This window comes from Pituophis catenifer, unplaced genomic scaffold, assembly GCF_029215685.1.
Source record: "Pituophis catenifer annectens isolate HBS135680 unplaced genomic scaffold, rPitCat1.0.hap2 SCAF_2, whole genome shotgun sequence".
In the NCBI taxonomy this organism is placed as follows: Eukaryota; Metazoa; Chordata; class Lepidosauria; order Squamata; family Colubridae; genus Pituophis; species Pituophis catenifer.
In genome coordinates this window covers 64,407,569-64,532,932 of record NW_027256882.1, presented here as the reverse complement: position 1 = coordinate 64,532,932, position 125,364 = coordinate 64,407,569, and the positions used below count along the sequence as shown (strand labels likewise).

General features: G+C 38.1%; 1 protein-coding gene across 1 annotated transcript; it reads right to left on the bottom strand.

Moving 5' to 3' along the window:
• Nucleotides 1-26,125: 26,125 nt before the first annotated feature.
• LMCD1 (LIM and cysteine rich domains 1) lies at nt 26,126-89,256 on the bottom strand. The gene is made up of 6 exons (XM_070933578.1): nt 89,082-89,256; nt 60,113-60,201; nt 53,108-53,363; nt 38,199-38,534; nt 30,441-30,656; nt 26,126-27,652 (listed from the first exon to the last, which is right to left on the bottom strand). The coding sequence occupies exons 1-6, from the start codon at nt 89,106-89,108 to the stop codon at nt 27,494-27,496; spliced, it is 1,083 nt and encodes a 360-aa protein (XP_070789679.1). The 5' UTR covers nt 89,109-89,256; the 3' UTR covers nt 26,126-27,493.
• Nucleotides 89,257-125,364: the final 36,108 nt, after the last annotated feature.

Here is a 125,364-nt window from a genome sequence, read left to right as displayed (position 1 = left end):
TATAGCAATTAAAATGAAATTCCTACAGTGATACAATTCCACTTCATAGAACCTTGCTGTTGATTCCTCTAATGTCCCGGCCTAATTTCTGTGAAAAAACAAGGACTTCATGGCTTTCTTCAAGGCAGGAAGTATTGAAGCTCTGGCTCTCTGGCGGAAAGTTGTTCCAGAAGGCTATGTGAACATAGCCCCAGAATGATTGATTTGTACATTTTAGTCAGGAGATCCTAACCAACAGTAATTTTTTTTTTTTTAATTTGATTTATATGCCGCCCTTCTCCAGAGACTCAGGGCGGCTTACAATGCGTTAAGCAATAGCCTTCATACTTTTGTATATTTATACAAAGTCAGCTTATTGCCCCCACAAACTGGGTCCTCATTTCACCTACCTTAGAAAGGATGGAAGACTGAGTCAACCTTGAGCCTTGGAGAGATTCGAACCAGCAGTAAATTGCAGGCAGCTGTGTTAATAACAGGGCGTAACCACTGTACTATCAAGGCTCTTGTAAGAACAGTAATGTTCTTATTCATGGTGCTAGGGATACTCTCTCTCTCCCTCCCTCCCTCTCTCTCTCTCTCTCTCTCTCTCTCTCTCTCACACACACACACACACACAATTTATTTTAGAAGTTGATTTTAAATCATAATGCATTTCCAGGAAGATGATACAGTATCTGAAGTTTAAAGATATGCATGCTGATTTCTAGATAGAACCTCAATAGGTAATTATATAGCAATAGCAATAGTACTTAGACTTATCACTTCATAGTGATACTAGGGCGGTATAGAAATCTAATAAATAAAAATAAATAAATAAAAATAAAATAGTGCTTTTACAGCCCACTCTAAGTGGTTTGCGAAGTCAGCCAGTGGTCAGTTTCAAATTTTTTTTACTACCGGTTCTGTGGGTGTGGCTTCGTGGCCGTCGCATGGCTTGGTGGGCGTGGGAGGGGAAGGATACTGTAAAATCACTATTCCCACCCCACTTCAGGGGAAGGATACTGCAAAATCCCCATTTCCTCCCAATCAGCAGGGACTTGGGAGGCAGAGAATAGATGGGGGCAGGGCCATCAGAATTTTTACTACCGGTTCTCCTAACTACTCAAAATTTCCACTACCGGTTTTCCAGAACTGGTCAGAACCTGCTGAAACCCACCTCTGGAGTCAGCATATTGTTCCCAACAGTCTGAGTCCTCATTTTACTGACCTTGGAAGGATGGAAGGCTGAGTCAATCTTAACCAGTCAGGATTGAACTGCTGGCAGTTGGCAGACTTAGCCTGCAATATTACATTCTAACTGTGCCACCACAGATCTTATATATAGAATTGCTATTTTGCAAGTTCAATGTCTTTTTTCCCTAGGAACTCTGAAGACCATCTAGAGCAGGCCTGTCAAACTGGCGGCCCATGGGCTGGATACATCAGGCACAGGCCATGCCCACCCTGGCTCAGCAAAGGCAAAAAACACCACAATACGTCACAATCCGGGCCATGACGTGATTGAGTTTGACACCCCTGATCTAGAGTGAGTCTCAGAAGTAAGAGAGGATCTTCCAGATGACAACCTATGGAACCACTGCTATCTATGTTTATATATATATAAGACCTGGCAATCTGAGAAGCTCCAGGAATAATTGAGCTTCTATTCCAAAGATCTCTACATTTGGTGATATGGCATGGGATGGTTGGGAGGAGCAAGAAGGTCAAAGGTTACCCATCTAAATTATATTATTTTCAGAAGATTGCTTCTCAAATGTGATATTCCTATTTGGAAGCTTTTCCATTGTACGGTATTATTGTGAAATATCTTTTAAAACTTCTAAAATGTGATTTCAGGCAATAAAGATGATACATTCATTATTGTGACTGATCTTGTACTGCACGGTGTCTTGCTGTCTGCAATGAAAGTGCATTTCCTGGCAAAAGACAAGAAACCAATAACTAATCTCTGGGTGGTTTTGACAGGATTAGAGAAAACAAATTTCCACTCTGCTTCGCTCTTCAAACGTGAGCAGCAAAAAAGTGCTAAGAACCTACCAATATTTTTAAAATATCTTTCTTGCAAAAGGGTAGATGATTTTCATTTTTTGTTAAATAACAATAAGCAGAGTCTCCTTTGAATTGATACATTAAAATGCAGAAAGCAGGAGAGGGTGAAAATCTAATTCCTTTCCCCAATTCCTGGAACAATAAAAAAAAAATCTAAAATATTTTCAAACTGCTCATATGCCTACATAAACAAATAGCATTTTGTTGTAGTTTTCAGGCTAAAGATTCAATAAAAAGAATTTTTTTTAAAAAAAAATGATTTATATGCCGCCCTTCTCCGGAAACTCAGGGTGGCTTACAATGCGTTAAGCAATAGCCTTCATATTTTTTTTATATTTATACAAAGTCAGCTTATTGCCCCTACAAACTGGGTCCTCATTTAACCTACCTTAGAAAGGATGGAAGGCTGAGTCAACCTTGAGCCTGGTGAGATTCGAACTTACAGTAATTGCAGACAGCTGGTGTTAATCACAATGCTTTTAGTCTGTTGAGCTACCAGGCCCATTTTATCCTATCTCATTCATGCAGTATAAATTAACTGCTTGTAGAGGGAAGGTGAGGTAAGGGAAGCATTTCTCTTTGTCCTATATTCTTTGGCACTCAGCAGGACTGTTGCCTATTTTGTGTGTGTGTGTGTGGGTGTGTGTGTGGGTGTGTGGGTGTGTGGGTGTTTCTAAGCTTCATAAACTGAACCAGAAAAGAGCTTAACTGAGGGATACTCAAGGAGAGAACCTACCTAGCATTAAGGAGAAATTTCCTGACAGATTAATTGATGGAACAATTAATCAATGGAATGACTTGCGTCCAGATGTTGTGGGTGCTCCAGTACTGGAGATTTTTAAGAAGAGATTGGACAACCATTTGTCTGAAATGGTATAGGGCAGTGATGGCTAACCTTTTGGCCGTCGCGTGCCAAAAGCGGGGGGAGCGCAGGGGGTTGTGTGTGCTTATGCCCACACCCATAATTCAAGCGCCCCACCCCCCTGCGCATGCACACGCTCCCCCATGCTGCCCCCCGCTTTTGGCACGCGATGGCACAGTGGGCCTGGTAGGCCCATTTTTTCACCCTCCCCAGGCTTCAGAGGCTTTCTTGGAGCACAGGGAGGGTGAAAACAACCTTCCATATCCTCCGGAGGCCTTCCGGAGGCTGGAAACAGCCTGTTTCCCGACTTCCGGTGGGCCCAGAAGGCCAGAAAATCAGCTGGCCAGTGCACACATGCACACCAGAGCTGAGCTAGGGCAATGCTCACGTGCCCACCGATATGGCTCCATGTGCCACCTGTGGCACGCGTGCCATAGGTTCGCCATCACAGGTATAGGGTATAGAGTTTCCTGCCTGAGCAGGGAATTGGATTAGAAGACCTCCAAAGTCCCTTTCAACTCTGTTATTATTTATTCGTTTATTGAAAGAGAATCTCTCTCTCTCCCTCCCTCTCTCTACACCATCATCATCAAACCATGCAGCTGTAACATTAGACTCTTGAAATTGTAGGATTTTATACTAGCAATACAAATGGATAAAACACCCTCACATCAATATGTAGAAAAATCCTGCAGCTTCTGAGATAAAGTGACAAATGTAAATTAAATGTATCTTGTATGTTGGTCTACTCATCGAGCTCTGAAATTCTTCACATACTGACCTCCTGACTTAGCTCATTTTTTGCGGGAAAAAAATGCCATGAATTGGATGTTTTCTTAGCTTTCCAAAGTATAGTGGGTTCCCTCCTAGTCCCAATTGTCCAGTAAAAAGATACATTTAAGGAATTTTTGCATTAACAATGTGGTCTACCCTGTCTGAAGAGTGCCTTTATTAATCTCAATCAAAAATCCCATTTTAGGACATGAATGCAGGCTAATCTATTGCCATATTTGGCTTTTTCCTTTTGGAGTTACACATTTTCTTCCTGGAAAAGTAGAAAAACATGCTTACATCATCTTCAAAGCATCTGATTGAAAAACTAAATCAACTTTGGCATCCTGGCTAACCCACCATTTATTGAGATGACAACAGGTCAAATTGCCCAATTGAATCAAGTGTCATATGCCTATAAAAACCCAATCAGAACCTGACTTAATAAAATCACATTGCTTCTTTATATAGTATATCGTTGTGGTTGTTATTACTGTTATTCCCATTATCATCATTTCTGGATTTCACAAAGTAAAAAGGAAGAGCTTTTTGAAGAAAATTATATCACAAAACATTGTTTCCTGATATGCCCTGTTTTTCTTTCTCCCAGCTGTGTATCTTTTCAAGCTAAGCAACCAGGATAATATTTAAAGAACATGTGCAAGAATTCATTTAAGCTTGCTGTTTCATAAGCCTTTTAAAAATACTGTTTCTTCTCCCCTTCCATTAATCTGAGATAATTCTAAGTAATTATTTTTATATCATATGTTTATAATACAGAAAAAAAATACAGTTTCACATCTAAGAATAGGAGTAATTTTATGCAGCATGTGCTTTAAAACCAAAGACAGTACAGCAATGTATCAAAATCAGACTTTAGTTTCATTCAGAACCCAATTTTTGTATTATTTCCAGGCAGAAGAAGAAGAATAAGGCAGAAGAATATTATACAGGCAGTGTTTTCAAATTTACAGTATGTTCAAAATGCAATAAGCTATCATACCTTTATGCTCTCAGCCTAGGCAGCATCTAATAAAAAAAAAAATGGCAGATAGAGAGAAATGGATTGCTTATTAAGATTCCTATTAATACAGGAAGAGGTAAAACCTAAGTCAAGAGAATAACTGACTGCAGAGGGATAGAGTTTACAATGGTTTTCATATACACAACTAAGAGAAAGCTGGAGTATAGACAACCAAGTGACTGGAATTAGTCAAGAATCTGAAAATTAGTTAAGTGGAAATGATGAATTGTACAAGCTTTTATTAAATGCATAAGCTTTCATGAAACTTAAGAACAAGTTAAGAATTGTATGATAAAATGAACTATGAATAAAGGTAACGGTAAAGTTTTCCCAGCACATGTGTGCTAGTCATTTTCCAGCTCTAGGGACGGTGCTCATCTCCATTTCTAAGCTAAAGAGCCAGCGCTGTCCGAAGACATCTCTGTGGTCATGTGGCCGGCATGACTAAACACCAAAGGTGCATGGAGCGCTGTTACTTTCCCACCAAAGGTGGTCCCTATTTTTTCTACTTGCATTTTTTACATGCTTTTGAACTGCTAGGTTGTCAGAAGCTGGGACAAGTAACGGGAGCTCACTCCATTATGCGGCGCTAGGGATTTGAACCGCTGAACTGCCCACCTTCTGATCAACAAGCTCAGCACCTTAGCCACTGAGCCACCATGTCCCCTTATGAATATAACATACAAATGTTATATACAAATGTTAAGAGGGAATGTGAGTAAATGGGTTGAAATTCATAATGCTTTATAATTTAAGAGAGAATTTGTATAAAACAATGTACTTTTTGGTATATGGCACTGAAAAATCTATGAAAGATATATAAGCAATTTAGGAAATGTGAAACACGCGAAGAAACATTTTACCTTGCATGGCGGACTTGTAAAAAAGCTATAAAATTCTGGATGCAAATTCATACAGTAAGTATAATGATACAAAAACAATCTTAAAGATTAATGTTGAAAAGAAGTCAGGATTTTTCTTACTGGGACTTATGGATAACCAATTAGAAAAAAAAACTCATAGAAGATTGTTTTTATATGTGGTAACTCTGGTCAGACTATTATATCCATAACAATAGGGGAATGGTGGAAATCCACAATGGAGGAATGGGCTGAGAAGATGTCAGAATTGTAAGCAATGGCAAAACTGACTTACGTGGTCAAGGCTAAAACATGTACTTTTTTAAAAGACTGGAAACTTTTACAGTCTTTGCTATAAGATAGAGAAAAATTAAGTGATAATTTATGGATTTGATAACTGAAAAAGGACTAAACAAGGGCTTGAAGGAATTTTTGTAAAACTAAAGAAGGAAATCGGATAATAAGTTTGCTAATTTCTATTGTAAAGAAGATTTTACAATAGAAAGTTTTCTGACTTGTGTTCTCTCTTATTTTACTTTTTTCTATTTGTTTCTTTTTTGTTGTTTGTTTCCTGCACTTTTTCCTCTACTCTTTATTTCTTATTCTTCTATTTTGTCCTTTTAGATTTGTCTTTTATTTTTGAATATTTTTTTTTTAATAAAAATTATAAACTGTCATATTTTGGTCTGGCTCACCAATAAGTAGACACCCATCCAAGAATTTATATTAAAGAATAGGCTAAAATACATTTCCTTCCCCAACCTTATCACATTGCTTCTGTTCTGTCCCCGTCCCCACACACACACAAACAGCCAGCCGGGGGTTAAAGAATTACTTGGCACACACCAGGTTCGTTATCAGGAACTTGGCAGCAATACGATAACCATCTGCCAAGTGCTTTACTTCAAGAAGAGGGAGTTTTCCTCCACCAGATAAACACCGACAAATACACACAGTTTTCAAAAACAGTCCAGCTCAGACAGAAACCTTCAGCAGATTCAGGCGTTGTACAAAGTGACTAGCCAGAAGTTAGCTTTGTCCGTCACAGAGTCTCAATGGCCACCACACTCTTTTATATAGCCTGTGGGGTGTGGTCCAGTGACTCAGCTTAATCCCTGGCACGCCTCCTCATCTGCTGCAAACGTTTATCTCGCCTTTGTTGGCGTGGATCCAGGAACGACGTATCACCATCGCTGTCATCGGAGACACCTGGCTCCTGGTCAATCTCTTCTCCCTCGGCAGGCACCTGAGGCATAGCCAGAGAGGAGGGGCCTGGAGAGGGAGGCCTGGCCGGCTCCTCTCCTTCATGTTCGGAGCCTTCTTCCTCCGATAAGATGGGCTCAGGGATCGGAGCCACAACAGCTTCTTCCTTTTCTAAGTCCACCCAGTTTTACTAGCTAAAGGGAGAGATGGGCTTAAAATTAATAATGAACACATATTTTGCTTTTTGCTCTTTCTGTAACATTTGCCCACCCTGTAGGGAAACAAGCCAATGATAATAACTTCAATATACCAACAGTTGAATCAGTGGTGGAATTCAATTTTTTTTACTACCGGTTCTGTGGGCATGGCTTGGTGGGCATGGCAGGGGAAGGATACTGCAAAATCCCATTCCCTCCCCACTCTGGGACCAGCCAGAGGTGGTATTTGCCAGTTCTCCGAACTACTCAAAATTTCTGCTACCAGTTCTCCAGAATCTGTCAGAACCTGCTGAATAGCACCCCTGAGTTGGATGTAGATTTAATTGTCTCTTATATTGGAACAGGTAATTGTAATATTAAGTGTCGGAACTAAATTTTAATGTTAAGATAATGTTAAGGATCTATGTAAGCATATGTCCCTGACATGTATGTGTTTGTATGCAGATCTTTCATTCTGCTACAACATGTGGATGTGATTAAGGGTGCATTCCCAGCCTGGTATGTTAGACCTCATGTATACTTGGAAATAAAACAGGCAGTTATTCTCTATAAAAGGAAATAAGGTTCTTTGTGGTATTAACAGAATGAACTGGAAAGTTCCTTTCCCCTCCTTTCTCAGAGCCAAACAAAAAGAAGCCAGACCAGGTTTTTCAAAAAAAATATATTTTGGTGCTTTCATCTTACATAATGTTTTTTAGTGTGCTCATATGCCAAACTCTGTTTGAATTTTGTTTATTCACTGAGCAATTTTTTAAATAAAAAGGTAGCTTAAAACCTATTAAGGCTTGGACATTTTCCTTTAACAATACTGATTTGTAAACTCCTCAGATATGATACTTGGGTAACTTTGTATTATTCCTTTTACCTTGTCCATGAATAAAAGAGGGGCATTTTTTATACTCCCAAATCTCCGACTTGTTTGTACAAAACAAGAACAAATTTAAAAGCAAACAAAACAAAAACCATCAAGTCATTTGTAAGGGAATTCCTAAGGGAAAGATCTGCTTAAGATTCCTAGCTGTGAAAAGAAGATAAGACCGCAGATTTATTCTTCAGGTGAGTGGTGAAATTCAAATTTTTTTACTACCGGTTCTGTGGGCGCGGCTTGGTGGGTGTGGTGTGGCTTGGTGGGCGTGGCAGGGGAAGGATACTGCAAAATCTCCATTCCTTCTCCACTCCTGGGGGAAGGATATTGCAAAATCTCCATTCCCACCCCACTCTGGGGCCAGCCAGAGGTGGTATTTTCCAGTTCTCCGAACTATTCAAAATTTCCGCTACTGGTTCTCCAGAACCTGCCAGAACCTACTGGATTTCACCCCTGCTTCAGATTATATGTTAATGTATATAAACACTCACAAGGAGGAATGAGCAGCCCTTCCACGAGCAAGAGGAAGTAAAAAAACAACCCCAAAACATCATGATGTTCACTATAACTATGTAAACCAGGGTTTTCCAACCATGGCAACTTTAAGATGCATTCAGCAACTCCCAGAATTCACCAGCCAGCCAAGGCTGGGAAACCCTAGTGTTAAACCAAAGTCTACCTCTTTTAAAATGTGTTTTGCAGTGGACATAAAAAAAAAAAAACCCCAATGAAGCAAAGCTTTGATCACACAGTCCCAGCCACTGTCTTAACATTTTTGGCCACCCAGTCAGGCAGACACCTTTGCAGCTGTTCCCTTTTCCAAGTCAAGTTGAACATGTCACCTGTGGAGATTGCTGCTTCATTTCATTGACATCAGCAGTTCCCCTTGCAATAGAGAGCAGCTACTTGCTGCTCTTGTAAATATGCTCAGAAAGAAGGATCAACCTGTATGTGCAAGTCTTCCCAGGTTATGTTTCCCTGATCAACAAATGGACTCTACTTTTACATTTTCAGAAGCCACGTATGAAAGTTGTATGTACCCTGGCTAAAGACCTGATGGTTCACATTTGAATGCATATGTAATCAATACACTATACTGTGTGTATAGTGACATAAGTCACTTTTTTGCAGTGCTGTTGTAACTTTGAATGGTCACTAAATGAACTGTTGTAAGTCAAGGACTACCTGTACTTAGTGATCACATAGACCAGTGATGGCAAATCTTTTTGGCACTGAGTGCCCAAACCAGAACATGCATGCATACATGTGCATGTGCATGCGCCAGAGTGCCGGAAAACTGAAGACCAGCTGGCCGGCATGTGCATGCCTGGTTTTTGGTCGATTACGGCCATTTTTAGGTTGTTTTTTGGGCCGTTTTCAGGCCATTTTCATGCCGTTTATTGGGCCATTTTCAGGCTGTTTTACAGGCCATTTTCAGGCCAAAAAATGGAAAATGGCCTGAACCCAAAAAGTGGCCTGAAAACGGCCTAAAAACAGCCCAGAAAATGGCCTGAAAATGGCCTGTTTTGGGGTGCTTTTGGTCTGTTTTCCGGTGCTCCAGTGAAGACCAGCTGGCTGGCGTGCATTTGCATACTGGAAACCAGGAGAGCAGCTGTGTGTGCCCACAGAGAGGGCTCTGTATACCACCTCTGGCATGCATGCCATAGATTCGCCATCGTGGACGTAAACTGATTGCATGATTGCATGACTGATTGCATGTCCTAACTTGGTCCTTCAGATCTTACAATAGTATATTCATTGCCACTGTAACTGAGTCTCTTTATCTTGCTGCTAGCCCTCCTCTTCTCTTTTCTTCCATCTTTCTTTATGTAATATGTCTGAAGTAGAATAATTTAAGTCTATTGTTTGTACTTTAATTGAAAAATCTGGGTTGATTTGCTCAATAGTTCATTTTATTTATTATCCATGGTATTCTCAAAATTCAGGAGTCAAAATTCAAAAGTGCTAATACTCTTATTCTGCTTCTTCAAAGTCCATCTTTGTTTCCACAGAGTGCCACAGGGAAAACCAAGGCTTGTATGATTCTGATCTTATTGGATTATTGTTTTCTCATTAGAACCAGCATTGTAATGCTTTGTGCTGTTAGCTGCTTTGAGTTTTGGGCAGGTAGGTTATCATGAGCAAATGTCTTTGCTTTCAGATCTCAGTTGCCTTAATGCCTGCTTTCCTGTGATAGAATTTGATCTTAATGGTCCACCGTCCCCCCAGATTTCCCCAACGAATGCTTCAATAATCTCTATTCTTCATTGTAATGAAATCAAACAGCCTGAGTTTCATTTATTTATGGTGGCAGCGTTTATAACCTTACCTCCTTAGACCAAGCTCAGCTATCAAAATATTAGTTTTAGTTTTTTTCAATGGAAACAGATTCCTCTGTGCATGGAACCAGCTAAATCTGTAAAAGAATTTAAAAAAAGGAAAGCAGCTTCAGAGTGTTCTGATAAATCAAAAAACAAAACAAAAAAAAAACACCTTTCCTCAACCTCTCATTTCATCTGCTGATTCAATCTGCAGAAGTAAATATAATTTGAAGAAGCAGGCAGGGAAAATATATTTTGGATATTGTATGTAAATATATAAACATACTTGTGTATGGTTTGGTTCTGCAACCCAACAAGACAGACACAGACTTCAGAGGATAATTAGAACTGCAGAAAAAACAATTGCTACCAACCTGCCTTCCATTGAGGACCTGTATACTGCATGAGTCAAAAAGAGGACTGTGAAAATATTTACAGACCTCTCGCATCCTGGACATAAACTGTTTCAACTCCTACCCTCAAAACGACGCTATAGAGCACTGCACACAAAGACAACTAGACACAAGGACAGTTTTTCCCTGAAAGCCATCACTCTGCTAAATAAATAATTTCCTCAACACTGTCAAACTATTTACTAAGTCTGCATTACTATTAATCTTCTCATCATTCCTATCACCCACCTCCTCCCACTTATGACTGTATGACTGTAACCTTGTTGCTTGTATTCTTACCAGGGGTGGGCTCTACTTACCTTTACTACCGGTTCGTAACGGTATGTAAGTAACCTAATATGTAAGTAGCCCAGGTTCAAATCCCAGAAAGGAATGGCTAGCTGACGAGAGCTAAATAGCTTGAAATATATCTATACTAGTCTCCTTTATTTCTGTTATGTTAAAAAGGATCAAGCCAAACAACTACATATAATTAGAATCAGAATCAACAATTTCTTTGTTGGTAAATATAAATTTAACACTAGAATAAGGCACTTACCAGCATTATTGCATTCTACTTAAAGATAGTACTGACATGGTGTAGATATTGTTGCATACATCTCTGCATTATTAATATTTTTCAACTGTTGGCAATGTGTTGAAGAAGCCTGAGGGCAGATAAACATTCCCCCTTTCCCTCCCCCAAGTCAAGTTGGACTTTGAGCAGAACAAAGAAAATAAAAAAAAGTGGAAAAACCAGGAAGGCATGAAAGGAGATAGGAAATGGATGGGGCCTGAGAAATATAGAGGGATGGAAATGCTGTGGAGAAGAAACAAAAAAGTACAAGAAGCTAAAATCTACATCATAATATTGTGCTACGTTTATCTAAAATACTAGATGCCTCTCACAAACATTTGTCTTCAAACTAGGGATCCTTGAAGTGGTGGATTTCAAAAATTTTTACTACCGCTTCTGTGGGTGTGGCTTGGTGGGTGTGGCAGGGGAAGAATACTGTAAAATCTACATTCCCACCCCAATTCAGGGGAAGGATACTGCAAAATCCCCATTCCCTCCCCAATCCAGGGGCAGGTATTGTAAAATCCCCATTTCCTCCTGATCAGCTGGGACTTGGGAGGCAGAGAATGGGGGCAGGGGCAGTCAAAATTTATACTACCGGTTCTCTGAACTACTCAAAATTTCCACCGGTTCTCCAGAACTGGTCAGTACCTGCTGAAACCCACCTCTGGATCCTTGTCTTCGATTCAGTGAGAACAAGGTGATCAAGGCAGATGATGGCTTCATCTTTCTTAAAAGGAATATTTTAAAAAGTTGTATTTGTATGTACAGTATTAGGATCATCAATTATTTTATAGGTCTTGTGTTTTTTTAGATATTCTGACAATTAAAAGAAATCAAGATAGATTATGAGCTAATCCAGAGAATGATAGCACTGCATAGAGTACTGTTGCCTATCCCCTCAAATAAAAGAAATCATGTCTCTTTCTAAACTTCAGCTCAATATTTTGGTGAGAAGGTACTTCACAATTGCAGATGTGCCATTGGCTCAGCTGTGGTTTGCTATTTTGACTTTATCTCTGAGATTCTGTCTCCTCCTGCTTCTTTCCTCCTTATTACATTTCAGCTGCCATTATCTTACAACCAGCCTTGACTACAATATAGGACCATGATGGCAAACCTATGGCATGTGTGCCAAAAGTGGCACACAGAACCATGTCGCCTGGCACACGTGGCATTGCCCGTTTCTCTTCTGGGTTTCTGTCACGCATTGCGACAATCAGCTGGCCTTTTTGTGTATGGCAGTGCTGGAAACTGGAAGAGCTGGTCTTCTGTTTTCCTGCATAAGCATGCACGCTGGCCAGCTGATTATCACACACGCATGTGCTCCAGAAACCTGGAAAACTAGCTGGCCAGTGCACGTGAGTGTGCCGGAAACCAGAAGGTCATTTTTGGGCATGCGCATGCCAGGGGTGGTTTCTATTTACCTTTACTACTGGTTCATAATGGGAACATGCATATGCGCTTGCTTTGCTTGCGCTTGCACTTCTGCGCATGCGCAGATCACCCTTGATGATGTTGGGGCAGCTGGGCAGAGCCTCCCACCAGTTTTGCTACCGGTTCTATAGAACCAGACAGAACCGGGAGCAACCCATCACTGGTGCATGCATTCTGGGCAGCTCCTCTTCCAGGTTGCAGCCCAGATGTGCGCGCACTCCCTTTTTGGCACTCAGTGCCAAAAAGTTTCACCATCACTGGTATAGGATAAGTACCATGGGAGTTGAAATCCTTGGGAAACATCTGGGAAGTGAAGGGTGCCTTAGTCTACATAGATGTTAAGCTACTGAAATGTTACAAAGAAGAAGAGGATATGGAAGTTTACACAAGTCTGAAAGTTTCTTGCCTAGTATTGAAAAGGACACTTTTCTTCCCACATAAGTTAGCAAGCAATCATATGTTGATTTCTTCATCACCAATAATGAAAATCTTGCGCACGACACTCAAAGAGTGGGAAACCTGAAGAAAGCCCTACAATGCCAACAATATTTGTGCTGTAAATTCAGGTGAGCATTTTTGGCCCATGAGGACAAGGGGGCAACTGGCTATTTCTGGACATACGTTTAGGTGTCAATATTGGCACAAATTACATATCATGATTTAACTGACGTAACTTGCATGGTTTGAGCCAGTGATCTCTGAATAGTGAAATGAAGACAGCTGCGTCTGAGAAAAGCAGCAGAATCACATGTAAACCATTTTTGCATGGTTTCTGCTTGTATTATATGGCAGATCAATTTTCTTAAAAGCAACCATTAATTTTCTTAAAAGCAACAGTTAGTCGTAGTATTAAATGGCAGGAAGCACACAAACTCTCCTCTGTCTCTGGAAGGGTGGGAACAGCTGGCATATTATGGCAACACACATGTGTCAATACTTTTTGTCTCATAATTGCCTTTCTCCATGTGTGCGCCATTAGGTATTGTTTGGACATACTCCATTTTGATTGACTGGGACCACCATGTCTTTTCTTAAAACAAAAACCCTTGTCTCCTTTTCTTTTAAATTCAGAGCAGTACAATAACAATCTCCAGATGTCTTGAGAAAGGCAAGTGCACTGGGTCATTTAATGTCCTCCACCCTGCACTTGAATGAATTAAAAGGAAATATCCCAGCGGAAGAGAGCAAACATTAGCCTGATGTCTCTTCTAGTGCCATAAAAGCTGGCAATAATTTTGAGAGCCCGCCTCTGAAAGTGCTGCATGAGAAGTAATGCATGGGAACTGTCATAATACGAGACTGAAGGAATCTAAGTGATTTCATTCCATAGTTGTATAAGGAGTGTCACCTGTTTCAGAGATATAGAGCCATTATATATAGAAGCATTTGAAATGTGGATTTACAGTCGGCTGTTATATATAAGCTGGGTTGACAAAATCAGAAATGAGGAGGTGATAAGCTGCCTGGGAAAGCCAAGGGAAATCATCAAAACCATTAAAAAGCAAAAGTTAGAATATTTCGGACATGTGATGCGACACCCGGCATACTTCACTTAATCCTCCAAGGAAAGATTGAAGGCAAATGAGGTCCAGGCAGAAGAAGAACATCATGGCTTCAGAGTCTAAGGGACTGATTTAGATAAAACTCAGCAGCACTTTTTCATGTGGCTGCTGATAAAAATAGGATCACTAACATGATCGCCGACGTCCGATGACGGATATGGCACAAGAAGAAAAAGAGCCGTTAAGGCAAACTCATCAAGCTTTTGTTAATTATGAATCCTCCTTCTCTTATAATTAACAAATAGTGCCTAAACTTCAGAATTCTCCATTGCTGCTACACCCTACATGTCTTTAGACGAGTAGTGAGTGGTCAAAGGCTATTGCCTTTTCTTCAACTGGATAAAGTATTAAATGGGGGATGCAGGAAATAAAATACCCTTCAAGTTAAGCGTAACTGGTGACTAGATAACTCTTCCTTGCCACTGTTTCCCCCCCCCCCTGGAATGTTTTCCAATCTCAAGTTTAACCTGAGCTTTGGGGCTTCCAAGTGATCTTACATTTCAGTATTAGACACTTAGTTTTTTCAAGATGTCCCAGGGTGAACAATGTGGCAGCATAGGGAAGGGCTTCTTAATAAAAGAGCCCCTTTACTAATTGTAGAACGGAAGGGATTCCAGTCAGCCTGTTGCCTGAAGTTTTGCAATATACCTCTACCCAACCTCTACTGCAGGGGTGTCAAACTCATGTCGTCACAGTGGCGTCATGTGACGTAGAGCAACTTTCCCCACCTTTGCTAAACCAGGAGTTGGCATGGCCAGCGCATGATGCAATCAGCCTGCGGGCCGCAAGTTTGGCAGCCCTGCTCTACTGGTTATGATTGTGGGACAACAAGGCCTTGTGTAGGGCAGTTTATCAAACACATGGCTTCCCATTCTTACAGCCACTCCATCCAGAAAGCATACAATAAAGGAGAAGAGACAAGTAACATTTTGGGAAGAAATAAAGAATGGGGCTTATAAGGGGTTTATAGAATATCCTTCAACTCAAAATATCTTCACCTTATTTCTTCTGCTAATTCAAACTCTATAGCTTTTGGGCAAGCCACGTTTAAATATAGCTTTGTTGTTGTTAGTTGCGAAGTCATATCCGACCCATCGTGACCCCATAGACAACATTCCTCCAGGCCTCCCTGTCCTCTACCATCCTTTGGAATCTATCTAAGCTCATGCCTACTGCCTTAGTGACTCCATCCAGCCACCGCGTTCTCTGTCGTCCCCTTCTTCTTTTGCTCTCAATCTTTCCCAGCATTAGGCTCTTCTCCAGTGAGTTGGCACTAAATATAGCTTAGTGGCAACCTATTCTAATATTCTAACAGATTATTTTTGTAATATAATACCAAAACACCAAGCACCTAGTCATTACATTTCATACGCTGCTTCAAACAATACAATTTTTTAAAATTTTTATTTAGCTTTATAAAGGAATATATTTTGGTTATCTGCTGGAAATAACCAACTCTTTTAGGAGTATAACTAGATTTGAGGCTAAATATTTTATTGGAACATCATTAAAGGAATGATAGTTGTGGGGTTTCCAAGTTCTCCAGGAAAGCACTATATATGAAATACGGTAAATCTTCAAATCTTTGTTTTACCAATCACAGCAAAAAATGCCTCTTCTATGCCTCTGTATGTTCAGAATATTTGAGGAAGCATTTTTCTAGAACTAATGTCAGCAGTATCTTAATGAAAATCTAATCTCTCTTGCTATTTTTTAAAAGCGATATTCTTTTTGATATGTTTTAATTATCAAATCTTGCTTGACCTCAAGATGCTACAAAAACCCAATTCATAATATTCCTTTTATGAAAATATTTGGAGATACCTAAAACAATGAAAAAGATCCCAAACACTTATGACCTCAGTTTCAATGCCCAATGTGTTTAACATCTGATATAGAAAGTGAAACAGAGTGAGAGTTATATATTGGTTGTAAAAGGTTAGGCATTTGATGAAATGTACACCGGTTTCTGTTTCTAGAGTTCATGTTTCTTTCCTTTAAAAAAAGTGAAATAAAATACAAGTTTCTCCTTGTTATTTGTAAATGTCTAGCCAGGGGGAAAAATTCCTCAGAGATTGTGCTTGTCTTTTTATATTTGTTTCTAGCTTTTAGTTATCAGCAAAGTATAAGGGCAGACAAAGTGATATATTGAATGTAGGGATAATCTCCTTTTCTGCCATAGAATGACAGAACTATTAGAGATTGTAAAATGAAGTCACTCCAGGGAGAATATCACTATTGCTTCCATTTATTTCATCTCTCTCTCTTTCTCTCTACCATGAGTTCATTTCTTCACTGATGGTTCTGATCTCAATCAGATATTTTTTCCCCGTAAACATAAACACATCAGGAAATGTTGGCCACCCTAATCAAAAGTAGGTGGAATATAGGCCAAAAAAATGAAGAACAGGTAGTCCTCAACTGAAAACCATTTGTTTAACTACTGTTTGAAGTTAGAATGACACTAAAAACAAAATGACTTACAACCAGCCCTCACACTTATGATCATTGCAGCATCCCTACAGTCATGTCATCAAAATTTGGACTCTTGGCAACTCAGATCATGTGATTGTCATTTGTAGCCTTCTCAGCTGGCTTCTAACAATGGGATAGGCTGGATTTGCTTAACGACTGCGTGACTCACTTAATAACTTCAGTGATTTGTTTAACAACCATGGCAGAAAAGGGTTGTAAAGTAGGGTGTGACTCACTTAACAACCTTAAGTTGTTTTGCTTAGCAATAGAAATTCTGGTCTCAATTGTAGTTGCAAGTCAAGGATTATTTTTAAGTGGAAAATTGCTGCTGGTTGAACTTTGCTGCTTTAAATGGGTCTGAATGGATAAGCCAAGTGGCTATTCCTGTCAGCGTTTCAAGTAATACACCCATAGAAAACAAACTCCGAGGCACTCGAGTTCTTCAAATAACATTTTATTGGATACATCATTTTGGCACAAACTGGTGAAAGCCGACTCTGAGATTTCCCACGGCTTTCACCTAATTAGAAGTTTTTCCCTTCCTCCAAAGTCACTAGTCATGCTGCCCAATCCAGGTGCTAACTGGCTGGTTGCTGGGTTACTGGCTCCTTCTCTGGCCAGCCATCTGTGAGAATGTCCTTGGTTCCCATAGGAAAACTTTATTGTTTTGGCTACAAAACCTCATCTATTTCCCCCCTCCTACTGCTGTGTGGCAACCCTGAAGTCTCCAAGATGGCTTCAGCCAGGCTCACTTCAGGGTTGACAATTCCATTGTTAGTGCTAGATTTTGCATAGTGTGTCATAATATAAATATGTTGTCTAGGTCAGATCCCGATAAGTGTATGATGGGTAAGATCTCTGCATAACACTCTGAAGTTTCAGAGTGAAAATCTAGAGTGGATTTTCAGTTGGAAGAGAGAACTTTAGCCAAAACAGAAAATCAATCTGGGTGTATGAAGATAAGTAGTAAGATCACCAGCTTGCTTCATGAATATATAAAAGAAAACAATATCATTGGAATTTGATTATGCAAATACTTCTTAATTTTAGCAGTAGCTCATGAGCATGGCCCAGGAGAAATATATTTGGCTAATACATGTGAAAATTCTTACATTTCCAGAAATAATGTTGCAGCCATCTTTTTTTTCTAGCTGCTGAATTAAATAGATCACAACTGTGAATATGCCTAATTAACAGTTTTTTTTTTTAAAAAAAACCCATTAAAACATCTTTATTTCCCAAATTAATATTTGTTTTCAAGAATCTTTGTTTTGGAATCTGCTCTAGACATGATTCCAGGTGATGGGATTTAGAAAAACGATGTTGGAAAACTTTGTATTAAGATACTACTCATAAAAGAGGCTTTATAAAATATATTTAGGGTGTTCAAGAGCTGCTAGACAATAATAGATAACAGAATAATTTCATTCTAATCCATAAACTGTCTTGCCTGTGTTTTATGAGAATACAATGAAGGTTTTTAGTTTCTTTTTTCTCTTTGTATTTTTTCAGAAATATTCTTCGTTGCAACATAAACTTTCCTTTTCTAATAAAATACTCTGATTGGCACAATTAAAGAATTGGTATTTTTGAAATAATGCTTGCATGCCATACATGAAAATATGCAGCACATGTAGCTTCTGCTGTAATTGATCCGCAGAGCAAAATCATTCTTGGCTGACTACTAGAGCTTTAATATAGCCAGAAAATCTGGAAATACTTGCCATAAATTCAAAGAATGAAACAAGTGAGAATTAAGCTATATTTGCATATTCATCTATCAGACACAAGAAGACAATTCACATATTTTAATGTAATATCATTGCTCCAAATATTATTTTAAGAAACTGATCTGCTATCTTTGCTATGCAAAATCCCAAGGAGACATACAATATACAGTATATGTAAAATACATTGGAAACTTATGAGACATGAACCTAGAACACAAAAGGAGGTGGGGGGAATCAAATCATCTCACTTTGGTTCAGAATCACTCAAATACCTTTAGGGATAAAAGCTACTCCAAATGAAAACATGACAAAGGGTGGCATAAAAGATCAAAGAGAGCTACTTGTGTCATCCCGTATGTTTGTGCTATTACAACAACTTTAATTCTGAGCGAGAGGGAGTTGTGCGTCCAAGGGCCACATGGGGCTAGAGATTCTGGCTTACTCAAAGCTTCTCCTATTCTTATCTTTAATCAGATTAGATTTCTCTAGCTCAGGGGTGTCAAACTCAATTTCATTGAGGGCCGCATCAGGGTTGTGTTTGACCTCGGAGTGGGCGTGGCTAGGATGGGCATGGACAGCTGGATGTAACTCATGTGATCAAATGCCATTTTTGCTAGTAGTTTGTTAGCACTTTGCCCATGAAAACTGAGCTTGGGAAAGCCACACACCGCCCTCTTGGGCTCTGTGTTTGCTGGCAGAGGCACGGCAGGCTGGTCCTTCGCTGTTTCCAGGGCGACCCCATGGGCCAGATCTAAGCACCCCTTAGGCCAGATCCGACCTGCAGGCCTTGAGCTTGACACCCCTGCTCTAGATAATACAAATAAGGCACCCCTGATTTTGCGCATTACCCAGTTTTGAAAGGGGACTACTTCATCCAAGATGCTCGTGTCCAAAGGGAGAATGGGTATTTCCTCATCAGGACCAATGGTTCTTATTACAAATTCCAAAAGGCAGCTTGGGATGAAACTTCAGTCTGCAGTGGTCAATATGAAACAGATGTAGTATTTATATCTTTGCTATTGATTGAATTCTACTATTAGTTAATTATTAGTAAATTTGGCCCAAGTACAATTTGCCCTGCAGGTTGCAGTTCTATGGAATAAATCTGTTGTTGGATTAGACCAGTGATGGCTAACCTTTTTTGCCATCGTGTGCCAAAAGCGGGGGGAGCGTGGTGGGGTCACACGCACGTGTGCCCACATCCATAATTCTATGCGCCCTGCCCTCCCCCTTTTGGCATGTGATGGCACGATGGGCTCGGTAGGCCCATTTTTTGCTCTCTCTAGGCTCCAGAGCCTTTCTAGGAGCCTGGGGAGGGCAAAAACAGCCTTCCCCACCCACCCACCCCTGAGGCCCTCTGGAGGCCGGAAACAGTGTGTTTCCTGACTTCTGGTGGGCCCAGAAGGCCTGAAAACCAGCTGGCTGGTGCATGCATGCGTGTCGGAGCTGAGCTTGCGTGCCCACCGATATGGCTCCACGTGCCACCTGTGGCAACCGTGCCATAGGTTCGCCATTTCGGGATTAGACTGTTTATTTAGTGTTTTCCTTCCATCCTGTGAAGAATTAAATTTCAGGAGGCTAAGAGCACTATTAAACGTCAGCTAAAACAATCCGAGTGTGTGATAAGTGGGCTGCGCTGACCTCGTGTGTACTGAATTACAAGCAAATGGCATGCTTTTAAGACTCTGCCTATCTCTAAAAGTCATGGATAGATAGGAAATTGCTTTCTATTAAGGCATCTTGGTTTACTGAGGTCAATATGGATTGGCAGTGGCTTATCAGAGTTTGGGGCTGTTTGTTCCAGCCTTGGAATTGAACTTAGAACTTTTTGTTAAGTAAAAAATGTGTTCTGGCATTGGGTTAGATATAGATGTCTTCCAAGTCACACAAGGCTTTTAGTGTAGAATGGGGAAAAAACCCTAATAATTGTTTGATGAGGTAGCAACAAGAGAGCATTTCTTCACACACTCTCATCCCATTTTCTGTCATCATACACACAGCCCACCAGGTTTAAATGAGGAAAGGTTGACAGTGTAGAACTTTAACAATTGTAGCTTTCTCTCATCTCAAATATGACTGCAGCCATACATTGTACTAGGTCTTAATATAGTTTAGCTATCTATTAGTATATTATGTGAACCCATCTTCTGTTATGGCATAACAATATCGTATTGTCTCAGTTGAGCCAACTGTAGCTTCTTCCAATCACAATTAAGAAAATTTGATTTACCACGAAACACAATCCAAATCAATAAGTTAGATGCTGTAACTCTTAATGAGCTGCCAACAGTGAGAATATGTGGGTGAAACTGAATTTTGCCACTTCTTCAGTTTGGTTTTTCAGATATTTTAACTCTCCAGCTGCTTTTGGAAAAGGGAAAAGGGAGATAATTCACCCTGTTCAGGTACCAAGCACATTTTACAATATAAGAGAATATGTAAGGTAGCAAGGTAACATGCTATCTTCTTCATTATATGTACTCAGATTTATATACCGTATTTTTTGGAGTATAAGATACACTTCCCCCCACTAAGAGGCTGAAAATTTTGGTGCATCTTATACTCTGAATGTAGCCCCACCCACCCACCACTCCCCACCCTTTGGCCTCCGCGCGTCTTCTTCCTGGCTGCAGAGATTGCCACAGACAATGGCTTGTTTTTGGGCTCCGTGCCTTGCCTTGCATTTTCAGCCTCCAAACACTCCGTTTGAGAACCGTTCAAGGCTGTGGGGATTGCCAAAGCACATCGCCAATTGCCTCCTGAGTGCACATTTTCAGCCTCTGCGCATCGCATCTTAGGCTTCTGCACGCTCCGTTTTTGGCCTCTGTGTGTCGCGTTTATGGGTGGCGATCAGAGGCAATGTGCTTTGGCGATCCCTGCAGTCTTCAGATGGAGCATTTGGAGGCTGAAAACGCGTGTCATGGAGCCCAAAATGGCAACCTGGAACAGCTGCTGCCTTGTCTTACTGCTTCCGTGCTTTGCCTGCTTGATTCACTGGAGCTCCCTCTGACGATCAGCTGTGCTTTTGAAGCTGCTTATCAGCCCCAATGAGGCACACTCACAACCAGCGAACTAATGTGCTGAAACTGACCAGGCTAAGAACTAGCTAGATGAATACCTGGTAGGCAGATTTTTCTCTCCTGTTTTCCTCCCCAAAAACTAAGGTGTGTCTTATACTCCAGAGCGTCTTATACTCTGAAAAATATGGTAATTCAATAACAGATTATTGAACTGATATGTATATGCTTGCCTTTAAGTTCTCACTTAGTTTATGAATAGCTTTTTGAATAAATATGTAAGGAATGCTTATGTTGATGTTGGATATATGGTATATGATGGCTGGGGACCTGGATGTACAAGCACTTTTTTAAGACAGATGATGATGTGCTGATGGCTGAGATCATGAATGATTTGCAGGAAGTGTCAGGCCATATGATTCAGTGAAGGGTATGGATCATAACAATCTACCAGATCAAGGTGATTGCGACATGGAAATGAATGATTGCAAGTTATATATAAGTGTTGGAAAAAGTAGAATATGTAGATAAATTATTTGTTCACCTTGCTATAAAATTTATTAAATATGAAAAAATAGATGGAGAAATTTAAATTGTGCAAATATTGGTAGAACAGTAGCATGTGAGAGGAATGAATCCTTGTTAAAAAGAGGAGAAAATGCATACAAGTGCATGCTTTTTCTAGGTAGTCTTCAACTTATAACCATTCATTTAATGATGGTTCATGATTGCTCAGAAAACATGACTTACAACTCATCCTCAAATTTACAACTATAGTACAACCCCTACAGTACCACCCCTGGAACACTTCAAATCAACGGAGAAAGCCTAAAGAAGGTGGATATTTTTCAGTATCTGGGATCCCATCTCCAAGGCAATGGCGACATCAATGGCGAGGTGCGAGCAAGGGTGAATGCAGCCTGGATGCGTTGGTGAGAACTCACTAGTGTGTTATGTGACAGACGAATGCCAACCCATCTTATCTGTAAATCTAAGATTTACAAGACAATCATCCGCTCTGTTGCACCGTATGGTACTGAATGCTGGGTAGCAACAACAGAGATCTAAAGCTCTCTCCATGCCATGGAAATGCGAATGCTCCATTGGATATCGGGCATCTCCCTCCTTGACCACATCACAAATGACACCATTCGACAGCATTTTGGTGTGGCACCAATTATGAGAAGATGAGAGATGGCCGGCTCCACTGATATGGACATGTTCCGAGAGCTGCACCTTCCACTGTTGCCAAGACTGCCTACCAATTAGAAGTCAATGGCCGGTGACTTTGTGGGCATCCAAAACAGAGATGGCAACACACCATCAACAAAGATATGCAAGCTGCGGGCCTGCACCCTGGAGACACAGCTGACTGTGCAAAGTGTCATTCAATTATCCAAAAGGCAGATCCTGCACCTGCAGGAATACACTAGAAGTACAACCCCTACAGTCATGTGTTCACAATTTGGGTGCTTGGCAACCAACCTGCATTTTCAATGGTTGCAGTATCTTGTGAACACATCATTGCAATTTGTGACCTTCCCAGCCAGCTTCCAACAAGCAAAGTCAATCAGGGAAGCCAGATTTACTTAACAATAATGTGATTCACTTAATGACCACATAAAATGGTCATCAAAATCAGGTCCAGTTATGACGAATTCGCTTAATGACTGCATCACTTACAGATCAAAATTCTGGTCCCAATTGTGATTGTAAGTTGAGGACTTCCTGTACAGTAGTTTGTTACTTGAAATCTGGGGAAACATAAAGCTAAATTGAATGAAATGGGATTAGGGTTTTAAGTATGTGGAGTAAAACATGAATAGCAAGATTCAATAATTAATAGGTAATGAATGAATGTCAATTGAAAACAAAAGTGAGTGACTTTATGAACAAAAAATGTAACAATGTTATTTAACATCAAAGTCAGAATGTAAAGGGGAATTTAAAGTACCTCACTCATTAAGACGTTACTTAATTATAATTTACTATATTCACTTCTGTCCTATCCACTGGAGCTTTCTTAAGGTAAAGGTAAAGGTTCCCTTCGCACATACGTGCTAGTCGTTTCTGACTCTAGGGGGCGGTGCTCATCTCCATTTCAAAACCGAAGAGCCAGCGCTGTCCGAAAACATCTCCATGGTCATGTGGCCGGCATGACTAAACGCCAAAGGCACACAGAACAACTGTTACCTTCCCACTAAAGGTGGTTCCTATTTTTCTACTTTCATTTTTTACATGCTTTCGAACTGCTAGGTTGGCAGAAGCTGGGACAAGTAATGGAAGCTCACCCCATTACGCGGCACTAGGGATTCGAACCGCTGATTGCCAACCTTTTGATCAACAAGCTCAGCATCTTAACCACTGAGCCACCACATCCCTTGGAGCTTTCTTAGGAATAATTTAAAGTTTGTTAATTAAATGGCAACATTTCAAACAATTTTCATTTTAATATTTTATTTATTGAACACTTTATATTGAAGCATTGAGATACATTTCCATGGCTTGTCAGTTCATCTCTTGGGAAAAATATTAGATACATTAAGCTCTACAATTTAAACAACACAAAGTATATATATATATATGAATGCGGAGGCAAGAAGCCAACTCCGAGTCTCATTCCATCAATGAGAAAAAAAAAATAGAAATGTTGTTTTGTAGGGAAACAAAGCTAAGCACACTCTATTCCATTACTGATAAATTCCATGACTAGCAAAACTCCCAGGGAATCAGAACTGAAATGAATATCAAAGATGGATAATGAGATTGCTTCTGGAATCATGGACCTTAACATCTCTTGCACATAGGCACAATGTCACAGAGTGCAATTCCTAGAACATGATGCTGGAGCAACCTTTGTGATCTGTCTCGATCCACATTAGAAAAACCATTTATTTACCTTTAAAACCAGCAGTGATGCAAAAAGATTAGCAGATGACCTTAATGAAGTTTCCTTAACATGAAGGTTGCAACCTGCTGGCCATAACACAGACGAGCATTGCCCTGTGTGCTTCCTTATTCTCATTCAGACTTAAACAATGGCTTGCAAATTCTTTGTATTTGAACTGGTAGATCTTCCAAATCCATGAGAACCATGGACTGGAAAAATATTGCACAGTCATAAGGAGGAATGCTAGTCAGTGGAAACCAATAGCTGGGGGAGAAGGTAGAAATCCAATGAGTATTATACTAATCCGATTGATTCCCTTTGGAAATTAATCACAAATGTAGTTTCTGACCTGTGATTGAAGAAAAGCTTACTCCTCCAAACATACACAGCTGCAAAGTTCCCCTGTCACAAATACTTAAACTTCTGAAAATTTATTATAGAACTTAAGTCTCATCAACATACAAAAGCTATTAGGCACAGTCCAGAATGCATTTAGTATTCCATCAAAATAAAATAAAAGCCATATATTGAATTATGCAGTTCCCAGCATCCCACTGACAATTAGATAAAAAAAATCCATAAAGTATAATAGCAATCTTTTCAACGGTGATATTTTCCAAATCCATTGGACTATTAATTCCTGTTATCCCCACTGACCTTGCTGGTTGGGGATGAGGAGAACTATAGTTTTAGTACTTCCAGAGACATTAGGTTGGAACAGATAAATTACAAACACTGTAACTAGGGGAATTGATAGTCTGGCTGATCCTTACAGTATGTAGGAAGGCAACCTGTTGTGGTCTCCACTCTCACAAATCACCACCATGATCAGAAGTAGAACAGCTGCATATCAACTACATATAAAGTTATCTAAAGTAAAACATAGAAGAAATAAAGAAGAATCATAATCAGACTCTCCTGTATCTTGAGAATCATTTTACCAGCCACTAACGGTGGTCAATGACTATTAATAATGCTCCATGATAAACAGCACCTCAAAAAAATGGTATGTACCTGAACGACTGCCTCCTTTGTAGGAAATGAAGGTCAAATTGGCCTAAGCTAGTTTTGATTTAGCATTCAGATTTTTTTACCTAAGCATTGACTTCTGCAGGAAGTTCTTTCAAATGCACACTACTCATAGGCCCTCTCTTCCAATTTACAGGAATACATTTAAGTTAACTTTTTTGTAGATGATCCTGTTACATTAACACCCATGTTAGTTAGTTACTGCCCCGAGTGTCAAATACAGACTTAAAAGACATTGAGATGCAGTTCTGTTAACATGTATGAGATGCCTACATAACTGAACTGAACACACTTTCTTAAAGAAAGACACACTTCACAAATGCCCATGGAGTTCTGTTGTATATACTGTGTATGTTGAAAGATACAAGTTTTGTATCTGCAAGAGGTGTCTTTAGCACTGGATATTTGGAGATGCTTGTATTAGATGAACAGTATAGAACAAATGAGACAAATCTCTAATTCCCATAAAAGGTTAAGTTCTAATTTGTTTTCAAACACACAAAAAAATGTTTAATACATGTTGCGTCTAAAACCAAAAAGATATTTTCCAGTTTCTGTTAAGGCAATACCTTTTATCGCATTAAAGATTTCTATAAATTGTCATTACTAATTGACCAAATCTAATGTTATTTAACAACAAATATTTTTCTATTTGCTAATGAAATATCCATTATTTATAGTAAAGAGCCTTGGTATTAGTTGAAACAGCAAATCTAGCCAATATAAACCTTGCTGCTAATCCTAGCAGAATTAATTGGCTAGCTTTTAGAATTTCAAAGTACTCTTACCAAGAAAACCAATATCCTTTTGCAAGCACTCACTTGCTATAAACATAGCCCATTACTATTTTGTTTTCTTAAAATTTCTTACTGTTAAAGCCAAAAAAGCCCTATCACAAATGTTAGGAAGAATGAATTTTACTGCCCATTTCAAAATCTATGATGGGATGTAGCAATTGAGAATTTAATATTAATAGTCTCTATATACATGTTAAATTCTCTTGTCCTTGTATAAATACATTTATACAAACACATCTCCTCTCTTTGTTGAGCATTAGCTGGCTGGGGTGGCAAGAACAAAATCCAATCCCATAAGGAAGGTTTCAAGCACTATCAAACAGTCTTCTTTAGGGGCTACACAAAACCATGTGCTTAAAGGTCGCCTACGTGAATCAATCCTATTGCCATGACTGTTCAACAATGGGGTAGGGAGAAGTTATCAAGAATATCTAAGCTGATTTTATGTGATTACTTCTTCCTAGTCTGAAAGCAACGTTGTGTAAGCAGCGCCTCCAGAGATCAAGCACTAATGTGCTGAGATTTATTAGCCTTTACTCCCTCCATGTGGCTGTTGGCAAAAAGACCACTGCACATAGATTTCTAAATGCACTAAAATGAAGTATTTTCATCTGTTTGCTGCCCCCTCCTCATGCAAAAAAAAAAAAAGATGGGACAGAATAAAATCATCAAAACGTTGAATACATGTATAATCCAGAAAGCTCATCAGATATATATTTTGCTTTAATTCTACTTCTAGATAGCATTTTTAAGAAGAAAAATCATCCATTGATTATAACCTGTATTTTTCCAGTGATCCTTCGCAAGCTACTCTGCTTTCAGGTTCTTTAAGCTGTCAAACCATTTCTTATGTAATCTGTTTTTCATACCATAATCATGTTTCTTGGAGGCAATGTGTTATAACACATAGGGGAAGGGAAACCCTTCTCTTGCAGATATTGGCGGTTTTGTTTTCCCACTATATCATTCTACGTATATTTCTAAAACTACTTATTTGTGGGCAATGGCGTTGTGATATTTAGTTTAGAAATATAGCCCTTTGGTTACCAAAAAAAAAAAAAAGCAGCAAAACCCAGCAGCACAATGATAATTGTATGCATATATTTCTAAACCTCCTGGAGTAGTTGTTTTTCTAATATGCCAAAGTTGAAATAATTTAACATAATGGGGCCTAGTTTTCAGTACATTTGGTTACGTTTAAAGTCTTTCCTGAAAGGCCTAGAACATTCCATTCCTCTATTCTTTTCCTACTGCGTTATCATTTCCCATCTCGTTTCCTGTAATTACTTGATTGCAAATAACTTTAGTGATCTAAATCCTTAGGATGCAACTTCTTTGGCTTAAAACTTCCCCACCAATGAGTCCGTTCCAAGTCAGAACACACAAAAACGTCAGCTTTGAAATGACACCCAGTTTAAGAGAGCTTGTTTTTACTGCAAGAGGTACACCGCAAGCTGGCTGCGTCTAGGATAAAGGGTTTGCCAGCCAGCGAGCTCTCACATTCCAGGCAGGTGAAATGCTGTTTGTGCCAGGTAAGGCCTTCATTTTGCAGGTAGTCATCAGAAAATATGATCTGTGAAAGTAAACAAGTCCATTTATCATTCCTTTCTTGAATGTCTTCATTATGAAAACATCACACACACACAGAGATACAAACACAATGCTGTTGACAAGCCAACAGTGTAAAGAGTGCATTCATGCTACTTAGCTTTGCACAGAAAATAAATATTTACACATTCCTATAAAGAACAGAGTTCTGGTCCAACCAAGCTGCAGAAGAAGTTTACATTTAGTTCTAAGCATTGTTTGAAAACAAATGCTTGAAAAATACCTTTGGTTAGGAGACTTTTTGAATACACTTTTTGAATACACTGAAATATATTATGTTTATATACAATACATGTATCTGAAGCAGGAGTTCCTTAAGTAATTTAAGTTCCAGGAAAACCTAGTCTCATATGTATTTTATGCCTTCCCCAAATTCTATTTCCTTCTCTTTACAGAAGTCTATACTCACTATACAGAGTTCCCTTCTTGAAATAGTAGCTAAGGTAAAGGTAAAGGTTCCCCTTGCAGACATGTGCTAGTCATTCCTGACTCTAGGGGGTGGTGCTCATATCCGTTTCTAAGCCGAAGAGCCAGCGCTGTCCGAAGATGTCTCCATGGTCATGTGGCCGGCATGACTCAACGCCGAAGGCGCAAAGAACACTGTTACCTTCCCACCAAAGGTGGTCCCTATTTTTCTACTTGCATTTTTTATGTGCTTTCAGACTGCTAGGTTGGCAGAAGCTGGGACAAGTAACAGGAGCTCACCCCGTTATGTGGCACTAGGGATTCAAACTGCTGAACTGCCGATTTTTCGATTGACAAGCTCACTGTCTTAAGCCACTGAGCCACCGCATACCTTAAAATAGTAGCTACTGTACCATGATTCAGTAAGCTCAGTATGCTGTATATTGTTCTTCCTATAGACACCTATGAAGGAGCTGAAGCTGTTAGTGAGCTTTATAGCATGGTAAGAACAGAGCTAAATCTCTCTGATCATGGTTAACACTAAATGTTATCCAGCCCTAACTATCGTAGTGCAATGATTAACATGTAAGAAAAATGGCTAGTCTCATGCATATATGCTACACAGGTGTCAAGAAAGGAAATTATGTCCAAAGGAAAAGGAAACATCTTATCAGTTGCTATGAGGGGAAAAAAACAATGAACAAACATAGCCAAGGACTGCTTATTGTACTGAGCAGATATTTGATTGATTTCCAAGATCCTTTCAACTCTACAATGGGTCAACTGGCAGAGGAAATGGGATGCAGAAAGGATATTTTTAAAATTTTAATTAATTGTATTAATTTTTGTATTAATACAAAATTTTATCTTTTTGTAATTAGTTTTTTTTAAAAAAAATATTTCCTACAATCTAGCCTGTGAAATTTAGCATTTATTGAGTAATACGAAAGATGTTCCATTTGTTTATTTTTGCTTATTTCCCATATCCCACTTTTCTTCATATAATTCTGGCTCTGAAAATATACACCATGATTGTGAGCTCTGGCAAAAATTAAGCTTGGATTCTGGATGGCTGTTCCTTTATAGAAAAGCAGGAATCCTCAGAGGTTTCCAAAGAATGAGAAACCGAGCCCTATTTGCAAGCCTAGATTTTGATAAATTGTTTAAAAAAGAAACACGGAGACGGAAGAACTATAAACTCAACTGGGGCACTTTCTGAAGGATGCATTTATGTGCTAAATAACATTTATGATGACAGATCTGAGAGGTACAAGAATGCTTATTGGAAATATATTGCTGTAAAACATTTAACTGTATATGTACTTAATATCAGGCTCAAGGGACCAATTTGGAAGGAATAAAATATTTATCCCGGGAATGGTTTTAGTAAGATCAATACAAACTAAATAGCCTATGTGCCCATATTAGTTTTAAGGGGACGGGGGAGGAGAAAGTAAGCTAATTCTATCACAAGCTTAGAGCAGTTCTTTTAGAAATAGGATAAAACAAGGAATAGAAATCAAATGGCCTGGAGTTGTCTGTTTGCTACCTCTAACTTTGCTGCAGCTCCAGGGATAGCTTACTTCTGAACAGGGTGGATAAAAATCAATGATTTTTTTTTAAAAAATCAAAAAAATCAGATTTTTTTTTATTTAAATCGGATTTTTTTTATTTTTATCGAATTTATTTTAATAAAAAACTTTTGGGGTAAAAATCTATCGTAAGATAGTTTTCTATTTAAGATACATAAATAATTTAGTTTATTCAGCATGAAATGGAGCTTAGTTATGTAGCATGAGGCTGTATATTCTGCAACACTGGGACTATCGGTGAGTCAACAGTGGGTCAAAGGAGTAGCAGAGATGACAGTTGCTCTTTAAAAATTATGATTTAAATCAAGTTGATTTAAATCAAGCCTTTTTACTAGTGATTTAAATCATGATTTAAATCAACTCCACCCTGCTTCTGAATGGCAGATTATAGAGTTTCTCCACCCTCCCTCCTTGTAAAAATGAAGTCTGTTTTAGCCTTTTTAAGCTTAAAGTTCAAACAAAAATATATGTACTTAGGTTCATGGTATAAAATAAATGTGCAGTGTTCTCTGAAAAATTCACTTATAATTAAAAAATTTCCCAGAAGAAATGAACAAAAGATCGTCCCATTGATCGCCGTATATAAAAGCACTCTGCACATTTTGAATTCCTTTTTGGCAAGTCAACATGCTTAAAAGGGAAAAGAGAGGAAAGATGTTGGATAAACATCTTGACTTCTTGCAGCTGTTCAGACCATCTCACAATTGGGGTCCAACACAGACAAGAAAAGAATACTCATTTTCACAGTAACCGTACCTCATCACAAGCTGCACAGCGGGGCCTTATGCTGTCACAGTAATGGCGTCCACACCAGATGGCTCCATTGCTCCAGAAGTAGATCAAGTCAACAAGTGGTTCAGAGCACTTAGAGCACATGAAGCATGCTGGATGCCACTGGTGATTGTAGCCGGCTCGGTCTGCATACACTACTGGAAACTCAGCAGGTAACACCTGCTTGCAGAAGTCACAACACTAGGAAAGAAATCAAAGTCACATATTAATGAATTTCTCTCAAGCAGCTTATAGCCAAACTGTTTACTCTTCTCCAGGGATTTCCCATTGAGATGTATGTATGTATGTATGTATGTATGTATGTATGTATGTATGTATAGTATATATAAGGTTGTCCAACTAAAAAAAATCTACCATATATGATTAAAAAAATAGCCCGATATAGAAAATAGTGAATCAAATATAATAATTTACAAGAAAAGGGAAATCTGCTGAATTAGGCCCATACACTCAGGAAATGTTCTCTTCTAGATAACTTTTAGAGTTGAATACATTAAGGCACCCAAAGTGGAATATCCACAAGCAAGTCTCAGTATATAATTGTGCTGAATATGTCAGTTTAATATGTAAACCTGTCATCGGTTGCTAGGCATATTCAGTGCTTGGTGGTATTAAAAGTGATCAGCAGCAGTGCAGACATTGTATTGGAAAATTTTCAACATTGATATAATCCCCAGCATCTGCAACAGGCATAGCTAATGGCAGAGGGTGCTCGGAGCGGTAATTCAGCAGCATGTGAAGAGCTACAGATCCTTCCTGTTATACATAGCATATTTTAAGTGATTTCCATAGTAGATGACAGCATGTTGGCCTGCCCCATGATAACAAGTCAATGCTCTCATATTTTTTTTTTGCCTTTTAGACCCAAATGAAACAAAATAAGTATCCATCCAATGAGATGGACTTCTCCCTTGAGTCATTTTTGTGGAAACATTCTGTGAGGCACTGCAAAAACGTTACACTTCCAATGTTCAGAAATGAATTTCCTAAGTAAAAATAAAGTAGTCGTAAAACCATCTGTGTTAATATTGGATTTAACATTAAAGAAATCTAAATGGATGGCTACTTTGGAGCAGCATAATGAATGGTATTAAAACATACAGTAACTATAAAAAAAGCCTGAGAAAAACCTGGCAGTTACGGTAGCAAGAGGTTCACATTTCTTCCAATTCCAGAAGTAACAATAATTTTACTCTATTGGCTTCCTATAAGTTGATTTAGGATTTTTGTAAAATCCTAAACCATACATGGAAACCATACATGCCAGATACTAAGTGAAGTGAGCCACATACCAATTTCTTACATAAATAAATATATAGATCTATATACACATATACATGCATTGTACAAATTGTAAAAGATCTGCTGTTCTATCAAAATACGATTCATTACACTGTCAAATTCCTTTTTAAAAACCCCTAATTATTACTAGGATTTCCACCTTTCTTCCTATTAAATAATTCAAAATTATTTTGAAATGAAAGGGAAATGAAAGATTATATGTTTTTATTTCCTTTTGGACAGGGCTTATACAATGCACCACAGTTTTTAACTTCATATGTGCATTTTGCAGGCACTTTGTCTTGGTAATCTATAACTGTTCTATGACAGCCTAGAGATGCATTTAAAATTCAGTGCCCTAAATTCCCTGTAGTTTCTTACCTTTATCAATTTTAAGATACGTAGACTTCAACTCCCAGAATTCCCTGGCCAGCCATCCTTGGGAGGATTCTGGGAGTTGAAGTCCACAAGTCTTAACATTGATAAGTTTGAGAAACATTGAGCTACAGAGTGATTTTCTTACCAAGGCCATCTTTCAGCACAGATAAACCTTTGGGAGCAACACAACCATAGTTTACAATAGTTATGACAGGCAAATTTAGCGGCAGCACCTCATAGCCCTTCCATTTTCTCTCTGCTACTCCTTTTCTCCTTCATCCTCCATTCTGACATTGCCTTCTCATACTTGCCCTTTCTGTTCTCCAATGTCTGAATGGACTGGTTGAAGCAGCTTTTGGAACAGTTGCATGAAGTTAGACTAAGGATCACAAATTGTTCTATATTTCACTCACTTTTTTTTTAACCCAGGTCCAATCTGAACTTCTCATAAGGCCTCAAGAAAGGTCACATATTTTAAACCTTTTCATACAATTAAACTCTTTTGCTTTAGAACTGAGAATGGTTGCTAAAGGAGAAGAGACTAGATCAGATATTGTGAAGGACAAATACTTCCTTCGTAGGCAAAAAAAAAAATCAAGTCAAAGTAAGCTTGGATCAAAATTGTATAGGAAGGCTGTACTGTTCTCTCCACATGCCAACCCCTTAGTCAGTACTGACAAGACTTTCATTTTGTTTCAGGAGAAATGAAAATATTTTCCTCAGAAAAACCTTCTGCCCACATCATCCTTTTTTCAAAGGAAGTTAAACTTGGCCCATGATGGAATGTCTCGGTCAATTTGTTGTTCTTTTTGTTGTTAAAGCCCAGAGTAAATTTCTCCAGGAAAATACCAGGGTGGCCAATACATGTCTTTCCTTTATACCATTAGAAGTCTGCAATCCATAGCAAGGCTTTAGTAATGATTTGTATCATTATTACTTCAGAAAGAAAAACTTTGAAATAAATTAGAAAGATTTATCCAGTCAGTGAGCAGATGGTGACAAGAGATATAAAAGTTATTTGGGCATTTTATCTCCTTGCAGTGTTAAATCAAGATCCACATTCCAAGAAAATTAATGGAGTCATGTAGAGGCGCATAGCTTATGGTCCCAGACTCCATGTGCTCACCTCTGAGCTTTATCCCTAGAATCCCACTGATACTTTCCACTAAATTCTAATACTGAATACAAGAAAAGGGGAAAGTACAATAACAAAACGATTAGAAAAAAGAAAGAGAGACAGAGCCAGAGAGGGAGGGAGGGAAGAAGGAAGGAAGGAAGGAAGGAAGAAAGGAAGGAAAACAATATTATAGCTATAATGCAATTTAAATTTGGAGCACATAACTTCAGGTCATAATTACCAAAAAGTAGGCAATTGCTGGAGAGCCCTTCAATTATCTTTTTGTCACCTTAGACGGGAAATACTTGAACATTGTATTGTAAGTTATCGAATAGGCATAACCTGATTGACTAAGAAATACTTCAAAGCTTCCATTTTAAAGACTATGGAAGACTGTGATTTGTTTGTTTTTTTAAGAGACACAGAGAAGTACAACCTATGATTTCAAGATCTGGAATTAGGATTTGTATTTACTTTGTTACGCCAGGAAAACTTAAGACATTGTGGTTTAGCAAGTGCTGACATTTTTACAGTTACTTTTTACTGGATGACTGCTGGCACTGGAGTAGAAAGCAACACCAGTTAATTGCTTAGTACTGAATTTACTATTTAGTCAAGACAATAATGATTAAACTTTCATGTTTTTGCCAAACAACTTAATCAAGATAGTTTAATATCCAACTGATTGTGTACTGATTTAAGGTTCCAGGCATACCCCACAATGCACTCTACATGGAAGCTTTTTGTCACCTTTAAGCCTTAAATGGCCTGGGGCCAGGTTATTTGAATTTAATTTAATAACTTTATTGTCATTGTACATGCATACACAGTATACCCATACAACAAAATTCACTTAACACCCAAAGACCAGGTCCAACACACATAACAATCCCCAAATACATTCCCACCCACCACAATTCCCCACCCCTAAACCATTCAAACATCCACACAACAGACCAAGTAATGCTATCCAACAGCTCACTAATGGTGACCCTTTAGTTCATTGTTGAGTGCAATTATAGCTCTGGGATAAAAACTATTCAAAAAATGTGTGTATTTGGAAAAGGAACATCTTTTCCAAATTATATCTATTTCACCCACCAGAGTGGGAAGGCAGGGTATGTTACTGGTTCCTTCTCTTAAGGAGGTCCATCTGGTAGGACCAAGAAGGGCCTTCTCCATAATGGCTCCCTCCCTGTGGAACATCATACCTGCAGAAATAAGATTGGACCCCATTTTAAGCTCTTTCAAAACTCTGAAAACATACTATAGTTTTGCCAATGGGCCTGAGGATCCCAGGGTGATATGGAGCCAAGTGGTTGCTTTGATTGTTGTTATCAGGGGAATGGGAATTTATTGGGGTTTCTATTGGGCTTTTATTCTTGTAAGTTGCCTGGAGTCCCTTTGACTTAGATGGCTATATACATTTTATAAACAAACATATCCAAGTAATTCAGATTATGTACAGGAAGCTTCAGGAGCTGTCTCCTCTTATATCAGCTTCCCTGCTCCCTAAGAATTGATGGGAAGTCCTTCTCTTGGGCTCATCATGTGTTTAGTACAAGAGAAAGACCATTTTAGTATCCCCAGTTGGAACAGCCTTCTAAGTGTTGGCATTCAAAGCTGAATCTCCCTGAAGTAGGAGGCTACGTTTACACCATCTGAATCACTTTTCTGCCAATGAGTGACTTTCCTCCCCAAGCAACACAACTATTAGAAAATATAAATATGCTGCTTCTGACTGCTTTATAATTTGCATATGGAATTTTTGTGTTAGTGTAAAGGTAAAGGTTCCCCTCGCACATATGTGCTAGTCGTTCCTGACTCTAGGAGGTGATGTTCATCTCCGTTTCAAAGCCGAAGAGCCAGCGCTGTTCGAAGATGTCTCCGTTGGTCATGTGGCCGGCATGACTCAACGCCAAAGGCGCACAGAATGCTGTCATCTCCCCACCAAAGGTGGTCCCTATTTTTCTACTTGCATTTTTTTTAACGTGCTTTTGAACTGTTAGGTTGCCAAAAGCTGGAACAAGTAATGGGAGCTCACCCCATTACACCGCACTATGGATTCAAACTGCTGAACTACTGACCTTTCGATCGACAAACTCAGCGTCTTAGGCACTGAGCCACCCTGTCCCTCAGTTAGTTAGTCCCTGTGTTAGTGTATTTTTTGTTTAATTTTGTTTTTATCTTTTATACATTTCAAAATTTGGGTATTATTTTAAATACTGGAAAGCTGCCCCGAGTAATCCTTAAAGCATTTGACAGACAGAATATAAATCTTTTTAAGTATGCCTGGAATGTATGTACGTATGTACAAATAAATAAACAGCTTTAATATATGGCTTAGAAGCAAGCTTTTACCTCAACTTATGCTCTAATAGTTATTGGAAATGTAGAGGAGATTGGCAAACAACTATCAAGTCCAGACTTGTAGGCTAGACTGGGGAGTTGAAAAAACATCTTGGAACAAGAATAGCTAAATGCTTTTGTATTGTTGCCAAGAAAGTTACACTAATAAAGTCATCAAGAGTTGAGCTCAAATTGAAGAAGGCTTTACTTTTATCTTCCACATTACTGTATTGGAGCAGGACAGAAAAAGAGTTCCCTTGGCCAAACTGGAAAGCTGAGAATTGGGGGTTGCTTAAAACTGAAGCATTAGTAGGATACCATCCCTCTCTTCGGGAACCCAGTCTGTTTTGCTCCTTCAGCAACAATAATTATTTGTTATTTACACACAGTACATAACCCATGGATTTTGACTAGGACCCACCCAGAGTTGGTTATAAGATGGGTGGCTATATAAATGTTTTAAACAAATGAATGGATTAGAAATTCAGCTCTTACTAAAGCATTACCCTTGAAATTCCTCATCTATCAGAAAAATGAGACACTGCAGAATTTATGCAGTGTCCTGCACTGGGGTTAAAATCCAGAAGATAGCATGGGCTTCATTAAGGATGTTTTGGAATTTAAAGCCCGTTTCATCAAAAACAAGAACTATGTTGTCTGTAGTTTTAGACAGTGACTGTACAGCAATAACAGAACTTTGTGCTATAAAATTTTGGCACCTTTCACAAAATTCCAACATTGTTCTGATAGATAAAGAGAAGTATAAACAAGGTTAAAAAAATAATGGAAAATTTAATACTGTGATGTTTTTTTACTAAGAATCTCAAAAGGTTTAAATAATTACAAAAATATAAGTATCCTTGTAGAATTGTGCTGGAAATTATGAGCTATAGTAACAAAAATGAAATGACTGTCAATCAAAATACATGCAGCCTTAAAAGTCTAAATGAATGCATGAGACAAGTCTCAAAATGCTTAATGTTGTTTTCTTAGAATGCAAAAACCCTTCAGTGGAAGGATTTAGTTATACAATTATTTTTTAAATGAAGTTAGGCTTTCCGCTGATGCTTGTTGAATAAAGTTTTAAATCTCCCAGAAAGTAAACACCACAAACACATATTTACTTGAGGGATGATCTTGTAGTCAAAATTATTTCACCATGCCATGATGGTATTCACAAACACCTTTAATAAAAGCCTCTGTCACAAGTAAGTTTTTATTTCCTGGGCTGACATAGCCTTTCTTAGACTGAGCTGCTGCTATAACAACATATAATGTAGACTAAGAAAAATATTTTTCTCCAAACCAACCAACAAGTAAGCAAAAACATCTCTTTGTGCTCTGGCGGAGCAATGCCAACACCTATGCAGCAGATTACAATCATGACTTTCCTATTAGTCTCTCTGCTTGTGGCTTTTAAATTGGGTTGGGAGAATTCTGGGAGACGAAGTTCACATATCTTAAAGTTGCTGAGGTTGAAGCACTGATTTAAATGACAAGGGAAGAAAGAATCCTTTTACAGACTGCTGTTTTTGGACCTGGCTATTTTGAAAGTAGTATCTAACCTATACAAATTGCCAGTTATAATTTTAACAGCAACACTTCTAAAAGCAGTTCAGATAATCTCTGTATGATTTTCATCTACCAAAGTGCTTCAGGGCTAAAATCTATCTATCTATCTATCTATCTATCTATCTATCTATCTATCTATCTATCTATCATCTATCTACCTACCTACCTACCTACCTACCTACCTACCTACCTACCTACCTACCTATCCAATCTATCATCTATCCATTCAATTTATACAGCTGCCCAAAATGTGACTCTAAGTGGGTACAATAACAATCATAAAATAGCAACACAAAACACCTATGATTAAAAACATAAATATTAGCATTAGAAGGCTAGGAGAAGGCTAGGAGAAAGAGATATTACAAACAATGGAGACTCATCATCATCTCACCATTCTCTTAAATTTTGAGGGAGTACAGGAAGTTTAACAAGGATGAAGCCAATCTCACCCTGGAGGAGGGGGTGGGTTTATGTTCCACAGGGTGGGTTCAGGGCAGAAAAGGACCCACAACATACCTTTTCTGCCAGACCTGAGCAGGAAGAGGCAGTCTTCCAAGTAACTTGGCTCCATGCCAGGAAGGGATTTCATAGAATGTCTTTCCAAGGCAGAACTCTATAATATTTTTGCTTTGTTTATTTCAGCACCTCCTCTGGCAATCATTTCATGTCTAATACTTCTGCTGCTGGGTTTTTACCATTTGTATTGGCAGCATGAGTGTCTTCATTGTTCATGGCTATTATGTTTGTGAACTAATTATTAGATTTAAACTTTGGGTGCAATTACATGTATCTAAAAGAATCTGGTAGCAGCTTTGTAGCATATCTGACTCCACATACCTTCCATATTCCCTAAAGCTATTTGCAGTCTTTTCATCTTTCCAAATTCACCATCTTTCAATCAAATAAGATTTGATAGCATTGTGTGTTTTTCATATTTGAATATCCATGTTACATCCATTCATTATATACTTTAAAAAAAAAAGCATTTCCCCCCACTCTGCAACACTGTGTTGAGAACTTACCAAATCCTGCCCCTTTGATAGATGGCCCAACGTGCCATTGGTTGAGGCTGCTTCTTTACTTGCTGGAGTGTTTTTATCAGATTGCTTTCCTTCCTCTTTAGCAGCTCCCCCTTGACCCAGCAGTGCAACTTCTCCGACTCCAAGAGCATTGTCTTTATATTGTTTTATAAACTCTTCCATCAGCTTGATTTCATTCTCCGAAAGGCCCCGACATTGGGAAGGGTCCTGATCATACAGAGGAAGTTGTCTCATCAACCTTCTACGACGGTAATAAGCACCTTCTGTGCCAGCCACGGGTTGCATTTCCTTTGAAATCAAACTCATATACTGGGTCGCCTGAAGAAATGGGGAGAAATACAAATTCAGCATAAAGAGGCACACAATCACAGCCTTGAAAAAGCACAGCAAGTCTTCACCCTCTCAAGTTGAGGGCATAAAACGCTGTGGTTTGAGCAGTCATTTTCTGTTCAGTAGCCCAAATACCTGGGGTTTCTTCCCTGCTGTCCAACCACAGGACATTACTCTAACAATAAGTACTCTGTTCATGCTTATTCAGAACAGAAACAATATCAGTATTGGTATTTTTTTTTTTTATGAAGACAACCGTATTAACAATGCAATTGATACTTTCAGCATAAATATTCTAATATCTACCATAGGTAAAGGTAAAGGTTCCCCTCGTACATATGTGCTAGGTTCCTGACTCTAGGGGGCGGTGCTCATCTCCGTTTCAAAGCCGAAGAGCCAGCGCTGTTTGAAAACGTCTCCATGGTCATGTGGCTGGCATGATTAAACACCAAAGGTGCATGGAAAGCTGTTACCTTCCCACCAAAGGTGGTCCCTATTTTTCTACTTGCATTTTTTACGTGCTTTTGAACTGCTAGGTTGGCAGAAGCTGGGACAAGTAACGGGAGCTCATCCCGTTACGTGGCACTAGGGATTCAAACCACTGCACTGCTGACCTTTCGATCGACAAACTCAGCATCTTAGCCACTGAGCCACTGTGTCCCTATATCTACCATAAACATAATAAAACAGTATAGTACAGGTAGTCCTTGACTTAGGACCACAATTGAGCCCTAAATTTCCACTAAGTAAGACAGTTATGAAGTGAATTTTGCTCCATTTTACAACCTTTCTTGCCACAGTTGCTAGATGAATCACTGCAGTTGTTAAGTTAGCATCACAGTTGTTAAGTGAATCTGGCTTCTCCATTGACTTTGCTTGTGAGAAGGTCACAAAAGATGACCCTGGGACGTTGCAACTGTCATATGAATATTATATATTGAGTCTTGGTATTCGGGTAAGTGAAGATAAAGGAAGGTTTGGCATATCCTTTGTTACCTCGCCACAAGGAGCCAAATACTTTGATATAGGATCATGTTAGGGAAATGTTGAATAAAACCTTCCCTCTTTTCAACTAAAGCAGAGATAGAATCATGGAATGAGTTGGACTCAGATGCAGGGACCACTAAATCTGGGAAACCAAACTTTGGCTACCAGAAAGCTTAAGCTAAATGCTTCCATGAGAATGAATTTTATATTTATAATTACACTCAAATATTTTAAATGGCAATAAGCTTTTTAGTGGCTGTTTACCAAAAGCAACCAAAACCTGCATGTGTGATATAGTCTGCATGTGTGATATTTTTTCTGGAACAGAATAGAAACGTGGACCACAATCACTTAAAGCTACTTCCCTTGCTATTCTCCATCTGAGGGTAACATACCATTCTCCTTGCCAGTTGTTGAAAATGCAAATAGTTTGGCTCTGCCTTGTTCAGTCTCAATTTGCATGACATTCTAGAAACACAACATATTTTTGAATGCCCCAGCACTACAAAAATGGGGGGGGGGGAATCAGTAAAAATTTCAGTCTCTTTTATTTTTTTGGAATCTCTAGTGTCTAGCAAATATTAATTATGAGCCTGGGGATATGCTTCCTATTTATGATAGATTACTTTCAAGTGGTTGCCAACATTTAGCTGGCTAAAAGCCATTAAAAAGCAAGCTTGCTGTAATAGTTAATCACCAGCTGCTATGCCTTATAAATTCCCCGTGGTGCACAAATAATACTGGTGAGATATTAATGGTTCTCACTTAATACTTAAGGAAAAACAGAAACAGTATCGGGCTTGTATAGTGTCTAAAATGCTTCTTGTTCTGCCTTCTATTAAGGGCAGGATAGAAAAAGAGCCAATATATACCAACTTGGCCTCCCTTGAAGCCGAATAATTCTGGGGAATGAAGTCCCAGCACATCTAAAGAGGGCTAAATTAGAAAAGGCTGCTTCATCTTTGCTTCTCGAGCACAACTTCCTTTTTTTAATGCAAATTAATGGAAAAACTTGAAGTGGAGGATGGTTACCAACAATAAAGGACAATTTAAAAAAAATAAAAATCAAGCAATCAAGTCAAATGCTACAAGAGAAAAGGATAACATTAATATTTTATTTGGATACTCTTTTTCTATCACCACAAGACAGTTTATCAGTAAACATGATTTATTTAGTTGGTTATTTATATCGCCACCCATCTTACCTAAGTGACTTTGGATGGCTTACATAATTAAAACAACAATTAGGAATAAAGCAAGATAAATGCCATTTAAACCAATTAAAGCAGTTAATTAAAATAAATTACTAACAGTGCAACCAACCAGCAGGCTTGACACCATCACTGGATCTCCAAGTCTTAAGAACAACATTTAGATTAATCTAAACTCATGTGCATGTGCGGTGTATGCGTGCAAGTCTGAAAACGGACTGAAAGGGATCCAAATAATCTGCTTCATCTAAAATCCTTTGAAGCTGTTGCATGGCCACCTTCTCAATAACTTCCCTCAAAGGGGAAGGTTGGATATTGGATCAGAGTTATTGAGTACAGCTAGAGCAATGAGGGCTTCTGGAGGGTATGTGAACCACTGCTTCCTTGAGAGGCAGGGGAACAATTCCCTCTCCTCAAAAGAATTTAACACTGCCAGAATTCAACTGAATGTCATATCCTGGGAGGCCTTTATCAATTAGGAGGGGCGATATTAAAATTAGAAATGGTGACTATAAAGAAGATATTTTCTGGAAAATTTGGAAACCATTCGTGGACTATGCGCTGGGAAAATTGGATGCTTCGGTACCTGTACCCCGAGAACGTGGATTTGGAGATCATGAGGATATATCCGAAGAACCAAATCTTCCTTTCTTATGTATAGCACAGGGTGAAGTATTGTATATGTTGTTTGTAATGTTAATTAATAATAAAAATTATTTATAATAAAAAAAAAAATCAATTAGGAGGGGCATGGATCTCAACAACATAAACAGATGGCTAAGCAGACATGAGGACTGATCCACTTTATCAGGCCCAACAGACCTCCCAGAGAACAAACAAGGCAATGCTCCATGAACATGTATCGGACCTGCATCAAGGCTGATGTCCAACTGAGAGTGAATCCAACAGGTGCCCTGCATTTTCTTCTGTGTGAAGCTATAGATGGATTTCAGTGTTCTCTCTATCCAACTGAAATAACGGTGAAGAGATATTGACGTTTTGCCACCCTTATCACCACAAAGTAGACCTTAATAGCAGCTCTAACCTTATTTAGTCAAGTTCACTCCTTGTTGACCTTAGAACATTATTCTAAGTGTCTTAAATAACTCTTTTCATTTCCTGGGAATTGTTGGAGCCATGGGAAAGAAAAAGCTGCAACTAATAAACTAAAAGCTTAGTTTATTGGCATAAACTAATCCAAAACACCGGCTACTCTCCCATTCCAGAGTGGGTATCAACTAACCTTGGCTGAACAATCTCCACTTCCCTTGGAATCCAACTGTGTCCATCAGTTGCTGTGGGTGGAGCAATTGAAAAGGTCCCACCTCTCTGTAGTGCGGTGCAGTGCAAGACAATCTCATGGTTACCAGAGAGTAGTTTGACTGTGTTAGCAAAGCACAAAGAGCTGCCCCAATTCTATATTATCTTACCATCGCTTGAACAAGAGAACCAGATCAGGTGTGTGACCATTGTCATGAGTCAGACCCTAGATGACCTAGGATGGTGGTCATAAACTCCTGAGTAGCCTTAGACCAACAAAAGTCAGACTGAATGCCAGAACCATAAGCCTGAGAAACTCTATGGGCAACCCAGAAGTTGAGTTAAGGAGCTCAGTCTGAGAAGTCACTATAGGCACAGGGAGGCTACCAGGACCAATCTCAACTGATCCCTAGAGTCCAGCTTAATAAACTGTGTCTCACATCTGGTGACCTGTGGAATTTCTCTTGAGAACCATTAGAGATTCCTAGATGGTAACCCTACTGTTAATCTGGAATCTTGATTGATGCCACACTTGAAACCCAGTTGGATACATTTATAAGAGAACATCCCTTTCTGAACCCAGTAATACATGCCAAGTCAGCCCTCATCCATGATGAAATTACAAATGAGAGAAGCCTTATTATAGTGTGACCTGGCATTCAGTAGCAACAACTGAATGACACTGCAGATTAATTCACAGAGATAACAGGGTGATTAATTCTAAATTAACATTTAAAGGAGAAGCTGTTGTTGGCACAGCTGATGGATCAGGATTGAAAAAACAGGAACATTTCTGAAATGAAAATTCTTCAGAGGCAGCCAGTTGGCCAACCAGTGTTTTTAGAAGAAAAGCTTCCAGCTATATTAATTCAATTTATTTCCATCTTGGTCAGCAAGTTGTCAATGAACTGTAGAAAGATTTTTAATATATACTGAGGTTTCACTATATGTGAAGTTCAAGCCTTGAAACCAGAGATCTGCTGCCCAAATATCAGTACAACAGGCAAAGTATATAGCTGCATCAACAAAAATAATTGTGGAAGGGTTCAATATGGATAAGGAAGCAAGTTTTGTTCACTATGCTGGGTAAGAGTTAATAGGAAAGCGTGATGGATTTCAATGTAGAAAAGGTGAATCAACCCAGCTTAGAGAAGGGGTGGGCAATTAATTTTCTTACGGGGCCACATGAAAAACTGGAACTGTTGTGGAAGCCTGAACCAATGTAACCTGATTTATATCCTCAAACTCTGTGACCTCAACTCCTCAAGCTGCTCCAGAAGAGAGGTGAGCACTGCGTAGGTGCAGAAAAATGCCTTTTCTCATTGCCTTCCTGCAGCCACTGGTGACTGAAGGAGTGCACAGCAACTGTGTACAGGTGGACCTAATTCATCTTCTTCTCTTGCCCCTGGGGTGAACTTATTTGCATTTGATTTCTAATTTCCAATTAGCCTCAGGTGAGCCAAAGACGGAGGGCCAAATGGTCACATATGGCCAGGTCTTGCTTAGAGAGAAGTTAAGGCACCAGGCTGGAAACAAGGAGACTCTGAAGGTCTATGGAGGTTCTCAGTCATCCATGGTTATGGTTGTCCCAAAGGTGCTTTTTCAAGAGGCAATTGGACTTTCTGGTTTTTCTTTGAAGACGTTTCGCTTCTCATCCAGAAGCTTCTTCAGCTCTGACTGGATGGTGGGGAATGGAAGGATTTAGATGTATACCAGCTGTCTGCAAGGAATATAAATCCTTCCATTCGCCACCATCTAGTCAGAGCTAAAGAAGCTTCTTGGATGAGAAGCAAAATGTCTTCAAAGAAAAACCAGAAAGTCCAGTTGCCTCTTGAAAAAGCATCTTTGGGACAAGAAGACTGTGAATTCTAGTCCTTAGGTATAAAATGAACTGGGTGACTTTGAGACAATCACTAGCTCTCGGCCCTAGAGGACGGAAGCAATGGGAAGCCACTTCCGAACAATATTGCTAGGAAAATTTCAGGAACTGGTCCAGGCAGTTATCGGAATCAACACTGAATGGAAGAGGCCACACACAGAGAGAATAACTTAAAGCATGGCTGGAGCAGGGGTGAAATGTAAAATTTGTACCGGTTCTGTGGGCGTGGCTTGGGGGGGGGTTAATGTGACTGGGTGGGCATGGCCAACTTTTTTTTTTTTTTTAACTTTTCAAAGCATTTTTTCTAATGCTTTGAAAAGCCTCTGCTGATCAGGCAACTCAGCTGGGATCGTCAGAGAGGCTTTTTAAAAAATGCCTCTCTGCCGATCAGGCAACTCAGCTGGGAGCTGCCAGAAACTTTTCAAAGCACTTTTTTTAACCACCTCTTCAGCCAAGAGGTTGCAGAAAAAAATGCTTTGAAAAGCCTCTGACGATCCCAGCTGAACTGCGTGATCGTCAGAGGCTTTTTTTTTTAACTTTTAAAAGCAGTTTTTCGTCGGAAGAGGTTGTAGAAAAAAATGCTTTAAAAAAAAGCGGCTCAGCTGGGCATGGTGGTGGTGGTGGGGCGCAGGGATTTCTGCTACCGGATCGGGCGATCCGGTCCGAACCGGGAGCATTTCACCCCTGGGCTGGAGGCCTTTGATAAATACTCCTTCAGAATAGGAACACAGGGAGCACTTTTAGGGCCACACTCAGCATGGAGATGAAAGAAAGCCAGATTAGGGAGATTACCCCCACCCCCACTTGTGGTGTCTGACCTTGATGCTGACAATAAAATTGATGGACATGTCCCTGTTTGGCACAGCATCTATCACAAGCTTAGAAGAAACACTTTTTCTGACATACAGCAGGGGTTATATCCAAGATAGTACCAGTGTGCCATTCACTGCCTGCATGATACACATAGATACCTCTTAGATGAGGCATGCTATTCAGCTTTAAAACAATATTGTAATACAAACCTCACAATTTTTAGCGCTTTTGATGCAATGTTTAAAAAGTGTTCCCATGCAACTCAGTACTACCTGTGCATAAACACTGAGTGGTTCTTCTAGCAGTTTTTTTTTTTTTTGGTTCTGCCTGGAATTGTATGAAACAAAGCTTTTGAAGTTGATTATGAAAAGGATTTGCCTGACTCCACTATAATTCCCCCATAAATGAAGGATCTAGCATATTAAAAAAAATACCACTATGGTTAGATTTAGTTTAAAAATTTTGAAATGTCTGAGAAAGTGCATACATATTTAGACTGGGTTCGCAGAAAATGTAAACCATGATGACGAGTATTTTCAGTTTAGCAAGGTTTGCAAGATCAACCATGGTACTTTATAAACCATGGTTTGGACTCAGCAGGCTTTGTACATCTGCCCAGTTACATACCAGAGCTTAGTGACTATAGGCAACAACTTTTCAGCTCTTGTTTAATCAGAAGATTATAGTAATGAAAAGTTATTTTTAATGACTATTTGACCCTTACTAGCTCTGTGGCTTTACATTGTGCACTACAGCAAGGTAGAAAGCCGACTGGCTGTTAGCTAGCTTGGTTAGCATAGCTCATGAAGATGTTGGGCGCTGTAGTTTAGCAACATCTGGATATTTTCACCCCTGCCCTACCGTTTTGGGAGACGTGGTAAAGTTCACAGGGGTTGATAGCTTCATAGGAACTGTGCTGATGCAAGTGGGACAATCTGCCAGAATATTGTGCAATAATTAGAAGTTCTGAAAGTAGTCAAGTCAATCTGGATAAGGTCTCCCCCAATCTGGATAAAGTTTTCCCTAAACTAGGAAGACCACAAACAACTGATCACATTGTTTTAGCTGTTAATTGCATCGGTAGGAAAGTTTTAAACAGATGTTGGCACACCAAACATACCATTCCTGAATGAAACTCACTACAACCAATTATAATCTAGCCATTTTAGTTGTGTGAAATAGTGGATCTTTCACCAGCACGCAAATAAACACACATGAATATACACACACACACACACACACACACACCATTTCCATTGAAGATCCATCTTCCTATCAATATTTAACACTGACTAATATAAATCATTCTTAGCAGGTTCATCATGCCGTTTGGTACTTTTACCAATGAGGAATGAGGAATAAACACTCACTGGGATAATAAATATTTTATCTGTTTCCTTCAATAGAGGAAGGAATCAACATACCAAGCAAAATATTTAGTCTTTCTTTTCAATATTTCGTCAAACTTAATATTCTATAATCCATATTTGGATAGTGAATGTCTGCTTTCTGACAATTGGAAAATGTTATAAACACATTTTAATTGGAATACTTCAGTCTTATAAAGCATATTTCATTAAAATGCTGCTTAGCAAGTTTTCTTTATGTAAGATTTCTATGTAACCAAGTGTTAAATAGGCTAAGATCAGAATTTTTCACACTTTTTTTTTCAAGCCATGGAATCTTTTAGCGAAAAGAGAAAAATTCCTGAATCGCCTCATCAAGACACAAAGTCTTAGCAACTGAAAATTGGAAAGGTTTGAGCAAACTTTTTAAATGTTTGTCCTCAGTTTCTCATAGAATCCCATCAAGTTCTTGCAGTACTCAGAATTCCATGAAACAATTTGAAAAACCCTGGGCTATATGACAAAAACAACATAGTACTATAACTCCTAAGACCAATTATTTGATCCAAGTACAGTAGCTACAACTTGGAAGATGGATGTGATGTCTGTTGATTTTTATACTAAGTTGCACCGCACTTGAATCCTACTGAAAATATGGAACATAAAACATATTTTTCTTCTTAAATATTGGCTTCCTCATGCATGAACAAACAGTTCTCTCTTTATTTTATTGAACATATTTTTCTTCAGCTACTCTTGGAATATCAATTACTTGACTTGTAACACAGTTCATACAGAAACCTTATAGTTTATCTACTCTTGTCGCTTTCATTTTGGCTGTACAATATATTACAGATCTTGTACAGATTTTTATTTCCAAGTATTATACTTGCAGATATATTTGCAAATGTATTCTAACACTGATTTATTACCTTTAAATCTATGTGCTCTAGGCTGAATTTCTACACAGGTTTTGTTGGCTTTGTGCGCCATAAAATATAGGACTTACTTTTGAATATACTCATGTTGCACTGCTTTGTTAGATACTCAAACCAAGATCTACTTTACAAGTCATAAAATCATTCTATGGCAAAAACAAATTTCTGTGCAATACTAATTCAAATCAAGGTATTACACAATGCCTTTCACTAAAAGATTGTAGGCAAAAATGACAAAAAGGCAAAAATAATACCTGAAAGGTAAACTATTTTGGTCACTTTTTGGTTTGTTTGTTTTAATGTCCCTGTTCCCCAACCTTTCCGGTTTGGCGGCCTGGAGCGGGGGAAGTGTGGAAAGAGGGCATGATTTTGTGGGAGGGGCAGGTTTATGTGCACAAGTGGTGTCACAAGCGCCTGCAATGAGGCTCATACCATTACCGCCCACGATGATGCTCGCACGAGTGATGTCACAATTTCCCACAAGGCTTGCGTGACTGTGATCGCAAGCACCTGCAACAAGGATTGCATGAGTAAGGCAGTGACTGCCCGCAATGCTCATGGCGAAACTTGAATGGGTCCACAAGCCCTGAGGCTCGCGTAAATGGGACTGCAAGCAACCACTTGCAATCTCACACAAGTGGGGCAGCACGGACATGCATGCACCAGCCAGTCACTTACATAGCCCAGTGGCAATTAGGCCGCGGCCTGATAATGGGCCACGGCCCACAGGTTGGGAACCCCTGATTTAGACAGTAATTTTATAAATAAAACCTTTGTTTTCTAATTTATGCCTGTTTATTTTATGTTTACATTGTCAATACTGCCTTCCTTAGACATATATTAATTATTACTTAGGACAGTCTTTCCCATCCTAGTGCCTTCCAGTTGTTGGACTACATTCCCATATTTCCTAGCCAGAATATTTATGAGACAGAACTTATAAGAGTCATGGTCCAATACATCTGGATAATATTCAGCAGAAGGCAGCTTCTCTCTTAATCATTAAAAAGGGATTTCCAGTAAACTGACTTATGACTTGGAAAAGAATACTTGTCCTATTAAGCTCCTGTTTGATGGTATGAAAGACAAAGAGCTTCCCTGCCTGATGCTCTTCAAATGAGTCAGATGTTAATTCCCAAGGTCCCAAGCCATGAATTAAACTCCAAAATAACTGAAAGACACCAGGTTGAGAATATTGTAAAAAGAGTATCTTTCTCCCATCTCCATTTTTCATTGCCATGAAATAAAAATGTTATATGTTGCTCTGTTAAGTACCAAGACAACTGTATGCTACTTTCTTATGAAATATTACTGTTAGGTAATGTAATTCAATGAATGTTAACTGCGGTGTTACTTGATTATTGAAGTTCACTCACATGAGATTCGCAACATAAAAACCAATCCCCCCCAAATCACCCTATTCAACAATTTACCTACTATTATAAGGGCAGAAAGATATGAAAACGTTTATAATAAATATGAGCCAATTAAAATTCTCACAAAATACTGATGCAGGGAAATGCATTCTACAGATACAGAAACTTTATGGAAGTCTTTAAAAAACCATTTCAATAGCTACTGGGAATACTCTGTTCCAAGTGGACAGAAATCTGGGAGGTTGAATTTAGGCTTGGTAGTGAAGAATGAAAACTAAGGAGGTCTTGTTAGTAAATGGATAGGAGAACACCAAGAAATATAAAGGCAGCAACCTATAGGATTTGAAAAAAACCCCCACACATTTGTTTGCTACCAGAAAGAAGGAAGTAATTGAATATTGCTGCTTTAGCATTGTGTAGTCACCAATGTATGTAATGCTGCTTTGGCACTCTATAGTGCCCAATGTAGCATTTTGAAAAGTTATGGTTCCCAATAGTACATATAAATCAGTTTCCAATGAATTCTAAGTTCTCTGTTTTAAATCCAAAAGGAAGCCTTGTTGCTAAATGATATGGTCCTCATTAATATAAATAATTAGCTTTTGTGCTGGACATCAACTTTTTTGCTTTTTAATTTTATTCTGAATCATATACAAGCTCTTACACTTTTTAGGAAACAGATATAATCAGATCTGAAGATGCACACCAGAATTATGCCAGTCAATATTTCAAGTAGATAACAAAAGCTGAAGTCTTACATTAAATTTTCTTTAAATTTCTTAAATTTCCTAGTTATCTCCAATTGTATCACCACTACTCTATTTAAATTGGATGCCCACAAATAAGTGTACGGGCATTAAGAACTTTACTCCCAGGCACAAAGAACTGTTTTCTGTTGCATTGTATCAACATTGTACATATATTCAGGTTCGCCTGATACGCCAGTTGCGTCCCTTTCTGGATCGGGACTCCCTACGCACAGTCACTCAAGCACTCGTCACTTCCCGCCTGGACTACTGCAATGCTCTCTACATGGGGCTCCCCTTGGGGTGCACCCGGAGGCTGCAGTTGGTCCAGAACGCGGCCGCGCGGGGGATTATGGGAGCGACGGGGCGCTCACATATAACACCTCTCCTGCGCGAGCTGCACTGGCTTCCTGTGGTCTTCCGGGTGCGCTTCAAGGTGTTGGTGACCACCTTTAAAGCGCTCCATGGCTTAGGGCTGGGGTATTTGTGAGACCACCTTCTGCCGCCGATAACCTCCCACTGACCGGTTTGCTCACACAGAGAGGGCCTCCTCAGGGTGCCGTCGGCCAGGCAGTGCCGGCTGGCGACCCCCAGGGGGAGAGCCTTCTCTGTGGCAGCACCTGCCCTCTGGAATGACCTGCCCCCTGAGATACGCACGATATCAGACCTCCGGACTTTTCGTTGGGCCCTGAAGACACACTTGTTCCATCTAGCTGGGCTGGCTTGATCCCATCCTCTTAGTTTTTAATCGAAATTCGGTTTTAATTGGGTTGTTTTAAATTCGGGCCAAAATTATTTAATTGTTTTTTTAAATGTTTTTTAAATTTTATATACTATGTTTTATCCTGCCTGTACACCGCCCTGAGTCCCACAGGAGAAGGGCGGTATAGAAATATAATAAAATAAATAAACAAACAAACAAATAAATAAATAAATATTGTAGTTTCACGACCTGTGGTGTGAATAAGATCAATAGTATTAACTAGGCAGTAGGACAATTATGAATGTTCTATTGTTGAATGACTTAATATCCATATATTTCAACTATTTCATGTAGCACAGAGTCCCTGAATTATATTACTTAAATCTTGGACTAATTTCACAATGCAATCCCTTCTTTTTTTCCCCCACGTGTAGTGGAAATACTTGGGATGAGGACATGCTACCAGAGGCCGACAGGTATCTCAAGAATCCCAGTTTCATTCCTTTCAAGTGACAATGAACATGCAGAGTTGAGATGAACTGTAATTGTATAAGGTCATCCAAAGCAACTCTAGAATAATCTTTCTTATATAAGGTGTTGTTCAGTGATCACCATGTCTGTACATTGATACTACAGCCCCTTGACATTACCCACATAAGAAAACTGGTCATGGATAAGTATTGTGTCCCCTGACCTCAAATTGATGTATGAACATATTACATGAGAGAAGAGCAGTGATTAAAAACTTAGGTCTAAAGAAGTTTATAAAACCCTAGATTAACTATCAAACAGCAATGATTAGCAATGAAACAGAAGATGTATGATTTTTACCATTGTGTGACTTCAACACAAAATGATAAATTTAATAATCAGTTGGAACTGTTTTTCTTAAAGTCATTTTAATGATTAATGAAGAAAGTCAGAAAGGAAGGTAATGCTTTTAATAAATGGCAGGACAATCTAATAGACACAGAAACTATGATAAATGATCAATCACGTCTTATGCCCTGCTGTTCTTAAAGGGAAATTGGAGGTTTCTTTTTCTTTTTTATAAGACACATTTTACTTTCATTCATCCCAATGGGAAGGAAGGATTCTGTCAGCTCATGGGGCAATTTTTTAGCCTCTCCCATTTGAAAGTGTATATCAAGGAATGAGAAGACTTTGGAGGAGTATATAAGAGAATAGAGATTTGCAATAGGCTAATTTGCTCATTTACAAGAGGTAGAAGTCACTCTTACCAAATAGGTGATTAAACAAAATATCAAACTTTAGTCCTAAATCACATTGTTCATTCAAATGAAAATCATAAAAATCACAGCTGTCTTAAGAACCCAAGGAAGCTAAGATCCCATTTCTCCTTATCCTTTAAGATAGGGCATTTTGAAATACAAAATACATTTAAAATTGGCCAATTCATGTAGTTTGCTAGATTTGAATTTTAGACTTCACTTTTTTTATTGTTTAAAGCAGCTGTTTGATATAGTTCTCATTTAAGTTCAGGATGCATGTATACCATTGGTTCACACATTCATGATTTCTAAGTGAATATAGTTGGTAGTTACCCTATTGTTACATGCTGCCGAGATAATAAACTCAGTTTCTTGGTTTAAAATCAACATCATCATTAAATTGGGTATCTAGGATTAGGAGTCCTGAATGATCCAATAGACCTGCTTTGAAATGGGTGTATACACTGGGTGTATCAGCTTCCTCTTGTAGGAAACAAGAATCAGTCATGAGTCTCTTCTTATAGTGGTCAATGTAAAGATATAAAGATGCTGTTATACAAATATGCTGTATAACTTTTTAGAGAACTATGGAAAGAGTTTTGGGATTTAGTAAACATAGCTCTACAGCTAAAATGGCTGGTATTTCACCCTAATAATAATAATTGGGAGAAAAGTTATCAGCCTTAGCATAATTTCCATTTTGTGGGTTTAATTCTCCATTGAAGAGAACATAAAGGTGATCAGGCTTGCACTGTTCTGTCTAATTTACAGACTATAAACACAACACTAAGCATTTTCTTTGTTCTACAGATTACAAGGCACTGGTTACTTGATATCACTGCAGTAGGCTTGTTCCAGTCTATTGCTGCTTACTGTGAGCACAATGGGCGCTGTAATAATAGAAGCCAAGTACTGCCATTTTAGAGTTATTTAATCTAGTCAGCACAATATGATGTGTAATATAATCCCTCTTTTAGTTCCTTAAGTAGACTTTAGTTCCTTAAGAACACTTTAGAAAGATGTAAGAACAAGTTCAGACTTAATTGGCATCAACACAAGGATCAGATCTTAAAAATCTATGGTTAAACTTATTTGTGTGAAAGTGGAGGAAAAAGAGTTTTTGTACCTTTTGGTATTTGTATTTGGATGAATGAAGAAAATAAACAGAGTGAAGCAAAGGACCACGGACTCCAGTTTTCATATAAATATAATCTCTGTTACTAAACAGAGAATACAGATTAATCGATGTTTTTAAACAGGTGAACAATCTGGATTAATCATTTTTCTTTGCAAAACTATGTTGCCAACTATTTTTCCTTTTTTTATTTTTAGCATTATTCTTCAATAACAAGTTTATTTTACTGTAAGTTTATATTGTCTAAAGAAGCTTTCCAAAAGAATAGGGATATTTACCACATTAAAATAGGTTTGGCTTTACTTGGTTTTAGTGATATTTAAATAATGCATTCCTTTGGAAAAACTATTTAATTTCAATGCAAACATATTTGGGTCTTTGAAAAGTCCTAATTATATGATACTAAATATCACATTTCTTCCAAAATGGCTATGTTTGCATAACAAGTTTAGCTTGGTTATTGAATTAACCCAATTCCTAGGCTTGTTTAATATACTGGATCTTAATAATCAAGCTGGATTCACTTAACATTCCAAGCAAAAGGAACCAAGGAAAAAGAACAAAAAGAACTAAGGTTTAGCATATAGCACTAATGCAGCTGCTAGGCATTCAATTAACTTTTGGTTTAGCTGGTTAAGGATGTCATGTGAATGAAACTTTACCAACCATACTGATTTAGCTTGTTGGGAAAGGCAGAGCCAATGTTAAGCTTTTCTTTTTTTGTGGCCTTCCCAAATATGGTGGAGAAATAGAAAAATGGAGGGAGGTCTTTGATGGCAATGAAGGCCAGTGACTCCCTATCTGCCTTCTGGCACTATCTCTTTGAAATGTATGTACTACCTAATGGCTATGCAACCTTGTTCTCTGTTAACCCATCATTACTCCATCTGAAAGGGATCACATTCTCTTCCCAGCCATTGGACACATTTCCTTACCAGTTTCTGAGTCAATCCAGGTGGAGCCCATTCATATGTAACGGTGTCAAAAGTTGGATCTTTCCGAGATACTATAGGATTAGTGATAATCATGCGGTTCCTTTTATAGATGCGGATTCCATCGCCTCCTTTTACCCGAGCAGTGAGGGAAGAATATTTTGAATCAGCAAGCAAGCGGCCAATTTTCCGATCATCTTCTGCATCAGAGCTCAGGCTGTGATCCTCCTGGCTGCATTTGCATGACTTGCATATTTTCCTGTGGGAGACAAATGAGGTCATATTTTGATATAAGCTTGGGCCCTCATAGGTATGTGCTCTTTTGGTGGCTCAAGGGTGAACCTTAGAATAAACAGCCAAGGTTATAAATCAAAGTGGATTATGACATAGAACAAAAGATCTTTTTGGTCAAATGCTATCCAGAGAGAAAAATCTGTAACGAGGATTAACAGAATTTGCAGTGGTGTAGAACATAAGACTATAAAAAGCCACACTGTCAAAACCCTGGAGGAAAAGCCTTCAATGACCGAAGCTCTGAGATTTACATACTGGAAAACATTCAAGTGATTAAACTTCAATATCTGTATTAATCATTCAGTGGCACACAGGCAATATGGAAATGCAGAATTTTGTAGCAGTCTAATTAAATAAACAAAATGGGGGAGTTTCTTGTTCTGTTTCCAATTATAAAAACAGATTGGTATAAATGGGCCCTTTTTTAGTCTTAATGCCTACACCAAAGTACGCCAGCTGGGGAATCCTGGGAGTTGAAGTCCAAACATCTTAAAATTGCTAAGCATAGGCCTATACAGAAGCCTATAGTTTCAGCTAACATTGATAAAGGCAAATGGGGCTTAAATGGAGTGTTCACATAGTAAACATTCCAGTATTAAAATGCTGTAGTGAAACTACAGGCTTTTAGGAAAATAGATATCCTAAACCGCAGTGATGCAGTGGTTAGAGTGCAGTACTGCAAGCTACTTCTGCTGATCACCAGCTGTTAAGGGGTAATATGCTGACTGTAAACGCTTAGAGAGGGCTGTAAAGCACTATGAAGTGGTATATAGGTCTAAGTACTATTGCTATAGTGCTATATATAAAATAATATTTGTTCCAACTGGATTTGCCAAACCTCAATCCAGAATGAGTGCTAGTATTACAAAAGAAGTGCAAGGACTTCTTTTTTTGGATTTCTGTTCTCCTGTGCACTTCCAAAGTACATCAAGTCGGGGTGATTACATTTCACTTATGAGGTAAAAATAGTATACAGATTTTTGGGAAAACACTGTTGAGGATCAAGAAATCATTTCAGTGTCATTTCACGAATTCCATTGTACAAATCAGTTCCTCATCCTAAATGGAAATGTGAGAAATAAAAAAGGGATAGAATTATATTCATAATAAAGCAGCAGGATATGTATTTTTGTTTTCTGCAGCTGCCATGATAAGGCACTATTCCTAGTCCCTAAAACTGGCTGCAAAGGATTGCCCCAGTAATAAGGTAGGGCTATTTCCGGGATCTGTTTTGGCTTAGAAGAATACCTGGCAAAAATGCATTCACTCAAGTTGTCAGAGTTTAAATTTTTCAACTGTATGAGAAGATTTCCAAATCCTAACAGGTTAATGGCAAACCCTAAATAAAGCCAAAGAAAAGGGCTTGATGCTGATTTATGTTCTAAAATAGGGAAGGTCACTCGGCGCCACAGCTAAAAATTTGGAGGCAAAACACAGTAATTCAGCACTGATTTTTTTCATTGAGAGAAATAAAGTATGCCTCTGCTAGGTTCATTGCAGGTTATTTCATTAACCATCCACCCCCAAATTTCATCTTTGCATTTCACTGCCACATCCTCTGCAGTTCTCAGAAATCAGTTTTTATTTTATTTTTTTAATATAGCTAGCAGCTGCAAAAGGTTGCCTGTATCAAAGCTCAAACGTCAAAGAAAATGTCTGACAAATCTTGACCAGACTAGTCCTGGTAAGAAATAGATATATACTCAAACAATACAGAATATTGTGCAGTGTGGGAAATAATTTGTGATGCAACAAATGGGATGCCAGCTAGGAATGAGAAAAAGAAGCATTAATTAAAAAATAAACCTCATTTAAGTTGTATAAGCCAAGCCCCAACTCTTGAATTTTTCATGTTTTTTATTTCCTTAATAATTAAATCTGCTGCTTTCAACCTGAATGTTTAATGTCAGAGATGGCTAATGCCTCATAAAGAAGCAATGTGATGTCTATGTGCCACGGTGGCGTAGTGGTTAGAGTGCAGCATTGCAGGCTACTTCTGTTGACTGCTGGCTGCCTGCAATTTGGCAGTTCAAATCTCACCAGGCTCAAGGTTGACTCAGCCTTCCATCCTTCCGAGGTAGGTAAAATCAGGACCCAGATTGTTGGGGGCAATAGGCTGACTGTAAACCACTTAGCGAGGGCTGTAAAGCACTGTGAAGTGGTATATAAATCTAAGTGCTATTGCTATGCTTCTAAAAGAACCAAGATTTCATTCATTAATACTTTATCTCAATTTCAGATTACATGAACAATTATTATCATCAAACATTTTATTAATTCTTTATGTAAATAGGGGAATGATGGAACTGTTTAGATATGGAATGATGCCACAGCTCTAAATAGTTCTAGATTTAGATCTATATCACAATACAGACCCTAACTTGAGAACATCCATGTTAAATATTTTATAGCAAGTGGCAGCATCTGGCTGATTTCTGTTTGAACTTGAAAGCTAAATAGCCTCCAATTTAGCTGGGGGAATTCTGGGAACTGAAATTTACACATATCTCATAGAAGATCTACACAAAAGTCGTTGAAATTGAAAAATACCTATCCAGAGAATTCTTAATTTGTTAATTTGGCTTATATACTGCTAAATCAGCATGTGCTCCCAAATGTTTACAACTATGAACAACTAAGGATCCTACCAATAACCCTACAGCAGAAATAAAAATGAGGAAGAAACACTTAGCATAACAGCAGCAATGTTTCTCAAAGACCTAACAAAAGACCTTAGTCTTAACCATCTTCTGAAAATCAGCAATGATGGTGATGATCTAATTTTAGGGTCGAAGCTACTCCATAGGTGTGGGCCACCATAGAAAATCATCGCCTCTGGGCACTATTCCACTAAACTTGCATAAACTATGGATTTGAAGTACATCCCAGAGAGGACATGGGTTGATTTTATGTGAAAAAGATAGTCCTGGAATTAGGCTAGTCTGAAATAATCTGGTTTCCCCCTCTAATTTTTGAGACCCAGAAGAAATAGCATCTTATTTTGTTTAGCTTGGTATGCTGTTATGAACCCCACCACTGTTTCAAAGGAACTTGGACAATTACAGCACACTCAGTAAGCTAGAATTCTAAAAACACCCACATAGTTTAGCAGAATGCATTAACCCCAAAAATATCAGTGATAACAGTTTCCTGGTTGTGTTAGTGGTTGCTGTATTTCCTTAACTGCCGTGTACTTTTATTTGTTGTATTTATGATTGTAACTGTGTTAACTTTTACTTTAAATATTGTTCATTGCCCAGATGAGATGGGCAGCTAGATACATAAATTGAATGAATGAATGAATATACTTTAGAATGGAAAGGCTATTTGTCCATTTTAGTTCTTGTTTTGTCTACTATGGCTCTCCAGGAAAGCTAGTTGTAGACTATAGACCATCCCCAAAAATAGTTAAGAAGCTATTAATTCAAAGAGCTATTCTATCTCGAGTCTGGGGTAAAGTTATTTGCAACTCTAATTATCATATACAATTATCATATATACCAGTGGTGAAATCCAAATTTTTTCACTACTGGTTCTGTGGGCATGGCTCGGTGGGCGTGGTGTGGCTTGGTGGGCGTGGCAGAAGGATACTGAAAAATTTCCATTCCCACCCCCACCCCACTCCAGGGGAAGGATACTGTAAAATCTCCATTCCCTCCTCACTCCTGGAGCCAAACAAAGGTGGTATTTGCTGGTTCTCCAACCAACTCAAAATTTCCACTATCGGTTCTCCAGAACCTGTCAGAACTTGCTGGATTTCACCCCTGATATATACCATAGTAATCATTGACTACCCAGAGTTACCCTGTAGCAAGATGGGTGGCCAATAAATTAGACTGATAGACAGACAGACAAAATTCTTTTAGAAAGAAGGACTGACTCTAAATCTGGATGCTGAACGTTATGTTCTACTCTGAGCTATGATTATCTCAAAATAAAGTGTTTGAGAGGAAAATATTTTAAGCAGCAGGAAATTTACAGAAAACAGAGATCCACACAGTATGTGTTTTGTATTTTTTGCAAAATCATAAAGAAAAGTGCATAACATTTTAGATTTTATACCTGGCAGTTCATTTGATTAACAGATGGCAATACCATTAAAATTATTTTGGGTTCATTATAACCATAACATTGGTGCTGCTGAACATGTGTGGGAAGAATAATGTATTGGCAGTATAAGCTAGATGCAAATGGAATCAACATGTCCAATTATTCTAATCTAGATTTTAGTTTCCTTAGAAGCTTTACTGAAACCATCTTTCAGTCTCGTCCACAGAATGGGAATAATTTTATATGAAATGAAGCTCATATTTTTTCAATGATGGGCTCAACATGGAAGAAATCCAAATTTTAGGGTGCTATTTTTTCATGATTCCTTATTGGTTACAACTGAAATCTGGAGGAATCTGTATCCAAATAACTCTCATTGATAAACAATCATGATTCAAAGTGGATGAAAAGGTTTTTCCCCCAATAATTTTATTGAAGATTATATTAGACAGATAAAAGTTATTAAATTGCATAATACAGAAAAACTACAAAAAAAAAAAGATTCACACTCAATTTGAATCCTTCCTTTAATATTTAATATTTATATATCCATTTCTGTTTAAAGAGATTCCCCCCCAAATTTATTTTTTTCAAATAGTCAAAGTTCAGTTACATTTTTTTTTAAAAAAACATCACTGGAAATATTTTAACCTTGATCAAATAAACCAATTCTGTAATCTTTCTTCTTCTTTCTTCAAATGATCTCTAAATTCATTTTTGAAATGTTTGAAATAAACCTGGAAGTTGAAATACAAGTTTTATCACACCACTCACATATAGAGAGAGTAAAAAGGAGCTGATAAGTCTTAAAAATGAGGCATGAAATCTGGCAAGCATTACCAGAAATCTTGAGGAAGTATCCCAATGGGGAGGGGGAAGAGCCTTCCATTTTCTTTTAGTCTGAGGCAGCAACATAAGAATCAGTTAATAGAATGGAAAGTAGGAGGAAACTGGCATTTAGCAAGAACAGCATGTTAACAAAGATCATGACGAAAAATGCAGAAGAAGGATTATTCGAGCAGTTCTTAGAAAGCTACAAAGATATCATTATTGTGGAAGAAATCCCATTGTAAGATTAAAATATAGGTAGGAATGGTGCTGTACCTTTATGTGTATTATGGATCACTCTTCTGAAAATGTTTTTTCGATTGAAACCAAAGCAGATTGAAATCACAACATGCCCAACAGCATTCCCACAAAGTAAGTGAATCAATATAACCAAAAAGGTTCAAATATTTGTATTCAACCAAGCCACTAGCATATTTCTAAATTATTCCCGTGGGAGTGAAGGCTACATACAGGGAATGTGACATTTTTAAAGATGACATCACTGCTGAAAGCCTGGCATCCTTTGACAGAACTATCTGAGCTGCTACCCACTATTGGAAATGCCAGAAGTCAGAGATACGCAATTATATAAGATGGCCTTTTAACAAAGAACGCTAACAACTCAAATGCAGTGAATGAAAAATTAGCAGCATAATGCTACTGATCTGGAAAATTGACAAAGAGCACAATGCAGTTTTGTAGCCCTGCTACATTGATCTAGAGTTCAATTTTCTGAAGGAACAAAAAAAAAAAAAACTATACTAGTTCCAGTCTGGTCTATAGTGTATTAAAGTTAATAAGTTTCTTTCCATTATCTGAACGGTGAAAGTGAAAGAAGATTTCAAGGCAAATTTGCATCTTGAATAGGGGCTTTATTCTGTTTCAGCGACTGAGAATAAAGACAGACGGTGGATTATTGCCAGTTATACAAGGAAGTTTAAACATACACTGTCTACACTGCTTCTAATAGGATTTTTAAAAAGCTAGCGATTCCACTAAGCACTTATTGGTAATATGCATCTAGTATATTGTTTTAGTTTTGACTTAATGGAAGTGAAATCCACTAGATTTGAATGTGGGCATGTATGATCTGAACTACAGACATGGTGAATTCAAGCATCCAACTCAAAATTTTAGAAAAGTAGTGAATTAACCAGCCAAACTTTGACACCACTATTTTTACATTGTAACTCCTTCTACATACAAAAACATTGAGATGGGAATTACTAAAGCAAATTTGATAGAAAAGGCAAAGGCAAATCAATAACACTCCCTTTCTTTGATGGATTAGACTAGTATACCTTCTCACCTATAATCAGGAGTCACCTTTTCTAACTTCTAAATATTATCATAAAACATGCAGCTCACTTTATCAGATGCACAACCTTCAACAGTTTCTACCCTAAAGAACAATTGATATTGATTGATTGATTGGTTCAATTTATATGCCACCCTTCTCCAGAGACTCAGAGCGGCTTACAGTGCGTTAAGCAATAGACTTCATATTTTTGTATATACCTGCTTAGTAGGGCTTTCGGGCCCCCCGTTCATTTAGTAATAGGACTTAGACTTATATACAACTTCACAGCCCTCTCTAAGTGGTTTACAGAGTCAGCATATTGCCCCCAACAATCTGGGTCCTCATTTTACTGACCTCAGAAGGATGGAAACTGAGTCAACTTTGAGCCGGTCAAAATCAAACTTCTGGCAGGGAGCAGAGTTAGCCTACAATACTGCATTCTAACTTCTGTGCCACCACAGCTCTTTACAATTGCCCTGAATACAAACTGAGCAGAGAGCAGAAAATAAGAACAAAAGGAATAGTAAAACATTTACCTCCAAGAATGTGGTTCAAAACCAGCACATTTTTCTCTGCATTTCAAACAAGGCACACCTCTTCCTGATGGTTGATGGGTAATTGAGACCTAAAGAGAAGAATATTTTTTAAAAATCTATTTTTATTCATTTATACTAGGCTTAATTAGTACACATTACGACTAGGATACACAATATTAAAAACATAATGAGAAAAAGCAGCTGTAACTGATCCAGCGAAGAACAAGTTTAACTCAACATAGTTAATCAGAGGTATACAAACTGTTGCTACTGGGTCATACACGCCCCTTAGTCTTATTTCAAAATACTCTGTAAATGATGAATTCAAGTCTCTTGTAAAAACTATATTCTCCTTCCATGAAACCTGCTGGGTACATCTGGACAACAAATTTTGCTGCTCTGGCTGCTTAATGTCAACTTGAACACCACTTTATCCTTGCAGTTTTCGATTCTTTAACCATGATGGATAGCATGTCTATACTTACGCATAACGTGTGAACCCAAGGGGATATCATAGTTGGTGAACATGAACCATGGTCTGATTTCCATCACCTTTTCCAAATAGAACTTTCACTGTAAGATACTCAAGGAAAGTATCGTTCAAGGAAACTTTCCAATTCTTCAGGAAGAAAATGTCTTTCTTAATGGGCCATATACATACTGAGCACACAGGAGGATTTATTAAAATGTAGCAAAAACTAAACTGTTGCTTTGGGTAATAAGTAGGAATATTTTAGGGTTGCTGGGTTTATACTATCTTGTATCTGAAACCCAAAATCAACAAGTTCCAGGTGCAAGAGTCATCCTATACCTTTATAGTTAAAGCACGGAATGGTTTTGAAAAAAGTTCAGGGTAAGGGATGTTGTATTAGTATCTGAATGAATTCCCGCCCTATTGTTTACTCTTGTCTAAGCCAAAAAGATATATATCTTTTTCTGAAATACAATTTGAATGGAACAATTGTTCTGTAGCTGTTGTTTTTTAAACTACTGATCAGATTTTCTTGCAATTCATGGAAAATACCCAGTGATCTACCCAGAATCTAAATACCCAGAATCTAAATCTACCTAATGCTCACCCTATCCCTTGATTATTCCCATAAGTTGTATCTGGAAATAGCAAAAACATGGGATATGCTCTAGCTTCCAGTAGTATCCCATACATTTTATAAAATTGCATCTAGAAAAAAGCAGACAGCTCAAAAATCTAAATGTTAAATGTCCTATCAATGATTATGGAATATTTTCATTTTTAATGTTTGAAACACATGAATGAAAATCCAAAAACCATGCCATGGTTTATATTAATTTGAGTTATAAAAGTAGCAGTGTCTAGCCTTGGAAACCACACATAACAGATCCACAGTATAACAAGTGCAAAGTTAGAAATTTAATAAATGTCAAGTGTTCGCATCCATACCCTGATTTCCCAATCGTTTAAGATGTCCTAAAAGTTAGTTTTATAACACTGTTCTGGTTTTTCTTGATGGGACGATAGATGATTTGTCCTATAAATAAACCTATAAAAGCAGTTTGTGTTGAAATTAATTTTAATGTGTTGAAGAACAGAGGCTGCTTTGAGTTTATTTGGAGCAAGTGTTTTGACCATTGTCTCTAAATTGGAAGGCATTCTTGCCTTTGATCATTTTCTGCAGATTAAATGTGACAGTGGAGTCAAAGAAAGGAAAAAATGTATTGGAAGAGCCAAAAGTTAAGCTGTACCAAAAGGAAACATTGTAGAGAAAAGGATAGCATGGAATGATCCCATAATCATCAGCCTTGTCATTCCCCAGCCCAAGGAATTTTTGTAGAGGCCAAAAATCTAAAGATCAAATCTTCAGATCTGGCAAGTAACTCTGCTTGTTCAAGATCCTAACCAGAAAGGTGCCAGTTTGGTTTTTCTTTCTTTCTTTCCTTTCTTTATTTTTTTGCTGTATCTATTTTTTTTTAAAGAAAACTAGCAAAATAAATATTATGCATTTATGTTTCTGTAGAGATTGCCAATATACGTATCAGTCAGCATACACACCAAATACTCAACTCCCATTCGGGTATTACTAGCTCATTGTGGTGGAGACTCAGCCAATATCTACAATCCCAAGGGAGATTGTTTTCTGTAAGGCTTTTGAATCTTAATTATGTATGGTTCTAAATAACTTGCCATAAGAGCACATTCTTCAGACCTTTCACTTTGTGCTCAGAAGATGCAGCCCAGGATTTACAATTACCGGTAAATGGTTTTGCGTGTAGAGCTAAGCCAAGACTTATTTAACAACAGTTTGTCAAATAAGTCACAGGTAGCCTGGTTCATCCATTGTGGCTTAGTATAACATGGTTTATGTGCTTTTGATGAAGCACAAAAAGAGCAAATGCAACCATCTAGTTGCAGATGCAAGTTGGCATTGTTCAAGACAATACTCTGATAACATTAGGAGGACAGGCCTTAAAAATCTGTAGAACAATTCAACTATCTTGGTAGAAGCATCATGAATACAGATGGGGGAACAGAAGCAGATGTGAAATGCTGAACAGGCAAAGCAACTGCTGTCTTCCAACCTAAAAACATTAATCTTAAATGGAAGGATGCAGAGATTGTAGCTGCGGACTGACAACTGTAGAGTATGCTTGTAGTCCAATGTGCTTAGCATAGGATGTAATTAAAAAAAATATAGCTTGATGACATTCGGGCAGAAGAACGAAACTGAATGGAATTCTCATTACTGTATGAATGTTAGCTGAATGCTCTGTTATTTTTAATTTTCCATCATTACACAAAAATGAAGTGTCCACAGGAATGTTAATATACACAAAGTTCAGTGTAAGTGTCAATCTAGTAATCATCTTGTTCCTTTCTAAGGATTTGGTCAGTAAATTCCTCCTTATTTTAAAGTAGACATTTCCTGATCACGAGAGCTTATTAAGTTGTGGAGGAATTTCCTGGAGACATGGGTGCATATCACTGGAGGTTTTCACACAAAGTGAGGACAACTATTTGTCTGGCGTAGGATGAAAATACCTGGCCTGGACAGGAAGTTGGACTAGAAGACTTCTAAGGTCCCTTCCAAACTTTTTTTTTTTTGCTTTAATTTATATGCCGCCCTTCTCCAGAGACTCAGGGCGGCTTACAATGCGTTAAGCAATAGCCTTCATACTTTTGTATATTTATACAAAGTCAGCTTATTCCCCCCACAAACTGGGGCCTCAATTTACCTACCTTAGAAAGGATGGAAGGCTGAGTCAACCTTGAGCCTGGTGAGATTCGAACTTACAGTAATTGCAGACAGCTGGTGTTAATCAGAATGCTATCAGTCTGCTGAGCCACCAGGCCCATTTTATGATTATTATTCTTTCTTCTGCTTCCAATGAAGAATCCTAAACATTTGTAACATATTTGATAAAAATTGGGTAAACTAAAGATCAAACCTATTTTGCTTTCAGATTATGGTTATGATTATGGTTCTTTCTTCATTATGGTTCATTCTACTGATATATTCTTTTTAATATTGTAGCTGTACATGGACCTTCTGAAACATGTGTACAATGTAGGTAAAGTAGACACTACTTTTCAGAAAATATTCCTTTGCTATAACTTTTGAGAGCAGAGACATCACCCTGTTGACAAAGGTCTATATAGTCAAATCTATGGTTTTCCCAGTAGTAATGCATAGCTATGAAAGTTGGACCATAAGGAAGACTGAGCACCAAAGAATTCATGCTTGAGAATTGTGAGAGTCCCTTGGATTGAAAGAAGATCAAATTAGTCAATCCTAAAGGAACTCAACCCCGACTGATCTCTGTAAGGAGAGATATTGAAGCTGAAGCTCAAATATTTTGGCCATCAAATGAGAAGAAAGGACTCATTATAAAACACCCTGATATTTGGAAAGATTGAAGGCAAAAGGAAAAGTGGATGGTTGAGATGGTTTGATAGTGTCATCAACACAGTATGTTTGGGTTTGGGCAGGCTCTGGGAGATAGTGGAAGACAGGGGGGCCCTGGCATGCTGTGATCCATGGGATCGTGAAGAATCAGACATGTCTTGACAACTGAAGAACAACAAAATATCTTTTGACGTAGTGTAGGACTCACTATAATAGACAAAATCATGTTCTTCCTTAGTATCTTGAATATGAATTTTAGAAAATATTTTTCCACACATGATAAATATTATCTTAATTGAATGCTTGCACACCAAATACAGCAGAGAGGATGGTTTAAAGAATTGGCAGAGATTGCAAAACCTGGATTTAAAACCAACCCCTGCTGTCAATGCTATCTGCCAAATATTCTCTTTGAAAAACAAGGCCTTGTCTACATTTAGAGTGTTTTATAAAAACCTGCTGTGCAGATATACAGATCTTTAAATTGTGTTCTGAAGTCTCATAATTGTTGTTGGCAAACTTTAAGGAAATGAGGGAGTAACTGAAAAGATAAATTTGACCCATGGAAAACACAATTCAGAAGACAAATAAAGAAGAAATGGAGATTCTTATCCTTTGAGTTTTGCCAGTTCTGCCAACGTAAAAGTACCCATTGAAGTCTAACTGAATGAAATATCAAGTTCAGTTTTACATACAAACTAAAAATGAAAAATCCTGCAGATATCTGGTATCTGTAGGATGAGAGGAAGACAAACAAATTGGAACGTGTATTTTCCTTATTTTACAAATCAATATTTCATGTGCTATTTCTGACAATATAGTAGAGACCAGATACACAAATATAGGCCAAGCTAAAACTACAAGCTATGTTGAATGTTCACATTAAAACCTAGGAAAGAACTTAAAAGGATAGCTCAGTGGTACACATCAATGGCATGGGATGACTCTCACCCTAGTCATCACTTCTTTACCCTTCTACCATCGGGAAGGAGATATAGAAGTATAGCCAGCCATATAAACAGGCTGAAGAAGAATTTTTATCTGTGGGCTGTAAGACTCTTGAATGAGAAATAACATCAAAACTATGTAGTATGATGGACTGCAGGGCCAGCGCAATGTGTAACATGTTCACACTGGTGCAATAGGACTGGGTGTTTTGTTAATATGATTTATTGGGTTAGGGATTTTCTGTCTTCACTGTGAGTTGTATTGTGTTTGGGGGGGTGAGTGCACTGAGGGAGCTCAACCAATCTCATTGCACATATGTTGTGCACTGACAATAAATAATTGAATTGAATTGAATTGAATTGCATGCATAGAACATGAAACCTACACATTCAGGTATAGATTAAGACCCTCGTTGGTCAGAATTTGAACCCCTAGAGGTGAAATCAATAACAATAGCTAGAGGGACATTGGTGTGGCAGAGATGGCTGGTACTGGCTCATAAGAGTCAACTGTTAAATTTTCTGGAATTTTGCTGGTTTGTTGAGAGCAAAATTGAGCCACATTGTTGGGATGCCAATCAGTTGTTCAGCTAATCATGCTAGCAGCACAGCATGGTGAGAATAATGGAGTCAGCAGTGATAGTGAGATAGGGAATGACTGCAATATGGGGTTTGGTTTTGGTGGTGTGTTGATAAATTATTATTAAACATTTACCAGCACATCACTGGTGTAGCGAGACCACCACTGTAGCAGGCTATATTGCTATAATACAGCTTCCCCTTAGCAAATAGTTACTCCTTTCAGCCATTGTTGCTTCTAATCATACCAGTTTTGCTGGCTTTCTAATCTCTTAAAAGTGCAATCAGCACCCAGACAAAATGCTTTTGACAGAAGTGTTCATTTATCTGTAGCTCACAAGTACAAAAAAAAAAAAGAAAGAAAGAAAGAAAGAAAAAGATTATGGTTGGGAATAAGATGATGAGTAAGTCGGGACATTATAAAAATGTCAAATTAGGCATGATGCAAAGCAAATGGAAAAGGAAATAAAATGTATTGCTTTTTCATTATATTTGAACCCGGAGTTACCCAATGAAACTGAATGGTGGGAGAATCAGAACGAAAAGGGAATGCATTTTCGCACAACACATGTGGAATGTGTTGTTTGTGGTTCCAACTTGGCTGGCTCTTAAAAATGTACCAGACAAAGTCCTGGAGGAGGGAAATTAATGAAGGATGAGGCTATCAGTGGCTATTAGCCAAGATGGCTGTATATTTCTGGGAGGGAACGCAAGCAAGAAACTTGTCCTCATGTAGTAATTATGTACATGAACACAGTTCATTGTGAATGTATTTCATTGGTCACTGGCAGTTGTTTCTTATTTTCAATTTATTTAATTGTACATCAGAAGTGCAATATAGAAGAAACATCCTCGATCTACTTTCCAATTGTTTGAGGATTGCAACTTCCAGAATTTTATGCCATTCTGGCCAGGAATTTTTGGAACTGTCTCAATATACATAATTGTCTCAATAGTTTCAATATATCTGGATAACATCAGACAGATAAGACTGCACAAGTCAATTTAAATAGTTCATTTGCAAATAAAAAAATACAAGAGAAGGGAGGAAAAGCTGATTTAAACATTGCTTTCAAAACGATCTTAGATTAAGATTAAATTTCTTATGGTTTTATTTTTGGGGTAAATAGTTTGATTGGACTATGAACAAATATGTTGGTTTGTGCTGCTAAATTGACATGCAGCTGTCAGGACTTTAGAACTTAATTGCTACCATAACAAATTGGACTCACAATGTCAAAAGCAATGTAATAGTAGATGTTTTTGCAGAATAAAGGATTTTTTTTCCACGCTTTTCAAAGAGTTACAGAGAGGTCTGAACTCTATCATCTCCCAACTGCTGAACACATTAGCAGAAACCAACAAAGACCCTCCACAGACAAAGTTACTCCACCCCTGTGGTAGTTTGAATGAATCAATAAACTATTCCTAACACGAAGCAATTGACGTGAAACAGATTCAGAACTTGTTGTTATTATAATCATGATTTTCTAGAATCTCTAAATCCAGTCGGGAGTTTCTTTTGATGAACGGCTTGCCATGTTCAATCGCTAATCCTCTCGACTGAAAGGATTCCCAAGGCACGTATCTCAGGGAGGTGAATTTGTTCCAATGTTCACCATTACGCAGAGCAAGTCCATCAAAATCCTGCTGACAGGCTAAAGCAACTCAGGCATAAAATACAAGGGCAATAAAAGGAAAGGGTAATCATTCATACAAGTTTGTGTGCTGTAGCTTTTCATAGCACAAGGAAAGCCTTGGAAACATGTTTTTTTTTTTTTCTTTACCCCCCTTTGGCAACTTGGACCATGGACATTTGTTTCAAGAGAATACTCAATAAAATTCCATTTTATTTTTATGCGTAGCACTATTTGAAACTTGGGTGCTCTCTATTGAACCTTAAATGGGTTAAATTAAAGAAAAATAAATTAAAGATTGGGGAGGGGGGGCGCATTAAAGATGTTGAGCTTGATAGCCTAGATTTGAGACCCGAGGAACAGGGTGAACTCCTGTTCCTTGCCCCAACTCCTGCCCAGATAGCAGTTTGAAAGCATGCAAATAAAAGTAGATTAATAGATACCACTGCAATGGGAAGGTAGCAGCATTCCGTGTGTCTTTGGTGTATAGCTAATGCTGGCCACATGACCATGGAACTGTCTTCAGACAATGTGGCTCCCTCGGGCAAGAAACGGAGATGAGCACAGCTGATCCGGTGCTCATGCACATGCCGGACCCGGAAAAGCAACTGGCAATGGCGCATGTGCCCACAGAGAGGGCTTGCATGCCACCTGTGGCATGCGTGCCATAGATTTGCCATCACGGCCCTAGAGTGAGACACAACTGGACAGAAAAAACTTTACCTTTAAAGGTACTTTTTCAAAAGACAACTGGACTTGTTTTTCCTTGAAGACATTTTGCATCCATCCTTCTATCCTCCACCATTCAGTCAGAACTGAAGAAGCTTCTTAGATGAGAAGCAAAACATTTTCAAGGAAAAACAAAGTCCAGTTGCCTTTTCAAAAAGCACCTTTGGGACAACCATGACCTAGATGACTGAGAATCTCCATAGACTCTACATTTAAAGATGGATCTTCCATCCAACATAAATACCAGCATTTCTGCTCGTGCTGCATCTATTGACATTTTGGTGTTAATGCAAGGATTAAAACATAGTTTGGTGAAGCGGTGAAGGTGCTATCCTAGAAACCAGGAGACGGTGAGTTCTAGTCCTGCCTTAGCAATAGCACTTAGACTTATATACCACTTCATAGTACTTTACAGCCCTCTCTAAGCGGTTTACAGAGTCAGCCTATTGCCCCCAACAATCTGGCTCCTCATTTTACCCACCTCGGAAGGATGGAAGGCTGAGTCAACCTTGAGCCTGGTGAGATTTGATCTGCCAAACTGCTGGCAGCTGGTGATCAGCAGAAGTAGCCTGCAGTACTGCACTCTAACCACTGCACCACCACGGCTCTTAGGCATGAAAGTTGGCTGAGTGACTATTGGTCCAACTCACCTCACAGGATTGTTGTGGGGAAAATGAGGAAGCCTGAGGTATGTTCACAGCCTTGAGTTACTTATAAAGCAATAAAGGCAGGGGGGGAAAAACTAGTAAATAAACACAATTAAATAAAAACAAGTAGTTTATCCCCTTGTTGTGCTCTTTATAGCAACTTGCTACGTGTAAATAAAGAGGCTTCTTGATTAACAAAACTCCAATAGATTACAGTTGGTTTTTTTATAGACTAAACTGTGTTATCCAGCCTATTTCAGTAGATCAGTTATACCAATAAAAAATATCAATGATGAGCTGGCAGGATTAGGAAGCTCACAAAATCAAATCCCTTAAGCAAAAGAAAAGTTACTTGACTTTCAAGGTCTCCATGGAAAATTAGGACATTCCTGAAACAGCTACGTCTGTTGTCCTATTCTAGAAACAGGAGAGCTTTGTCTACAATCTATCCTTGCTTGAACTTCTCCTTGTATTAATGAATACAGGGCCCAGTGTTCTAAAGTTTACTTTGATTCCAAGGTGAAAAACATGGCAGACAAAATCAGGATAAAAAGTCAACAGCTTGCTCAAAGCTTTACTCACTGGGAGGAACAAAACCAGAGCAAATATTGGAGGTGCAAACAGTTTCCAACATACAATAATTTCATTCACTCCTAGAGCTTCATCCTGGCAAAGACTGTAGAGAATATTGTGAATAGAGCTGAAAACGCTGTGGGAATACTGGAGGAAAGAAAACCCTCTTATATAAGGTATAACCCTCCTATCTTTTTTTCAACCCAGGAGAAAAATGTGTAGAATTTTTACAGAAGAAAGATTTGCAAACAGAATTTTAAAATGCCATTCTATTGATAGGTATACGCAGCAGATGGTACTAATGACAGAGAGGAAGGGAGGAAGGCAATCCTTAGACAAATGTTTAGAATTAATGTATACTAAAAGATAGTCCCAAAGGTGCTTTTTCAGGAGGCAACCGGACTTTCTTGTTTTTCTTTGAAGATGTTTCGCTTCTCATCCAAGAAGCTTCTTCAGATCTGACTGGATGGTGGGGAATGGAAGTCAGAGCTGAAGAAGCTTCTTGGATGAGAAGCGGAACATCTTCAAAGAGAAACAAAGGAAGTCCGGTTGCCTCCTGAAAAAACACCTTTGAGACAACCATGACCTGGATGACTGAGAATCTCCACAGACATGCTAAAAGAGAGCACAGTAAAAATGGGCTGGTAATCTATAAAGGTATCATTTTATAGACATACTGATTATTGATACTTCTTCTCCAGTGTGTGAGACAACAAATCCCACACTGACAAGTTTAACAACTGAAGGTTCTACCCTGATATCTCTATCTCACTGTTTTGAAATACTACATTTATCAATCACATTGTGCTGAATGATTGACACTTCTTCCAAGTTATTTCACAAAATGATTTATGCATACTATTTATTAAGTAGTTGCCTTATTCTGAATATCAAATACCTAGTATGCTCAGCATAAAGTTTACAGGAATGATATAATAAAATATTTCTCTCTCCATGGTAGGATAGTATTAAGAGAACATTTCAAGTAATGAATTTTCTTTTGTCCACAATAATCTGTATTCCATAAGTATTGTCAATGCTAGGAGTGAACAATTTTTAAATTATTAAAATTAACTTAATTAACTTTAAAAAATTAAATTACATTTAATTCCTAGAGCCCCAAAAACCAGCTGAAAAATTTTTGGTTCATCATGGTTCTTCTTGCAATCCTTTGAAAATCTACCATTTACAGTATTATCTCAAGCCACTAAAAACCGTGATGGTGAACCTATGGCACGCGTGCCAGAGGTGGCACGTAGCGCCCTCTCTGTAGGCACGTTGCCCCAGCTCAACTCCGCCGGGAGCATGCGCATGTGCCTTCTGCCAGCCAGCTGGTCTTCAGGTCTCTGCCGTGCATGCGCAAGGGGTGGGGCACATGCACAGGAGCTGTGCGTGCATTTGCACGTGCGTGCTTTGGGCACTCAGTCCGGAAAAGGTTAGCCATCACTGCACTAAAACTTCTCCCTGTCTTTGCTAATCCTATCCAAGGGGAAAAAATGATTTAATTCAATTTTTTATTTTAAACTAAATCTTTTTGTTTTGTTTAATACTCTCTATTCTGTTAATAACACTTAATAGTCCCATTACCAGAAACATTTTAATTTTGACACCAGAAGCATTTTATTTTTAATATAGTCAAATTCTTGCTACCTGCACTAATCAAATATCTTGTAAAATTCAACAGATTGGTAAATTGAAATCTGTTAAATATACTTAAGCAAATTCAAATCTTCGGACCTCTGGATATTAAAAGAAAATTGGACAAAAATTATGAAATCACATTTTAGCTCTACAGTATGTGATATAAAACAGGCCAACACAAGTGAAACGAACCAACTTCTGCCATGATTCCCTAATGACTATTTGGTATGTTATAGCAATATTTACCCTGTACAATCCTCAATAATTCTTTATGTATTGCTGATAAGGCAGTTCATTCCCAAGAATTAAAATATAACATTTTCTTTTTCTTTGTGTATACCTGCACAAGTACAAAATCATAGCAAATTGTTCCACAGCCTATTTTTGCTGTTTTTAGAACTGCATACTGCACACAAAAGCTGTTTAAAACTGAAAGGATAACGATAAACTCCAGTGAATCTTAAACATTTACATGAATACCATAAATTTTCAGTATTGGTTATTTTATTCTTAATGTTAATCTGTTCATTTCCGCGCAATCTAAAATCTTCTTTATTACTTCACCTTCTGATGGGATTTTTTCTACCTTCCAATTTTGTGCAACTACAATTCTTGCTGCTGTTATTATGTGTATAGTTAAATATGTATCTTCTTTACTATACCTCTCTGGTAAAATACCCAATAGAAAAACCTCTGGTTTTAATTCTATACGCTGGTGTAATATTTCCTCTAACCATGTCTGTATTCTAATCCAATAATTTTTTGCTTCTATACATAACCACCACATATGATAATATGATCCTGGCAAGTGCAAACATTTCCAACATTTAGCTGATTTATCCTTAAACATTTTTCAGAAAAAAAAATATTTCAATATTAGTTCCTATAATTTTGTAGAGAATATATGAATGCTTAGAATCACTTATAGTCCAGATTAATTTTTAGCCTGTTAAATCCTCCAGATAAATGTTTATGCACTGGTTACACTAATTTTCCTCATCATGAACAACTGTAAATGAAATTCACAACTGATTTCTTAATGACGAATAAATGTAATGTGCTGATATGATAGCTATGGTGCAGCAAACACTACAGGATACAAAAGCAGGTACTCCAACTGGAACAATTTTGAATAGAAACACAAAATATGGTTTACAGGTAGTCCTCAATTTATGACAACTGAGCCCAAATGTTGTTGAGTGAGAAATTTGTTAAGTGAGTTTTGCCCCATTTTACGATTTTTCTCACCACATTTGTTAAGTGAATCACTGCAGTTCTTACATTTGTAACATGATTGAGTCTGGCTTCCCTAATGGCTTTGCTTGTCAGAATGTCGCAAAAGGGGAATCACATCACTCTGGGACACTGCAACCGTCATAAATGTGAACCACTTGCCAAACATTTGAATGTAAATCACGTGACCATGGGGCTGCTGCAGTGGTCACAAATGGTCATAAATCACTTTTTTCCACTGCTGTTGTAACTTCGAACGGTCACTAAATGAAGTCAAGGACTACCTGTACTGCCATAAATATTGTTTAGGAGCATTTGATTGGTTAACAGTACTAGGAAGCAAAACAAATTACAATTTGGTCACCACAGTAATTCTGGCCCCTCATACTCATTGCTGCCACAAGAAAACCAAAGCTCAGATAGCTGCCAAATGTCCTCCTGTGTGACAAAGTCATAACAATGCAAAAATCTCTGCAAATACTGTACTCTTCTAAGTGCAAATACTTGGCAGGATGCCCTTTCCAACTACAATGTGTAAATTCACGATAAGGGAGAAAAGCAGCTTTTAAAAATAGAGCTGGAAGAATTTTGCAGTAACTGGATTTAAATGGATATTTTGAAAAAGGATCCCAGGCACTAAACAGAAAACAGAAAGTTAATACAGGTTAGATTTCAACTTGCTGGTAGCGATTCATTTCTCAAGTTAGATGTGTTTTTTTGAAAAACTTACCAGTTTTTTCTGTGAACACTGCATTCGGTTTTGCTTTTTTTAATACACTTCAGTGATGCGGGCATTATTACTGTTAGGAATTCTAATTGGACAGAGTGAATTCTTTCTTTTTCTTAGCTGTAATTGCATTAGCTAGTATTAGGAAATTCTACACTAATAACTTCTTTTGTTGCTGTATGAAGTATTTCAGGCCAGGGGACGCACTTGGAATTTTGAAAACATTTTCTGGCTTGTGATATAAGATAGTAAAACAGTCAGATCGCTCACAATACCTCTTCTACCTTCCCAAGGTGATTTTATCTCTGACTTTTTCTCCCTTGAAGGTATACTGGACCAAATTGTGTCTGTAATAATTATTTAACAATGCCTAATTTACTAAAGCTAACATATAACTAATAAATGCCATAAAATGGTTGTTTTAAAAAATCTGGCTGTGAAGGCTTCTTCTCACAAGTTCAACTTATGTACCAGACGTTTGGAGCAGGATATTATCATTATCATAGTTCAGTCTTCAACAAATTGCTTTTCCTTGAATTTTGAATAACTCACCTGAATATAATGAAAAATTCAGCTATTGAATATATCTTTTAATAAGAAGTTTTGTTTTGCTGTTAACTATTAAGTTCAATATAGCATTTGCCAACATGGTTTCCAGATGTATTAGATCTGTAACTTCCAGAACTTCAAGTGAACATGTTGCCTGGGAATTCTAAAAGTTGAACTTCAGAACAGCTGGAAAGCATCAGGCCATTTTTAATATAATGGTCCATGAAGGAGCCTATACACCATATCTGAAACCTCAGTTTACTATTCCACAGAAACTAGTATTTGGGGTGATTACCCATCCCTCAATAAAAGCATAGCTACTATTATCATTTCAAGTGATAAGCAAGTCTAAACATTTAATAGCTGGCCTTTAACTTAGTTTAAAAATTTAGCCCAATCCACTTTTTTGAAAAGGCAGAAAGAAAAGCTCTATTTATGCATTTTTCAGCAATGTTTGTTGTTACAAATGCCCCTTTCTCCAATTAGCTTTTATCTGGCAACTGGAAGGAAGGCTATACATTTTACTGGCAAGAAATCAATTTGTCCAAGGCTTGTGGTCCTCTAGTATAGAGCAAGGGCATATTTTATAACTAGCCTATATACTGGGGTAGAGGTATGCAAGTTTTGGTGTAATCAGGTCTTCTCCTGTGTAAGATTGAGAGTATCTTGGCGATGTTTCGACGAGGTCCCACTCGTCATCTTCAAGCTGGTGTCTTCGGCTTCATGCTTTCCTCGCACAAGCACGGTATATATATATACCGTGTTTTCGCGGGTGTTTGTATGTAGGTCTTTGGTTATTCGGGTCTTCTCCCACGTAAAATTGGAAGTGTCTTGGCGACGTTTCGATGAAGTCTCATTCGTCATCTTCAGGCTGGTGTTCTCGGCTTTGTGCTTCCAGGAGCAATGTGAGATCACAGCTGTCTCTTCCTTTTAACTGTTAGTGGAGGTGTGAGCTGATTGGGTGGGAACTTGGCTGTGTTCTGATTGGGTGGAGGTGTGTTCTGATTGGTTAGGGGCTTGGCTGTGCTCTGATTGGATGGGGGGTTGGTTGTACTCTGATTGGATGGGGGTGTGTTCTGTTTGGGTGGGGGCTTGGTTGTGCTCAGCTTAGTCTGAGTTGCAGGGGGATTTGAGCTGGTGAGCTGCGTTGTTGTTGTTTGGCTTCGTGTTTGTGGCTGTGCGAGCTCTTCATGGTGGGTGTCAGTCTGCTTCATGTATGGATTGGAGGGGTTTAAAGTGGCTAATGATGCAGCTGCGGTCTGGCTTCTGGTCCTTGGTCGTGGCTCATTATCAGTGTGGGTTTGAGTCTGCTTTCTGCATGGATGTGAAAGAGTGCAGTGAAGAGCAACAAAGATAATAAGGGGACTGGAGGCTAAAACATATAAAGAATGGTTGCTGGGATTAGGTATTTCTAATTTAATGAAAAGAAGGACTAGGGGCAACATGATAGCAGTGTTCCAATATCTCAGGGGCTGCCACAAAGAAGAGGGAGTCAAGCTATTCTCCAAAGTACGGGAAGGCAGGACAAGAAGCAATGGGTGGAAACTAATCAAGGAGAGAAGCAACCCAGAACTAAGGAGAAATTCCCTGACAGTTAGAACAATTAATCAGTGGAACAACTTACCTCCAGAAGTTGTGAATGTTCCAACACTGGAAATTTTTAAGAAGAGATTGGACAGCCATTTGTCTGAAATGGTATAGGGTTTCCTGCTTGAGCAGGGGTTGGACTAGAAGACCTCCAAGGTCCCTTCCAACTCTGTCATTCTATTCTATTCTATTCTATTCTATTCTATTCTATTCTATTCTATTCTATTCTATTCTATTCTATTCTATTATTTTTACTAATAAATATTATGCATTACACTGCCATTTAGCAGCTATGTACTTTAGTAATTTAACTCTTTAGAATTACAGTTTGTTCAACTGTCTACACTTGAAGGAAAAAAGGCAACATTTTACTTTTTTAAACTCCAGTTTTGAAACCAATTGTCTTGAGTTTTGCTTAAGAAAAAAAAATACTCCCTCTGAAGAAGCCAACAAATTTTGAATTCTGCTTTATATCTCATTTTTAAATCAGATCAGTCTAGTATTAAGAATCCTAGTCTATCCACTCGTTTTGTTTTCCTTACAGAATATTCTTCCCGCTTAAACATCAACAATGTTTAAGCCTAAAAATGAGCAAACAGTGGAAACGTGAGGACCCAGAAAATAGCCTTAATGAATTCCAGATTCTGTATGCGCATGTTTGCCCAAATGCCTGTGTGGCACTGCTAAGCAAAATTTCAAACTGCTATCTGGCTCATTAACTGGCTGCAATCAAGGTCGCATATAAACAAATTTATTGAGCTAGAATTCTTTTCTGAAATGCTTTTATCAGGGTAAGAACATGTAGATTTCACATTCTAAGAAAAATAACATATATGACTTTAGGTTCCCACAGTCTCTGGGAAACCCAATGTATTTCAGAAACAAAAGTGAACAAAACAAAAACAAGAAAACAAACTGACAAAAGAAGAAATAAGAAATTCACTTAAAGCTGGTGGACTAGGAAAGATTTGCAGCCTCACAATATTCTCGAGTCTATTGAAGCAGGAAGATACGAATAGAGAAAACAATGCTGTTCCCTTTTCACCATTAAGGAAGATCAGATCTTGTGTCTCAATGATATTTTCTTTCATAATATAGTTAGAGGGAAAAAATAGATCATATTATTTGTTCTATTATTCTGGAATGCATAGGCATGCACATAAACACTACCTTTATTTTTGCCCAGAAATAATAGATAAAAATATTACATTATGATACCACTATCTCTTCTTTGCTTCACACATTAGTATTCTTCCCTTCCCCCAAATTTTGGTTTCAAAACAAACCAATGTGAGAAGAGGATGATCAGCAAATCATCCTGTATACATAATCTTTGACGTAGGAAGGATGATTAAGTTTTCCCCTCAAATTATTACCTGCAAATTTGAACAAGTAGGAGGTTGTCTTTCATTTGTTGAGACGACTAGAGTAACAGGAAGATGGAATTGAAAGGAAGCAAATGGGCAGGGATTGCAAATAATGAAAGCAAACAGAAAGCAGACCGCTGAGATGGATAAAATAGTGGTTTAAACATTCTAGCCTTCCTTTTATGTTGCCTTTCATTAGAAGTAGATGATTATTTGCATGGCTAGTGTCTGATCAATGGAAATTCTACATATGTATGGAAAATCAGAATTCCTGATCATGGAGAGTCTCAGGGATCATGGGAGAGGGAGAGAAGAAACAGCTTGGTTCCCTGAAGATTTCTTTCCTGGTTTCCAGCCAATTTACATTTGAGGAAGCAGCCATCTCCTAGCCAAATTAATCATAGGTACCTGGGATATGAAGCATGGACTACATTAGACCTTACTATAAAAAGGTAAAAGAAAAGGTTCCCCTCACACATATGTGCTAGTCATTCCCGACTCTAGGGGGTGGTGCTCATCTCCGTTTCAAAGCCGAAGAGCCAGCACTGTCCGAAGACATCTCCGCGGTCATGGGGCCGGCATGAGTAAATGTCAAAAGTGCATGGAACACAGTTACCTTCCCACCAAAGGTGGTCCCTATTTTTCTACTTGCATTTTTTTACGTGCTTTCGAACTGCTAGGTTGGCAGAAGCTGGGACAAGTAATGGGAGCTCAACCCATTACGCAGCACTATGGATTTGAACTGTTGAACTGCCGACCTTTCGATTGACAAGCTCAGAGTCTAAGCTACTGAGCCACCACATCCCACAGGCCTTACTATAGAATGAGTATATATAAGTGCACACTTGCTGAATACAGATTCCTACAACCTCTAAGTTACACATACTGTATCTTTGCCCATGTAAGAGAATACTTTTATGTAAACAGAACGGTTGGATCTGTATACCCATTGGAGAGATAAAATGCTTTTATAAAAGAATGTCTTAATTTCAAGGCAGTTTATTTTAATCAGTGGTTACAACTATTAATTATTTTATTCCTTCCAAGCCAACAGAATGTTGGAAAGAAATAATGTAGACTTTGTCCCTTAGTCTGGATGTAACTCTTTGAAAACTGAAGAGAACAAAATTTATTACAGGAGGGAAGAAACATTGACTTGAAAAATGGGCCAGATGTGCCTAGAGTCTGCAGATGCAAAAAAAAAAAAAAATTCAATGCATTCCTATGGGAGAGACAGACGTAGAGTTCCTTATTTCTTTGGTCCTATTGGGTTGGTTTTTTTTAATATGGCCCCTAATCTGTACATTTATCTATAACATAAATATGCATAAATGTACACAATTCTATCTTGCATACATTTGAGTGGCAGTAGACAACCCCTAGATGAGAAAGCAGGGAAGTTGGCAGCATAAGGGAATGTTGTGTTTATGATCTTGTTTGATCTTGTTCTTTTGGAGAGGAGAAGTGGTGTCAAAATTCAAAGCTGACTTCTTTTTAGTAGCAGATACTGAAAGAATCGCTCAGATTTTTATCAGGGATTGGATTTTCATAATTAAAACTAAACTAAACAAAACAAACACTTGCCTTAAGCAGAAGTCAACCAGTAAGGGGATTTTCCCTTCCCCAAATGTAATACAAAAGTTAGGAATTGCTCTACTTCACTGAATGCTCAAAGGTAATTTAAAATTTTCTCATTGAGGTGGGTGTTTTTGAAGTAGTCAGGCAGCAATCCCATAAGCGCTAAGGAAAGCGACAAATGGTTCCTGTAACAGCACTTCAAGCCTTTTAAAAACTGAGGGACAGGACAACAAAATGCTGCAAAATATTTTGGAGTTATTTAGTACAGCTGACCTGGGCATTACACAAGAATAAACTTCACCTAAACTAAGAAATATTTTTCCATACTTAAAAAAACAAAATCCTTAGAAATGTACTAAACCTGAAAACTGCTCGGCCTATACAAGCATTGACATAAAACATACCTTCTTGGCCTCTGCGCATCTTTAACACCTACCCAAACCCCATTTGCCTGTAGGTTTAAGACACATAAGGTCAAATATTTTGCCTCCATTTGTATTTCAATATTTTCTTGCCAGATTAGCTAAATTTAAACATTGCTACGTAACTTGATAAAGGGGCCGTTACACATGAATTTCAAATTGTGTTTGTTTTACTCCCATATGGAGAAAATAGCCTACAAGTGGGGGGGGGAGGCAATGAGTACCATCATGTCTTTGAAATAATACAGTTCCATCAACCAATCTGGAATTGGGCATCATGTTTATTCAGATGACACTAACCCCAACTTTATTCCTGAAGGTAGCTATAACCATAATTGCCAGTACTCAATATATCTATGCAAGAACTATTATGTTTGATGAACATTTTCTTGAAAGGAATATCAGCTTCCTCAATTTAAGAACCTTCCCTCTCAAGAATAGTAAGCCAAAAAAAGAAAGAAAGAAAAAAGTTCTAAGACTAGAATAGGATGGTACTGGTGGAAGTGGAGGAAGCAGACAGAATTTAAAAGTCTCTTGAAGGCTGAAGAGATCTGTTATTTTTCTTCCTTCTCATAATCCAGCTCTTAGATATGCATTTCTCTTAAACCTCTCTACGGAGATGACAGGTGTCTTATTGACTATGGAACTCCCATAACAACTTTATATGCTATCTATGTGTCTCATTCACTGTGGTCCATATTATTTCATTCTCTCCTGTCATATAAAACTTATAGTGCTTAATGTTCTTCAGATTTCTAAAAAAAAGATAAAAACACTCTCAAGTTAAGCTTGACTCCTGCAAGTGAGAAGTCAAAAAATCATGAAATATTCTTAGAAGTATTAAAGAAGTGGTTTGCACTGTCTTCATCCAGAATGTGTATTTGACTTTCCAGCCTTGGAATTTCCTCAGCTAATAATCACATACATATTACGAGACAAAACACCCAACTTTGACAATTAAACTAACTACTCCATACAGCTTTATTCCATGGCATTAGCAGCAAAGGCAACTTTTATTACATCTGATTCATATAGAAAATTTCACCATTAAATTTGGCATGTCTCTCAGTACCTTCTTTAACAGACTATATCACTGGAAGTTGCCATTGATAGCATTTCTCTGTGGCTATTCCTGCAGTAACAATTTAAGAAGCTCTAATCTCTTGGTACTGAATAACAGAACAACAGAATAACAGAGTTGGAAGGTCTTTGGAGGTCCAATCCCCTGCTCAAGCAGGACATCCTATAGCAGTGTTGGTGAACCTTTTTGGCACCAACTGCTGAAACGGGACGGCGCGTTCGCACCGTTCGCAGGGGAGCACCGGAAATCGGAAGAGCAGTTCCCCGGCACACATGCACACGCCGGGAAGCTGAGCTTCCAGTTTCCGGCATGCACATGCACGCCGGTCATCTGGTCTTCTGGTTTCTGGTGCACATGTGCGCGTGAAGACCAGCTGACCGGCATGCATGTGCGCACCAGAAACCAGAAGCTCAGCTTCCCAGAGCATTCATGCATGTCAGGGAGCTGCTCTTCCAGTTTCTGGTGCACCCATGTGCATGAAAACCAGCTGGTCTTCACACATGCATGTGCGCCAGAAACCAGAAGAGCAACGGGCGACAGCTGGCATGCCTGGAGAGATGAGTGCTACTTCCGGCACACGTGCCATAGATTCGCCATCATGTCCCTATAGCCGTGATGGCGAACCTATGGCACACGTGCTACAGGTGGCATGCGTAGTCATATCAGTGGGCAAACCAGCTCAGCTCCGGCACGCACGTGCGCACCGGCCAGCTGATTTTCGGGCCTTCTGGGCCCACCAGAAGTAGGGAAACTGCTTGTTTCTTGCCTCCAGGGGGCCTGGTGGGGGTGGGGAAGGCTCGTTTTCCTTTCTCACCTGGCTCCAGATCCTCTCTATGCATCTGGAGAGGGCAAAAACAGCCTTCCCCACCCCCTCAGAGACCCTCCATAGGCCTGAAATGGCCCATTTCCCAACTCCTGGTTGGATAGGAAGTAACTTTTTTGCTGTCCCCAGCCTCCAGAGACTCCTAGAGAGGCTCTGGAGGCTGGGGACAGCAAAAAAACATCACTTCCTGTCCAACCGGGAGTTGGGAAATGGGCCGTTTCAGGCCTGTGGAGGGCCTCCGTGGGGGTGGGGAAGGCTGTTTTCACCCTCCCCAGATGCATAGATAAGATCTGGAGCCAGATGAGAAAGAAAAACCAGCCTACTGGGCCATCACCGAGTGGGGGAGAGGGGGGTTGCATGTACATGCGCAGAGCGCATAGATTTATGGGTGTGGGCATGCACGCATGTGAACCTCCCCCGCCCCCCCCCTCCTGGCACGCGATGGCAAAAAGGTTAGCCATCACTGCCCTATAGCATTGCAGACAAGTAGAATCAGTCTCTATTGATTCACACCAATTCTGTTTTAAGATGCGAATAGTGTCCATTTGAAGATGCAAGCTATTTTATATTCCTAGGCAAGCAAATTGATAGTGGTGTAGTAATTGGCATTATAATAAAATGGAAGGATTCGGAGGGAAGATGAGCATCTGATTTCTACTCCTTAGGACATACATATTAATGCTCCTATGCTGGAATAGACCAACCTTTCCTGCACTGAATGTACCGATGAAGTTATGCTGACATGAAGAACAGCCACATAATTAGCCTATTCCAAAAGCTAGCTGCATAGATAACACATCACATTATCCTTGAAAGTATTACAGTTTGCAGGTTAAAGCTCATAAACTGAGTTCAAAATTCTCTTTGCACAGCAGGCTAATCGGGGTTACCTACTCCTGGTTCACTGAATTACCCAAATTGCTGGGTTCTGTACAACACACTGAGTCACAAACTGGCCGTTTTAGCCCAGCATGTTATACAAACCCAGCCACAACCTGAATTTATGAGTCCAAGATGCAGCACAAGGCCAGTGGAACTGATCTTACGGCATAATCATTCCAAGCCTGACTATTAGGATAGTGGCCTTAAGAACTCCCTATGACAAGTTTATTGAGCCAACTTTCACCATGCTCCTCATTCCATTATGGTGGAGTCCAGTTTATTTTAAGCCAACACTAATAGTACTCCCATTACTGTTTTCTAGCCATTTGATGTTTAGGATGCCTCTCATTTTATTTGGATAAGGCAGGTTCTACACTCCTATTACATTTACATTCTAGACAGTATTTTACAGCATCATCACCCTCTCTTTGGAAGCAAAATTCCAACTTAGCTTCCACTTTGGTTACATTAGTTCTATTTTCCACACGGATGACCTTGTATTGTCCCCCTCTAAATATCAGATGTATAAGATGCCCACTTTCCAAAACAGTACTAGGCAAATGTAAAAAGCTCTATTAATGGAAGAAATATGAAATTATTTTGTTAAAACCAAGGACTTAAACCCTTCCTGTATAGTCTCTATATAAGAGGTCTTCAAACTTGGCAGCTTTAAGACTTGTGGACAGCTTTAAGACTTGAGGTCCACAAGTCTTAAAGCTGTCAAGTTTGAAGATCTCTGCTCTATATAAATACGCACTCTAAGTATCAACACTGTTTTATAATCTTTATGTAAATTTGCTATCTAAGTTACATAATGTCCAAACATCAATGCTTGACAGTTACACAATGATCATTTGAAGTTATGATGGGCTGAAAAAAAAAAGTTACAGCCTGCCCTCAAAAGTTACAACTACCACACCACCCTCAAGATCATGTGACTGCTTTTTGGACACTTGACAACTGGATTACATTTATGACTATGCCTCAAGATCATGTGATCATGTTTTGTGCCTATTTTGCTGTTTGCTGGAAAAAATACCCATTGGATAAGCTGGATTTGGACTTACGACTATCTGATTCACTTAAAAACCATTGTAACAATGGCTGTAGAATAGAGTCCAGGCATAGGATAATTTGATGTACAACCACAAGGACTTATGACCAAAATTCCAGGTTCTGTTGTGATCATAAGTAGAGATCTTCCTGTATAAAAGAGCAGGTTCTAAGGATAAAACCAGTTTTGAAGGCTTTGAGGGAGAATGAAAGAGAACCTTGGGAGGGGAGGAGAAGAAGAAATGGAACAGGGTACCTACATTTTGAATCCCTGAACTTAAGATTCATGTTGCTGTTTCCCTTTCTTGTACAGCCACTTCCAATGTGAAGTAAAGCCACTTTCTTTGTGAAGTTGGAACTTCACTTCTTTGTTGCGAGTGCTGGGAGGAAATATCACAAAGTTCATTTTCTTATCCAGACCAATGACCTTTTCGCTGCCTGAGTGAACTCCTTTTAATTCGAGGCCAGAACTCCCTGTCACAAGTCCATAGCCAATCAGATGAGTAGGTCTAACTTTTTCAGCCAATGACAAGCAAATCATTCTCTCAGGTCTTTAGACTTGCTTTAACCTTCTGAGCAGCTGGTGGGGTCATGCGGTGTTCCAGATGGGGAACGCATTTATCACATCTACTATCTAAAGTTATTTTATCAACGAGATGGGTAGCATATACATTTAATAAATAAATAAAATCTGTTTCACGTGGTATCTGAACATGGAGGTCGAAACTCCCACATCCCTATTTCACCTTTCATGGCTTGGCTGATAAACATGCTGAACCAGCCAAGTTCATTCATTAAGATTAAGGGGAAGGGGGTGGATGGGGAGCCGGAAACATTATTAGACCTTTAATTCCAAAAATAAATTACTATCTGGGTGGAACAGATGAAGTCATTGCTTTAATCAAATGTTTTATGTAATTAAAAAAAAATGAAGCCATGGTAACATTTGTTTGGTTTCCTCCAGAAGAAAAGAAAAAGAGAAGAAAAGAACAAGAGGTGGGAACTGGAGGAACTAGCATGGCTAAGGATGATTTATGATTTGGGGAAATCATTAAAATACTTGGCCAGAATTATGCCATAAGTGTAGCTAGGCTGAGACAGTTGCACCAAAAATAAAAAAGATCCTTTGGTCACCGAAGGATTCACAGACCTTGCAATACACAGTTCAGTAAATTATCAGGTGCAATTCTAGCAATTATTATTACACTAAGGAAAATACAATTTCTGTATCTTGAAAAAAAATGGTAAATATTCATGTATATATTAAATAGCCATTTTTTTCTCCTTTTGTTTTATAAATAAATTTCCTACCAACTTTCTATGGGAGAAAAAGTGATCAGATTTTGTAGGGAAAACAGTCCAAATGGTTTGTTTTTGCTTTTTACAACAAGCCTAAAGGAAATATGTATGCAAGCTCTAAAGTTTATGATTTGATAATGTCCTGGTTCAAGACGATTATATTGTTTTGTTTTTCTTCCATTGTTTAATCCTTTTTTAGACATTTAAGTATGTAAAACATTCAGTGTTGATTTCAATGGGAGTGACGTATAAGGCTTGTAAAATAAATAAAAGATACAATAAATATGAAACCACACTGAGAAAACAATAAAGCAGAACTCAATTCAAACAATAAAGAATAAGACTTTCTATTTTAAAATATATTTTTCAAAGACCTTTAAAGGTAGATCATGATAATGACCCTATTTTTCCTTTTCTCTAGCCTATGAATTAATCATGTTTATATGAAAAAGCTTAAACCAAACCAGCTATTTTCAGTTCAATACATGGTTTTGTCTTTCTCAAATTTCTTTCACATGTTGATGAGAAAAATGTAAGAAACCAATTTCGTGCCTACAAAAGTGTAAACTACTACTTAAAATCACTTCATGAGTTTATTCCTTTTAATAGAGGGGGGTAGTTTGGACATCAGTCTTCTCATCCTCTCTGTGTGTTTCTTTTTCCTGCCTCTTTTCAGCTATTCTGGTCATTAATTCAGTTGTTTTTATTACAGGAGTTTCTTTCCACTTAGCAACTTCCAGCAGGCTATGAAGTCAGTTATTTATTACTACAGTAAATTCCCAGGGAGTTTGGATAGTTCTGTTCATATGACTCTCTGCCTTGAACCATTACCTCTGCTGTGGCCTTTATTGGTTAAGGGCTCCTTCCCTAGAGGAGTGCCTCTTTCCCTGCCTGAGGACAAAGGAGCATCTCTATAATCCCTCGGTCCAAAAGTAATTTCACCTCCTCCACATTGTCACATATTACACTATACCAGCAGTGGGTTTCACATTTTGCTGCTACTAGTTCTCCGTGCACGCGCCTTCTGCGCATGCGCCCGGCCTTCCACGCATGAGCTTTGCTCGCGTGTGCATCTTCTACTCATGAGCCCAGCCTCAAAAGCCTGTCTAAATACGACAGTATAGAGCTGGGGCGAGTGGGCAGGCCACTACCGGTTTGCCTGAACTGGTACGAACCGGCTGAATACCATCGCTACACTATACTCTCTTCCACACTGATGGTTTCAGGAGAACCACTGAAAAATGACCTTGGGGAATTTCAGATTTCACCAGGTGGTGACAAATCTAGATGTTGCTGTCCCTTGTAGGGATTCTTTTTCTACATCTTCCACCCATGGCTTTTCTTTGTCTGATATTTCTAGAGTACCCCCTTTTGGTTTCATTAGAATTTTTGACCTCCACCATTTATACCTGCTTAGCTTTCCTGGCAGTAAATCATCCTCAGTTATTGTAAGGAAACTACTGGAAACTATTTTTGTATCTGTTTCAGGGTGATGTTTTTGCATACAAAAATATATTGGACCTGGCAGCATTTCCATAAACTATTTTTCTGCAACCTTCTCCTGAGTGCCTTCACCTAGCTTCAGCCATTTTTTTCTTAGGGCCGAGAGTTCAATCTCCTTCCCAAGAGTTGTAGATACAATCTTGAAATGGCTGTGGATTGAATCTTTTATTCTTTCATAATGGTATAGCACCCTCTCTGCTGGCACGCACACCGTTGCCCCAGGTCAGATCTCCATGGCGTTTCTTTTGTGAGCTTCTGTTTCCTTGCAAATGATGAAACAGAAGCTCATGAAAGAAAAAGATCTTATCTCTTGCTGCGCTGCCGGTGTTGGGATGACTTGCCTCCCACAGGCCAATTGGTCTTCGGGTCTCTGCTGTGCATGCCTGTGCATGCGCATGTTTGCACATGTCCGTGCATGTGCATGTTTGTGCATGTCAGCACATGTGCATGTTCACACACGTTTGCGCATTCACGCACACACATTCACATGTTCAAGCACGAACACATCTTTCAGTTTGGGCACTTGGTGTCTAAAAGGTTCACCATCACTGGTATAACATAATGGTATAACTATGGATAACAAGTGCAATACTCTCATCTTTCTGCATACTCTCATCCTTCTGGTGATCAAACAGGGAGTTAACCCTGGCCATGCAAGTATATTTTATCCAGTTACAGCATGAAACCATCCTTTTGATTATTATCAATAATAATAAGCTTGTGGATTTCTGGGAAGAAATAGAAGAATGAAGACAGTTCATTCTTCTATTTCTTCTATTATTCTGCAATCATTGACAGAACCAATGATTGCAGAATAAAGAGCTGACAAGTAGACTGGCTCTCTGATAACTCTTCTCAGGATAAGGAGAGAACTTCTGTGAGATTGCCCACAAATGCTCCGTACAGCTGCTTGTGAGGTGACTGCAAAATAATGGTCTTTGGGTTATCTTATAAAATGGTGATTAAAACTTTTGATTTTAGAAAGTTACAAATTGACCGAGTCTAAATAAATTTGAAATAAGATTTTGAAATTACTTATAAAGAATAATTCCTGTGGGAAAATGCTTTTTAAAAAAAGCACCATAAGATTTTAACAATTAGGTCACTAGAAGGAACTAAAGATTAAAATTAAAAAGAACAATTGCATTCAATTTACAATAACATGTAATTTACAATAACATATCCAGCTTAGGACCTGGGTATGTACGAGATCGCCTTCTGCCACCGATAGCCTCCCACCGGCCAATACGCTCCCACAGAGAGGGACTCCTCAGGGTGCCATCGGCCAAACAATGTCGACTGGCGACACCCAGGGTGAGAGCCTTCTCTGTGGGGGCACCTGCCCTCTGGAATGAACTCCCCCCGGAGATTCGCATGATCCCCGACCTACGTACCTTTTGCCGTGCCCTTAAGACCCTTTTGTTTCAACAGGCTGGTCTGGCTTAGAAAATGAATTTTAATTGGGTGTTTGTAGTTTTTAATATAAGGGCCACATTTTAATTTTTTTTTTTATTTGATTTATATGCCGCCCTTCTCCGAAGATTCAGGGCGGCTTACAATGTGCTCAGCAATAATATATTTTAAATTGTTTTTAAATTTTATGGGTATATGTTTGTTTTAATATGGCTGTACACCGCCCTGAGTCCTTTGGGAGAAGGGCGGTATAAAAATTTAAATAAATAAATAAATAAATAAACAACATGAGATAAAATATTTTAATATTGGACTCATTAAAGGATATTTTTGAACAATGGATTCTGAAATTAATTTTAAAAATGCCTGCCTTTATAGATACCCAGTGTCTAAAACAGGGCTGTGAAACTCACGGCCCATAGGCTGGATGTGTCATGTGCTGGCCACGCCCATGTCTGGTTTAGCAAGGGGGGAAAAGTCGCAATACATCATGTGACAATGTAAGTTTCACACCCCTGGTCTAAAAGATGTTACGAAAGAGAAGAAAATCTTTCTCACAAGACTGGGACCAAGTTGACAGTGTTTTGCCTCATGAATGATAAAGAAAAAGGTGTTGGATATAAAAAAGAAAAGTGGCTGTTTTAACAATTAAAAGAGATAATTTAAATAACAAACCAAAAGAGTGGCCTGGATAATTTTTCTATATTGCATTTACAAATGCAGCTGGTTAAAGTTTTAAAGAATTATGTGAGGTCAAAGAAAAAATAGAAAGAGCTCAAGTTATATAACATTATTTGAAGTGACTAAAAATTAACAGTAAAAAGAATATAACATTGGTTTATAATCTGTAATTATAATCAATAAGAATATCATAAATAGTGCCTATACATCATATAGTTTACTATTTTAGGTAACTTTATTCTGTAATTTTTTTCCAACTAAAATAAGGAAATGCTACTTCTCCTGGAGACAGCTTTTTTTTTCATGCATACATTCCTATTCCTAATACTAACACCATTTGCAAGAATTCTGTTGAATTGGCACAAACCCCAGAGACTTTATTGCATTTTGCTCCACTGCAGGAGTCTTGGGTTTAGCAAGCAAACCTGTTTATGTTGTCTAGTTCTATCTTTATTCACATCTATCATTATAATCCTAAACTTAACTCTACATTGTTATTTACTTTACCTTCACAATTTTGTATCCCTGGATTTCCATTACTACCCTTTGAGTGCAAGCCCTAGACTTTTGGACTGAGATCAGGGCAAAAATTATTTGCAATGGCTTTCAAAGTTGGAGCTCCTTTGAGTACTAAATTCACTCTATTATATTTTTATTTTCTCCATTGGAGCCATGGTAAAAGTTAGGAGGCTTCTTCCCAGTCTCTGCTTTGGGAATACGTTTTTAGAAAGCACACTTACTTGGAAGCAAATTCCTTTTTTGCAGTTACTTTTTAACTCCTAAGAGAAAAGTGTTCAGCTGAATTGGCTTTTACAATCTGCTTGAGAAAATCAAGTTACAGTTCATTCTCATTTTGGTCTATTTAATGCCAGCTTCTGTGTGCTCAAGCACCTTAGCCTATTGTCTATTTGGGGAACAGAGTTGGGCTGTTCACTAGACTCTCACATTACCATCTCTTACCACCCAGTTGATATTTCTCGCACCACATAACCCTATTCTACTACTGGATTTGACCCCACACCTGTCACACCACTGTTCCAATTCAACCTCAACTTTCTTTCATCAGCCATCACTTCACTTTCCCCCATTCCCACACTCTTATATCCCTCTTATACAGCTTCATATTGGGTGTGGTTACAAAAAGTGAACTGTGGGGTCAAGGCCCTCTCACTCCGCATATCTGCAGCTGTATTAAATGAAGTTTATCAGGAAAAGGAAGTAGGAAACCCAGCAGTGGAGCTGCAAAGCCTTTCATATATTCATTTCAAAATGATCCTGTGTGAAACTTCAACCCCCTCTTCCCATTTCCTAGAAATGAAGCCCTAATAAGCATAGTAAAACCCAAAGGTTTAAGATTGTACTTAAAAAGGTGTACAAGATTGCAGCCCATTCCTGCAGAATTTCCCTACAGATGATTTATTTGCATAAAGGGGAAAGTTAATATATGGGTGCATATAATTGTGCCATGTTGAAATTCATGCGATCCTATTCCCCATATAAGTAGTAAAGGAAAACAGATTAAGGTGTTGAAATAATCCAAAGTCCTTGTTTGCATGATACAGTTTGTAACCTTGAATCACATTCTACATGCACCCGGAGAGTCCAGAAACCAAGTCAAAAGTCTAGAACTAAGCAGACTAGCAAGCTTCCATCTACTCATGGGTTACTATTTTATATTAACGAACTCAGGTAGTTGCTTTAAAGATTTAACTCGAAGACTGCCAGCTGCTACGGTTACCTATGTTGAATCTCCCGGATAAAATCTAAGGCAGTGCATTTATAAGCTACCTACAAGATTATCCAAAACAGAAAAGATTCTTTAGACATCTCGCTTCTCAGGTAACAACGGCAGCTCCCCAAGAAAGATCAGCTGCGCCGTTTTACAGATGTTGGCTCAAAAAGAATGCTCATTCAGCGCAATGAGGTTTTCCTGCAAATAAACAGGTTCGCACACATATATTATATGTGTGTGTGTGTATCTATCTATCTATCTATCTATCTATCTATCTATCTATCTATCTATCTATCTATCATCTATCTATCTATCTATCTATCTATCTATCTATCTATCTTTGAGGGAGAACGAAGGAGAAACTAAGGCACCCCGGAGAAGAAACGGGGCAAGCAAGGTACCTACTTTTTGAATCCCTGAACTCAGATCCATGGTTCCGTTTGCTTCCCTCCCTTCCTTCCTTCCTTCTTCGATCTGAATCGGGCCGCCGCCAGCAAAAGCGCCTCGTTGCAGCGATTAACAAGCGACTTGTCTGTTGCGGGGTTGTCAGGAGGAATCCGGATTCAGCAAGTACCACGAATTCCACTTTCTGATCCGGAGCGCTAATCTCCTCGCCGCCAGAGCGAAGTCCCTTTTATAATTGGAGTCCACAACTCCCTCTTACAGCGCCGCAGCCAATCGGGAGAGCGGCTCTAACTTTTCCAGCCAATGGGAAGCGAATCATTCGCCTCAGGTCCTTAAGGCTTTTGCTTTAAAACCCTCGCTTGAGCAAAGGGCGGGGTGGTGCTGCGTTCCAGCTGGGGAAGGCGTCTGCCACATCTGTTTCACGTGGTGTCTGAACACGGAGGCCGAAAGTCCCCGCATCCCTATTTCGCCTTTCACAAGGGAGGCCGGGAGACGTTGTGCTAAAGCAGCCAAATTCATTCATTCAGAGCAAAGGGGCTGGGGGCGGAGCGGACCTGGCGATATTATTAGCTCTTTAAATCCAAAAATAAATTCCTATCTCGACGGAACTGATGAAGTCATTGCATTAATCAAACGTTTTATCTAATCCAAAAATATTTTTAAGCCATGGTAACATTTTTTTTTTTTTTTTGGTAAACAAAATGCAAAAGGAAAAGAAAACGTCAGAAGTGGGAACTGGAGGAACCAGCCTGGGGAAAGCTTGTTTGGGTAAGGATGATCTATGATTTGGAGAAATCATTAAAATATTTGGTCAGGAATTATGCCATAAGTGGAGTTATTGCTTGGACTGTTGCAGCAAAAAATAGAAAGGGGGCCTTTGGCCCCTGAAGGATTAAGAGATACTGTGGTAGGAGGTACAGATGATACATCCTATTTCATCTTGTGTGAAATAGCATGGTGTGATTTTCATTTGGTAAATCTGTACATGGTTACAGATAAAATATTTAGACTAAACTATAAATATTTTCAAATATTTCAGCCAAGTGAATTTGGCATAGAAGTTATCATTCAGATAAAATTTCCTTGTGCTGCAGTTAGGTTTTATGTAATGATTCCTGTACTTAGGGCAGCTGAGGCAAGGGAGACTAATAGTAATAAACCACCATTTCTATTGAGAATAAAGGTCCAATTTATGCCCTTCTCACAGAACAAATTAATACTTACAAGTTAACACTTAAAATGTCATTTAACAATTAAAACATCAAAAAGTAGTCCTCAACTTATGATCACAGTTGAGCCCAAAATTTATGTTTTTAAGCAAGACATTTGCTAACTTTTTTGCTAACCATTTTACAACTTTTCTTGCCAGAGTTGTTAAGTGAATCTCTGCAATTGTTAAATTAGCAACATCATTGTTAAGCGAATCTGGCTTCTTCATTGATTTTTCTTGTCAGAACGTCGCAAAAGGTGTTCATGTGACTCCAGGACACTGCAACCATCCAAATGGGGATGCTGCAATCAGTGGTGAAATGTAAAATTTGTTACTACCGGTGCTGTGGGCATGGTTTAGTGGTGGGGGTAATGTGACTGGGCAATATTTTTTTTTTTAACTTTTAAAAGCATTTTTTCTACAACCTCTTCCGCCCAAGAGGTTGTAGAAAAATGCTTTTAAAGGGCTCTGACGATCTCAGCTGAGGCGAGCGATCATCAGAGGCTTTTTAAAAAACTTTTAAAAGCATTTTTTCGGCTGAAGAAAAATGCTTTTTAAAGTAAAAAAAAAAAGCCTCTGATGATCGCATGGCTCAGCTGGGCATGGGGGGGCAGGGATTTTTGCTACCGGTTCTCTGGATCACCGGCCGCCATTGCTACCGGATCGGGTGATCCGGTCCGAACCGGAAGCATTTCACCCCTGGCTGCAATGGTCATAAGTGTGACAAATGGTCATAAGTCACTTTTTTCAGTGCCTTTGTAACTTTGAATGGTTACTAAATGAACTGTTGTTGAGCATTACCTGTATTAAAAACTGAGCTAAACTAAACAGAAGGTAAAGATATGTTAATATAGCAGAGCCACTTCACCGATCATCTGGGGTATCCAGGTCTACTGACAGAACTGGGTCTTGAGAGACTTTCAGAAGCTTGGAAGTGATGAAGCCAACCTCCATTTAGTAGAGAAGAAATTCCACCACTCTACCACTGCAGAGAAGGCCTGCCACCAAGGATCTGCTTAAGATGGAACTTGCATCATGCCTGCTTAGCTGGATCTGGTGGAACAAGCAGATGAATTTGGGAAAATGCAGTCCTTCAAATATCTCAGTCCCATGCCATGAAGGCATTTAAAAGTCAATACCAAGACCTTGAATTTAACCTAGAAGCAAATTGGTAAATGTAGCTTGAAAACCAGATGTGTACAGTGTGTTTATAGAATAGTTTAATAAATAAATCTACAGGATCATATGCCACAGAGATTTAGTGCAGTTCACTAATGGGGATGAAGAGGAGGAGCCTGCTTTCAAAGTTTCTAGAACTTTCCGTGAGCCAAGAATGGGAAATGAGGTGGATACTGATGATCAGAGTTCTTAAGGTAGAATTGGAAGGAGATAGTACAGTAGACTTTCAAATTAGGGTTTGCTGAGTGATCTAATAGTTTCAGACTGCAACCAGGATCACCTCAGGGAGTGTTGGATAAAGAAGCAAAGAGGCTGTGAATACGTAATCTTCTCCAGACTGTGAATTCAAACCCACATACAAACCCTTGGGGAAATAAAGTACAGTAGTCATTTGGTAGGTTGAAAATGTAATGGAAGTTAGCCAGTCTGCCTGTATACTTAACAAAGCTGTAATTGATTTCAGTGATCAATGTAAGATTTTGAAAAGGGTTAGGAAAATCACTGGAAATCAAACTTCATAGCTTTTGCTGAGAATAAAGTCTCAACTTTAAAAGGATTCTCTTTTTTCTTTGCAGAGCAGCCATTTTTAAATATTTTCAGATATCTCCCTGCCCCCAAGTAGCTCTGTGGATTATAAGAAAAATCTGTCTGTCTATCTTGATGTTATCCATTCAGTCAGGTCCAACTCTTAGCTATTTTATGGGTCAGGTCTCTCTACATCTTTTGAACTTGCACTGCTTGAGTTTCTCTGCTCTGGCTGATGTCAGCTTTGATAATGTGTTCCATTGTGTTCTTTGGTGGTCTGGATTCCTTTTACCGCTATTTCTTCCCAACAAAAATGGCTTTTTCCAGTGAATTCCCCTGCATGACATGGCCAAAATAAGTGAGAGTTTGGTCCTTCCAGTGACCTGTCTAAGGTAATGCGCTCCAGTGCTTACTTATTAGTCATTAGTTACTGACCAAGCAATCTGTCTCTATCTATATCACATAGAAATAAAAACAATTAAAAACATAATTTAAAGAACAGCCATGGTGGTGCAGTGGTTAGAATGCAGTACTGTAGGCTACTACTTCTGACTGCTGGCTGCCGGTAGTTCGATTCTCACCGGCTCAAGGTTGATTTAGCCTTCGATCCATCCGAGGTCAATAAAATGAGCACCCAGATTGTTGAGGGCAATATGCTGTCTCTGTAAACTGCTTAGAGAGGGCTATAATGCACTATGAAGCAATATATAAGTCTAAATGCTATTGCTATTAAATAAGAAAAAATATTTAAAAAGCTATATGGCAGGAATACATACAAGAGAGTGTGTTCAATTAACTATCCTAAAGCCATCTAGTAGATTCTACTCAAACTCAGTTTCATTGAGGGCTGCATCAGAGTTGTGTTTGACCTGGGGCGGGGGGGAGGCGGAGGGAAGTATCAGAGGTGGGTTTCAGCAGGTTCTGACCAGTTCTGGAGAACCGGTAGCGGAAATTTTGAGTAGTTCAGAGAACCGGTAGTAAAAATTCTGACTGGCCCCGCCCCCATCTATCTCTGCCTCCTGAGTCCCAGCTGATTGGGAGGAAATGGGGATTTTGCAGCAACCTTCCCCTGGAGTGAGGAGGGAATGGAGATTTTACAATATTCTTCCCCTGCCATGCCCACCAAGCCATGCCATGCCCACCAAGCCATATCACAGAACCGGTAGTAAAAAATTTTGAATCATACCACTGGTGGGAATGGCCAGGGTGGGCATGGCCAGCTCAATGTCATTTGTCAAAAGTGATCAAATGCCACTTTTGCTAGTAGTTTGTTTTGCTAGCACTCTGTCAGCAAAAACAGAGCTCAGGGCACGCGTGGACGTCCTTATCTTCGTTTTCACTGGCAGAGGCACTGCAGGCTGGCCCTTTGCTGTTTCCAGGCTGGCCCCGTGGGCTGGGCCCCGTGCCTTGAGTTTGACAGTCCTACTCTACTCCATCAAGGGTTCCTCAAACCAGTTATAGAACCATGTTTAAAGGATCATCTGTTGCCAACCTTATTGCATTAGAGTGTATATTGGCAGAATTCAAACATGTAAAGTTGTCCATATTGTTGATTTGAATATTACAAAGCAGAGGAAGAATTGAAAAAAAAAAGATCTGACTTTAAAATCATTAATTTGTATAGTTGTGATCTTAAAATGGAAAGTCAGAGGAAACTGTAGATATTTATATTAACTTTCATTGAGTGATGTTTTAATGTTGTAACCAAGACCACAAATTGACTTGTTTCTTTTTGTTTAAATAAACATTTCTCCATCCCAATTATCTCTGGTGGAAAAAAGTCAAAATACATTTTTCTAAGAATTTTAAAGGTGGAATACAATCCAGAGGAACCAATTTATTTTCCTAATCTCTAGCCTATGTATTAACATTTTTAAGGAAAGGCCCTAACTCTAACCCCACTATTTTCTCTTTTTAATACATGGTTTGGTCGTTCTCAAATTTCTTTCACATGTTGATGAGAAAAACATAAGAGACCAATTTTGGGCCTAGCTCTTTTTTTTTCCCATTTGTTTAAATAGCTTCATAAAAGGTAGCATTTTGTTCCTCAGCCTGTTTTAAATAAGTTTCTAGGAAACAGTCCAAGAGATATAGATTCTAATGAAGTATATATAAAATTGCCTTACCTAGTTTTGTGGAAATGATTTTTGTTTTATCTGATCTAGCAACAACCTAGCAAGGCACAGGATGTTTTGGCAGGGTTTAGTTAGACCTGGGGAGGGTCTAGCCAGATCAATCCAGAAAGTTGTGAAAATGGGATGCAGTAATGTTGGCTGCCCCCTAAGAGAGGATTGTGATGGCAGTAGCAGAGTTTCCCTCCATTCATAAATTTACAGTAATTATAGATTGGTTGTACATATGAGGGATCCTAGATGCTCTCCAAGTTTGGTTGTTTTCTTGTAGACATTTCATTACCCAAACTAGGTAACAAACTAGCTAACTCGTCTAATGACAAGGAGTTTGGAAGGGTAGCAGCAGCACAGCTGTGAATGATCTCAAGTGATTAAACCCATTTCAGTTTAGCATTTGAGCCTTAGCTTTGAGACAGAATCATTCACTATGATAGCAAATCTTAATTTGGAGCAAGAGATGACTAATGTGTTATTAAAAAAAAAAACCATAGGTTTGGAAGGAATTTTAGAAGTCATCTTGCCCATCTCGGCTATGGCAAATCTAGACAACATACTAAAAAGCAGAGACATCACCCTGCCAACAAAAGTGTGTATAGTCAAGTTATGGTTTTCCCAGTTGCAATGTATGACTGTGGAAGTTGGACTATAAGAAAGGCTGAGTGCCAAAGAATTGAGGCCTTTGAACTATGGTGCTGGAGAAGACTCCTGCGAGTCCCTTGGACTGCAAGGCAATCAAACCAGTCAGTCCTAGAGGAGATCAACTGTGACTGCTCTTTAGAAGGCCAGGTCCTGAAGATGAAACTCAAACACTTTGGCCACCTAATGAGAAGGAAGGACTCACTGGAGAAGAGCCTAATGCTGGGAAAGATCGAGGGCAAAAGAAGAAGGGGACGACAGAGAATGAGATGGCTGGATGGAGTCACTGAAGCAGTCTGTGTGAGCTTAAATGGTCTCTGGGGGATGATAGAAGACAGGAAGGCCTGGAGGAACGTTGTCCATGGGGTTGCGATGGGCCAGATAAAACTTCGCAACTAACAACAAAGCCCATCTCACTGCTTAATGAAAGATTCACTAAATCATTTTTGACTGATGACCTCTGGTTGAAGATCTCAGTGAAGGGAAATGTATTATTTCATGTGGCATTGACTGACAGCTAATATAACCAGGAAGTTCCTCTTGATGTCAACTTCTTTGCTTATAGTTTCAATCCAATGGTTCTGATCCTCCTTTGGGGCAATAGAAAATAACCCCACTCCCTCTTCTTTGTAACAGCCTTTTAGATAATTATAATTGAAGGTTTCTATCTCATTTCCCCTCAATTGTGTTAATCTCTACCTAAACACTTTTGAGTTGAGTGAAACTTGTTAAGTAATCTCTATCTAAACTTTTTCAACAAACAATTCTTTCTGGGTTTATTAAGAAGAAAGGGCTGAAGTTATAAGGATTAAAGCAACTGAAATATTTCCAAACATATGGCCAATATATCCAAACATTCATTAGAGATTTTCTCATTTTCTTTTTTTTTTTCCTTTTCTGTTCTCTGAACCAGCAAAATGACAGGTCTTTTCATTGATAACAAAGATACGTGCATATGGCTATTTATAAAACAATCTCCTGGGACCTCCTCATTCTGGGAATGGATTAAAAAATCTGCACCTGGTCAGTATAATAGGAAGCATGTTATTTCCAATATCTCCAGTGCTATTCAATAGTGGAATGAATAGCTCCAGCAATACAGGTTGTGTTTTATTAGTATGCTTCAGAAGTTTTAATCCTCTCCTAACTACTAGATACTGAGTTTAAAGTGTCTTTGGGTTCCTGAGGATAGGAGGCATTTTTGCTTGCTTAGCCTTGTTCTTGTAACATGATTGAGGGGGAAAAGAAGATAGTGACAGCAAAAACTAGCTCAAATTCTCTTTGGATGAGGCAAACCAATGTAGAGTTTTAATAGCTATGTAAAGTCTTTATGTGCTCTTTGGAAAAGATGGAAGAATTGCTCACAATGCACTGATGGAACTCAGTTTGCTCAGGTATGAGTGAACATGGTTAGATCAGTGCCAAAAACAGTAGCACATTGAATGAAGATAGTTACATTGAAGTGGAACATTGGTGAAGACTACAGTTCTGAAGACTACAATTCCTGGAATCTGGGAATCAGATAACAGCATTCTACATGTGTTATGAATAAGTGTGCAACCTGGAGATATTGACAAGACTCTTTAATAGATGCCTAAGGGACCTTTGGAGGTTAGAATAGAATGATAGAGTTGGAAGGGACCTTGGCGGTCTTCTAGTCCAACACCCTGCTCGAGCAAGAGACCTTATATCTTTTCAGACAAATGGTTGTCCAGTCTCTTTTTGAAAGCCTTCAGTGATGGAGCACCCACAACTTCTGAAAGCAAATTATCCCACTGGTTAATTGCTCTCACCATTAGGAAATTTCTCCTTAGTTCTAGGTTGCTTCTCTCCTTCGTTGGTTTCCATTGTTTCTTGACTTGCCTGCTGGTACTTTGGAAAATAGTTTGACCCCCTCATCTTTGTAGGAGCCCCTCAAATATTGAAATTGTGCTATCATGTTCCAATGTTTGAGGGGCTCCTACAAAGTCGAGGGGGTCAAACTATTTTCGAAAACAGGTTAGGATAGGTACAGTAATTATTTTAAATGGGGATTGCCTTTCCAGAATGATCTATGCATTGGAAACCTAAAGTCTGGCAAACTATAGGATGATTTGAACACTGCTGCTTTACAGAATAACTCAGATATTATAGCTATCAAAAGATGAAGCATTTGGATTGCTCAGTGATGCACATACAATACCTATATTGCAATGTCTAATTAGCTACTGAACCATGTTCAAGATATTGTGGTTGGTTTATGAAGCTATAAGCAGTATGGAACAAATTTTTCTGAGAAAATGTATTTTTTTCTATACAGATCTATTGGATCTTTGTGGAAAGGACCAGCTTGCTTCTCATTCCAGGAGCTTCTGATGTTTTGTGTGTTACACAAAAGTAACACAGAGGGGGGACCTTTCCATTATGACATCTACACTTTCAATGGGATGATTTTGTTTCAGATTACTGTATTAATTCCTACTGTGCAGCGTTGCCACTAAGAATTAAAGAGTTGATCATTTGTTAATTCTCTGGCTGTTATATAGCCAGCTACCTCCAAAATGCTCCTTCCTAAAAAAAAAAAAAGTTTGCTTAAAAATATTTTTTTAAAAGCAATTTATACACTTATACAGTTGACAGTTTTATTGTAAGCAATTTAACAATGGGGAAAGCACTAAATCAATGTTTTAATAAATAAGCTATGATCATAAACATACAGCGAAGTACATTTTGTACGGCCCATTGTGATCTGTTTCCAAGAAACATGGCAATGGATTGTGCTAAGTGTCTCATTGAAATTAGAAGACTTTAGTTTTCAGTAAACATAATTAAACTGCAATTTCCTACTCTACACAGTCTTCAGCTGGTTGTGGTTTCTTTATTGGTTTGAAAGACAGATCCAGAAGATCTTTCACTTATGAGTGTGAAGCACCTTTTAAAATAATTTATGCAATCTTAATCTCCAATCACTGAAAGAGTCAATTTATGGTCCAGTGCTAAGAAATATTCATCCATCCATCCATCCATCCATCCATCCATCCATCCATCCATCCATCCCTTTAAATGATTTAAGGTCACTTCATTCTAGATTGGGTCTGAACAGTTTAGAGGAAAACATAATGCATTTTTAAAAAGGGAGAACAAAAATTATATTTTATAATAATAATTATAAAAAATTGCTCAATTCCAAACACACCATACATTTTAAGCAAAATTAAATGGTGTTTGCTGGGAAGACTGAGTACTTTGATTTGATGATAACATATTTCAATTAGTTAAATATTTGTAATCCAAATATAGATTTTAGCTCAACATGGCTATCAAGTTTGTAAAATGGGGAAGTAATACTTTGAAAATAAAATTGCACATGAATTATAGTGATGTGAAAAAAAATCTTATTCTTTCATTTAAGAGACTGTCATGAATCACCATGTGATGACCATTTCAAATAACCAAACTATCGTGTGCTTTCTACACTCAGTGTAGTCTCCTCTGTGTTTCCAGATATGGTCATTTGTATGATTCAGAGCAATATGTTTCAAATATTTGAGCTTGCTTGGATTATATTGCTAATCCCTTTGAGTTGTACTCATTCAGCATGTCGTCACAACTAACTTGAACTCCATGATTTATTTTTATGATCTGTGTTTGTACATGATTGTTGTGTTCTACAGCTTCCAAAAATGAGCTGGGACCTTTATAAGTATACCTTATGAAGGGCTGTAGTGGCATTTGTGTTTTTTGGGGAGTAAAAGACTATAAAAATGAGTAACTTCATAATTTCAAACATAGGCAAACTGTAGGATTACTTCTGGTTTTTATTTTTCCCAGAAGCATAAGGTACTTCTTTTTTGCCTTTTGTTAAATTTAACTCCCCCCCCCCACCTCAGAAATAAGATTAAAATCAGATCTAGTAAAGAACAGTGAAAGAAAGACCAAAGTTATATTTTTAGGGCTATCATATTTTGGCTGCAAAAATCTGCCTATGTGAACAAAGCAATAAAGCTTTCTGTGTCTGTCTGCTGCCATCTGGGAATGGCCTGTATTTTTGCAATCCAGATCTGATAGCCATAATATCGTCAAACCGTACAGTAGTTGAACACCAAAAAGCAAAGCAATGACAGCACATAGTCAAAAATTAACATAAAAATTTAAACTGGGAATTCTGAAGTCATTAACCTAGAAGAAATTCAAATATTCAATCTGAGACCGGGCAGAATTCCAAAACATGTTTTTTTTTTTTTCCTGCTGACCTCTGACTAATGCATTTATACTGTATGTGATTCGGCTTACAGTACCTATTATTCAGGATTCACATCATTATTTTATTCTGTCAGATCTATTTCTGCACCAGACATATTTTGCAACCTTCCTGGGGAACTCTGATGAAGGGCGAAAGGATCTTAATTTTTGGAAAATCAGGGAGATTACTTCCTGTATATTTCACCAATCCACTGAGTATTTGTGAGTATTCGTGAATCAGGAAAGCATATTTAAGTCTGCTATGACAAGGAAAGATTGGTAAATCAGTAGTAAAAACTTGGAATTAGCAGAGTCATCATAACTAAACAGAATTCCTTTCTTACAATGACAACATTCTTAGGAAAGAAAATCCTAGACTTCATGTCTCTTTCATGTCCTTTTATAGTTCTTTGCAATGAATTGCTGAAGTAAAAGATGCAGGACGTTGCTCAATGCCATTCAGATATCTGAGTCTGTTTCATAGAAAATGAGCCTGTAGAGTTAGGCAGGCACTCATCACTTGATCACATCCTAGTAACTCCATGGCTCTTGAGTCACTGGAGTTTGAATGTGGCCAGAAGAAACTTTTTTACCATTTGAGATCTCTCTCCCTTTTAGAAATTTGATAATCCCTGGATAGAATTGATAGAAATTCAGTCCCAGCATGTGGATGACAAGGATTGAACTTGAATAAGAAGAATGATTATTAAGTAAATGAAAAAAGGCAGGTTCCTATATATTTTTTTTAAATAATCCACATTTACTTTGATCAAGTTCTGAAATGGAAAACACATTTCTTAGGCTGCAATAATATGTGGCCTTTCACTAGGGTGCTTAGGATCACACCCCAATCATGGACTGGGCTAGGAACGCAGGTGAATTCAATTTACCCTGATGATTATTAAAGTATCATTTTACTGCACTCAATTAGAAGTAGGAACAAAGGATTTCCATATCATATGTAACACTTTCCCTTCTTTAAAATTATGTTTTGGAGGCAACTTCTGGATGTGCTCCAGAGACTTCATCCAAGGCAGAATAATAATATTAAGAAGTGTTGTGAGAGTATCAGTACAGATGAACTAATTTTGTAGACTTAGAAAACATGACTATAAATGAGAGGAATGGCTACAACATAATAATGAAATGGTGTATCTCTCTGTGTGTACAGCATTTAATTAAATTCAGATGTCAGTTCTAGTAATGGCTGTCAGTAAGGCAAAGAGAGATTTCTTCATTTGTCAATTTTAGTTGCAATTATTTGTTCATAATTATATTTCCTTGGTAGAAAGGCAGTATAACTGCAACTGCTAGTGTGGAAGATGCATTCTAGCTTTTTTTTTTTCCCCTCAGGGTCACTGGACGCTACTGAGTCACTGAGTGAAAATGTGTTTTATAATTTGGTCAAAAAGGCTGTGATAATTCCTTTAACATCTTTCCATATTTGGTTACCTCACACCTTGAATGTAAGAAGAGTGGAATGTTATGTCTATTCACAAAGATAATTCTTATTCAACAAAATCATTACGCAATGTAAAATTGAAGATTTATGGGTGTGTGCCTGTTTCTGCATAATAATGTCTTGTGCAACAATTAGCAAGTAAACATTAGGGACGTCTAAAATTGAAAGCATTCTGTAGACTTGAACATTACAGAACCTATCTCCAATATGTCTATATTGAGCAATTATAGGCCTTGGAATTTATGCATTTCCTTGATTTTCTTCTGTTCTTACTTTCTTATAGACACCAAATAATATACCATAGCCTTGCCCACCAACACACAGCTTCTATTGTATTTACAAATACAGCCATGTTTTTTCTGTATGAATGGGATATCATTTGTGATATCAAACAGGAATACGTGGTATGTTTGATTGTATTCCTGGCTGTGGAGCAACCACTGCTTGTATGTCTACTTCAAGTTGCTTTGGGATTTACCCACCATCCAGTCAGAGCTGAAGAAGTTTCTTGGATGAGAAGCGAAACATCTTCAAAGAAAAACCAGAAAGTTCAGTTGCCTCTTGAAAAAGCACCTTTGGGATGATTAAGAATCTCCATAGACATTCAGGGGTAAATGCTACTTCTGCTACAGTTGAACCTCTAGTCACATCTGTTGCATCTTTTCCTTTCTGTACCTGTGTTCTTTTCCATTGGTATCACATCAGGAGCAATCTCTACAATATAATAAAAAGGTCCAGTTCTTTCTTTGATGTTTCTACTTATCCACCTGTGCTTCCTAATGCAGACTTTTGCTAATAGTTTGTCCAATAAACTTAGCAAAATAGTTTAAAGTATAAAGTATTACAGCCTGAGAAGACTGATCAACTGCTCTGAAATTAAGTTTGGAAAGGTTGAAACTCATTTCAAGCTGTTCAGATTGTATTGGTGTATTCCTGACCATCAAACAAAACTTTATAATTTCTAATTGCATACATCAAGTTTAATGAAAAGAAGGACTGGGGTGACATGATAGCAATGTCCCAATATGTAAGGGGCTGCCACAAAGAAGAGGGGAGGTGTCAACCTATTCTCCAAAGCACCTAAAGGCAGAACAAGAAATAATGGATGGAAACTAATTAAGAACCAACCTAAAAACATTTCCTGACAGCTAGAACAATTAAAGAGTGGAATCGCTTGGCTTCAGTAGTTGTGGATGCTCCATCACTGGAGGTTATTTAAGAAGAGATTGGACAACTTGTCTAAAATGCTATAGAGTCTCCTGCCTGAGGGGTTGGACTGGAAGACCTCCAAGGTTTGTTCCAACTCTTATTCTGTTATTTGAGGTAGCTCCTTCAGAACTCAAGCTATCTGCTTGGATGACATGATGACTCAAAGTCTTAATATAATATGACTGCTCCAATGGCAATAACCTTTCTCAAGCACTCTTGACTCAGAAACTCTTGAGAGCCTTAGTTTGGCATCTCCCAATTGCTGCTGAAATTTATGCAATGATACTATGGAAATGCAGAGCCAGTTTGGTATATTGGTTAAAGCATCAGGCTGGAAACTGGGTAAGTGTGAGTTCTGGTCCTGTCTTGGGGATGAAACCAGCTGCAGGACTTTTGTCCACTTACTTTCTCTTAGCCCTACAAATGACAATGGCAATGGCAATGACAATGGCAAAGTTTTTCACTTCTGAAAAACTTTGCTAAGAAAATAGGGACTTATCCAGGCAATTTCCAAGAATTGGACATGATTGAATAGGAAAAAAAAATGGATACAGCAGAGCCAGTCTCCAATTATACTGATATGGTTTTGCCATTTTCTTTTAATAGGAGTCAAAACTACTGATCTCATTTCACTTCTTATATTACAGATTTCCTGGTAAATAATCCTATGCTCCTTACCCCATTTGTACTTTTCCTAAAGAACGAAGAGAATATACCTGAATCAGGAGTAAGCATCTTTCAGTTGTTGGATTTATTGAAAATTCTAGAAGAATTGAGGCCAATGAATATGCAAGAATTACAGCGAATAGTGGCAGCCCAAGGTAAATGAGGGATGATATAATATCACAGACATGCTTAATTAACTAATTGCAATAAGAATCCAATACATTAAAATTTGTGATCATTTTCCTGTCCAGAAAATAATGTGTCCATAATTTTTACTCAGTTCATAATTGTTCATATTGCAAATATGTTGTAGTTGAACTGTTAACATAATTGATAGAATAAAATCATATTATCTTGACCACTCACAATCTGAGTTTGCTTTAGCTGTCAGTAAGTATACTTTTAATTTAATTTCTAAGTGCCACACTTAAACTGTTATTTGCGCATGATAAATATTAATCACCAAATTCTATGAAAAGTGAATTTGTTGATAATGTAAGCAAATCTGGCATTACCTAAATTTCGTTTTGCTTCTTCACAGACATAAGAATAAATGGTGTTTACATGCTACAGTATTTCAGAAGATAAATACTCTAAGGTCTTTCTGTAAATCTTTCTCATTTAATTGTTAGATCAGGAAAACAATTACAGGTTTACACAAAAGCGGCTTCCTTCACATAGCTTGTTAACAAAATGATCTTTGTTAAGATTAAAATATGCCTCACTCTGGGCATGAAACGTTATACTCTATTTATCTTTGAGATTGGAGAAAGCTGTGTCTGTATTCTCATTTTTGCATGCAGAAAAGCAGGAAAAATATTTTTTTTTGTAGGGAGACAGAACTAAAACTACATCCAGGTGCCACTCAATAAAATCACAAATTGCAAGAAAAGCAATGTTTACAGCAAGAACATTGACAGGCCTGACCAGGTGGGAATGATACTATTATAAACTTGTTTAAACTGATTCAAGCTTTCAGACCACTTGTTGCTATCCTTTTTTCTTATTTACAATGTATGCAAACAATATTCCATGTAAACAGCATAGACTGAGCTAGGCAAATGGTTTAATAATATGAAAGAACATCAATGAAGAATACCCCACAGCATTCTTTCTGCGGGGATCATATTATACAGAGACAAAGAAGAAACTAAAGAAATTAAAACATTTTAAAAGTAAAAGAACTACTACAAAGTATAATTTATATCAGCACCATTCAATATATTGTTGCATGCTTTTCTATGGTTGCAAATCATCCTTGTTTTTACCATATCCTTATGTCAGTTTATACATTGCATTTTCTGTTTTAAAGCTCTCACCTTTCTCATTTTCTGGTTTCCAACCACAACTTTCTCTTCCTCTTGACCCATTCACTTTTCCTTCACATATTTGTTTTGCAATTTACTCACTTATTTTCTCTGTATGTCCAAATGACACGATGCATTTGTTTTGTCTCCGTCATTCACTTTGGATCAATTCTATATGTATTCATCCCCCATTAATTCTTGATCCTATTTCTTTTTGTTTCATATTTCATATACTTTGTAAGTACCTTTTCCCACTGAATTCAAATTTCATTTATCTTTCTCTACTTGGTTCCCTATAATAAAGGAGAACCATAGTCTTGCACAAAGCTATTTCACCTGCTTTGACGAACATTTTTATCCCATGTTTCCACTGTGCTCCTTCACTTCTGCTACTAGAGTCTGCAGATTTGTTGCATTTTCAGCTGTCAAAGCAGTGTCATCAGCCTAGCACAGGTTATTGATGTTTCTTCCTTTAATTTTAAAACCACACTAATCTTCTTCCAATCTAGCTTTCCTCAATGTATATTCAGCATATAAAATGAATTAAACAAGTAAAGATCATATAGCCGTATTTCATTCCTTTGTAAACTGAGAACCTTTCTGTTTTACCAGATTTGTATTGTAGCAACTTGACCTGAATATATGCTTCACATGGAGAAATGAGATGTTTCTAAGCATATCCCACAGCCTGACATGATCAAAACAAAGGTCTTTTCCTGCAGTAATCAATAAAACACATATTGGTTTTTCTTTCTTTCTTTTTTTTTTTGGTATGCTTTGGCTTTCTCAACTATTCAGTGTACATCAACAACAATATCTCATGGTTCTCTGCCTTTTTAATAGTCATCTTCAACATCTGGAACTTGGAATTTACACATGAGCAATTTATGATCTGTTCCACAGTCAGCATCTGGCTATGTCTTTGATGCCATAATTGAGTTCCTCCATCTCCTTTTTGCAATAATAAATTCAATTTGATTTCTATGTACTCCATCTGTTGATGTCCATATATACAGGCATCATTTTGGTTGTTGGAAGACAAAGTTAGCAATAAAAAAAAATGATTGCAGTAGTAGAAATTTACAAGTCATTCTCCTGCTTTAGTTCAGATTCCTAAACCAGTTTGGTGGTGTAGTTAAAGAGAACAGGCTAGGAACGGGGAGATTGTGAGTTCTAGTCCTCCCTTATATATAAGATTGGATGGGTGACCTAAGGCCAGTCATTCAGTCTCAGACTTAGGAAGAGGACAATGGCAACCACTTCCGAAATCTTGCCAAGAAAACTACAGGAATTAATCCAGGCAATTGCCTGGAATCAACATTGATTTGAAGGCACCCAAAAAGAGAAAAATTGCATGACATTTTCATCTTTAAAGTTTCCAAGTTTAGCATTCTAGTCTCCAATCACAAACGACACTTGTAAGTTATGTTCATTTTAGATTGAACTTGATCATAAAACACATCAATCTTCTCCTGCATCTCTGGATGGAGCATAAACCTGAATAGTTGTCATAGTAAAGGTTTGTCCACAAAGTTTATTTTATATTATTTGGTCACTGATTGCACTGTAGTCAAGTATGTTCTTGTCACACTATAAAAGCAACATTGCTTCTTCTTTATTTTACATATCCTGAGTAGTGAACAGTGGGGTCTTCTGACTGGAGATGTCTGATCCCAGGCCATCTCAATTCGCTAATGCCTAAAATGTCAATATGTAGTCATTTCATTTCATCTTTCACTGTGTTAAGCATTCCCATGCTCATGCTTCTTATGTTCCATATTCCCACCGTAATTCTGTTTTGGCAGCTTCAGATTTTCTTTTTCTTTATAACAACATCAGCAACAAGATATCCCGAAGGCTTTAATCTAGCCACATCATAAACATCAATAATATTCTGAAAGATTCTCAGCTCTTTCTCAGTAGCATGTTGAGTGCCATCTGACCTGAGGGGCCTATCATCTGGCACTGTATCATCAATCATTTTATATTTTCTATCCATGTGATTTTCTTGATAAAAATACAGAAGTGGATTTCCATTGCCTTTTCTCGTGCAGTATGACTTTCTGCCTTTGCCATTGTTACTAAAGGGATCGTCTGCTTCTGGCAGTTTCCTATATCTCTACTGCCCAGTGTAGATGCCTGCTTGCTTTAATTGGGCAGCTGGGATGACCTTCACACTTTGGGTAACCCTGCTTTTGCCATACACTCTCACCATTCTTTGTCCATTCCTCCCAGGAACAGCTGCTCTCCCGCCACAATATGGCAGCACAGCAGGACTTGTGCGGTGTAGGCAGAGGACACAAGAGATGTTAATTGACCAAAACCACTCATGCAACTTCAAGGTTCAAATGGGGATTTGAGCCTAGAATTTTCTGTTCTCAGCTCAGGACCTTAACTGTTATACTACTTTGATTCTGTGGTTCTAAGTAGTAAATAAAACAAAGTATACCTAGTTGCAAGATACTTTAGCTTAACCTGGTCTGACGTGAAACGTTTTAGTGTGAAGCTTTATTTTGTTATTAGTTCACATGTTACAAGCCAACTACTAAGAGCTGTGGCAGTTGAGTCTAAAATGCATTATTTCACATAATAAGGTGACTATCCTGGGTAATATGGTGAAGATTAACTTGCTTGCTTTGTATCTTCCTGTGTGTAAATTATACATAATGGCCTATGGCTATATATTTAATAAACGTACTCATCTTAATCCCAGAACATCCAAATTATATTTTTATAGCCTGAGTTTTAAAGTTTGTTTATTTACAGACATCTGGTTAATGCATACCTACATATAAATTTTAGGCTCACTGGTCTGAACTGAACATCTGCATTGCAAGAACTAGCGAACAGACATGAATGCATACTTTTCAATCTACATAGTCAAAATTTTATAGGCTTGAACTTTGTCACTGGAAACTCAATCTTTCGTATTTCTTTTAATGCTGTCTGGGACTTTGTTAATAATAATTTAATCCCAACTGTGTCATATTGTATTTCATGCTAACATTTTTTTGCCAGAAATCTGCTTTAAAAGAACCATCTGTAGGGTTGATATATATGAAACACTCAGTTGTTATCAGTGGCAAGTACCTTGCAGATTTCAATGAGCCCTAAATTTCACCTTGTGGGTTTATCTCTATTCATCCATTTAGGTTAATCCTAGACTTGTTCATTACCTTGTTGATACTTTTTTTTTCTTTTAAAGACAACCCATTCATCTTACAAAGTCTCCCACTCAGGAGCTGTCTGCTAATTTGATTTAAGACCCCACAACTCTTTAATTCTGTCACTTTAAAATATATCCTCTCTCAGTTCAGCAACAGTTAGAGAAGCACTTTGTCTGATCTGACATCAGGATAGAGGGATTATTACAACACATCTTTTGGAAAGGAGTGCCTGCTTGGAAAGCATTTGAAAACCACAGGCTTCTGACTTGCCTATACTTGTTATGTTGGTTTTAAATAAATACATTAGGACTGAACCAACTGAATTGCGGATAGACAAAGAACTCAATGCCTTCCATAATATCTTCATCTTAGACATAGTCTTAGGACAGCAAGTCTCAAGATGAAGGCACAGTCAGAATGTGCTTTGCTTTGAGACTGTGAAACTGACTAATGATATAGTGAGAATGTAGTAATCCAGTGCAGTGGGCAACCTATTGTTGTGGTTATTATTTTAAAATGACAGCTGTGTTTAGATCCTGTAGCAGTTCCCTGGGATTTCTTACAGGTGTCTTCAAAATGATACAGGAGGTCACAATATATATTAGCACTATCATGAAAGGTAAACAGAATGGATGATCCCTGCTTTGATAAAAACAGGAAGGCAAGGTAATTCCTAGGAATGTAGTATATACTAGTTTGTGTTCTACAGAATGGCAATATTGTTCTATCAAAAAATTGGGAGAAAATTAGTAATTTTTGGCAACACATTTTTCCCCTTCCCTTCCCCACTTTACCTTTCCCTCCCCTACCGTGCCTTACAAAAATAAGGGTAGGGATTAAGAAGCAGATATCTTGAAGGAAACCTACTCCTGTTTCTCCTCTTATTTCATGACTTCAGTCTTGACAGCCATCATGGGCTTTGTGAGAGTGAAATAGGTAAATAACAGGAAGAACTAACCAGTATCAAACTTGCTGGGATATTGACCAGAAAGTGATAAATTTCAGTATGTCTGGCTCCATTTGCGATGCTGCCTGAAACTTATTCACTGAATGAATGTCCTAACTGTGGTTGAAATGAGATCATGCTTACCACTCTGTGGGAACAAGGTCAGAACCACTGCTGCTGAATACCACAACTTCAGTTGAACTCAATGGGAGTTAAACAGGCTGTTTAGGAATGCAGCCAATATTTGTAGTCTTTAATGATAAACTGTTTGAAGACAACAAAACATGCTGTGTGTTAAGTTAGAGCTGCCTAGGGGTTGTAGCCTATAATGTTATTATTTCCTTCCAGCAATCCATAAACTTAGCCGTTCCTGTATAAGCTTCTTCTTCATTACTTATAAAGACATAATGTATATTTTACAGGCAGTATTGTCAATTAGTACTGATTTTTTTCTTCCAAAGATTCCCATTTTCTCACAATCATCTTTTGATAAGATTTCTATTAAACATAGGATATGAGATGCAGATTCTAATCTGTAGGCCCAGTTTATTTCATGCTTTTAAAGTTATTGTGCTTCCTCTCAGCCCCTTTCCCTCTTTATCATTATCAGGGATACTTATGAGGCTATTCTATCTTCATTGAATCATTAAATTTTAAAAAAAAAACATTCACTAGGCTCCTATTTTCTGGGGTAGGGGAAAAGGGAGTGGAAGAAAACAAACCATAAATTCATAATGTCTCTGAAGATATTAGGAAAAGAAATAATATTAGAACAAGCCGGAACAGGAGGATGAGAGTTTTAACTGACAATTTTATATTTTGGTTGAGTCTGTAACAAAACTTTATGGAATAATATCAACTAAGTGGCAATTTGTTTTCAGGGTAAAAATTGCCAGGAGATCTTAAAAGCACACCTGTCTGATTATGTTTTTGTAAATTATTATCGTTTAGGGCAAGTTGCCAAAAAAGACAAGAAACCAATTTAACTATTCTCTGTACCAGTCCCCCCAGCACCTGCCCCAGGCTATATAATCCAGGCAAATAAAATTTTCAGACCACAAAGAGCTGCCTTATTTTGTCTATCCAGCCCAGGAGTGTCAACTGCCAAGGTCAGAGGAAAAGATCTTTCATGTCACAACTTACTACCTGATCCTTTGTTTTCTTAAGTAGAAAAGCCAAAAATTAAACATAAAATCTTCTGTCTGCAAAGGCTGTGCTCTGTTTATTTAATATGTTTTTGTACTGGCCACTATAAAATTGGGACAGCCTAAAATGCATTATTTTAAAAAAAATCTATATTAGAAAAACCCCGTGCCATGAGGAAGTTGACTGCTGTTACCTTTTTATACCACTGTCATGCGAAAGATAATTTGTTTCTGAAATTCCTTTCAGAGAGCAGCAGATATGAGGGCAGCAAGATATAGTGGTATTATTTGGTAAAAAGATCTTTCACTGTATAATAATCTTAGTTTCCTTGGCTTTAGCTAAATCCCAAGGGAACATATCATAGACATAATCTTCCCCTTGCCTTTTTCAGATTAGAGAGTGTATATGATCAAGGCAGCTTCAAATAACAGAAGATGCATTAAAGAAAACCCCACAACAAAAGCATCAGTAAACATCATCTCCAATAGTAAAAGAAACTAAAACATTCTTTAAAGAGAAATTTGAAAGAATTTTTCAGTCACCAGAGGACTAGGGATGACTAGGAAAGTTTCTTTTTGCAGGGATATTTCTGAAAAACTGCAAAGATTTTGGCACAGCAGTAAGACAAACAATATAAAAATGGGGAGAAATATATACAACTAAACCTTGGTCTTATTTTTAAATTATTTTTCTCCTTTCCCCTCTTGGAACTGACTTCTTAGTTCAGTATAACTTTTTTTTTGTCCTTGTCCAAAACTATAAAATGATCCTGGAAGTCTGTATGATACTGAACCAAAGGCCAAAAATAAAATAACAATTCTGTTTTTTTTTTAAAAAAAAAAATTATCTAGGCCTCATGAAAAACTGAAGGTTTTGTATGTTCGCATAAACTCTTTTCTCTAACTAGAATAATCACAGTGTCTGATTAAAGAACTCATCTTATATGTTTTTGAAAAAAAAAGCTGTTTTTAAAATAAGTTCTATGTTAACTCTACATGTATTCGTTTTAATATAAAATATGATTTTTGGGTACATTCTGGTTTAATGGATCAGGTCTTTAACAGGTCTTTGGAAAACCATCATAATGAAAGTCTAGTTAATTCTATTAAATTCTAGGATGAATTTAGCTTCCTTCTAAAATATTCATATGATTGCTTCTTTTCATTTTTTAAAAATGCAACTGTGCAATATTAGTTAATTATATCACATTCTATACAGCACAAATGCAGACTATGCTTTACAAATATTTTGAAAACAAGAAGGAAAAAAATGAAGAAGACCTGTTCTAAGATAGGGAATAATTAAAGGAATTACTAAACCAGTTGCCAGTTACCATTTTGCTTTTGGGTACAATACATAGTAGCGCTTGTCTTCATCTTCTAATCAATTATTCTTATCTACATGATCTTATCAGGTAGAACAGGGGTGTCAAACTGGCGGCCTGGGTGCTGGATGTGTCACATGCATGCCACGCCTACCCCACACCCCTTGCATCGTGGCAATGTGATGCTGCGAGTTTGACACCCATGAGGTTATAATGTCCTCCCTCTGGCTCCTCTCTCTAATGTCATCTGCAAGGACTTTGGAGCTAGATCTTTTCAGATGCTGTCTCCCTTTCATAGAACAGTATCCCAATATCTGTATGGCCCCAATAAATAGCTATTAAGATTTGCTTTTTCCAATAGGGTCTGCATTATGAATTGTGTAGTTTGAGGTTTTATTTAAATAGTATTGGGCTATTGTTAGTAAGGTAGGGTTATTTGTATATGATTTGTATTTTGTGTACCCTTATCTATGGAAAAGGATAGGTAAACCACTCAAAATCAGGTATGACTGAAGTCAAACATTATCCCAAAGGTGCTTTTTCAGGAGGCAACTGGACTTTCTGGTTTTTCTTTGAAGACATTTTGCTTCTCATCCAAGAAGCTTCTTCAGTGGTGCAAATGGGTCTGGAGCCTTCTTTGAATTATTGAAAAAACTATGTTGTAGACTGGAGATAGATGGTGTCATAGCACTCCCCCTCTGTTGAAAGAGGGCTGTTCAATTTTGACACAGATGGCCTCTTTGATCCCTCTTTCAAACCAGTGGTCCTCTCTGTTCAAAATATGGACTTTTCTGTCTTCAAAAGAGTGGCCTTTGTCTTTTAAATGCAGATGGACTGCTGAATCTAGTTCTGATGGATTTGTTCACCTATGTTCCAAGAAGACTCCACACCCATTTGCACCACTCAGGTGACCCTGACAACACAAATAAACCTCCAAGTGACCTTAATGACTGACTAAAAGAATGCAAATGACCAACTTTCTGCAAGGAGTATAAATCCTTCCATTCCCCACCATCCAGTCAGAGCTGAAGAAACCACTTGGATGAGAACTGAAGTGTCTTCAAAGAAAAACCAGAAAGTCCAGTAGCCTCTTGAAAAAGCACCTTTGGGACAGCCATGGCCATAATTGAGAATCTCCATAAACAAGTTGGACATTAGTCCAGTAAAATTAAAATGATAATAAAAAAAACAAAAACAAATTTCCCACATTTAAATCAAACTCCTTTTAGTATCTATGCTTTTGTTGGACAATTCTGCAGCTTGATTTATTTTAATGCATCACATATTATGTTTTTCATTAGCTATTGTTCTGACCAAATCATGCATTATTGAATGCTGATCTTATAAGAGCATAGCATGTGAGAATGCACATGTAAACTCACCAAAGGAGTGAATGGGAGATGTTATGCTTCATTTTTCCACAACATCCTGGATGATGACATGAGGCTAACCCTCACATTATCAGGCCAAGGTTTATCACATTAATTTTGCCTTTTGCCTGTTTCCCTTTATTTTCACTTAGGTCTATTTGTCATCATGGGGATGAGAGAACTAAAGCTGTATCCTGCCAAGATAAATAAGCTAAGGGGGGGAGGAAAGCTGAACTCTCTTCCTTTATTCAAAAATGTCACTGATTTAAATATTGAAAATAAACTATTGAGAACTTTGCAAGTGTAAAATGAGATTATTGATGGCAGTCTTCTAACCTGGGTTAAGAAGGGGCCATTCAGTTGGAATAATATATATCTTTGTATAAATGAGGGTTTATTTTTTTTAAAAAAAAATCCTGTACTCTTCCTTCTCTGCTGAGGTGATTTTATTGAACTTATTATAGATAGTGTGTCAATAAACAAGACCTTGCATCTGTGAATCATGCTTAAAACATTTGTGGGTCTTTCGTAATTTCTCTTAGTCCAGCCCAGATGTATTCAGTGATCCGGTGAGAGTCTGATCTCACCACCCAATAAATCATTAGAATAGTAATGCTCTTGTTTGCTGACAGCTAGCAGAAGACAACTGAAGCAGCATCTTCATCAGTGTGGGATATCTGTCCCTGCTTTGAGCTGGATTGGCCCTTTAATCAGACTAGATTCTTGACAAATAAGAACACAAACTCTAATTATCTGGATGCTGGAAGAGGCAGTTTGTCTTTTAATTGGTACTATAGATTTAAAACTACAAGATGGCTTAAGCTACCCTCCCTCCCTGTTTTCTTGTTCAGTATTAAGTATCTGGGGGTGCAGATAACTAACAATCTGAACTGGTCTCTCCACACATCATCCTTAGTGAAGCATGCAAACCAGAGTCTGCATTTCCTGAGTCGGATGAGGAAAGCACATCTTTCTCCTTCTATCCTGGCCACTTTTTACAGAGGCACGACTGAGAGCATTTTAACAAATGGCATCACTGTTTGGTTTGGTATCAGCAGTGCCTCAGAGAGAAAGTCCATTCAGAGAGTGGTAAGGACAGCCGAGAAGATTATAGGAAGCTCACTTCCTGTCATCCAGGATACTACTTATAAGCGCTATGTGCTTAAAGCTCAAAGCATTGTTAGAGACCCCGCACACCCACTTCACGGTCTGTTTCTGTTGCTCCCCTCTGGGAGGAGGTTTTGAAGTATTTCTAGCAGGACTTTCAGATTCTGTAACAGCTTTGTTCCCTATGCTATCTGTCTGGTAAACTCACAAGATTTGCTTCTCTCGCCGTGTACATGTATACATCCAAACTAAACTGTGTTGTTTCTCTGTGTCATATAATATATGTGGGTATATGCATATTTATTTATTTTATCATGTTTATGTATATTAGAGGTGGTGACCCTTTGAGAGCTCTATGCAATGAAATTTCATTTTAATGTATGCTGATTAGTGTACATTCAAAGTGACAATAAAGTTATTCTAAGTCTAAGTTCATCAGTTGTTGCGTGTGTACATTTGAATTAGACCTGTGAGCAGAAATGGGAAATTTTGGACCAGATGGTCCAAAAATCCTGATGGGAAATGCTTCAGAGAAATATATTGATGGGATTCTTTGCTTAAAAAGAGGTAAATTTAGTGGAGCAACTTACAACAGTGGAAACAACTCACAATTGTGTTCATATTTAGAAACTGGAGAATACTCTTGAAAATGATTTTTTTTTTCCTATTCAGTACTCTTTCCTAAAATTTCCTTGTTAAATTCAAGTTTGCTGAAATCCACTTGCAATACTGAAAGATTAGCAGTTTGGAATCGGTGTGTCACAGTGTTAAAATACTTATATTCTGTTCAGGATATTTTGTGGAGTGGTGACTTGTTAAAACTCAGTTTTTGAAACATTCCATTTCTTTTCACAGGTGCACTTTGATAAAGTGAGAAAGATAAGTCCAGTTACTATAATACTTACAAAAGAAGTACATTCTTTGATAGATTCCTTGAAAAAAATGTGTAATTTGTTAGTAAGCGGTATACAGAACTGCTCTTAGAGAGAAAAAAAAAACCCCTTCAAATCCCTGTAACTACAGATGTGTAATTTTTTTGGTAATGGATTTGCTGAATAATTGATGAAACTGAATAATATATGCGCCTATGAGGCACACTACCTGTGTAATTGCTAGGAATCAAAAATGACTTGATGGCATATAATCAATCTATCATATGAGTCTCATAGATTTAATTCACACAGATTTATTTTTATCCCTAGTCTCAACTCAATTTTCTTACTTTGTCTCCTATAAAGTGCATGATTTATCTAAAGCAACACCTCTAAACTTATTTGCTTTGCCCCTATATCACTATCCTTATCAGGGTTGGGGAGGAAACATCACTAATCACAAGGCTGATGCACATCTCTAAACACCCTACACTATTTAGAGTTTTGAGAGATCTGGGTGATGGGGATGGGTGGGTGGCAAATCACATTAGGAATTTGTGCATTTTGTTCCCTATTCCTTTTCACGTAATCATGTTGTGGAAAATTAGAAGGTTTGACTAGATAAGTGTTTCTATATCACTGGAAAGTGAAATAGTAGAATGAATTGTCAAAAGCATATTTTTTAAATTTGATTTATATGCCGCCCTTCTCCGGAGACTCAGGGTGGCTTACAATGCGTTAAGCAATAGCCTTCATTCTTTTGTATATTTATACAAAGTCAGCTTATTGCCCCCACAACTGGGTCCTCAATTTACCTACCTTAGAAAGGATGGAAGGCTGAGTCAACCTTGAGCCTTGGCGAGATTCGAACCTGCAGTAATTGCAGGCAGCTGTTCTTAACTCTTAATAACAGGGTGCTTTAGACCACTGTACTATCAAGGCTCTTATAATGATGAAGAACCAGTAAGTGGCTCTTTCAGTTTAGAATTATATATACACTATACACTAGATAATAACATATAGATATTAGTGTATCTATATATAGAATAGTGTGGACAAAAATATGGACAAAAAATATTTTAACTATCCATTATTTATCTTAAGATAGTACTTGTCTCTTACGACCTTTAGTTATATTAAGGAATGCTGCCATCTAGAGAAATTAACAAGAATTTTCCAAACAGACATATGTGCCCACACACTCAGATACATAAATCATTCATAAGCCTCTATAGAGGATTTATTTAGTTCTGTTGTTTATAAAACTGTCCCCAACATAATTGCTAATGATGCTCTCTTCCTGTGTCTACAAAACTCCTTTTGATAACAGCTATCCCATACCAATGTTGAACTGAGTAATTTCATTTCACTTTTTAAGTGACTGATTGTTTCCTTACAATTAGCTATGGGAAAGCTGCAGGAATTTGAGAAGAATTTGCATCAGATTGTTAAAAAAAAAGTGCAGACATTATGATGTTGCAAGATTAATTGTTTTCCGTGTCATACAGTTCTTCAGGATTAAGACAAGACTATTTTTTTTTTTTAAAATTTGATTTATATGCCGCCCTTCTCCGGAGACTCAGGGCAGCTTACAATGCGTTAAACAATAGCCTTCATACTTTTGTATATTTTTACAAAGTCAGCTTATTGCCCCCACAAACTGGGTCCTCAATTTACCTACCTTAGAAAGGATGGAAGGCTGAGTCAACCTTGAGCCTGGCAAGATTCGAACTTACTAATTGCAGACAGCTGGAGTTAAATTAAAATGCATTAGTCTGCTGAGCTATCCAGCTATATTTTGAAGCAACAAAAGACATAATAGCTACACTTTGATTTATTAGACTGAAATATTCACTATCACCAAGACGTGCATAATCTTCTGATTCTATTACTTTGCATTTATAGCGTATAACCTGCCTTCAAGGAGACAGGTCACCATTGAAATTACTAGCATCTTAGTAGGGCTGGATGTCTTTGATTTTTATCTGACTGTTCCTTATATGTCCTAGAACACCAGGGAGATATCGTTGATATATGATCCGTTAGTTCCTAGTTCCAGAACTTTGATCTTATTATAATGTCTTCAACTTTAGAGTTTCATTCCAGCCTTTTCTACTTCAAAGCTGTGTATCTTTATATCCACTGAATGCTCAGGAAATATTAAAACATGCCTACTTGGCTTTATGGTACTGTACAGTACCATCTGGAATTTTAGGGGAAATTATGTTTATATTTAATATAGTACTAAATAATGATTTAGTACCAGAAATCTAGAAATGTGGTTAAACAATCCCATTGCATTAAGCAGATGTGGCAACTGGTGTTACAGTGAAATACAGATGGTCTCAGGCTTTGCTCAACAGCATCTTTTCTATGCCATTAATGTTAGGTTCTGGTAATGATTTCAGCCTTTTTTCCATTGTACCCTATTCCTCCAGATGGTCCTTCTGCTTTTGTTCTCTCAAAGGCTGGATGTGATTGTCGATGAACAAGGAAAGGAAGAATGTTGTTTAGGCAGAATTGAGATTTATCCCTGTTTTTGAACAAGTTCGACACAGTCACATTTGAAGAGGAAGAGAACCATGAGGAGAATAGTGAAAAGGAAGTTGAAAGGGAAAATCAACCAGGTCAGTTCTCTTCACATACAGTATATCTCTATGTGAATCTCTATATACCTAGGGTTAGAAAAGGTATCACAGATTCAAAGATGGCAGCAGGGTGTAAATGAGAAGGGTCAGGTATGTTGTAAATTAGAAAAAAAAATCTTTCTTTCTTCAAAACCCAGAAATCTTGTCAAAATAATAAGAAGAAATAGATGATTAGGGGACTGGAGGCTAAAATATATAAAGAACGGTTGCTGGGATTGAGTATGTCTAATTTAATGAAAAGAAGCACTAGGAGTGACATGATAGCAGAGTTCTGTATCTCAGGGATTGCCATAAAGAAGAGGGAGTCAAGCTATTCTCCAAGGCACCTGAAGGTATGACAAGAAGCAGTGGGTGGAAACTAATCAAGGAGAGAAGCAACTTAGAACTAAGGAGAAATTTCCTGACAGTTAGAACAATTGATCAGTGGAACACTTGCCTCCTGAAGTTGTGAATGCTCCAACACTGGAAGTTTTTAAGACGAGATTGGGCAGCCATTTGTCTGAAATGTATAGGGTTGCCTGCCTGAGCATGGGGTTGGACTAGAAGACCTCCAAGGTCCCTTTCAACTCTGTTATTCTATTCTAAACGCAATAGACATTCTGAGAAAAGGAATCCAAACTGTCAAAATAAACATGCACAAATCCTTTAAAACTATGATTTTAAGGAGCACATGACATTAAGACAAGCAACAAACAAGTCTTATATTTAGTTGGAATAGAAAGCTGATCTTTCAGGATGTTGGAGGATTGGTGTGGTAGAGGAAGATGGAGAAATAATGGAGCTGAATTAATCCTTTGCTTCTGTCTTCACTAGTGAAAATATAGAGGACACATGTCCATGTTTGAGGAAGATTAAACTGAGACATAAATGAGAGATGGAGTTATAAGCTAAATTGACAACTTAAAATAAATAATTTCAAAGGTCCAGAATTTATCTATCATGAGTTCTTAAAGAATCGGAATATGAAATGGGAAACTGCTTATCTATTTACAAATATGTGCAGTTTCTCGGTACATCAGCAATTATTCCTGTCGATGTGGATCTAGATTTAAAAAGGGATGATAAAAGAAACAGGGCAGTTAGCTTAAGATAATAAAATGTAGGGAATGATTATTAAAGAGAAAAACAATGAAACTCATAGAATGAGCCTTCTAAAAGAAACAACTTGGCTACTAGAATGGATTGTCAATTGGTGAGATAAGCTGAGAATCTTCACTCTAAGGTAGAGCTGTGAGTTATATGAATAGTCAACAACAACTCAGTGTCAAGACCACAAAGCAAACAGTCTGTTGAAACATGAGCAAAGGGGGAAGCAGCAGCAATGATTTTAAACTGTTGTGAGTCTAAGAAGAGAATTTCACCATTATGCTGACAGAGAGCAATTAATAGTTCAATGAGACTTCATTCTGATTTACAATAAAGATACGTATCTAGTTAAGCAATGTTGTGTGCCTGATTGATTTCAGACAAGGCCAAGCCCTGCCTAATAAATCTAATAAAATTGATGGACTGATGGACTTCAAGTCCTGGTCCAGGTAGTCTGGCAATTGGTTAAAAAACAGAGAGAGTAGGAATAAGTGGGCAAAAGTTACCTTGCTAAGATGTGCAAAAAAATCAGTGTGGGGTTCATTCACATTCATTCATTCATTCATTCATTCATTCATTCATTCATTCATTCATTCATTCATTCATTCAATATGGCCATCCATGTCTCCAGAGGCATGCTAGGCAGTGAATATACACATTTTCCAATGCTATCATCAAGATGACTTTGTAGACAACTGTGTTTATGTTCAATTTATAGATACATGTTATTATTAAGAATAACAGAACACAATACTGTAGTATAACAGAATTGGAAGGGATCTTGGAGGTCTTCTAGTCCAACCTCTGCTCAGGGAAACAAATGCCAATTCAGAGAAATGCTTGTCCAATCTGTTCTTAAAAACTTCCAGTGTTGGAACATGCACAATTTCTGGAGGCAAGTCATTCCACTGATTAAATGGTCTAACTGTCAGGAAATTTCTCCTTAGTTCTAGGTTGCTTCTCTCCTTGTTTAGTTTCCATCCATTGCTTCTTGTCCTGCCTTCAGGTGCTTTGGAGAGTAGGATGACTCCCTCTTCTTTGTGGCAATCTTATTTGAAAAGAGCCAAATGGATGATAATATTCCTTCCAACATAATGCATGGATGTACAAAAATTCAATCATGAGGAGACATGATCTCCTCCCTTAGCACATGTCCCCTAGATGTAAACATTGAATATATTTGAAAGAGTCTAATATGAAACATGAAAGTTTATATACTAAAAAAGAGGGGCAATTTTGTTTCAAATTAGGACATAATAAAATGTTACATATCACTTTGGTAGAGAACCCTGTATACAAAATGTTGTGTACAAAACATACAAAAATTTTCTTTAATTTTTATTTTTAAAAGTTGCATAAAATATAGATTGAAATAATAAATGAATAAATGTGTCATCGATATCTCCATGATAATCTTTCCAAGCACAGGATTGATATCTTCCAGAGATACACTTTAGTAGAAAAAAAATAATCAGCCTGACATTAGTAAACTATTGCAGGTCACAGTAAATAAAAATGATCTAAAACTGTGTAGTTTTTTTATACACTAGTATCAGTACCTTAAACTAGCCCCGATAATAAATACCATTCTATTTTTAATAATTTCTTAATTTGTAATTAAGTTGTATCCTCATCTCTTTTTGATACATCAATAAATTTCATTGGCAAAAGTAGCCAGTAATATTATGGAGTCATCATATATGGTGGTGCATGGTACATATGGTGGTACATGGCTCAATAGTAGCATTTTCAAAAAGGGTCTTGGAGTCCTAGTGAACAATCACCTTTAACATTGTATTATTATTCTATTTTTAAATTATTTTTCCAGGTTTCAGTTTGTTTTTCGGTGGAATTGTATTTCTTATATACTATTTTAAAGCTGGAAAAATCTGAAGTGATTTATCTTGGTCTGAATTTTTTGCATCTCAAAAAAAATGCCAGGGGTGTTTAGATTTTCTATATCCACTGTATGTCCTAAGTTTCTGGATAAAAAAGAAGAATAAGAAAGAACACTGGATATGTTTTTTTCATGGTCTTATGTATGAATCTAGAGTTGAGAAAAAAGAAAACCATGAAAATAATACACAGATGTAGCAAATTGTCTTATTTCTGAAATTCTAGAAATTTCTCTGATTAAGTGAAGAAAATTATTTTCATTAACGTTCATATCTATCCTTTCTAGCCATCAGAAACTCAAAATATGCAAGTCTAAAATGATATATAAACAATCAAAATTCATTCAAACAATTAAAATGACCAGTACTCCAGCTCAGAATTAAACTTTCTGCTTAATGTTAGAATGATTAAGATGGTTAAGGAGTGATTGTTATATTCCTTTCATCTTTTCAATGATAACTATTAGAACACAGTATAGTCTCAATTATAAATCATAATGAGGATGGACAATAAGGTATCTGCTCAGACAGCAGATACTGTGGGATGAGGAAAACTGCACATGCATTAGAACATGGGTGTCAAACTCAATTTCATTGAGAGCCACATCAGGGCTGTGGTTGACCTTGAAGGGCTGGGTGGGCATGGCCAACTGGGTAGGTGTGGCCAGCTTGACACCACTCCCCAAATTGCTGGCATGTTTCCTCTTTGTGCTGGATAGCCATGCTACCCTGATGTTTCCTCTTCTCACTGGGTAGACCGGGCTGAAGCTGTTGTGGTCCGTCTGCAACCATGGAGCTGGCAGCGGAGTCAAACAGCGATGAGGCTGAGGAAGAACATGGGCCAGTCCTGGAGGCTTGGGAAGGCCCGGATGAGGGCTCTGCATCAGAGGCAGAGATAGGGCCAGGGCCATCGAGAAGTGATGTGCAGACTCCGGAGCCTCCAGAAGCTGACAGTAGAGAGGTAGAGGAACAGGAGGAGCCTGTTCCTCGTGCAAGTATGAGAAGAGCTGCCAGAAGGCAGGAGAAGATAAAGCAGAGAGGACAACTCAAGAGTAGGGCCAAGAGATGATTGGCCCCTCCCATAAGGCTTAAATGATCAACAACGGCTCTTGGCCTCTTTGCCGGAAAACAACGTTGAGAGATTTGCTTCTTGTTTCACTATATTCATTTCTTGTCGGCGTCTTCTGCTTCTGAACTTTTGCCAAGAAAAGCCTTTGGCAGTTTGCCTAATTATCCCAAGGTCAGTGATAAACTGAGGAATGGTGTTTTGAAGAATTTGCTTTAATTTAGTTTGGACTATGTTGAGAATGAATTAATTCTCAGCTGTTTTAATAAAGTCTGTTTGTTTTCAAACTGTTTGTATTTAATACTAACTACTTGGGCCTGGATCACAACAGAAGCCACATGGGCCGGCCTCTTATATTTTCCAGGCCGGCCCTGTGGGCCGGATCCAACCACATCAAGGGTCAGATTCAGCCCATGGGCCTTGTGTTTGACACCCCTGCATTAGAAGATCAGCTCTCTGTCACATCAATCCTGATAGTCTCTAGTTAGTCTATTGTCCTCACTGTGATGGGGCACATTGTTCAGCTTGCTATAATACATAGTAAGATTCAGTTGTCTATCTCGTAGCTTCCATATATGAAATCTGCCATTTTTATTTATTGATTAAATTTCTATGCCACCCATCTCACTGATACAGCAACTCTGGGCTCCATTTTGTTCCTTACCTCATGTAACAATGTGTCCTGATCCGAATTGTTACTTAATCTTTTTAAATTTAAAATACGGGTAGTGTATTGACTTACAATCATTCATTTAGTGAAGGTTCAAAGTTACAAAACAGTGACATGGCTGTTTTTTTCACATTTGCAATTGTTGCAGCATCCCTGTGGTCATGTGATCAAAATTTGGATGCTTGTCAACTGGTATGTATTCATGATGGTTGATGACAGTTGTAGTGTCCAGGTGTCATGTGATCACCTTCTGCGATCTTCTGACAAGCAAAGTCAATGGGGAAGCCAAATTCACTTAAGAACCATGTAGAGTAACTTAACAACTGCAGATTCACTTAGCAATTGTCTCAAGAAAGGTCATAAAGTGGGGCAAAACTCACTTAACAATTACCTTGCTTAGCAATGGAAATTTTGGGCTCAATTATGGTCATAAATTGAGGACTACCTGTATATGGAATGGAATGGAATGGAATGGAATGGAATGGAATGGAATGGAATGGAATGGAATAGAATAGAATAGAATAGAATAGAATAGAATAGAATAGAATAGAATAGAATAGAATAGAATAGAATAGAATAGAATAGAATAGAATAACAGAGTTGGAAGGGACCTTGGAGGTCTTCTAGTCCAACCCCCTGCTTAGGCAGGAAACCCTACACCCCTTCAGACAAATGGTTATCCATTCTTCTTAAAAATTTCCAGTGTTGGAGCATTCACAACTTCTGAAGGCAACTTGTTCCACTGATTACTTGTTCTAACTGTCAGGAAATTTCTCCTTAGTTCCAAGTTGCTTCTCTCCTATTTATGTTCCACCTGTCCCGCAATTGGATTCAAGGTGGTACACAAGATAAAGGAGATTATTGAATACACAGCAGTAATATAAAAATAATTAAAACTCTGTAATAAATTACATAACTTTACAATCTGTATAATTTAATTGGCTATGTTATCATGGACTATGTTAGTATAGTTAATAACTAGGGGGCTATTCTGAACTCTCGAATGGGGTAACATCATGGATTTTACTTTACTTAAAGAGATTAAACTTGCAATAGATTATTAGAGCAAATACAATAAATTCTATGAAAGTAATTCAGTCCCCATTCATTTTCCTCAGTCTGTTTCTGGTCTCCCAAGTATATTAATTAATACAGGCGTTAAGCTCATTTAACATTTTGTCAAGCTTCATGCCAATTAACTGGCTCTTATTCTACGGATTTTTGTAAATGCAGAGTCAGAATTTACATTTGGGAATAAATCAATCTCAAGGAATAAAGAAACAGATCCAAGAGACAGAGGCCTTCCCTGACAATCGAAAGGGAAGTAGAACTTTTTGGGTGTTTGGAGAGATTTATGCAATTTGGTACTAAAGCTTCAGTCCTCTTTTCTCTGCTTGTCATGGTCTAACTGGAACTCCAAATAATTAAATTGTCACTGCTTTACAAATTGCACCAATTATCCTTCCATTTCATTTTGCTGCTGCTGTTAAGACCGCCCATTATTAATGATATCCCAAATGTTTCATTTCTAAATGGAGTAAAGGATCTCTTTACAACTAAGGTCATTCCAATCTGTCAGATTTCATTAATTTTAATTAAATGCGCTTTGCTGGCAGACCATGGTATTCCTGGTTTGGGGAATTTCTGTTGCAGCTGGAGATGCTATGGCAGCATAATCAAGTTTTGATATGCTGTGATCGTACCAGATAGATCTCCTAAGAGACAATCCTAGATAGGCTGTGAATGGCCCAGTACCAATTATTCTTCTACACAACTATGTTTAGCAAAAGGAGGCATAAGATAGGGGGATTATACAGGTAATCCTTGATTTACAATAGTTAATTTAGTGACCGTTCAAAGTTACAACATCACTGAAAAGAGTGACATGACCATTTTTTACACTTATGATTGTTGCAGCATCCCCATTGACGACTACTTCCTCCTCCTCCTCCTCCTCCTCCTCCTCCTCCTCCTCCTCCTCCTCCTCCTCCTCCTCCTCCTCCTTCCTAGCGTATTCCCGCAAGTGCAGGGTCTGATTTTGGATCATTGAATGCCACTTTGCATGGTTAGCTGCATCTCCAGGGCACAGGCCCACAGTTTGCATACCTTTGTTGATGGTATCTTGCCATCTCTGTTTTGGGTACTCTCGAGGTCACCGGCCATTGACTTCTAGTTGGTAAGCAGTCTTGGCAATGGTGGAAGGTGCTGCTGTCAGGGCATGTCCATACCAGTGGAGCCAGTCTTCTCTCATCTTCTCTATAACTGGTGCCACACCAAAATGTTGTCAAATGGTGTCATTTGTGATATGGTCAAGAAGGGAGATCCCCGATATCCAACGGAGCATTCACATTTCCATGGCATAGAGATAGCTTTCGGTCCCTGTTGTTGCTGCCCAGCATTCAGTGCCATACAGCGCAACAGGGCGGACTGCATCCCCATGGACATGTGATCAAAATTCAGATGCTTGGCAACTGACTCATATTTATGATGATTGCAGTGTCCTGGGGTCATGTGATCACCTTTGCTTCTGACAAGCAAAGATAATGGGGAATCCAGATGTACTTAACAACCATGTTACTAATTTAACAAGTGCAGTGATTCATTTAACTATGGCAAGAAAGGTCATAAAATGGGGCAAAAACTCTCTTAACAAGAGTCTCACTTAGCTGAAATTTTGGGCTGAATTGTCCAATTGTCCTAAGTCAAGAGCTATTTGTAATGTATGAATACATTCCCCCCTCCCTCCCAGGGATGTTGCTTCTTTTCAGATAATAAAAAGCTTCTTAATTCAAGTTCTTGGTGAATCAAAAAGGAAACACAGATAGGACGTCATATGGCTTGTGTGTCATCTTGACTGGGTTATTGAAGGTTATATGTCTATAATTTGGATGTGCTTCTGACACAAATAAAGATCTTGACTGGGCTTTATGCTGACTGTAGACCATAGACTCAGTAATGTCACCAGGATGGGACTTTGGGACCAAAATCCTGTGATCTGGTCATCAAAAAAGAGAATCTCCAAGTGTAGCTGGATTTACCACATCTTGAAGCAAGAATCCATAGCAAAGTACATTTGGATTCTTTTAAGTGCTGCACATACTGTGATGTTATTCTGTTTTCAACGCAGTTTTAAAGAAAAAATGTCCCCAAATCTGCAGTTGTTCAAAAGATTGTATATACATTTGTATATATATTTAGGTTTTTTTTTTTTAAAAAAAATTGGTTCTCCCCATTTTGAATCTTTTTTTTTTCTGTATATTTTCCTCAATGCATGCTCTATCTGCACAAGTACCCCAATCTTAGTTTTTATACACATTTTACAAGGAATTGCTGATTTTATGTGCAGTTTTCTAAAATATAGGTTGTTTTGTACTTTACAAGAATGCATTGGAGTTTTTCTTAGCAACTTTCTAGGGAAAAAAAAAGACAGACATTAGGGGACTCCAGTTTTCTGTGTTATGGCTGAGTTCTTATAGATGGATCATAAGAGCATTTTATATACAAATGAATTCACAACAATTTTTTTATACATTCCTGATTTGTAGTTGTCATCTTACAAGGTCTGATCTCCTCCCTGTAACACCAATCAGCATTTAAAACAATGGTATAGTGGTTAAGATGTTCAACTAGGTTAAGACAGGGGTGGGTTCTAAATTTTTTTACTACTGTTTCTGTGGGTGTGGCTTATTTTGTGGGCATGGCTTGTTGGTCATGTGACAATTATTTAGGATTTAGCAGAGGTACTGGTCTACCAGGCTTTTAACTGCTTGCAGAGCTGTACCGATCTACCCATTTATTTTTGCAGGCACTGATCTACTCATGTATTTTTGCAGGCATCAGTCTACCCATTTGTTTTTTTTTTAACACTGATCAGCTGTAGGACGGCCCTTTGAAGCCCCGCGGCAAGAGTTTAAACAGTTTTTTTTCCCCCTCTAGTCATCAGCTGGGACTCAGGAGGCAGCAATAGATTGGGGGTGGGGCCAAATAAAAGGTAAGAATAACACGGGGGTGGGGGGGGCAGAGGGGCAGAACCGGTTCGGTGACATCATATCATCACCGCTACCGGCTCGGTGGAACCGGGTGGAACCGGGAGGAACCCATCACTGGGTTAAGAGAGCTCCTGGTTCAAACCCGCCCTGAGCCATGAGATCTGGCTGAGTGATTTTGGGTTAGTCACCTTTTCTCAGCAAAATGACCTCACAAAATTGGTGTGAACAAAAAACAAAACAAAAAAACAACAAAACAAAACAAAGCAAAGCAAAGCAAAGCAAAGCAAAGCAAAGCAAAGCAAAGCAAAGCAAAGCAAAGCAAAGCAAAGCAAAGCAAAGCAAAGCAAAGCAAAACAAAACAAAACAAAACAAAACAAAACAAAACATGAGCAGAGTGTACCATATCCAGGATCTTCAATTTCTAGAGGAAAGGTTGGCTATGAATTTAGT

Bases quoted from the DNA above. Each gene is read 5' to 3' on its own strand.
- LMCD1 (XM_070933578.1), bottom strand. From the start codon at position 89,108: ATGGATCTGAGTTCAGGGATTCAAAAA. The intron at 60,202-89,081 runs GTAGGTACCTTG...TCTTCTCTTTAG, and splicing joins TGAGTTCAGGGATTCAAAAA to GTCTCAATTACCCATCAACC. The intron at 53,364-60,112 runs GTAAATGTTTTA...TGTCTCCCACAG, and splicing joins TTTGAACCACATTCTTGGAG to GAAAATATGCAAGTCATGCA.